The sequence below is a fragment of the Aquila chrysaetos genome, chromosome 16, assembly GCF_900496995.4.
Source record: "Aquila chrysaetos chrysaetos chromosome 16, bAquChr1.4, whole genome shotgun sequence".
Classification (NCBI taxonomy): domain Eukaryota; kingdom Metazoa; phylum Chordata; class Aves; order Accipitriformes; family Accipitridae; genus Aquila; species Aquila chrysaetos.
This window is the reverse complement of record NC_044019.1, coordinates 25,497,015-25,611,182: the sequence shown is the minus strand read 5'-3', so window position 1 is coordinate 25,611,182 and position 114,168 is coordinate 25,497,015. Positions and strand designations below refer to the sequence as shown.

The 114,168-nt window shown below is 39.4% G+C and overlaps 1 protein-coding gene across 3 annotated transcripts; it reads left to right on the top strand.

The window, feature by feature from the left end:
* Nucleotides 1–45,004: 45,004 nt before the first annotated feature.
* Nucleotides 45,005–113,367, top strand: PRMT3 (protein arginine methyltransferase 3). 3 transcript variants are annotated; one of them, XM_030039268.2, is made up of 16 exons: nt 45,005–45,087; nt 45,198–45,333; nt 46,069–46,151; nt 47,535–47,584; nt 48,922–49,024; nt 50,633–50,786; nt 52,829–52,970; nt 56,116–56,181; nt 62,086–62,207; nt 66,920–67,019; nt 76,293–76,371; nt 81,439–81,626; nt 86,233–86,319; nt 100,072–100,122; nt 100,326–100,413; nt 112,686–113,367. In XM_030039268.2, the coding sequence occupies exons 1-16, from the start codon at nt 45,054–45,056 to the stop codon at nt 112,793–112,795; spliced, it is 1,593 nt and encodes a 530-aa protein (XP_029895128.1). In that variant the 5' UTR covers nt 45,005–45,053; the 3' UTR covers nt 112,796–113,367. The 3 variants fall into 3 exon arrangements, with proteins under 3 accessions (XP_029895128.1, XP_029895129.1, XP_040985100.1); XM_030039269.2 differs by lacking the exon at nt 86,233–86,319; XM_041129166.1 differs by lacking the exons at nt 45,005–45,087; nt 47,535–47,584 and having other exon boundaries at nt 45,254–45,333.
* Nucleotides 113,368–114,168: the final 801 nt, after the last annotated feature.

Genomic DNA, 114,168 nt, shown 5'->3' with positions numbered 1-114,168 from the left:
CTGATCAATGTAATTGTTTGGCTAATTGTTTTATTAATTGAAATTACCAGATGTGCCATGGGAATATGGGGGAAGGCTTCTGATCTCACGTTTTCCAGGAGGATATATCTGGAAAAGTTCAGTGTGGGCAGTACAGGCATACTGGTGCTATACTGAGAACCAGGAGACAGTATGAGAGCCCTTTATTTATCTGAGCCCCTTATTCCTCTATTTTAAGAGGAACAGCTGTCAAATCTGATTTTTTTTTTTTTTTTTTTTTTTGGTGGGTGGGGTGTGGAATCTGTAAAACTTCTGTAATGAATGTTTTCTCATTAATGCACCAGAAACAGTATCAAAAAGCCTAGTGCCAAGTAATAGAGAAAGCCATAAAACACAAGGAGTTTGGCTGGAGTGTTTCTTTCATTGTGCTACTTAGTCCTCTACAGTTACCGATGGAGGAGATTTTTTTTTTTTTTCCCCTGCTCATTTTCCCTTGTCTCCTCTGCCTGTATCAAGGTCTCCGGCAGGGTGACCTGCCAGGACAGCTGCAGCCAGCGGGAGTGAACAGAGCCAAGAACAAGATCTGTTAGGACAGAAAAACAGGGCTTCTCAATTGCTAATCCCGGGCGAGGAGCTCCTCCTTCTCCCCATCTCCCTCCGGGGACACGGGACTGGTCGCAGAGCTCATCGCACCCAGTCAGAAGTGAAAAACCCTCTTTTTTCTTTTTTTTTTACAATAGCTTTTCCATAATAATGAAAGCAAGAATAACTCCAAGTAGGTGGACGGAAATGTAGGAGGAGGAAAATGGAAGAGAAGAAAGGAGAGGAAGGGGAGTGAAATAATAGCTATTGGCAGTCATTTTTGAAAAACTTTTGAACGCTTCACAGCAATTTTTAGGAGTAATTTGGCTTTTTTTTTGGCTTCTTGCATGTATGTGCAATTTTCTTACAACTGAGAGAATTTAGTGATAGCTACATTATAGAAATTCATGTATATGATATATTGACAAGTAAAAGTAGATATTGGCAGATAAAAGGATAAACAGGAAAAAAAATCTGTTACACAGGCATGTTATGGCTTCAGCCACATCATTCAATGGCGAAAAAGAATTCCTCTGGCTGCTGATAGCAGATAATTAAAATTTTCAGGGAGCCGCCAGTGAAAAATAGTACTTTGCTTGATGTATATATGGAAATCCAGCACAGAGCATGTGGTGTTCCTGTGGCTAATGAATTCTAAAGCAAAGCCAGGAGCTGGAAATACGCAGAAACTCCCCACTGCAGGGATCTTTGGCGCCATTGTGTGCCTCTGAGGCTGAGACAATGGGAACAATTTTATGCTAATCAGCGGAAATAAAATGCAACATTTTGCTACAAGAGAAATTAGCTGACACCAGCACTTGAACTTTTCTAAGCAGAAGTCTTGGTTTGTGGGTTACCAAAGTGGATAACGCTGTGAGGCGCTTCAAACTTAATGCAAGTTCTGGCAACTGGAACATGTGCAACTTCTTTATTTCCCCCCCCCTTTTTTTTTTTTTTTTTTTTTTTGGCAACTAGAACATGTGCAACTGCTTTATTTTCCCCATTTATTTTTTTTCTTTCTGGCTTTAGTATCTTAAGGGATATAAACTATGTCTTGCTTACAATAACTTGTCTCTTCTTTGGATGGAAGGATCTACTACTTTCACATGCCTAGGTTAAATGTCCTGCTTAAGGGTACTTAAAAGTGATTGATAATAGGTCCTCAGAAAACAAATACAAAATCAGAGGCAGTGGCAGAGAAAGGTCAAAGGCAAAGGGCCAGTGGGGGTGAATGTGGTCAAGTAATAGGGGGTGATAGGCAGAGGAGGCTGCGTGAATGTGTAGGGGTGTATTCTGGGGAAAACTTTCTAGTGGGTTGCCTGAAAGTCTTTTCAGCCAGTTCTGCTGCCAGACCAGAGCTTTTCCTGGACTTTTTAGATAACCCCTGGGTAACACATGTGAAAGTATGTTAAATAAATATTATACATCGTGCCGTGTTGCACGCTGAACACTGTAGAGACACACACACACACACACACAAAATCACATAGATTTTTTTTTCCTTGCAATGAAACTTCTGCTCAAAGAAATAGTGAAATAAGTAAGTGAAGGTACTACTCGTTATAATTTTTATAAGCATACTACTTTAATTGGGATTCATGATTTTGGGAGACAAGGTAAGCAGGAATCATGGGCTTGATGTATTGGAATGGGAGCATGAACGAAGTCAGGTACAGCTGTTTAAATCACAAATCTGCTGGTAGAGAATGAGGATGCCGTAAAAGGGGTTTTTTGTCAAGAGAGAGCAGACCCTGAAGCCAAGATAGACAGCTTCAGGGAAATTACCTGATGCACAGTTCTGCTTTTCAATATCAAGATGTGTAAATTGAACTGTGGAGTTACTTGGGATGTAGAGGCAGAAATATGGAACGAGCTAATATCTTTGATTACAGAAGTTACCCACCTTCTGTGAAACCGATATTCCCAATAGGTCTGCCTCTGTGGTAAGCACAGTTTGTCTAACAAAGCCTTTCTTGGATAATTTGCATTAGCTTGTGCTGAAGTGTTTACCGCTAGTGATTTTTAGTGGCCCAAATACTGTAGAAGTGCTCTGATTACACGGTAATAAACTGTATCTGAATGTCCAAATGAATACAGATGTTCAGCCACTAGTCTTGCATCTCACCCAAGAAAAAAAATCAGAAATAGATCCTAAGAACGAAAGCTTTTTATGGCAAAAATAAAGGCTGTCCGAGAACACAAGACAGAGAGTGAGAGCGCAGTTTGCAATACTGGCATCAATGTATATGAGTGGAATTGGTTGAAAAAGAATCATAAAATACATGGAGCATTTGTGTGTGGTCCACAAGGTTCAACGGGTTTTTTTCATGGCAGTAGTCACTATTCGTTTTATTGCTTTACCAATAAAATGGGAAACACAGAAATTGATAAGCAAAAGGAAAAAATATGTTGATGCTACCCACAGTAAAAATGATTTTTTTAAAAGGCCATTTTATCAAAAACGTGCCTTTCAAAGTACATTTTGACTGATTTGTACATGAAGAAAAACACACTTTGTAGACACTAAAATAGAAACAAATTGGCTGCACTAACAAGTAAATATTCTTTAAATGAAAATTCTTGTTCTGTGTATTCGATAAACTCTGAGTAGGAGAGGATTTACATCTCTGTAGTTGTAGCCAACCTGGGTTTTGGAAGACTGCAGTTCCGACTGCGGGATGATATATAGATAGATAAACAGATATTTAGGTATATCTAACAGCAGCTTTGGAAATGGTTTTAAAAATGTTTCTCCTAACTGTAAGCTGGGACAAGTGACAGTTTTCCTCTGACGCTAGGACAGGGCCCATACTAGGCACGGGTATATTATATACTGCTGGACATGACATCTTTCAGATGAGAAATACTCAGGTTGCAGCCTGTGGGGTTATTAAAGACCGTGTCTCACCCCCCCCACCCCCCCATTAAATAAATGAATTGTCTCTACCTAATTACTTCTCAAGTGAAATCTTTGTTTTGTTGATGCTTCAGTTGACTTGTTCAGGATTTTATCCTCTATATGAGTAGCTCTAAGTTCTTTAAGTGAGAGACCCTCTTTACAGCTCAAATAGCCTCAGGTGCTGATGTGATAGACACGTTATATGAAAATTATTTCTATCAATCCAACTCAGTTTAGCAGAATCAGAGGTGACAGGCAGGAAGTATGTTCATGCTTACATTTTTATATTGTGAGATTAATATTATTGAAAAGTTCTTAAGCTTCCCATGCATGGTAAGGATTAAACCTTCAGGAGTAAACTTTCATGAATCACTTAAGAAAAAAAATGAATAATTTTGTTTATACCAGTAAGTTGTTAGCAGTACATGTAAAAAATGCCTTTTGGAGCTTGGATTTTTTATATGGACACTTTAGTATTTATTTTCTTTCCTTAGAGAAATTGCTCTTTTTATTTTTTTATTTATTCACCTCGTATGGAACTTAACACCATAACCAGAATGGTATTTATAAAATCAATCACATTGTCATTCTCCATTCTCCCCAAACTCTCTAAAAGAAAAGAAAAACAAAACAAACCCTTACTTAAGCAAGAGTAGAAAAGAATCTAGAAGTCCTTGAAATACATTAGGCATAACACAGTGTTGCAAAGAGGGCAGAATACGGCCTTTATATAAGCTAAACTATGCAGCTTTTGTGCTTGCCGCTGCACAGAAGTATACAAAGAATGTGCGCGTGAAGGGTGTAACGGTCTGAGGGTTGATTTTGGGGATGGCGAGCTCAGCTGTCCCCATTTCTGCTCTATGATGCAGCCAAATCTTTCTGGCCCAGCACTTGACGTAAATTGAGATAAAACTACCTCTGCCTTCCTAAGGTTTCAGTTTTGCCCTTCGGTCCACATTTTCTAGAATTCAGCAGTGACGGGAACAGAGCAAGAAGAGGTGCAAGAAAAGGACAAGGTCAGGAAGAGAAAGGAATGGGGATAAACACAAAGCTTCCACATCGCTTCGGTTTTAAATTAAACTCGGCGATCCCTGCTCTCATAAGTCTTCCATCTCGCTCCCAAGGCCCTGCAAGTTTATTTGAACCTAGTCCCTCATGCAAATAAAGACAGCCCTCATATGTTAAAGAGGTGTCACGTAACTCCTTGCTTCTCCTAACTGCAAGGCCCTGCAAGTTTATTTGAACCTAGTCCCTCATGCAAATAAAGACAGCCCTCATATGTTAAAGAGGTGTCACGTAACTCCTTGCTTCTCCTAACTGCCTGCTAGCGAAGGTCTGCTGGGCCTCCTTCCCGCTGGAAAAAAAAAGTGATGGATGTGGGTACACAAACATATGTGTGCAGGCCTTCTGCATCCTGCTTTGTCAGCACTTGGCTCACAAATACGACTCCTGGTGACCTCCGCGTCCTTCAGTCAAGACCAAGGAAAGCTGCGAAATACAGAACTGAATGGTTTTTTTCACTTGTGCAGGCTGTAATGCAGGAGAAGTTACAGGTGCAACAGACACTAGTTAGGAACTGTCTGGTGTTGGTTCGTTATGTTATTACAAGTTGGGTTTTTTTTGTTTTTTTTTTTAAAAAGGAACTGTAGAAAATAGATGAAGAATATTTATCTCTCATCTGTGGTTGATTTTTGTGTGATGCCAAGAAACTGCCAGAGCAATAGTTGACATTTAGAGAAGAATCTCTTTTGACTTAGAGATATCAAAATATATTGTGTTCAGTATCATTCTTTTCAGGGCCCCTCCAAGCCTTAGAAGAATTGCCACTTTTGCAGTCAAATCCAAGTAACATCTGCTCTATGCAACCAGTCAATATTGTGGAAAAGTTCAAAGAATGAAGATCATTAGTAGTGTCAGCTTTACAACCAGAAGGTAATGGCATTAAAGTGAGCAAGTATAATACCCAACAATACCAGGCTCATTAACCAGTGATTTATCATGATGAAAAGACCTGTTTAACCTTTAGTCTTCACATGCTTTCTGTTTTTAACAAAAAGACCTATTATTTCTAGTTGTCAAGTGATAATTTGTGGGTTGTTAAAGGGATGTATTAAATTATACTTTAAACGATTATACACAATTACACAAATATTGCATTTGCAATGGGATAAGTTGAAGCTAATATGATTTTTCCCCCACCTCCTCTTTTAATTTTGTTCATCTGTTTGGAAAGTAAAATGAAGGCATTACATATATGAAGGATACCAGTATGTGACTTTTAAGCAAGTCGAATCGAGTTTGATATGTGCAGCAAGTGACAACGTTGTTTTGCAGAAGCAGCAACATAAAATATTTTGAGGGTTGTGTATACCAGTGCAGAAAGCTTGTTCTTGCCTCTGAATGAACAGGTGCATGTAGCTGACTGTCCTGTGAAACTATGTTTCTTTTATCCATATGCTGGGATGTTTCATTAATTTAATTCGATTTTTCTTGGAAAGGAAGCACTGTTTATTCTAGACAGCTTTTGGCAGTTGCCATGTAACCTTGTCTGCAGCGGATCAGCCAACACAACTTATTCTGACCTGCAATATCTGTGCCTTGCCAGCAATAAATCTCTCTGAAAACGTCAGTTCTGTCAAACTGTGCCAAATTGTATGGTGGGTTTTGTGATGTAGACAAACATTGATCGAGGATCGGAAAGACCACGAGACTCATTTCAGATCTAATTAGATCATTTGTGATCCAATTCAGATTTGCATTGCAGGTCACTAGGAGTACCGTGTCATCCTCCGTCTAGTTTCACGTTTTTTTCTATCTATCTGTTTGGTTCTCTGTCTGTCCTTAGTATAATAGAAGGATAAATTTATAACTGATTCGGTAATTCTCCAAGTATTTCTGTAGACAAAGAGATTCTAGACACACAAACTAACCTGTACGAGTAGATAAAATAGAATGATTGAGGACTTCACACCTGTTTTTTACAGCTACCTTTTGAATGTTGTACGTTCAAATGTATTGACATTTCATACACAAATTTGAGGAAAGTTAGTCGGCGTCTGAGAAGTTAGTAGGAGATCATATACAATATTCAAAATGAGCAATCCAGAAGGATTTTCTAATCTGTGAGTAGATTTTGTGATTTTACAGTTGGAAGGCAGCTTGGTAATTTACAGGTAATGCAGCATTTGTGACAGACGACTTCTGAAGTAGGTATGTAATCGTAATGCCTTTGAAATTAAGAGAGATGTAGGACGCTTTATTTCCCTCAAGCTTTATTAACGCAGATTTTAATCTATTATTATTTTAATCTGTTATTGACAAAATGGCTAGGTACGCTTTTTAAACTACAGAGACTCTAGATACATAGATCTCTGTAGATATTCTCTGTATAGATGTCTCTAGATATCCTCTTTCTCTGCTTACCTACAATACGAAAATATTGATGTCTGTTTTCTGCTGTGGAAGTGTCATAAGAATTTGGGGGGAAAACACTGAGAATATTTCATTCTTGGTGATGCTGATCCTCATCTCCTTGGTGATCACTTTTAAGTCTGGACAAACATTTGGAGATGTATTGCTATCTACCAATTTGGCTGTAAAATAGTCTTGGTTGTCACGAAAATACTTGAAAATCTTGCTGCATTTGAGAAAAAGTTTGGACTGAAAATAAGCCATAGTGATCCCTTTTTATCCAGTATTGTAATAATAGCATATTTGTTCATATTTCTGGCGTGCTGGTTTCAGTATTCTCGTCAATCTAGGAAAAATCAGAGCTTTGTCTTCCTTCTGCAGAGGGACTGCCTTAAGGACCATGGCATAAAACAGTGGAGAGGGTGAGGTGAGCTTCCCTTGTTTCTTGTAGGTGGTGCTTCACTGTGTATTAAATAAATATTCAGTGAGATAGAAAATGTAAAATAAGACTTGAAGAACCTCATGATTAGGACACTGGTCTCGGAGAGAAGATACTTCTGATGCTGGCTTCAGAGATCATTGACCCTTTATGCACAATGGAATTGCAGTAATACGAAAGACTGGCAATCCCATCGCATCCGTGTCATCATATAAACTGGTGGGTTTAGTGCTTTGTAGAAGCCCTTCAGGTCCTTTCAAGGAAGAGAAGGATTGAAACCAAGTCTTCTGAGTGAGTGGTCTAACTACTAGGATCCTGAAGGGGCTGCGGACATATGTCAGGATTTCTCTGAACATATGCTTTCTCTTTCCTGTTTTCCTTCTTTTTTTTTTAACATATGCTTCATTCCAAAGCATTTAATTTTAGCTCTGAATGGTTTTTTGACATTTTTATGCTTTATTTTTGATCAGGAAGCTAAAACCCCCCATGAATCTGAACTGTACTCTTTCTATCAGTTGAACTGAAAAGTCAATTACTTGCATATTTGAGAGGATAGGGCTCTTAACAGAAAACTGTGATTTTAGTGGGATTAATTCTGAGTACTTTCCCGATGATCTAGTAACAAATGTGGATCCTTCTTTCTTTAGGCAACAGTCACTTACTTCTGCGGTTGCTGCAGGACTCGGCAGTTTGGGTGAAATTCGGGCCACATAGAAATTTTGCCATTGAGTACTATAGGAGCAGGGTCTCAGCTTTTGTCTTTCCACTGCAGTCTGAGGGGGAGGGCAGGAAGACAGACAAGTCTCTGAAGGAAAGAAAAGAGAAGCAAACTTTTTTTTTTTTTTTTTTTCTGTACAGTTATAAGATTTGAGTGATTGACTGCAATATCTTTAAAAAAGGGACAGGATCTCTGTCTCTTGGCTTGCAATATTGCCTGAAATAGAACTTTCAATACATTTTTGCCTGTGGAAAAAAGCTTATGGTGCAAAAAGTGAATATGCATAAACTTGTCATTTGCCTTTGAAAATGCAGAAAATACCCAACTCTTGTGTTCGGCTTCGAAAAATTTGTGAATTATCTAGTTTCTGAATTCTCACGGGGAGGAGGAAAAAAGGCAAATGAGAAGAATTTGGTAGGTTCAGTTTTTGTATGCGACTATTCGTAGCACTCGGGTGGTGATACTAGATTAGTTTCACAGGTGTAACAAATATTTGCTCTTTCTGGGTTCCATTTTGTGAGTTCCTGAATGTTCTGCCTCTTATGGACCAGACTGGTTCAGGGCACGTTATCTCAGAGATAACCCATGTGTACACGTGCTTTCCTACATCTGGATTGAAATATGCACCGCTGGATCCTACGAGGAAATTCGGTGTTTGAGATCAGAAGCAGCATGGTGCCTGTAGTAGGATTGCTTGGAAAGTGGAATGTGGTTGAAGCATCATCCGGACTTTTCTCTGGGGATGTCTATCCAGTTAGATGGATTTATAATAATTTTGCAACACTGAAAAATGGATATTCTATTCTTATTGAGAAAAAAACATACGTTAGAAGAGTCGATTTCATTTGGTCGTTTTCAGTATTACTTGCTCTAATAAACCAAAATTGTGCCATGAACAATGGTAAAGGAAAATGACTAGCAGACCCTAAGAAAATGAAGAAGATGGATGAATTTGAAAGATGTGTTGTGCAATTGCTTTCAAAGAAAGCTTAAAAGCAGCACGGAAATACAGAGTGAGCGAGCTCAGGCACATCGTGTAGTGTATATCTACATACATATTAAAATGCACTCGGTCTCAGAACGGGCTTTCTCCACTCCCTCTACCCCGCTTCCCCCCCCCCATTCTGCGCTGCCTAACAAAAGATTTTCAACAAAAGAAATTCTTCCTGGTTTGTAAAACAGTTGTGTAAAACTTGGACTGTAAAGCCACAGTTGACTGCTTTAATGTGGAACAGTTGGGAGGGTGGGGAAGCGCTGGCAGGTTGGGACAGGACACAGCAATGGTGCCCCTATTCTGTCGAGGGTCTACTTAGTCACACCACCTGCTCCCCCTATTCTTTCAAAGGCAAACCAGTCATGACAGTATGAACAGACGGATGTTTAGCCTCAATACCTTGGACACACAGCACCAGACGGAGCAAGGGGAGTTAAGAAAAGATAAATTAAGTGATCAATAAAGATAAGGGACCTGTTTAGCAGTAAATGGTGGGGACAGAGCAGACAGAACAAGGCGTGAACGTGTGTTAAATAATGCAAGTGTGTGTTCAGCTAAACCCAAACTTTTCAAATCCATGTATTGTTCCCCCAAAAGCCCTTTTTCCCCAGCATTGGTTAATTGTGGTTTAGGTAGAAGTAAAGTGTCTGTAGGCACATACGGGCTCCCCAGTATAAGTTTCTTCAGAGTCAGCTGTGCTGTTTGGTACTTGGCTGGAGTGTGAGGAGGGCGAAGGGAAAGGGTTCTGCGTCCAGGGTTGAGTCAGTGACCTCTTTGCACCTCCCACCTTTGTGACAGAAGGGAAAGAATAGTAAGGAGCAACGAAGTTCTGATAGAGAATAAGTTACAGTGCTTTGACAGCTGATTGACAGCTACGTGATCCAAAACCGTGGGCTTATTTTAACTGGCTATCACACTCTTCATCTCAAGGGCACTCTTCTTGTTCTGTCCTTCTGCCTAGCACAGCAAAGGTCTTGACTTCAGGCTTGGACTTCTAACCCTACTGTAGTTTAATAAGGAGATATAAGAATCAATGTACAGTCTTGCTTCATGTCCGGAGTAAAAAAGCTTGCAGGAAAACTGTGTCGTTTTACGTATCAGTATTCCGCACCATGAAGAAGGTTCTTCCACCTGTTGGCGGTTACAAAAGAAGCTACCGAAGTAAACAATCATGCCCAGCCCAAATGAGAGTTGTTTTTTTAATATGAGTATGTCTTTTGCTCTCCTCTAATGCCCCCAAAAGGAGGTGCTTTTCTCTCTGGAAGATTCAGGGTTGAGGCATTAAGCCCATTACTGCGATATAAGTGATGGTGTGTCTTACTGTGCCTCAACTACTCTGTGGCAGCAGCATACAAGGGAGAAGCTACTTCGTGTTTAGCAAGGGGGGGAACCCTGACGTTAATTGTAGGCGTAGATGAAGGTGATATGATGCATTGTAAGTTTTTAACTTTGCCAAGTTAACCTCGTTCTTGTGTTTAGGCTGCCAGTATCACCCACTCGTTCAGGAAATTGCACTTCAAGTACTACTAATCTTAGAATAGTTCAGTTGGAAGGGACCTACAGCAGTCACGTAGTCCAACTGCCCAAGTGTCAGCAAGCAACATGTTCAGTGGACTAGGACCTTGTGGCGCTCTCAGCTCTCACTTCATGGCTCAAAAACCAAAGAATAAAATTACTTACCTGTTCCAGTCCATTAAGTTGATTAACCTTCTTTTCTGCTTGTTGTTGTCCCAATATGATTAAAGACATTGTAATTCTGTTTAAATGGGTAATTGCCAGACCATGTTAAATAGGCTCTCCTGATTGCACTTCATCTAGTAGATCATATAGGTCCCGTGACCTCAGCTCCCATCCTTTCCATTATTTTATTTGGGTACTTGCTGTGTAATGCTAAAACAATGATGCTGTACGATAAAGAGTAAAGTGCTGTGAGTTTTTAAGGTGTCACTCACCAAAATGTCCCAGGATGTGAAAACTGAATTGTAGTAGTGCAATGGGGCACAAAATCTACTTCTGTGTTATAAAGGTATATAAAAATCTATTCCTTTTCGCTAGGTAGAAGAAAATGCAGACCCCTAGAAGTCACCGGTAGGTAGACTAAAGGGACAGGGAGAAACAGTCAACTCAAAAAGAAGAATTTAATCAGCTTTGGTGACTTGGTGATGGCTTGTAAGTGCAGCTGAGCCTCAGCTGTTCTCTCTGGTGTCATCCTGAATTGACGCTTCGATTTTCCTTTTAGAGCTGAAATGATTCTCACTGAGTGTCCTCCACAGCTGATCCTGCGCAGCTGTGGGGACTTGGGCAGTGGGAACCTGTTTCCTGAGGGGAGAGGGGCCAGCACAGCTGCACGGAGACAGCTGTTAGGGTCAGGTGGTTCTCATCACTGTGAAGATGGAGGTGCCCTCCACAAACCAGCCCAGCCTTTCAGGTCACGACATATGACTCCAGCCACCCTGCCCGTTCCACGGCAAACCGTTCACGAAAAAACCCACAAGTCTGTGGCAACACTGGCTAGCTCAGATTGGGAAGTTTCCTATGTTCCAGGTAGTGCTGTTGCAGCCTTCCTCTGATGGTCGCGTCGGGTGGTATAGGCTCCGATGAGAGCTTGCTGTTTAAAGGTTCTGCACGGTGCAGGATCCCTTTATTTTTGCTGTAAATCGGTTTTATTGGTCGTGAGGTTTCCAGGATAAGGATGGAAAATGAGGGTAACCTGGAGAATGAGCCTTCCACCCATTTTAGATGTGAGCCACAGGACATTGTACCTGGTTATATGCAATAGTGATGGAAAGCCGGATAAATGCTTGGAATTACTCCAACGCCTGTGGGCGTTAACAGTTCTGGACCAATGTCCTTGATGCTGGTCCCTTGTCTTTATGCAGCTAAATATTCCCCCACCCCACCCCCGCTTAATGAGACAGTGGAGCTTTCTTCCAATGTGTGTTTCTTGGCTGCCCAGAATCCCAGGGCTCAGCTGTGCTTTGGAGACCTGCCTAGGTTGGAGTTGGTAACAGTATTTCCACACTTGTATTTTTAATGTTTTTGGGTGGGGGGGGGGTGGTGGTAAAGGAGAAGAAGGTATGAAATAGAATGGGGAGTGAGGGATATGAATGACTTCTTGCAGTGTTGTTCAACCCCAGTGCCATGTCACAGTACTGCTTGAAAATGGGATGGTGATGCTGACTAGAAACAAAATAAATTGTCAAAGCTGGCAGAAATTAAAAAAATTAGCAAATAACTTAATGCAAAATGCTTCCACTTTTAAAAGTGATTTCAGTCTTCACACACAAAGGTTCGAAGTGAGGAGAAATACAATGCCATGCCCTCATTCTGTACTTTATTCTGTCATTATTTGCAAGGAACATAAGCTGTGGCAAAACTCAGGATCAGAAAATTCTAAAACAAGGTAGCTTTCACACTGTTGGGATGAATTAAATGGACAAATAGACAACAGCTCTGTGTGAGCCAGGATCTCCTGATTTCAGAGCTGGGCCTTGTTAAGTATAAGCATGCAGTTAGGATTATTTTTTTTTTTTTTTTTTTTGGTTCTCTCTCAGATCAGCAGCAATGTTGAGATGTCAGTGTGTGTGCTAAATAAAAGTGACAGGAAAATGTTCCGTGCAGGCGGTACATTGACAGTGCTGTAATGAACGTGGGTTGGCTGAACACTGTTGTTTTATTAGGACTTGATCCTTGTGGGTATGAAGTGATTCCAGCAGCAGGCAACTGCTGTCTGCTTTGTGCAAAAAGAACTTAATCTAACCACATACCCACAAACTCCATAAAATAGATCCCTGGTTTGGTAATTACCTTGATACATTCTGTGATTAATGATTTGCATCTGTGGGATTATCATTCATGAGCCTGGCAATAAAGCTGTTTATTTTTATGAGATATTTTATAATTCCAACTCCAAGAACAGCACGGTACATTAGTGTTGGTACATCAGCTAAATGTGCGTGCAGCATCATAAGATGATTCAAACAAACAACTGGGAGCGTTATTATGTGCTCTGGAATTTACCACAGCGCAGCCACAGCATGATTCATTTGGCAGCCTTCTCCTACAGCTTACTGCAGTCATTTTAGAAGACTGTGGGTCTTTTTCCACATCAAGTCAGCTTGACAGTAAGATGTATCCCACGAATAAAGTGTGTGATCCTCAATAAGAATTGGCACGAGAGTTGGCACGAGAGCTGAAGTGTACTGCAGTTAGTTGGTTTGAGCCAGTGGGACTGCAGTTGTCCGTGGTGAGCTCTGCTGGCTCTCTGTGGTTACTTGTGAGCCCAGCTGAGCTTTTTCTCTTGTTCAAATCCAAATTCTCAGAAGACATTTCACCGAAGCTGTAGTCATCTTATTAGTCTGAAGGTGGATCCGCTGGAACAGAAATCTCATGATCCAAGGCTGGAGGAGCCTAGGCCGTGGGACCAGGAGACACAGAAGTGGAGGCCATGCGAGTAGAGTTCACATGAGTAGGGATGTGATCCCATCGGAGCCAAGGGCACGGGAGCTGAAGCTTAGGGACCAGAGGCCACGGTAGTGGATGCCATGCGGCTGAGTGCCACAGGATCAGAGGCCATGGAATCCAAGGCCATGGAGACGGAGAACATGTGAGTCGAGGTACTGAGAGCAGAGACCACGGGACCGGAGGCCGTGGGACAGGTGGCCGCAGGACCAAATTCCACAGGAGTGGAGGACATGAGACCAGAGGCCACGGAATGGGAGGACGTGGGACAGGAGGTTGTGAGCGTGGAGGCCACGGGAACTGAGGCTGTGATATGTCTACCCAACGTTTCATGTTCTGCAGTACAATCAGCTATCATTTAAGAGGTTATGTTACGTCACGTCACTAAGAGCTATACAATAATACCAGGTGGGATTTTGCAGGCAACACTTTCTAAAAACACAGGTGCTTATTCCATCCTCTCTCTTTTTTTTTTTTTCTAATCCAGTAAGATGTATTAACAAGCTAACGTTCTGACTGGCTTGTTTACAACATCGTTTCTCTTGCACTGAGATGTTTAGACAGTAATTTGTAGCAAATGGTGAAAACATACCTGGCGTTTGCTCTTATATGAAGAAAAGAGATGGGTGGGTTTTTTTCAAAAGCCCCAAATGAATTCTATGAATTCCTAAATTAATTCCTACTTCAATACAGGAACATCAATCTGGGAGGGCTAACTTGTCATAGGAAACCCTGTTTTGTAGCTCTTTTGGTTTTGCAGCAAACACATGATGTGTCTGACTCTCCAGCACTGCAACAGCTGGCACTCAGCCCAACTGGCTCAAGAATTATTTACCTTTTCAGTGTCCGTTCTGTTCGGGCAGCAAATTGTTTGTTGGGTCTATGTTATAAACCCAAACATGAAAATAATCTGAATTAAAAATAGACTCTCCTTGGGGGAATGAGAGGTAGCATGGGAACTGCTGATGCCCGCTTCCCTTTTGAAGTTGGGACCTCAGAGGATTTAAACAGCACAGGCATAGAGCAGAGCACATAAGGAGCTGTTGAAACACCTACGGCTCACCCCAGGACAGCCTCATTCCTCTTTGTCACTAGTCCTGGCTGAACCTGAGTTTCTGGAAGCATAATATTTGGAGAAATGCATGTTGCCCTTTCAGCAGCAGTGTGGCAACCGTTACTGTTTCATTAATCATCCATACAGCGTGGCAGGGACCGGATTTCTCATAGCCGTGAGGTTAGGTTGGATGTTATAGACAGCATTAGTCTGCAGACAAAACCGGCGTTGTCAGAGCCGCCGCAGAGGGCTCAGCTCCTGCAAGAAGGAGAGAAAGAAGAAAGGAAATGAAGGGCTTTGTCAGCAAGAGAGAAAAGTGGTTTCTTGCACAAGCTGGTGGTACCAAGTGGTGTAGCTTCCTGAAATTCCCACAAGGTCAAACGTAGTCTGCCTGAGTTCTCCGTTCTTGGCAGGGATGTGTGGCTGCCATAAATGAGAAGCGGGTAAAGACATGGGGAATTGCTTGTTTCCAACGGCAGATAGGGTTTACTCTAGACAGGCCACTACTGTGATACCTTCTACACCTAGGTGCAGACACTTCTTAAGTAGTGTAATTCCAAAATTAATTAATTAATTAATTAGGGGGGGGAAATAGGAAAAGAATTTGGATGTAGTTTTTTGTTTGGTCTCTTGGCCGCTACCAACGCTGTTTTAAATGAGAAATGGGCAGAGCAGGAGTCCTTGTTTAAGCCCACAGCACATACAGAGAAGGAATATTGTACGCGATGCTGTTGTCACCCACCGGAGGCAGTGGAGGTCAGCGAGTGCAGGAACTCAACTTCTTGGACTCCGGGAGTTTTCAGCTGTCAGCACTGTATCTCGCACCATCCAGTTTAAGCGTGTTTGAATCCAAGGATTCAACTCAGCCGTAGGAATATGAGGCTCCTCAGTCTCTGTGTTGTTCCGTCACCCAAAGGTGACAGAGCCAATGCGTCCCCAGTTTATGTCGCCATTCAGAGAACCCTTCCAGTGTTTAGGGCTGGGTATGTTCCCGGGGACAAAAGCTGTAGCTGGAGAGCTGCAGTTTCTCCCTGGATTTCAGAGGCTCCAGCGGCCAGGCAGGTTTGTTGTGCCCGTCCTTGTCTTGCAGTGGCCTGAGAGAAAGAAGATGCAAAGCTACTTTTGATGTATATCTTCTCATGTCCTTGAGCTGCCTCATCAGGTCAGCTCACAGCCTGCTGCAGGCGTTAATCAAGCCTATATAATTCAGGTATGCAATTAAGGAGTAAATGTTGGGCTGTCTCTAATTTAAATGCTCCCCTTTGCATCCAATTAGAAACACAGTAGAGCCATCTTGCATTGTAAAATTCAGGTGAAAGGCAATAAATGATCATAGCATCATTAAAATGCATGTAGCTATATTGACGGTACACGGAGTCAGTAATACAAATTCAATCACTGCTTAGTAAATAAGGTCTGTGTCATTATAGTTTCGTGCTGATAAAACTGTTCCAGTGAGGAAATCCTGGAGTAACACAAGGACAAACCACACATTATTCCTTAACGTTGCGCTGGCACTGTGCATTTGGTTGTTCTAAAATTTATTTAGTCATAAAGACCAGAATATTTTCAGTTTTCTCACATCTATAACTAAAGGAACTTCTAGTTTCTCTTATTTCACAAACAACTGCCATTGTTTAGGATAAAACCACAAAATAAAAAGGCAATATAAAACAAATTGAGATTTTTTACTACTGAAATTCAGGGAAGTGTAATTAATAGAATGATGGTGTTAAGCTTTGGGGACAAAACAATATTTAAAAAAATCAGAAAAAATATGCTGCCTGTGGGTGTTGCTTGTATTGTTACTATTATTATTATATTTGAATAGTTCCATCTTCTCTGTGCCCCATAGCTTCATTTACGTAGTCATTTTTCCAACGTTAAGCTATCCCGAACAGAAGAGAGCATTCTCCAAATTGTTGCTGAAATGATGCGGCCGTGTTAGAACGTCTAAAATATTCCCCCCCTCCAAACATTGTGTCTCTAATTAATGTCTATTGTGCATAACTTGTGTCTTCACATCCTGCCAAGCCTGTCTTTGGCACCAGGCTTTCTTGAACTGTTTAGTATGTTGTTTTCTTGCTGTTGCTCAAGGTGCATTGTTGGCACAATGGGAGAGACAATCTTGCAAATTTTTTTTTTTTTTTACATCATCGGTCACACAGAGTGATTAGTCCAGCTGTACAAATAATGTAGGAAATGGATTTTTTTTTTTTTTGCATTAGAATTATGCAAGCCCAGCAAATACTCTCAACAATTGCTCCTTAAGTCAGTGAAATTTCAAGCCATTCAGTTTTCTTGTAAGGAGCTCACGGCTTCTTTGATGATGAAGTTTGTTAAGCCCAAATGTGGAGAACTAATAAAATAATAAAAAGGCTCCAGAGGTGTTTATAGATTTCAATTATCTCTTGCTTTCTCTCCCAGGATTGGGCTAGGCAGGATTGTGCTGCCCTCAAGTAGTACTTGAGTCTAGGCTGCATTTTATGCTGGCTGTCTCCGAGGTTTCTTCTTTGTGGCTGAATCGCCTTAGCGTGGGTAGTGTACAGAGGTGCTAAGGGCTCGCCTAGACAAAGCAGCCATGCTTCACAAAAGCAAAGGAGCAAAAGGAAGCAAAATTGAATCTCTAGCACCCAGCTCCTGGGCAAACAGACAAAACTAATGGATCCACTCTTGCTCCTCCCATCCAATTACTGTGATCCAGTAGAGAGAATATGGCAACATCGGTTCACACAAACTCTAATACTCTTAATCCCTTCCATACATATAAACCTCACATTCACCACCGTTACTTCATTATCGAGCCACCCAGGCAGCCGGAGCATCGGAATGGACCCACCGGCTGCAAAAACCTGCCTCCTTCAGGTTTTAATCAGCTAATGAGGGATATGCAAATGACAAGCTTATGGGATTATGCCTTGTCTAACAGCAGTCCTCCTCACAGTGATACAGTAGTAATACAGGTGTTAGTAAACTGGTTATTAGGCCCTGGCTAATTTAGGCCCATTCACGCTAGGATTGTGCTGGCAGCACTGCCATTTGTACTGGTGTTTGTGGCCCAGTAGGAGATCTATTAGGGCTGCGGTGGGTCTGACGCAAACTCCTCGCCGCTAGATATGAAGTTAATAAATCCGGTTGGTTTGGTCTTTAGCCATACACAACAACCCACGACTGAAATGGGGATTTCCCCCTCCAGCCCAGCGGCCTGGGAAATTGCCACAGGAGGGCAAAGGGGGAGTTTCATTAACAGTGTACTTAACATTTATATGAACTTTTCACATACTGTTGAATAAGATGTAAAGCATAGCAGTATGATTAACTTATATTTTCTCTTGGGTTTCTTTCTTGGTCACGACTAGCCAACTCTCTGTTCCCTGAAAGAACATGCAGCCTAAAAGTATAGGGTGAGAACAAAATACACCACTTCTGGGGATGAGCGATCTCTCCGGGGCGTTGGCTGTTTCAGTGGTTCAGTACAACTTTCTGCTTTTTAGTTTTTCTTCTTTGGTGACATTTCTTTAAAAAGTTCCTTCACCATGCAAGTAATTCTACATTGCAGTGCGTTTACTCGCCATGCCAGTGGAGAAAAGTGGAGTGACATTGGTAAGGTATTCACAGACCGGAGCATGTACTGTGAACAATTTGTTAGCTGATACCCCTGCTATATGGTTGTCTAAAATTTCACGATGTATACTCATTTCGTAAACAACAAATATTCCTTACACATAAATATATGATGCCAAGTCTATAGCAGTTTTCAGGACTTTGGTGCCGGCTTATACAAGCCTACAGTAGAAATTAAGATAGGATTAGCAAGTAATTTTAAAGATCTCTGCCTTATGAACAATGAGATACAGAAGCATAGCTGTTTCCATGCATGAAGGACCCAGAATATAGTAGAAATCCACAAGTACATCATCTGAGAAGTGCCAAAATTAAATGGAAGATGCCCAATGACTGACAGCTTTTATCTTCTCCGGTCAGCAGAGGAAAGGAGGTATTTTAGAATAAATCTTAGTTTAAGGCCCATTTGAGGATTTTGCCAAAAAAGATGTGGGGTTTTGTTTCTATTACAATAGTAATACCTCCAATTACTCTTTCCTTTATTTAAATATTACTTAAAATTCAAGGACCTCACTAGAGTGTTGAGCTGTCCTAGGAGAAGCTAGAAATTCAGGGGCCCAGGTAGCCTTTAATGAGTTCAAAGCTTTGATTTCATCTTCAAAAAGACTGAGTTGGAATTGTTATCGTTAGACGTAGGGAGATTGAGACAAAGGTTTAAATGGTAAAGTGTTCGAAAGTAGGTCCACAAACGTAAATACGCAAAGCCTCTTAGATTTAATGCATACATATCTATTGTTCATCTGTTTGCTCTGACTGACCCTAACTAAATGTCTATCTTTAGAGGAAGGTTCTGCATCTGAACTTTCCTTGTGCCTTTCCACTTTAAGGCGTTTGAAAATCAAACACGGGTCCAAAATTTGCAAATTCAAATCAGTGATTGATCTCTTGAACCTAAGGATTCTGGATAAATGAGGCTGGCTCATCTGCTTATACGGCACCTATATTAAGGTTGTCTTGCTCTCCTGGTCTGTGAACTGGAACCTGAGGTGGCCCGTGGACACTGTCTTGTTCAGGTTGTGCTTGGGATAACCTGTCGCTACGTGTAAAGAATTTGCGAATGATACACTGGATCTTGTATAAGCTGAAAAGCACTGACTAACGGATGGGGGAAAGGCATAGTGGAATGGTTTAAATGGAGCATGTATTTTTGGTTTATTTATCGTTCTGTCATCCTGCTCTTTGCTCACCTCTAAAATAACCTGGAGGAACTGATAAGGAGAATTTGAATCACATTGATTACAGCCCAGTGGAGTATTTTGTAGAGTGCTATTTGTAGATAACAAAGGGACCGCTGTCTATTTATCATTATGCTTTATATCTGCATGCTGTTGCTTCAAATATTGAGAAGGTGATGAAAGTTTATCGAGTTTGGACCTATTCAAATCCCAGGAGCCAGAATCCCTGAATGTTCACAAAGAACATAAATCCTCAGAAAGATTAAGGAACTCTTTAGAACAAGGAAAAAAACACTTTTCATGGCTATTTCAGTGAAACAGCAGCATCTCCAGATGCTGATGACTCTGTTGTACTTGAGAGCTGAGAGGGTGAAAGATATTGAATTTATGCAATGCAACGGACTTCAGTGAATGCAAAAGACATGACAGAAAAAAAAGCTTACTTGTACTTGGACAGACCAGATCAGAAATATTGTTAAAACTCTAAAGAAAAATATCTGATTTAATAACAGCATTGGTAAGGGTTGCCACAAGTGGGAGCAAAAGAATTGTTTCTAAGAGTACAGTTACACGACAAATTTTCTGTGTGCTTCTTTTTTCTTTCTTTCTCTCTTTTTTTTTTTTTAACACAGGGATGATTACTTCTGGCACTTTGAGGGCGGTGCATACTGCATCCAAGAAGAAGGTTACTCCTTGATTTGGTCAAGAAAGTATACCGATATAGTGTTCAAAAAAATGAATGTGTGTGAAAAAATGTCTATGCTCCAGTAGAGAGAAATACATGGGCTATAAGGATGTATACATGTTGAGGGTTGAAACAGTGACAGTAAATATTAAGTTAAAATTAAATTAAATTACATTAAAAATAAACCCATGCTGATTTCCACTGGATGACAAAACCAGCTGCCAGGTGATGTGCTGTCAGCAGTGCACCGCTGGCAAAGATGGACGATCTGAGTTTGTGAGGTTCTGAGGCTTGTACAAGCGAAAGGACCATCAGGCATGAAAGATGAAAGCCGGCCTCTGTGGCAGTCTTTTGCAAAAAAATCCTTTTGACTTTGCTGGGATCAAGTTTCACCCAAAGTCATTAAAAGGCAAAATAATTACCGCCATGCGGTGTTTCTTGTTTACTGAATGTGTATAGGTCTATTCAAATGGGAGACTGAGGCACTTTGTTATACAAGATGTGACCGAACTCCAGCTTGCTGCTGTATGTGTTCCTCGGCAGGGTCTGTTTTCCACTGCGATTCAGCCCTTCAGGCTTTCCCCACAATCAGACTCCTCAGATCATCTTCATGATTCAACACATAGTCATCACTTGCAGTAAATAAGTTAGCGATCGTAGTTTGCAAACAAACCCAGCACCGGTACTGGGAACTTAGGCTGCTGCCAGTCTTGCACACCAGAAGAGTAAGTCTTAGAGATCAGAACAGAAAGGAGTATATGCCTCAGCTTCTGTCCAGGGACTCTCATCAGCCTAGCAGCAGTTGAATTTGACAGGTAATGTTCATTTGTCTTTTGGAAATGAACCCTTCAAACGCTAAGCATCCTTGACTTCCACATACATTGTAATCAAAGGGCCAGTGATACTGCAACTTCAAGAATTCCATTTTATCCTGCTTTATTGCAAATGCTCTTTGAAATCTACTTCTTTGGCTCTAAACTAGAAACGGCACAATGGTACTGCCAGGGTTCATAGCAGTTATAGTTTAAACAGCATCCTCTTCTAGATTTCAGGAAAATTAAGTTTTTCAGCCTGCCGGTTTACTTCTGCTTTAGATAATGGGTCTCTCCTTGGTCACCCTTGAAGTAATACTTTTTGCCAATAGAATTTGGGTGTTAGATGAATCATGCATCTCTTTTCAGGAACTCACTGTAAAACATTTATTTCCCATATATGCAGAATAAATAATAATAATACAAAACATAACACAGATCACCCTTATAAACAGGACACATAGCTTTTTATGAATCGGACTCCCTGAGAGTTTCTGTTTCAGATGCTGGGATCTATCTACAGCTGCTGGCTTTACCACGAGTAATTCTAAAATTTCATGGAAATAGACATATTCACAGAAAAGAGAATCCATTTTTGCCCTCCTTAACTTCGAAGATAGTCCTCCGCCACGCTAAAGAGAATATATCCTTCCAAGGCTACCAGAATATCTTTGAGAGCCTCTACTTTGTAGGACCATCAGCAAGCAACTGTACGTTGCTGAAAGAAATCCTATGTTCTTCTCACTAACATGGTAAAACACTTCTGACAAAACGAGATGCCTTATCGAGATATGGGGTTAAGATAACATTGGGGATCCAGACTATGAATCTAGCCTGAGCCAGCTGAGTTTTGTCCTGACCTGTGTCTCATGATGTGGCCCATAAGCTGGTGGTAGATGAGGGTCTGTGGAGCAGCTTACCTGCTCTGGGGTCTTCTACGCTTCCAGCTACCCCACTGTGCTTTGGGCTCATTCCAAGTTGTGGTTTCAACAGAGTGGTTGGAAATACAGTTAACGGGAAGGTGAGACCAAAATATATTGTAGTGTTGATAGTATGTTCTAATAAGTACCACTAGAGGGAAGTTGTAGCTCTGCATCCCACATTGTAACTTAATTTCTATGTGTTGCACAGCTCCTTTCAGCACCTTCACTCTAGCAGCCTAGATGCAAGATAACTGCTAAGACTGACTTCTTTTCTTATTAAGAGAACCTCGTGTGGTATGGTAGAATTGCAATTGCTTCTTTTTCAAGCAAACTTCCTTACCTGTCTGCAACAGTTATATTCTGTATATTTGTTCTAGATGGTAATTTTCTATTACATAAAAATGTTATGGCATCTGTCTGTATTGTATGGGTTTCGTTTTAGTTACGTGCATAAGGCAGGTCTCTACCTAGCTTTTCACCTTTCCCAGTGAACGATTTCTGGTCCCTTCGGATAACTCTATTACCAGAAAGACCAGTTGTCAAAGACAGCTTATGTCCCCTGTCCCAGGGAAAGTAAATACAGCTTCTTTCTTAGGCACTTCTGAATCCTAAATTGTTTGCAACTTTTTTCTGGAAAGAATTCTCAGTTCCCTCACTGCTAAATGGGATCACAAAATGGAAAAAAAGTGCACCATGAAAAGTAAGTTTGTTTGGATTGTTGTTTAAGGAGTTATTTGCAAATGCAAAAAGATGTGAGAGAATTACGTCCAAAAGTTACCTTCAGAAAATCCTGAGGTCAAATAGCCTTAATGCTACTCCTTGTGTATCTTTACAATGAGAATTTTAAGCGGATTCCTCCTGCGTGGCAGTACATAGGGTTAAAGGTTAACAACTGACCAATTCCTTGGACAAGGTGTTATTCAAAATCAGGTACTTAAGACATTTGCTAGAGGACTTAGCCATTATAGCTGTTTGGAATCAGTGCATTTTCCAGCAGGGAAAGTATTTAGGGGAACAAAAAGAGTGCAGAGACGGGGAATTCCAGAAAGCCTGTCGCCATATAAACTAAAAACCACCATTAGAAGCTGAGTTTTCTTTACAAAAATCTGACAGTATCCAAATACGTTGTGTGGAAATCATGGTCGCTAGAAAGAGACGAGAGCATTCTCCACAAATACGTTAGCTTGGCTCTATTTAAGTTCTGTTTTCAATGTACACATGAGTTTTCTCTTCCCATGTTGCTTTGCTTTGATGTAGTTATGCCTCTCAAGAGCTATCTGACTTCTTTTTTAGAGCTTGTAAAGTAAGTGGTGATTTTACAGTCAGATCTGAATCAAAGGAAAAAGCTGTTGGAGGCTTCTGATCTTGCACTGGTTGAAGCAGTATCTCATCAGGGATTGGAGTTTACTTGGGGGAATCCTGAAATAATAAAAACTCTCCAGGTTATATTGTCGTATTTTGAAGAAGAGTTTACAATGTAGGTGGCCAGAAATATTCGTGTTGTTTAAGCAGTGAGTACAGCTGTTGGATCTCCTTTCTGATGTGAGTTGCAAGGTTTCTTTTCTGATTTTTTTTTTTTGGTATTCCTGGATCTTCTGGGTTTTGGAACTGTTGGCTGTTATGGACAACATGGCTATCTTCTTTATTGGATATGAAAATGTCCACAGTGGTTTTGAGCAGGATTTAGAGTAGAAAAGACAGGCACTTAGACAGCCTTAAAAAACTAATACGGTTCTCAGGACTAAAACATACTGGATTCCAGTAATACCTTTACAAAAATCTAAACAATGGATTCCACTGCTGTCATGGCAGGGAAGACGTTCGTTCCACCTTCTGCTAAATCACTGATTTGATTCAGGGAGGTAAACAGCTGGTGTCCTACTGGTTGCATTTTGGCTTTTCTGTGGCAGGTCTACGACACAGCCGCCCGATGTGTAAAACAGCTTTTAGCTACAAGGCAATCATGAGGCTTAAATTAAAGGCATCATGTTTGTGAGGGAGAATAGGAAGTGCTATATTTAGATATATTTGGACAGAAAGCAATACCAGATAGCAGTGCAACATATGCATTTTGGAGAACTGAATTTAGAATTAAGTGGATTCTTCAATGTGCTTGCTTTAACATATACTTTTGTACTTAGAGGAATTTTGAAACTGCAGTCAAAACAGCTGTGTCTCTAAACATAATATAAGAAGATTTGAGCTCAAGCATGATTCAAAGTCTAAACAATGATAGCCTTGTGTAGCTTCCAAAATATTTTAATCTCTTTTTTTTTTTTTTTTTTGTCTCATACTCATTGTGGAAATAAAATTCTCAATATGCATTTCAATGAGACTCTTTTAACCTGCTTATGTCTTCTGATTGTAGACATGAAAAAATGGATAGAATACCAGTCTTAGATATGACATTTAGGAGCTGGTATTGTCCCACTGGACATTAATCAGTAGCCTTTGGTGCCATCCAATTTTGAAATGCATGCTAACCACTTTAAGAAGAACAATACAAAAAAAGCTAGAGTGATTATTTTAAAAATTAAAAAAAAAAGTATTTGTGGGAGCACTAGTAATGATATTTAGCTTCATTTGCTTAAAAATATTTTGCAGAACAGGACATTCAAACAAAGAAACAAAGGAAATGGCAGAGATGTAATTTACCCAAAGTCATCCATCTATCTATCTATCTATCTATCTATCTATCTATCTCTTTCTATAATCTATCTCAAATCAGTGCTGAGCCCAGGAACAATAGTTGGGTTTTACAATCTGTAACTTACTCCTTGTCTAAATAGTTATTAACAGTGTTTAGTAAGATCAGTGTGCCCAGTCTAACCAAACACAGCACAACAAGTGGGGGCAATGTGTGTGGAGAAAAGATAAAAAGAAGCTTCATCTAACAAGTATAAATGGTTTTAATCTAGGCAATAGGACCCAGGTCTGGATATTCCAGCTCCCCAAACTTGGATGAAGATTTGGGCTCTGTCATAGAAAAGATTTTTATTTATTCTGTTAAAATTACCTGTAATTTGGTTGAGGTTTATCTTGCTTTCTTATAGCTGAAGAATGACCATCTGGAGGATGAGGAATTAGAGACAGGATTTTTTAATCACGTTTTACTACTTGAGTTATGAAGATGGTGGGAATTTGGTGGGAATTGTGGCCTAGAGTAAAGCCTGACAAGATCAGGTTAAGCAGAATTTCTTACAGTATGTACCGTATGTGGCTAGGATTGTAAAAGGTCTGTTTTTCCTCTGATGTAGCGGATGGATGCTCCTGGGTGGTTTTGCTGTTGAATTCAAAAAGCTAACGTGTGTGAAATAACTTTTACTCAAGAGTCATTATTCCAGCCTAACTGAGATCTTAGATAAAACACATGAATTACAACAATTGTGCCATCCTTCCAGAGGAGAAGAGATCACTCCAAGAGAAGTCAGGATTGCACCACCCTTATTTGTCTTGCAGTGTATTTCCTTTCCTGTGAGACAGCTAGTTGTGGAGCTGGAGAGTGTGGTTGGAGAAACTTATGGCGAAACTGTGGATTCGTAAAGAGAGTGATGTATCCTGTTGCCAGCTGCAGGGAAGAGGGAGGTAACACGTTCAGCCCCCGAATGTGTTAGATTATATGGATATGTATCATCTAAACACCTATTCCACTGACGAAATAGATGCCTTTCCAGTTGAACTCCTCCCTTCATAAAGTAATACTGTTGCTGTTGTATATTTATGATCACAGACAGGTAAGATAGAAACAATTTCCGATGTGTAGAAGACAAACTAACAAAAAGTAATGATTATGTCCCCGTTCTCATCTGAGTAAGATTCAGATATCACTTGCTTCAATAGAAATCTCCAGGGCTTTAATTTGTGTGAATATTATCCAAGATTCAGGATTTAGGTCTCCTTCAGACCATCCACAGCAGTCATATATTTCTGTTTCAAAAGCAAACAGGAGGAAAAACTCGGTAGTACACCAGCTCTGTCAGGAACAGTTCTGTCCTCACCTCATTAAGATGTCTGTCCTTGTAAGGCACAGAACGCGGTCTTTCTCTTACTCTTTTGCTTCAATCTAAACAACAAACAAGAAGCTCCACATCCACTTGGAGGGATGATTTAGGCATTATCGGAGCGTATAGCTGTGGAGATAACACATCCAGCCCAAACTTCAAAACCACACAGATGGACAACATTGCTTGACATGCAGGTGCTTCTGTGATGTCTTCTAAACTCCTGTTGACGTTTTAGAGTGCTTAAACACCTTAAAAATTTGAGTAGGAGACCAGATCATCCCAGTCCTAATCTTGTGGTCATTGACATTGATTTCAAAAGACTGGTTGTGCGAAGAAATGGGAGATGTTGTTTGTGGAGCTAGGGGCATATCCTGAAACGGTTGGGCCAGATACCGTGCAACCTGTGCAAGTTCTGTCTCTGAAGTCTAGTGGTGACCTCCTTGATCAGTCTGGGCTTCCCCCTGAGTCCTGTCCAGCCCTGAGCATATTGTCTTTGCCCAGAAAATGAAGTATTTCCAATTGTGCTTATTATCAACATTATAATAAAACATTTGTTTAAGGCTGTCCTTATGAGAAAGTGCCTTCATTTTTGTGTTAGAGGCAGTGAAATTAATAAAGCAAAGTCAGTTTTCACTGGTTGGGTCTTGCAGATATTTTGCCTGCTTTCTCCATTGTTCTTCCAGATTATGAGAGGTATTAAATCAAGTTGGTGATTTTTTTCCCTCCTTCAGGTCCCTTACTCCCTGCCAGAGCTACTAAAATTATGTATTCTTTACTGCTTTCTAAGAAGATTACTAAGCCAGCTGACCCAAACAGCAGTGGCACCAATTAGACATCATTCAAAATTAATAACCACTATGATGATAACAAATCAAAAGATTGATTCTTCTGATGGGAGAATAATTTTAATTAATTTAATCCTTGTTGAAAGATCAGCTGTGCACAGTCCTGCTCACCAGTGGGGCCCATTTGTCCCTGTCTGTCCCGTCACCTAAAGCCAGTGAATATGATCAGTAGCCAGCACTTAGGGAACAATAAGAAACAGATTGTACTGTCAGGCTTCATTAAAGATCATCATTAGTATTCCAATTTGGAAACAGTCAATCTATCCTAACCTTTTACCAATTCTTTTCGGCTGCTTTTGTGAAGTTTGGTTCAGCTGCTAAATGTAAAAACGCTGGGCAGGCTTTTTTAAAAAAGCAAGCTGGATCTCACTGATGCCTGTCAGGCTGCAGCTTAGGGACAAAGCTCGGGGGAAATACGTGTTATGCAACCGAGCTCTAAATGATATCATGTGCAGCTGCTTATGATCTGAGTATTTACGGGCAATGAAACTTTCTAAAACTTGAAGCTTAACGATGCTGAATGGAAATGAAATTGATATGGCACTTTCTTTCATCCCGCTGTTGAGATTTTTTGTTCTGGTCCCAAGGGTGGTTTTGCAGAGCTAGCTCGCTGGCTGGGCTCTCCCGCTCCTCGCCGGCACGGGCTGCAGAGGGCATTTTGAGCATGTTGATGAGAGAGAAGGAATTTGAGATTTGTTTGCAGTTCACTTTATCTTTTCGACTGAGGTCAGATTGCTTTGTTTGTTTGTTCTTGATTCTAGCGGCTGGAAATAGTTATGGAGAAATGGATTACAGGATTTTGGGGTGTATTTCTGTACGGTCATCCCTTTACCTCAGCCATAGCCTCTGGCTGCACAGGAGATATATCTTGGGTCTTAGTTTTCAAAACAGTTTGTCTGCCAGGCAATGATCTCATCATTTTAATATTCTTGACATTTATTATTTGCTAACCTTCACAGTTGTCCAACCAGCTTCCTGAAGATGGTGGGAGGGCATGGATGTCTCAGGAATGCTCTGCCTGAAATACCAAAAGAAAACTACAATCCTGTCCTTTTGAATAATCTCTTAGAAAAGTGCTTTTAAAAAAGGCTCTATGAATTTGTTTTTTTTCTGACGTGTTCCTGGGTATCAGAAGGGGTTTCACAGAGATTGCAGACGAAAGCAGAATTAGGCCAGTGAAATAGGGAAGGAGTGAAAGTTTAGTTTTCACATTTCTTTTTACAAAAAAAGAACAACCCTCTCTCCAAATCTGATTAGCAATTAAAAATGCTGTTACGATTACTGTAACAGAATGACAAAGAAAAAAAAGTATGAATCAACGTCGCCTCTCTGTAAAAGCTCACATAATTTTCCACAGTTTACTACTACTTTATTTTCTGAATGTTTTATACAGTTCAGGAACCCTCTTGGGGACAATTATTTGCAATAATTGGTTGCTTATTGCATCCTAGTGAAGATTTCTGCTATTTATTTCCACAAATAAGTGGGTTTTTCTATAAACAAAAATTGTCACAATAAAAGTAGATACTTCATAAGGATGATCTAGCCCAAAATCTAGTCCTGCCACCCTGCCATCTTTCAAGTTTTCCAAACCCAACCCAATAACAGTGAAAACATTATTTTTGCACAGTCAGCTGCATTAATATGGAAGAAAAGAAAATCCTTTAGTAGATAATTGCAGCTGAAACCAATGTCAATGAAGATTTTGTGCAAACTTGATCAAATTGCCTTTACTTTTATGCTTGCTGTCTTGGGGGGGGGTAGGGTGGTGGGGGGAGTGGGACCTCAGAGTCATCATTATTTTCCTCTCTGAGAAAATACAAAACCTTAATTTGCTGAAAAAAAAGTAATACTGGGGTAACCAAATTGCAAATGTTTTGCTGTATCTTTTTGCTGCGTATAAGTCCTTGTATCGTTTTTCTCTTTGACAAAATAGTTTTAGTCAAAATTCAAAAGGAATTATAGATTTTATGGGTTAGTACTTATTAATTGCAATGGTATTGGCTATGTAAGCAGTTACATAGATTACATTAATTAGCAGTATATATTGTAGTGGTGAGTAACGTATAGTGATAGGAATGTAGATTAAAAAATCCTAGCATCCCACTGAAGAATGTCAGTCTTTCAAACTCCTAATATTCTGTGGGTCCTTCCTTTTAAAAATTTATTTATAATTTTCCAGTGACTGCTTTGATTATTGTTAGCTTTGCACATGACAAACCTGTTACAAAAGGGAAGGCAGAGGGAGCTGCTCTGTTTTTTTATACCAGTGCAACTGAGTTCCAAAGTATTGGCTCCATAAATGCTTTTTAGTTGTTTCTTAAAGTATTTCTTTTTGAAGTGCATCTTCTCAATTTCAGTCACCTTTTTTTTTTTTTGAGGTTCTTGATTTTGCTGTGATTTTTCTTTTACCACTTCACTTTTAGCCACTTCGTCCTTTTTTTTATGTCACATACACCTTCATTGGAAAAGTATGCCTTCAGAAGAACACATATACACTGTGTTATTACCTTGCTATTTTCAAATTGATTTTTTTAGTGCATCTAGTATTTTTTTGAAGGACTTTATAAGAAAGTGGCCCCAGAGAAAGGCTTTCAGTGTGCTGTGACTCCCTTGAATCCAGTGGAAGTTGGTCACAGGTTACGGCCTCAGGTTTACACCAGTCCAAATCGAAGACGCTGTTCCTAAGGGCAGTTCCTCCCTCCCTCCCTCCCTGCCCGTAGCAGCACCATCCCACCTCTCCTCCTTTACCAGGATGTTTTTAGCCACATGTTGAGGCAGTGCAGAGACCAACCTGGCTGATCCATTTTTTGCAGGTTTAGTTTTCAGAGGAATTAGGTTTTCATTTACATGGGAATGTCTTAGGGTGCGGTAGAAACATGAAACCAGAAACAGAAGCACGCTACCTCCTCTTTTGTCAGAAATAATAACAATAATAATCATCATCATCATCATCATTATGATTATTTTACATCTTATGAGGTGTTTGTAAAGGTAATTATTCTACTAGTATGTCTTTTTTTTTTTTTACCCAATTGGAATAGCTACCTGAAACTACTCAATTTATTTTTTTATCTGCCTTTAACAAATCATAATGTTGCTTCATGCTGAAGATGAACCAAGGAGCCAAATTGAAACATACTACATGGCCGTGTGATTTCTTGACAATGCTTCAGTCTTAATACTTAGTAAGCTGTAATTTGAAATACAGAAAAAGTAAATACAGAAATACATACTAAGATATAATGCAGCTCACTAAAATATTAGCTAGAAATGCTCATAAAATAACAGCCACAGATATCATCAATGATTTCTAAAATTTCTGTGTATCTCTCTGAATATATATATTCCCAAGGAACAAAACAATCCATGAAAATGCTCAAACAAAAGATTTGGAAGTGCCACAAATAGATGACCTTCAGAATTTAATGAAAACATTTTCCTGATTAAGAAGTATTTCAGTACAAAAAGTTCTCCACTGCTGTGGTTACAACAGATTCTGTGAGATCTTGTGTAACGCCACTGTATGCTGTGCATGCTGTGTGGCACTACTGATAAAATATCACCCATCTCGTGTAGCCGTATGTTCTAAAGGTTTCTGAGCACTGTGGTATGTGATGGGATCCAGACACGGAGCGGTGCTTCGGAGGTTTCGAAAACACTCCATTCCTCAGGTTCTACAGAAGGTAAGAGCCTGGTTAAAGTCAATATCCTGCTAACAACAGACTTTTGTTCATGCTAAATAGTTGACTTCGCCTCAGTGTGCTCAGAAAAAAATGATGTGCTTAAAAAAACTCCTATTATTGCACCAAACAGGGCAATCTTTATTGCCCCAAACTACTTACTTACTTCAGTGACTATTCTGTTTGGGTGGTATTAGTAATTTACTTTGCAAAATGCCTTTTCACTAGAGTATCTCGTTGGAAGAACCACTGTGAAATGAATACACTAAAATAAACAGAATGCGACAGCGGAAATACATTTTACAGAGGAAATCTGAACAAGGAGGCTGACCCATCCAGAAGGGATCAGACCAAATCTGCCGAAAGGGGTACCAGGAAAAAAATGATCACTAACCCCCCCCCCCCCCCCCGCCTTTTTTAAAGCTTTTATTTCCTTTACCGATTTCACACATTTTAAAACCATGCAGCTACTGTTTCTACCTCAAGTAAAATTTCTAGGATATATTTAGAGGTGTACATAAGTTGGCATCCTGACTTGACTTTTTTTGGATGCCTTTCAGTCCAGCAGCTTGTTTATGTGTACTACAGATAAATGCAATGCACCAAACCAGTACGCTAGCAAAATCTGTGAAACCAGAGTTTGCCTGTGGAAATTTGCCCTCTTTTTCAGTTTAGTTTACAAGTTGCAGTTGTGGCTTTTTGATCGATACCAGGATCTTTTAATTCCCTGTTGAAGATGACATTAATTTGTGGGCAGAACTTTTAGTCTTCATTTCCAGTAAGCAATTAATTCCATTAGCAATGAGGTTTTGCCCCCCCCTGCAAAATTCAGTACGCTGGCATCCTCTAGCACTACCTTTTTACTACAGACTTAAAGCCTCTTGATGGGCTCTGCCTATCCTGTGTTATACAGTTGTTTTTCACGTATTGAAAAAGACCGAGAGACATGTAAGAAAGCAACTTGATTTATTTTATTTTAATCTCAGACCCAGGATGGGTTCCCTTCGCTACGGGTGAGAGGCAACTGCACTAACCCCTGCCTTCCTGAAATCTGTATTGAGTGTATTTGTTACACGTTAATACCGATTGCAGTCTGGAAGAAGTTTGAAGAGCTTTATCTCGCAGAGCCGTTACTCGGTGCCTTTGGAAAGATCAAATTCAGACACACTTGGCCTGCTTTTGAGTTCAGCCCAGGGACGCCTGAGCACTTACAAATGGCACAGGACTCCAGAGCGATAATGGGCAAACAGCACCTTCCAGGATTTGGTCCCCAGTAGCACTGATAGATCCACTTCCTTGCACTTAGGGAATATTTGCTGCCTCCCCCCCCCCCTTTCCCCCACCTTCCCCCGCCTTTTTTCTCTCCCTTTTTCCCTCCTGGCCTTGTTCCTTTTTTTTTTTTTTTTTTTTTTTTTTTTGGCAGTACAGATATTTGCTGCACATGCAGAGGTTGAGGAAGATATATTTATTTTTAAAAGTGTAACTACACGTGGGTTGCCAAGTGTAATAATGAAGGAAAGAGTAGAAACTATCCTTTGACTGGAATGGAGGCTTTGCTTGGACTTGGGCTGAGCTTGCTTTAAGCCGAAGACCATCTGCTTCATAGATGTATGAATCCAAATTAGAACTGCACTGCCCTCCTGCGTCCACAGCAGAAAAATCCCGTGTGAAGAGGAAAAGGTTTTGGGAAACACATGCCCGGTACAGAGGAAGCGTCTACTTCTGCACCATGAATGTTAAACAAAAAGAACAAAATGATTCCTGTGCCCGGCTACTTAGAAGAGCATATAACCAAATTAATTTTTCCTGCTCAGGGCAGATTCTGCTCTCAGTTTCACCCAAAACATACAGAAAAAGTGGATAGTCCAACCTGTTTGGAGTGTTTTTTCCAACTCTGCATTCATTGCCTAAACATTTTGGAAGTTTTGCAAGATCCTGTGCTTTTACAGGCAGCCAGTTCAGCCTCCAGGGAAGCCTTGTGTGAAGACTTTAGGGATCCTGACCACTTTATAGCTGTTTCGACTCCAAAGCCATCACTGACAATACAGCCAGTTGTAGAAAGCTCCTAACGCAGACACAAAGTTGCCCGGTTGTTTCTTCTCACCACCCCAAATGCTCGGTTCAGCAAATTCAGAAATTTCTGGAAAGCAGAAAGGAAGAGCTCAGGCTGAAACCTCTGAAAACCAGGATGTATGACACAGAGATGGCCACGCAGCCTTCGTATGACCACTGCCGGAGCCGGCAATGACAGCCCGCAGGGGTTAGCCAACGCGCTCCAGTGGTATCGGCTGTGTCGGGTACAGCTACATTAAACAGCCTGGAGGCTAATTCGAAGGGCTTGGCAGAGCTGGCCGGGGACATGAAATCTTGGGTAGCAGAGTGTGTCCCCGGGTCACAGCTGGGTGGGCTGACCTGCCGGGGGTTGTGCCAGCAGCCCCTTCCCCTCGTCCTGCTTGCAGCGGAGTGGGCTCGCGGGTTCCTTGAGCAGCAATAGCTGTGAAGTGTCTTGCTACCCCACTTCTGTATCTGTACGGCAGCTCCATCCACCTGCTAGTTTAGAAATAAAATGGTTCCTGAGCATTAGAAGAATGAGGTCTAGACCAATCTTTTCATGAAAGGCTAGGAATAAGACAAGCAACTCATTTTAAAATGAGAGTTGGTGCGCTTATAAGGAAACATAGTGGCCTGCAAGAATAAGTAGCTAGTATGGGAAAACCCATGTGAATATATAGAAAGTTGTTGCTTGTTATGGAGTGCCCTCTGGTGCTGTATACAAATCAGGGGTTCACTGGAGGGTCACGCACTTTCTCTTTTAAGTAGTTCAAGCCACATATTGAGTAGGGCTTTCCTCCCTCCGTTATGCCAGTATATTTTGGTAATGTCTCTTCAAAATGATTTGGTTCCTAGAAGGCAAGCACAGAGACCTGTACCTAACAGAACAGAAATAAAGCTTGCAGGCAATGAAAGCGGGAAATAGGAGACCGAACACAGAACTTTGTCTAGTGTTGCTGATAAGGGATAAAAAGGACAGCTGCTGGGGAGGACAGATTTGGGATAAAATAGCGAAGTATTAGTTCAATAGAGTTGCACCAGGTTTACTGTAATGGTAACATAAAAGTGGCAGTTCTCGTTTTTTGAAGACAGAATCTTTCATGTTTTTGCAATCACAGATTTCTTCTAGGGGACAAAAGTGAAAATAATATTACTATAAGAATTAATTATTGTCAGATCTTTTTAAGCATGGCAGCTGAAAGTCAAAATCAGCCATTACCTTTAAAGCCACTGAGACTCAATTTTAATTTTATTGAATTACTGTATATCCAGATGAACCTACTCGGGAATTACATTCCCTGTTGGCTCAAATTCTACCCTGGATCTGGGTCTAGATCTGGTCTCGAGCTTCACGTTATTCAGTTCCGGGGTTTTAAAGTTGAGAAGACAAAACTTGAGCATACAAATGATATGGCCATTAAAGAAATTAAGTCGTATCTACCCAAACCTATGGTTAAGAAAAAAAAAGGCCTGATCAGTTAATAGCAAAACTGCGTAACTGCTTTCTCCAGTATGCTCTGAATGTTGCCAAAGAAATGAACCAGCGGTTTGGAGAACTTGAGCAAAGCAGTAAATCTCCTTCCTGCTCATGTAACTTGGACAACAGCTGCTGAGCCTCTGCCTCGGCTTCCAGCTGTATGATTTGGCTACCAGTCAAACAGTTCCAGTAAACAAGTTGGGTGACCTAAATTTTGTACCAGTGCGTGAGCATCAGTGAACACTAACGCTCAGTTTGCAGAGGCAGGTGACCCCTAGCACCAAGTGAAATATTAGAGGAATTGCTCTAAATTGTGACAATTTGTAATGATTCACAGGGATTATTCCTATGGGGAAGAACTCTGGAATAAGAGCGTGCTCAGCCTGACAGCAAAAAATGTTATGTTTACATTAATCAGTGGTTTCTTAGGAGCAGGTCAATAAAAAAAAGCAAGAGACGCAGAAGCTCTTAAATCTACACCACATTAAGTTCAGCCTTTCAATACTTAAAGGGGGCTTATAAGAAAGATGAGGACAGACTTTTTGGTAGGGCCTGTAGTAATAGGACAAGGGGTAATGGCTTTAAACTAAAAGAGGGTAGATTTAGACTAGATATAAGGAAGAAATGTTTTACACTGAGGGTGATGAAACACTGGAACAGGTTGTCCAGACAGGTTGTAGCTGCTCCATCCCTGGAAACATTCAAGGTCAGGTTGGACGGGGCTCTGAGTAACCTGATCGAGTTGATGTCCCTGCTCATTGCAGGGGGGTTGGACTAGATGGTCTTCAGAAGTCCCTTCCAACCCAAGCCATTCTATGATTCTAAGGCTCCGGAGGTTTATACGCCGGATCAGATTTAGTCAGGTCCCCTGGATTCATTATCTGCACCACACTTGTGGTTCGGAGCTGTCTGAACAAGCAGTCATTGGTTCAGACCCTCGGCTCTGCTGTGGAGCATATTTGGTGTGCAGCTGGAGTAGAGACTCTGGTTTAGCGTCTTCTGAAAAGAATCTAGTGTGTGTCCACCAAAAGGGGTCTGCAGATCCAAATGACAAGTCAGAAATGGGACCCGCTTCAAAACCATAATGCTGCTCCAACACAAACTAAAATGCTTTGGTCGATGCAGCCATTGCAGTCTTGACATACACTCGAGGCTGTAACCCAGCATTAAAACAGGCTAGACAAAAACAGTACTTGCAAATTTGTATCTTCTGCTTTCCTGAATAAATGCGTGAATTTATTATTTTTTTCCTGTAGAAAACACTGCATTAAAAGCAAAACATTAAAGAACCTTTAAGACAAGCATTCTGAGCAAGAACTGAAAAGCTATCTGTCCTTGGTGTATTTAGGGTAAATTAAAGAGTGCAGAGTTTTGTGCTGCTCTGGATAGACTCCTTTCAAGACCTGAGTTGGCTTGTAGAGGCTGCTGCAGTCTGGACATACCCAGACCTCATAGTGCAGCAAGAACTCTTTCTGATTTTCAGTCTTTAACATGCCTTTATGATGATGGTGTGTTTCTTACCATGCTGTCAAAGAAAATCTTTCAGGATTCATTCTCTATGTGTTTTTAGATGTTCACATACTCCTTACAGAATGACTAGGTGAAGATTAAGATATCAGTGGCATTTTTCCCCATTATTACACAAAAATAATTTTATGGAAAACCAGCAAACTCTTCTTCTGCTTCAAACAGGGCATGCTATTGCACAATACAACATCTGCAGATTTAGTTATGATTTTTTTTTAAAAGCACTACATGATTGCTGCTGTGCAGAATAGCCAGCTTGAGAATACACTGAAACCTTGTAACAAGTTTGATACAAAATATATATTGCTTTATCCTAGAATTCAAGACCAGTAAAGAGTTGTTCAAATCTTGAATCAGCAATCATTTTCTAAAGTTACCATCATTAGTCTTAGAAATATCGGTTTTGGAGAGGAATTGTAAACTACAGTAAGTACTTAATAGAGTGAGTGAGTATTCATTTTAATATTGTTTCTTGTTAATTCTTATTGTTAAGAATACAAAACCAAAAAACATTCTTCAACATTTTAGGCCCATTTTTACCACTGGCAAATGCAACAGGGTCACGCGCAGTAGCCAAAGAAAGAGTAACAAAAAGTTGCTGCTTTATTTGCCTTGGCAGAACCTTGCATGGTCCATTTAAAATGTCTGAGATTTAAAAATGTTAACCTTTTTTGAAAAGTATGAGTAGGTGTATTTTTTGTCAGTACGTTCCAGTGTTTTGATGAACATTTTTGATAGGATAGATATTTCTCCTAACAGAAAAATTTGTTGAAAGAAGAGTTTGAGATAAGCCCATAAAAGACCTGAGCTTATATGAAAGAGCCATTTAAAACAGCTAGTGAACAGTCAAATTTGGAGATATTATAACATTACGCTCCAAGCAGATATGTTCACAGTAATTGTGCCAACTTTTGGAAGTTACTGATTTGAAACGTTGCCTCTGAAACTTCACGTTTACAGTCCGCTTCAGAATTGGTACTCTGTTGTCAAGGCTGATGACTTAGGAAATCTATGTTTTGTTTGAACAGACATCCTAGAGGATTCTATCAGCTGAAATAACTTTTCCCCTTCTACTTAGCACGCAATTTGGGTATGTTAAGTCCTCACACAGAAAGCATAAAATGTGTGTTTTTTTCATTTCGGTTTTTAGTTAACTCCTTCAGTGTCAACAAGAACTCTTCCCAGAGTTAACTGTCTTGTACTGAAGAGTCAAGGCCACCCATTTCAAGATTTGTTTCGGGCAGGGCACGTGTAACATTGCTGAGGCATCAGCTTGCCAGCAACCCTTCTTTCCCTGTTGTTGCAGAGGGAGCACGTTCTGCAGGAAGAACACTTCAGCAGGGACATGCAGAGAATAACCCAGACTTGCAAAGCCAGCTCACCAGGCCTTGAAAGCCAGCATCTTGTTTCTGGGAGCTTCATATGATCAGCATGTGCCTACTAATACTGCCTGTCTGCCTTGACCTGGTGATTTATACTACATCACGTAAGTGAACTATCATTATATTACCAGCTATCATGATTAATGTCTCCAGGGCAAAGGCAGGCAGACCATAGGCGTAAGCGAGGATGGGTAAATTCAAGAAGCAGCGTGTTTGTAATGCTGTTCCCCTTGTGCCTCACGGAAGATATATCCATGACCCAACGTACAAACAAAGGGATCATCAGAGTGTACCAGGCATGCCCAAACCTGTGTCTGTGACTTGGATGTGAGCGGTACATCGTTCACTAGTGCAACAGCTAGCTTTGTTAGCATTTTATATATTGTAAATCAAAGAAGCTTACTTCTCTCTCTCAATCCTTAGTCCCCCAGCCCACAGACTAAGCAAGAATTTACCATATTGTTGTAAAAAGAAAAGGGAAAGCTCAGAAGCTCTCTTATTTTTAAGTTCCAAACTGATGGACTGAAAGTGGAGGAGCTAGTAATGCTGCTGAGGGTTTGTGATCACATTTAAACTGCAAAACGTTGACATTTGTAAACATCCAGTTAAAGGCAACGTTAAAGACAACAGAGCTCTTTTGCTTTTGTGGCTTTGCTTACCAGCTACAATGTCCCATATCAGAGCAGGAGGGTTGGGAGGAGAGGAGAAAATCCATCTGAAATTTAGCAGCTTAAAAAAAAACACCAAACGTTTATAATCAGCTTGAGAGCTCAGTGGATTTGTGAAATCGTTTGGGATTAACAGGCTATTGATTGCTAATAAAACAATATTTAGCTTTGTCTGATGAACAGCAATGGAAAAAGGTGTGGGCACCTTGTCAAACAAGACCCATTGAGGACGGATGATGGGTTAAGTGTGGGGGTCTGAGTGGCAGCGTGGGTGCCCGGTCTTCAAGGAGAACTTGTCAGTTGTTAGTAAGGCTGGTGAAAGGAAGGACGCCAGCGCCTGATGGCTGGGGTAGTATTGATGCAAGTTAGCTGACTAATCAGATTGAAAAAGTCCCATGGTATTTATGTCACTTTAATTTTCATCAAACAATTGGAGACGACAGCACTCTATTAAGAAGAGGTTGATCCAGAACTAAAGCTAAATAAATTAGGGTCTCAGTTTAATCAAATTATCCCTCTACTGGCCTTGGATTAACCGAGGGAGACAGCGTCGGTCTAGGCACTTTTCATTGGCCGATTTATTTATTTTTTTTTTAAAGAAGCTGGTACAAAGAATGGGAGATTTAACACACATAGCTACTACTCATAATACCTCAAACAAGCACCTTTTAAAGAAGCGGGAATTAATATTTATCAGGAGAATTTGCAGTTTTACTGAAGGATATTTCCATTTTTACGTTAGTTTTCTTCAGTGAAATGAACTGAAAATGAGGCAAAAACCTGTCAACAAAAAAGCTAAACCCAGGGAACTTGTAACAAGCTGGCACAAAAATTGAAACACTAGCCTAATGCTACTTAATGACTTCTTGTTTGATTCACAGTAGATAGTTTAGTTTACCTGCTTTAAAAATTGTTTGATTGCACATTTACATTTTGCTACTGTTTACTTACATTATTTGTGCAGGGTAAGTCATTTTTTTTCCTCCTTCCTACATTCTTTAGAACTCTGGGAGAAGCCTTTGGGGTAGCTAGATCATCTCTGAGAAAATAATTTTCCTAAGCTGTCTGGTATCTTCCCCTGCAAAGTGTTTTCATTAGAATTTTACAGCAAGAGATAGTAAGTATCCTTTCATTACTAATAACACGAAGAAATCCCGTGTTTGTAGATCCTCTACAAAGATTTAACTGAACTGTTGCAATAAATCTTTTGAAACCTTCAACTCCTAAAATATTCCCAATCTGCGTGTTGTCAAAATCATTGTATAAGTCTCTCCAGTTTTCTAGATATAAAAACAAAAGTAAAATAGTACATCCTTCGCTGCAAGCAACTAACTGAATTCATCCCAGTTAACTATGACATTTATTTTAGAAAAATGCAATGTGATGGGTGCTCCCTTCCATCTTTGTTGGAAAAGTAAAAATGATTTTGCAAGAAAAGCCGTGTCAATGGATGTGGTCCCATGCCTGATTCTACTTTCTGATTTTTATCTCTTTCTCTGGCTTCTACCTTGTTTTTGTCTGCTCATGATCATCAGTACTGTTCCTCATTCTGCTGGGGCAGTCACAACTTAGGGAAAGTGGAGCTGAACAAAGAAATACTTGTATTTTTGTTACATCCATCAAAATGGAGAGCCTGGTCTGGGCTGTGATCTAACGCACCTAAGGTAAATCATTACACTGCAGACGTGAGAAGTATGACTGTCTTCTGTTGGTCTCTATTACACTGTACTCTCCAAAATTTCACACTCTTCCTCTACTTGCATTTCAGTTCTGCTCTTAAAAACGTTCTTATCAAGCCCTTGGAAATCTGGGCACTAAGCACTGGATTCCTTAAATAGCTATGAAAACATGTACTAATGCTCTTTTCATTTATGATTTCTAAATTTTTCTTCAGCTATGATATTGGTATTTCGAACTCAAACAATTCGATCCTTCTTTTTTCTGGCACCCTTCAAGTCTCCACTGTCCGTTACTCCTCATGAACACAGAGCAGAGCTGGTTCTGGCAGACTTAATGTTCTCAGATGCTCAGCCCCTCAGAAGAAGGGCTTTTGTTTCAAAGTAACTCATCTAGGTATTTACATCCAGTTTGCTAAATGCTTAACATCCACTGTTGTGACACTAAATATCCTGTAGATATTTAAAAAAACATTATGTGCCAAATATTTGCTTTTGCGAGTTTGTTTTTAACCCACAGCCCTCAGAGTTCCATTAGTTCGACCTGTCAGCTGATATGAATGCTGCCTGTCCTCACTTGTTTTCTTACTGTGAATTCATAGAGATCATATATTTTCCTGTGTATTTCATGTACCTTAGACGTGGTCTAAGGTAAACACTTCATTTTACTTCAAATGGGGATAGGATTTATTTTGTAGTTTATCTTTACAGTCATTTATTCTAAGTCCAGATATTTTTTCCCTGTGGAAACACAGTTATTAACAGATAGACAAGTCTGAATTACTTACAGATGCTTTCTCTGTGAACACTGGTTTACCCTTAAGATGCTTACGAGTACTTTTATCTGCATTTACCTTTTGGACATCAACAGTGAAAGCAACTCTGAAGATCAGCGATTTTCTAAGCCTCTGAGCATTCTTTTTTTGTTAACGTTACGTGATTGGAGTTCTCTCAGTTGGATCTCAGTGGTCTGTAGCACCTGAAATTGTCCTGTGTTCCTCAAGCTGCTGCACAATACACATTTTATGGAGGCACTTCTGTAGGTGCATAAATATATTTTATCTCCAGGTAGTATCCCTCCTTTTTCTGCACTGTAGACCCTCCCTAATTGCAGACACTGGTTTTGCTCAATCCTTCATTGAAAGTGGTCACTCACAGTATTTGTACCAACAGTGCTACATTTCTGGCTGTACATTCCTGCTATTTGCCATTCCTCAAAGCCGCTGACTGAGTAGCACTGAAGTGCACTGGTTTAACTAGCCTGTCTGATAGGGAATAAACATCAGATGAAACAAAACAGCCCATCTAATCAGTTTGCTGATCTGATGCAAGAAAACAGGGGAGAATGTGATATTTGTATTTCCTTTGCCTTTCTGACAGGTTGAGAAATGCTGCTTTAATGTTAAAGAAGGGAAAATGGACAAAGAATGGAGGGGACTAAAAATTACCTGTGTAACATACTGAGTCCCATACTTTGTAACGTAACCCTAACCCGAGTTCCAGGGTGAGCTTTTGTTAAAAAAAAAAAAAAAGCCAACCAAAATCCCCAAACCATACCAAACAAAAACCCCCAAATAAAAAAAATCCCAACAAACCAAACCTGCCCCTGCCCAGATGAAAAAATTGTTTTGCAGCCCTCACTTTCCCTTAGGCAGCCCCTTCCAGCCCCACTTCAGCTGCAGATCTAGGTTGGCTTTCTCTCTCAAGCTTAAACCTAGCCCTACCTTCAGGGTGAGCCCTACACAGGATCCCCTGGGCTTTGCCTAGATGAAAAATATCTCAGTCAGTTATCTTAGTTCAGAATTATATTAAGGGGAATATGGCCATCATCTTACAAAACTTTTAAACTGACTGAACAGGTAAATTCAGATTAGCAATTCTGCTTTCAAGATCACTCATTTTTCCTGGTGATAGGAATAAAAAGCATTTTTTGTCTACAGCTTGTCCCTTCTGTATACTAACAGGCACTCAAATTTTCTGATTTATGTTTAATTTAAATCTTTCCAAGCTCTTAATTATTTTAACAGAGTCTAAATTCACCCTTCAGCTGAGAGGGTAATAAAGGTGTAAGATCACCACTGGCATTAATGATGTTTTACTTGCAGTGATGCCCTTCTGCAAAATGTGAGGTTTCTGTACCTCTTCCCGTTGCACCTATTACTGCTGTAGCTACGCTTTTCATTGCTGTGTGATGTTGGGAAGTGACAGCTTTGTGAGAACCTCCTTAAGATTGCTGCACATCTTAAAGACTTAATGAAAAAGCCACTATCTGCTTTTAGACTGCTTGCTACAAGGAGTTTGCATCGTTAATTTAATAAAAAATGCAACAAACTGGGTGGGAGGACTGAGCGTAAGAGAGTATTTGCGATCATGCTCTGTGCTTTCGGGAGTGTCATTCTTGGCACTTAAATGTAGCAGGCTGGGTTTAGTATCCAAGGAGTGTAGTGTAAAATTTCAGACAGTTTGGACTTTCTAGATAGAAAACACTTTTGAAAAATTGCGTTGAGTTTCATGGTTCTGTGCAGTTGTCTGTTCTGTTGGCAACCCTGAGCGGTTAAAATTGAAAAAATATAACTCTGACTACACGACTGACTAAGAAATAATTTTGTCTCTTAACATTAATTTTTAAACATTTTCTCTCTCTTTTTTCCTAATATTTTTTACACAGGGTAAAGTAATAGCCATGTAATAATAGTTTGCTCAAAAATGTTTCATTTGTCTCCTACACAATTTCTATTAACGTACTTTCTTTGCTTTTGAATAATGTCAAGCACTGTGGTCACAAAGGAGTGACGCAGGTAGGGGATAAAGCTACACATGCTTGGAAATCCAGATGAAACAAAGCCTGCAAGTGATATATTGATACTATATTTTGTGTGCAAACACCCTCTAACACCCTCCCCAGTGTTGAGCTTCCAGATCTGGAAAAAAGTTTGAAATGCAGTAAAAAATTGTAAATATTTGAAGTTTCTTCCCCTTGGCCCGGATTATGAAATAGTAATCCATTACATTGTAAATCTTCCTGTACCATGCAAATCCCTTTACAAGGATTAGGAGATTGTAACAAAGATGATCATATTTCAAGAGGTACCAGTGTAAGTTATGCACTTCTGCAAGGATTTCATACAGTCTTCACCCAACACGTTATATACACTGACCCAAATGAACAGGTGCTTTACATTTATTGAGAATCTTAATTCAAGCAATAATAAAAGAGAAGATTTGGTTACAAGGCTGTACGGCACATTCGGTCCGTTGCTCTCCGAGTGGACTCAACAATAGCTGAGGGTGTGCAATGGAGCAAAGACTATGCAATCAGTGACCCCTTGCCCCTTTGGTGGGGGAGAATTTCAGTAAAACACAAAGAAGCTGCTGTTTCTGCTTTTGCTGCTATCAGCCCCGGCACTACTGACAGAGCAGTGGCTGTTAAATCTATTTCTGCGATTAGCTGCTTGATCAAGAGTAGAGGAAAAGTATGTTTTATCATTCTGTGACACTTCTGTTTCTTTCATGGGATCAGACCCTACTTTAGGAGAATAAGGTAGAAGCATCTGACTTGCCTAGATTTCTTCCGCACACTAAGGGTATGCAGTATTTTGCCAGCATTTTGCACTAATTCTAGTCCAATAAGTAATACTGAGGCATTATGTAAGGAAAAAAATTCCACGAGAAACATTGGTTTACACCCCTAAGTAGCATTTGCAGAATGGGTGTTAACTTGTCATACCTACAGAAATAATTCTGAAGGGATATGGAATTTAAAAACAAAACACGAAACAGAATTTGCAAAGGAGTCTGATTTAGTAGCTCTTGGATCCTTTTTCAAACCTGTCGTTCTGGTCTTATCTAAACCCAGTTTCTCTATTTACATTTTTCAGGTCCCTTTGGATTTGCCTATAACTAGGCAAGCCTAATCCGTTTAATTAGTACCGTACTTAAAAATCTTCTTTGTTAGCTTTGAGAGACAGGAGGGTAAGCAAAAGGGAAAATTAAGCTACATGGGACAGATTTACAAGTACAGATTAGAAATCAGAGATTGTAATCCGGACAAGTAAATTCAGACTTTCAGGTTTCCTTTTTGAATTCTGCACCCCCCTGCTTTTTTTTTTTTCTTACCGATCAGTTAAAATCTCTGTATTTTTCTATTCAGCAAAGACCACCGAATTTGCACTCTAAAAATGAGACTAGAATCTGACTCTTGGTTCCACGCCTCTGGAAATGACCAAAAACTGCAATGGTAATAATGCTGGTGGTCCCTCTGTTGAGCAACAATTAAGTATCATGTACTAACCAGCACTTGGTACCTTCACTTACACCGAGTGCTACATAACGAGATTGAGTGCTGTTGCAGGTTAAACCTTTGTAAAATAAATATTATGTAGAATACCTTCTTATGAAAAACAAGATTGGAGATGAAAAGAGAGGAGACTATTGCCACGTCTGCCCTGGCAAATAGTGTGGTACAGCAAGTGTAGCAAAACATTTGGTGCTGAAAACCAGGTACTTGGATGCTTCAAGATTTTAACTTTGGGCTAGCAGCTGTAGTTTGGTCCCATGACCTGCAGTCCTGGAGCAGTCTGGTAGTTTGATTTGAAAAAGGAACCCATCTGATGTGTTGTGAGACCACACTGTGATGCGGACCAAAGCATGGGAAGTAGGGGAGTTTGGCAAATCAGCTTTTAAAGGACACGTTGGATCTCCTGAACTGAAGTGCCAAGGCAGAGGCACCCTAACATTCCTAACTAAATGGGTAAAGAAAAAAGAATTATTTGTAACCTACTCACAGATATCTGATTTGATCAAAAAGTACAAGATTTTATTTAAAAATGACTATAGCTTTTTGCAAGGCTGGATCATTTGTTTTATTAATTTAACATATATAAATCCATGTATGATGCCTGAGGAGGTGCAGTTGTCTAACAGCAGTGATAAGATATGGGAGATTTCTTAAGTGTGTCAAGTTAGGAAATAGACTGTACCCTTGTTCGGTTATGAGACACCACACAAATAACAGTATTTGGCCATCTGATTCAGATCAGTGCCAATAGGGTGCACAGCATGCCTCTGTTCTTGCAACTATAGAAGGCAGTCAGGTTCAAGGCGAAACAGTAATTTCATTGGTTTTGGAGATATTTGTAGTAGCACAGATGTGAATTTATCACTTTGAGGGTACAAATTGGAAAAATTCTAGCTTTGACATTTCCTCCACCACGTCCTACTTAGGAGCACCATATGAACCAGCAGAAAGGCACCATTTGGTTCTGAAGAGATGCGTGTTTCTGTCAGGCAGAAAACGAAGAGAGAAAACAAAGGCGGTTCGGTAACCTACCTAGAATGTCAAATACCATCTTCTTCAGAGGATGACCCTCGAGCTTTGTTTTTCTGTGTAATTTTTTTTTAAACCACTTTTTAACTTCTGCATTTGAATGAGGCCCTCGGTTATAAAAGTCTGCTGCTAAACTTTGTTTAAGAGCTGATATGCACGTGTTATTTCCTTTAACTCTCCCATCGCAGCCACGCTATCTGTAGGAAAGAGAAACCCGGCTGCCAGCCACCTGCCAAGCGCACAGAGTACGATCCCACCTCCAAGCAGCCGTAATCTCTCATATTTCAGGCTGGCTGAGGGTGTGACCCTTTACCCGTCCGCCTGCTTTTCCCTTCTGTGAGGCCACCACGCATTAACAGCCGAGGCCGCCTGGGCGAGGGGCGGGCAGGTGGAAGCAGAGCGGCCGGGGACGCTGCAGCCTTTCCCCGCTGCTCCACAGCCCGGCCCCCACAAGATGGCGCCGGCCCCTCCTGACCGCGGCGGCCGCGCTCCCGCGCGTTTGAAAAACAACGGTCGAGGGACGCCGTTCCCCGTGACCGGAGGACCCCGCCAGGGGGCGCGCTAACCCTCTCGGGCACGCCCCCCTGCGCGCTGACGTTAGCCGGCGGGGGCGGGGCGCCCGCCCGGAAGCGACACACGTGGGGCGGTGGCGGGGTCATGGCTTCCCGGGCGGCGGGAGCCGCTCCCGCAGGTGGGTCTCTCAGCCTCCTCCTCCTCCCTCTCCCTCCTCTTCCTCCCCCTCTCTTCTTTCCACACCCCTCCCCTCCGCTCAGTAACGGTCCCCTGCTCTCTGCTCCGCAGGGGCCGGCGGGCCGCCCGCCGAGGAGGAGATGCCCGAGCTGTCCGACGGCGAGGAGGCCTGGGAGGAGGAGGAGGAGGAGGAGGAGGAAGGCGCCGCCGCCGAGGGCCTGCGGACCCGCTGCCTCTTCTGCGACAGGTGGGGCGGCGGGGGGAGCCCCGAGGGCCGCGCTGTGCCCCCCCCCGCCCGGCCGAGGGGCCTCCTGAGGCGCGGTCGTACCCGCGGAGGCCCTGGCAGAAGGGGGGGTGGGGTGCGAGCGCCCAAACTCTGCCGGCGGGAGGCGGCCGCGTCAGAAAAATAAGTAATACGTAGTTTGTAACAGCGCTCTGTAGCTTGTTGAACTTACCTACGGCCTCTCTAGAGCGAAGGGTCTGCGAAATCCAGACTGCAGGAGAGAGTAATGGGGAAAGCGAGTAATTTCTCTCTCCTCACCCTGAAGCAGTATGGCAGCTTCTCTCTTGAATTCTTTCTGTCATCTTCTCCCATCATCAGGAAATAGATGAGATTTTTATTTCGGTGCAGCAGATCTAGCTGGCCAGCTCACCTCATGTATGTGTGGTTCTTAGATTGTGGGTTTAATGCTGTCTTTGCTCTAAAGGAGTTTTTGAAAGTTAACGGGGTTTGTGGTTTTGTCAAACAAAATTTTTACATTTATTACCTTTTGTTGCAAAATGTTTTGCAAACAAGGTAGAAGCTTCTTTGTGAGGTATGCGAGCAAGCAGGTGTCTGTTCGTCCTTTCTCAAAGGCAAAAATGATGTGTTCTGAACACGTTGCCTAGCAGGTCAGAACAGAGCATATAAAATGTATAAAACATAAAGAGTGTTAACAACATATGTGTTAATGCTGCACGTTTAATAATTCATTATTTACAGGTTGTTTAGTTCTGCTGAAGGTGTATTCTCCCACTGCAAAACAGAGCATCAGTTTAATGTTTGTGATGTGATCAAGAAACATGGTAAGTTTTTTTTTTTCACGACTTGTCATTTCCTTCTGCATATCAGCATCTCGTTTAAATAAATTGCAAAGATTAGCTTGTTTCTAAGTGATTTCCATGTTGTAGCTGAAGATTCAAAGATTGAACAAGATAAGCTATTGTAGGAAAATGCTTATATGTTACCTTTATGCTGGCCATTTGCCTGATGCTTTATCTATTGGTAAAGCTCTTGACTAGTAACGAAAGTAAGATTGATCTCTGCTGGCTTGTGCCGAGTCCCCACTGCCTTCTTGATTGACCTGAGCCAGCCCACTGCGTGCTGGAGTAAGAGCTATTTACCTGATCGATTGGGAGCTCTGGCCTGACTAGCAATACTGTTATTGGGCTCAGGAGCTTAGTAGAGACCCAAGTGGATGTATCTACCAAAAGGTCAAGTCACTGGGCTGTACTGCTGGTGTCTTTTAAGGGGCTGTTTGCAATCTTGGCTTACGTTCCCTAAGGTGATCATAGGAAGGTATACCCCTCGATGTCTGTTTCATTCTTTCCAGTTGAAGTGTGAGGTTGGCTTTCGCTTGAAGCTGCTATCTAATTAGACCAAGATGGTGACTGAAGGAAGGTGCATATAGGAGGATGTATGTGGACTGGGGGTGGCTTTGGAAAAGTTAGATAAGTGCTGAACTACTGAGCCTGAAATCCACGTCTTACTGCATATAGAGGAAAACTGGAAAGCAGGGGAAGGGGAACTTGGAGTCTTGGAGAAACACAATTTTAAGAGTGTGCTTTAAAAAGGAGAGAGAGATAGGGGGATGGGAACCACACGAAGCATTTAGAAATCTGCATGTAAAATTGTAAGCTCTGGTCTGTTTTCTGTATAAAATCCAATGTAAATCCAACGTCCTCACCGTTCTTGATGAGAGTACGTAATTCTATTTAAACTACTGTTATTTCTGAGCAAGGTGGCAGTTTTAAATCAATATTGGTGTGTAATCTTGATGAGTAGGATAAATTTGTATTTTATTAAACGGAAAGCTAAAATTACGAACAAAGCAGCACAGCATTTAAAATATCAGCAAGGTAGCTAGTAGGAGATAAATGTGGCTGTCCTGATGTACTTGCTTGCCAAATGAATGAAATCCTTGTTCATAGGCCATTTTCCATTCTTAATTTGCAGCAAATGTATTTGTCCTGAGGGTGAGAATTTCCTGGTTTAGTCCTAAAGAGAAGAAAAATGTAAATGGAAAACTTAAGATAGGAAGACTGCACTAGATAATGATGTATACCCCAAGGGGAAGCTGGCCAATTGAACAAGTAATTAGTATTCATATCATTGTAAAATGCTTGTGGGTTTTCTGTAATGCAAGGTCTCTTTTTTTTTTTTTTTTTTTCTCCTTTCTGTCTTTCCAGGACTTGATTTTTATGGATACATTAAACTAATAAACTTTGTTAGATTAAAGGTAGGTGTGCCACATACTACTTCTGTAATCTGTGTCTGAAGAATGGAAAATCAAGATGCTGCGTTTTCAATTTGCCCTTTTTTAATAACTGTATGAAATTTTCTGTTTCTAGAAATAAGAAATTACAGGAATTAAAACAGCTGTTGATTGGTTTATTTAGATGTGGAGTTGTTTTTATTTTAAATACATTTACTTAATGTGATTTTTATTGTTTCCAGAAGAGGATGTTCAGACTTGCAAAAAGCCCGCGCTATGTAGTATCACGGTGTTTTGTAAATTCATCTTGGCCTTTGACTCTGCTGTCGCGCTCCAGTAATGAGTTCACTTCTTGATAACTGAAGTTTCTCAGTCCTCGCATGCGTGTTGGTGCAAAAGACTCTTTCCTGGGGTTGTAGGCTGGCCAGACCCCCACTGCGCTGTTAGTAAGGACAACACCTGGTCCCTTACATTGCAGAACCTAAAATTAATCTCTGCTAAAATGATACCAGAAACGGGACAGTTGATGGGAACCTGCAGTTTTAATTTAGGTATGGGTATGTTTTGTGTATTCTGTGACTTTTAAGGAACAACCGAAGAACATGCTTTGAAGTTTATGTTTAGGCTTAATACTGTCTTATGTAATTAAGCATTTTTTACTTAAATCTTCAAATATTTATTTAAATCCTTAAATAGTTATTCAAGGCATGACTAGCTACGCAGAGTAAACACAGAAGTGGAAAACCTGAAGTCCAGTATCTGACCTTTCCTTTCTTGACAAAGTATTAACTGGCCGGATGCAAACCGGAGACAATATAGCATTTCTGACATTTGTCCCTACAGCGCTGTTTGTGTAAAAAGACTTGGCGTGATTAGTATCTTGGCTTTATTGATAAGCCCTGTTGTAAGCTATGGGTCTGACACAGTCAAACACCTGAGTAAACTTGGTTCCTGATAAGCAGTGTAATCCTCCAAGTATCCTTCAATGTCTGTCAATCTGCTCTGCTGTACTGCTTGTACTGAATTCCTTGATCCTGTAGCTTTCTGGGCTTTGGGACCCAGACTAGCTCAGAGGTGTAGTTTTATGCTGTGCTCTGGTCACCGTGGTTGTAGTGTCAGTTATGCTAAGGTAAGTACTTGTTGTCAGAGCCAGGTTGGAAGCCAGAATTTCATTTCGTCGCTGTTCTCGCTAGTCATGCTTTGCGGTAATATCTTTCTCAGCCTTTGCTACAAAGCTACTTTAATAATACCCTATTTATTTTAATGGGTGGAAGAACAGATATTTGCTTTATTTTCTTGAATGAAATTGAAGGGCTGATGTTTTCAAAGAAACTTAGCTTACATGCTCTTCTTCTGTCTAGAAACCAACAGGAGCATATTTGAGTTCTCTCAGCAGCCCGCTGCCTTGGGAAGGAGAGGAATATTTGAAACCAGAGCTAGAAGATGACCTTCTACTTCAGTTTGGTAAACAAATACATTTCAGTATGACTGTACTGTGTTGTGGGGTAAATGTGGTATTGGCAGAGTTCGTGTCACATGAAGCATCGTCACTATTATTCAGTTGACTTGGGTACACGAGAAAGTCCATGTACTAGCTGAAGTCACGCTCTGAAATTTTTACCACATGTTATATGTTAGTTTTTAATGACTGAGATTTTTATAGCTGTATGTAATAATTAAGCAGATCAAAGAGGCACTCTACTTAAGCTTCATCACAAGATTTATGAAGTTTTTAAAGCTTCTAAATATAGATATTTAAAATCAGATGCATTCGTGTATGCTATAAGAAAGGATCGAGTAATTTGCTTTGTTGAAAATACCTCCATCTTTTATACAGGTTGTATTTTGGACCAACGAAGCGTAAGATACTACAGTTACACAGAAGAGTTCTGCTTCCTTAGTGGTTCTAGCGCTCAGTACAAGCAGCCTTAGGTTCTCTCTCATGACAGTTCATCAGGTGGTTTTGAGAGAATTCAGTTTGAGTTTTGAAATTTTTGCTGCCCATGATCCTTCCACTCTCTTCCTATTTTGCACTTGATTGTACACCTTTCTTTCACCTAAACTGTAAGGTATTTAGGACTTGTGGATTTTTTTTCTCTGTACAGTCTGGGATGCAGTTTTGCCCTTTACGTGAGCCCTGCTGCACGATAGCAGAGATGATGTGTGGTAGAGGACATCGGTTGGTTACTTCAGGGATTTCACGTTTCGCTGTATCAGCTCTTGCCCAATGTGTGCTCTTTGCCCAAGCTATAGACTTTTTGAGATGCTTTGAGGTGCCGTTGCAGTTGCTAAAGGGTTGTGAGTGTCATCTGAACCTTTGAAATCTTATTTTAAGTATCTGTGCTTTGTTTCGGTCCCATGGGCCAAATAGTCAGTCTTCCATGATTAAAAGGAATAGATAAATGTTTTTTGTTTTTTTTAAAATGAAGTCTTTTGCCCAATAAGCTGGCAGTAACTTCTTACTATATCCAAAACCACAGTAGCACCATTTTGTTATCCACTGGTGTCTGTTGAAATCATCAGCTGAATTTAGCAAGAGGTGAATGGGACATAGTGCTGAGTCTGAGTTTTGGTAGTTAAAAAGCAATGTTTCATATCGATTCATTCTGCTTATGCTCTTTTGTGTGTTCATAAGCTTTATAAAAGACCAAGGTATTGGTTTGAAAATTAAGAGTTACTGTCTAATTATTAAGAAAAAAATGTATATACCTTCTTACCTTTTACCACAACCCTTAACAGCCCTTTTGGCCTCAGGATAACTTAACTGGAAAAATAGAGGAACCTAATGTCTCTTTTTATCAATAATCAAACACTGGTGTGTAAAGAAGCCTGAATTCTGGGTTTATTTGCTTTGTTAACTTGGAGCTTGCTTCTAGTGTACTAGCTTTTACTGAGTAGTATTGTGTTCTACGGTTAGTCCCATCAAATTCAGTGATGCTGCTTGTAAGACAGACGACTTTTACAAATCATCCAAAGGCACAAGTAGCAATGCTGAAAACGCCATATGTTTATCAGCTGCTGTGAAGCAACATGTGACTGGTAGGTGAGTTTTTTTTCTCCCTGTTTCATCAGATATAGAAGATCTTTGTGAACCTGTGAACGTTTTGCCTTCTAATGGTTTAAATGATACCGTGGTGCTCCTTGAACAATTAAAACGTGCAGAACACAGAGCAAGACTTGCAGAAGCAGCCTTGGCTAGAGCACAAGATGATCTTCAAAAAATGAAGTAAGCGTTTGAACTGACGTTTTGGTTTTGGTTTTTTTTTTCATTTGATGTGTTTTAGGTGAGTTGAGATGTTCATGTTTAAAGACCAACAGAAATTCAAAGAAGTGGTAGAATGTAACTATGGAGTAAAACTCATGACTTGTGTTGGGCCTGTAGGTTTGACTTTTATTTTGTAGATGATTAGTAGAAACTTCACAAAACTTGCACAAATTGAAAGAGCGACGTATGCTTACGAAAACTAAATAAGCACATGGCCCAGAAACGTGTATTTGGCTTCAGACCACTCTTTGTTTTGGAAAACTTGGGGTTTTTTTCTGTGTGTCTTGTCCTATTCTTGTTCCCTTCTTTTTCATTTAAAAGAAAGAAAAACCTTTTTAGGTAATCAGTTGCATTTTCTTCACAGCTCTCTAAACTTCAATCAGGCTTATATAGATTTCTTTTTGAGGTTAGTATATCAAATTATCTGATATTGTAAAAGGGAGCCTTTAATTTTTCTTTGTCAATGCAGGCTTTTCAATTCATCAGGGATTGCCTGGCAGCAAAAATAGGCAGATGTAGATCTGATGAAGCAGCACAGTTTTAAATTATAGACAGATGAACCAATTGTGTTGTAGTAGTCTACGTGCTGTAATTCATAGTGATGGTGATTCATGCTGGAGATTACTTCACTGAAAGAGACCATCTACACATGTTTCCTTTCAGGTAAACCTCTGTGAAGTAAAGATAGCTTGGAAGTCTGAGGTGGAGCAAGAATAGTGTACAGGACCTTAATCTACAGTAACCTGGTTTTCTATTGTTTTCTGTCATGGAAGTAGATTTATACTGGTATTTGGCATGTTGGTTGGCTGACTTCAACTTCTGGGGTTCCAGGAGCTTTTGCATGCTATACCTGTCTACAGAGACTTCTTGGGAGACTAAGTAACTGTAACTTCTTTCAGTTGCAACATGATTATATTATGCAGGTCTTACTCACTAAGATGTGGGAAAAGTATTTCAAGTTTTTTAATGACTGCCTGTTCAGGATCAGTCATGCAGCTGCTTAGAGATTGTTGCCTTCTGAGCCTGGGCATAATAGTATGAGGCCACTCACTAGTTGCGTATAAAATAATTTCTGCGGAAATGTTTTTCCAAGTTTGCTAGACTGAGCAGACTTGTAGAATCAGGAGAATTGAAAGGTGTACAAAGGAAAGACAGGTAGCTGGAGGCCTCGTGACGTTGTTTTCCCCCACAAATGGTAACAGTTCTGTGAATCAGGTCATCTCTAGCATTTGATGTAACCTAGAGATGTAAGAGGAAGATGTTAAGTTCTGCTGATGTAGACCCTCTGAGGAATATTGTCTGGCTGAAGCATGTTTACTTTTTCACTTCATTGTGGGTATAGTAGGAGCTGTTTGCTTGTCAGCTTTTAAAAGTGTTTTCATGATAAAAACCTTGATTTGTGTATTTTGTCATCAAAAGTTCTTTGAGAAATGAGAAGAGGATGCGAGTATTAGGAATGCAGGGCCACGGAGGAGGAAAAACAAACAGTGTGACGTTCAAGTAATAAATTGAATTTTAAGCTCTGGTTTGTTTCTACCCAAGTGCTTCCATTTTAAAGTACTTCTACCTTCCACTATTCATGCAGCGTTTTGCGGTTTGTAGTTCTTGTGCCATTTGTTGTATTGAGTCCGAATCTGCATTACGCAGCCTAAAACACATGGTGCGTTTTGACCGCTGTGGTACCAGCTTTTGTACTGGCGAGCGCAAACCAGATAATTCCTCCTTAAAAACAGAAATGAAGTCCAAACGTTTTACTGCTGATATTTGCTGGTTGAAAGCAGAAAGTGGTCACTGCGGGAGGGTGATGGAGGGAGAACGGTGGTGCAGCAGCCCGGAGGAGCCGGCAGAGGGGGGCTGTGCACCCTTAAAGCTGGTCCCATTGTTGTCAAAGCCCCTGTGCAGCCTGGAGCCCTCATTTTTTTTCCAGCCCCTTCTCCCCCCCTCCGCCTCCTTTTCTTGGCCCCATAAACATGTCTCAAGGGTATATTTCAAATTGATTACAGGCAATTTGCACAGGATTTTGTGATGAACGCAGATGTCGGGAGCAGCTCGTCATCCAGCGCCATTGCAGACCTTCAGGAGGATGAGGATGGCGTTTACTTCAGCTCCTATGGGCATTATGGGATACACGAAGAGATGCTAAAGGTTAGAAAGTCATCTCAACTGCATCTTAGTAGGACTAAAGAGGAAAGATGTAATGAAGTGGGCTGTGTGCCCATAAATATACTGCAGAGCAGCTGCATTTTTAACCCTTTCTATACATGATAGTTTTTTCCTAGGAGTTGGGTTGAGAGATCTCTTTTCAGTTTTATTTCCTTTGTATAAATGCTGTTTACAGGATGCCTTAGGAACATAAAATCATTTACTCTACAGATAGGCTTGAAACTATATTACGATATCTGTACCACAACCTTACCTTGCCAAAAGCAGCTTTTTCCTGGGTGCTTAAAAGATAAAGGCTAAAACATGGTACAGACAGTGAATATTTTTCTTTAGTTTATATTTTCCTAACAATTGAAATTTGTTAGGCAAAACAATTTCTCAAATATTGTGGTTTCCTACTGCGCTAGGTAAACAGAAATTGTTGGCATTTTTGCACAGTTTAGTGTATTAATAACATGACATTGAACAGTTGGAAAAATTGTGTGCTCCCTTTGTATGATAAAGATAAAAAATTAACGCTTAAAACTCTTCAAAGGCAAACCTGTGTATGCCCTTTTAACTTTTAAAAAAACCCCAAACGCAAAACCCAACAACTTATAATTGACACATAAATCAAAATCTCTTAATGCTTACTTTTAGAGAAAGTATCATAGTTGTGAAATTCATAAACAGTTTTATCGTTTTAAGGTAGAAATAAATAAAATTCCTGCCCAATCTAGAGATAGAATATGGAGTTGTGAAGTGACTTTGTCCTTACAGGTAGCATATAAGGTTTTCTGCTTTGTAAATGATTTAGTGGCCCCAATGTAAAAATACACATGAATCTGTGTCAAGGATAGTATAAGCATGAGGTTAATTTTAAGGGGGGCAGTGGGGGGGGGGTGTGGGTGTTAGAGAAGCACAGAGAAGTTTGCGGAAGTAGAAGAATGTTTTCCAAAATGTATAGTCTAGAGAAATATAATTTATGTTTTGAAGATAAATAAAAATGATAGAAGTTTGGTTTTTCAGTTGTATAAAGGTGTTGTTTGAGATGCTATAGGCTATAGGATGAGGAAGCCTTTCTGTTTGCGAATAGTTTATAATAATCCTGCACCTCTGCACAAGGAGATTGGTACAAAATTGTATTTTATTGGTTTAAGGAAGTTTGTCAGAATGCTTTTAAGAAAACTTTTGACTTTCCTAAACGTAGGAGAACAGTTGCTTTTTATCATGTATGCACTGAATTTTTTCCTATGTGCGAGGCATTCACTTTGTTGTTTTTTTTTTTTAACGTCTACCTTATTTATATAAATATAGTGGCTTGCTACATTGAAATTTTTAAGAAAGGAGTCTTGCTGTCTGAATTTTACGTCTGTCTCTGACACTGTTCAGTTTTGAAACCTTTTTTTTTCTTATGCCTGGTAGTGGTAGGATGAAGTTTCAGTTTGGTTTCTTTGCTGCAAATACTTCAGAGGTGGGTGAAGAGTATTGTTACTTTACTCTGGCCAAATGGCTAGTGTTTCCCTTGCTCTTTGTTTTTTGCTTGAGAATTTCTTGACTATCATCTTTGATAAATTTCCTTACCAATTTATTTAAAAACAAAACAAAAAAAGCATTACATTGAAATGGTGAGTGAGAGAATGGAGTTGATGAGTAGCGAGACCTGAAGTGAATGACCATGGCTTGCTCGAGCAGCAGTGCATATAGTAGAGGCAGCAGCTAGAATTGTATTGATTGAGTTGGGGCAGTGCTGAGGCAGTGTGAGTGGGCAGGACGTAAGGCTGAAAGCTTTCTAGCTGACTGCTTTCTCGATTGATGCTGAACATTCTGATCCATCCCCCCCCCCAAACTTTTTTGGTCATTTCAGCAAAGCCTATTATGTACTGCGATAGAGGTGAAGTACTAAAAATAGTTGCTCTGAATATAACATCATAGTAAACCAATATGATTTTAAAGGATGACGATTTCTTTTATTCATGTTAATTATGTATAATTTTCAAGTACAATTCTCTAAAATCATCCCTAGATGTTTCTTTGGGCTCTCTGTGTATGTGATAATCCTCCTAAATCCTAAAATCCGGTTTTCAGGATTTTCAAGCCTCAAGATAATTCATCTCCAGAATCTTTATGAACATACCCTTTGTTCTCAGTCTCCATTTTTGATCTTGTTTTTCTAATAAAATAGACTTTGTTCTTTCTTGCTAGAGAAAATTTCTTTATTTTCTGTATTATTTCTAAAAATTCTTACCTGCCACAGTAGAAAAATATTAACTTAAATATAGGCAATTGGATTTTGTACTTCAGTATTATTTATAGGCTTGTCTTTACTAGATAAAAATAACTTAAAATTTTTCTTTTAATTTGCTCTAACACTTGAACTGTAACAGCAATTCCAAACCCTATACTTGGCTGTCAATTTGCGTACCTGCTGATGCATATTAAGAGAATCAATGTTTTAATAGATGACTTTGCTGGTAGATTGAGCTATACTGCTAGCTTTCATATACTAAGATACTATAAATATTTAGTTATAGGCTTGAAAACATTCCAGCTTCTCAGGTCACATTGTATTACAGTTAAGTTTGTTTGTTTAATATATTGGGCTTTCATAGAATGGACTGTACAGCTGCAATTACTAGCTTGTCGTCAGGCTTGCAAAATTGCAGTTTGTTCAGAAATAGAAAAGGTTAATCTGATCCATAACTTATTTTTGAAGGAATCTGTCTCACAGGAGTCTCAGAGAATAAAATGATACAAAACGTTTTACGAGCTTGTGGCTCAAATTTTTACCATTGTATAGAAGGTTGTTAAGTAAAGTTGATGCAGTATTGCCACTCTTACCGCTGTTCCTAGAAAGCGGTGAAGAGGTATTAAGAAGCTTGAAATGTCCAAAATCAAATGCAGCAGGTTAGGAAACTGTAAGCTAATTTCTTATTTTTCCTCCAGAGGCTCAGCTGGCTTCATTTGCAAAGACAATAAATTCTGAAAGAATATCATATGGGAAGTGTGGTGATTGCAGAGCCTGTATAAGTACAGTACCCACAAAACATCTTTAGGCCAAGTTAAAAAGCAAGGTTTTCAACATTTTTAAACTATATACTCTACCTAGTAGAAGAAAATGAATGCTTTTTTATTCTTTAAATCATAGGATAAAGTGCGTACAGAAAGCTATCGTGACTTCATGTATCAAAACCCACATATCTTCAAGGACAAGGTAGGTAAAACAGCTCAGAAAATAGAATAATTTCTGCGCTTTATTTTTTCTCAAGTGGTAGAAATCCTTCAGGTTGGCTACTCTGTAGCTTTGGGAATGGAATATCACACTGGCAAGATTTGATTTAATGTACTCTGGCTTTATGAGGTGATAGAGTGCTATTCAACTGCTGGAGGGTGCAAAGTGCTGATAACAGAAGTGCTGATCGCTATTGTCATTGTTCTGTGTGCCATGTCGGGATGTTCATTAATTATGTTGGCGGGGTTAAGTTGAGTCTTTCTTGTCCAGTATATTAAGTGGAATCTATCTTAGAGGGTCTCTTTACCAGAATTTAAGTGAATTTCAATTTGTGCCTGATACAATAAAAACATCTACAAGCACTGTGTAATTAGAACTGGGGAAGAATTCATACGCAGCTGATTTATTGAATTACTGTTGTTGAGTCTCTCCAGACTAGGTTATTATTAAGGGACTTAGAACCAGGAACTAGTATTTCACTTGCAGTGAGAAGAGATTGCACTGACGTTTATTTACGATCTTACTGTGGTTGTGACCCCTGCGCAGTTGTGATCCTCTTCTTGTCTTCTGTGTTTCTGCTGGCTATTTCTGATGAGTTTGTTGTGTTCTGAGTTACGCTGTGCAGCCTTCTGTTCTGGATTAGCTTTCCTCTCTTTAGTGCTTACCATTCTTAAGCTGCGTATGGACATTTCTTAGTGTGAAACCGAGATGTCTAGGTTTATGGAAGGCAATCAGTGTTGACTTTTATTTTGGTTTTGATTGAGACTTTGATAATACAAGGCTTCAGAATAGTTGTGGTAGTAATAAAAGTGCACCCATCTGATAATTCCTCAGTTGGAAACGGTGCTAGATATGGTTTTGTCGTAGGCGGGAGGTACTTCAAGGTGCATGCATACTCTTTGTATGCCTTACCTCAGTTTTCTTTTGGCAACTACAGCAGAAAAATATTAGGGAAAGAGTTTTCTTCCTTTTTTGCTTCAATCCATGTCACAAGCCTGTTTCTACTGAACATTTCTAAGCTCTTCAGGTATAATGAGAGAACGAGCAAAAGTGTTGTAGAAACATCATGCTGCCATCTCCTTAAAAGGTGAGCGGCTCATCCAACAAAGTAGAGAGATCAATAAAGGAGAGAGAACTTTTCTGGGAAAAATTTAGTTTCACAGGTGCCCCTAAAATTGATAACTGCAGGTTTTCACAGGGTAAGACTGATCTTACTAAGTTATGTGGAATGTGTGTCCTAGTGGAACAGTAATTTTTCAGAATTGGTTGTATTTCTCCTCTGCTGTGTGGACATGTTGGTAACATTCGAAACAAAACATGGATGAACTGTTACAGACAAGGTTGCTTCAGCCCCAGCTGTAGATGGACTGGCTCAGCAAACAGGTAGAGAAAGTGTGTGCTTACTCTGGTTTAGCTTCACGTGAAAGCATTCAACTTCTAAAGAAAAGCTTGTCTATTCTCACAACATCTACAAACTGGTTTCTGAACGTGGTGTTTTTACAGTAGTTTTTTGATCAAGATTACCTCAGATTCATAGTGTATCCAAACTCATCGTGGTGTGTTGAGGTTGAATGGAAAGAAAGTTTCTCAATTGCTTTGAGTTCCCAACAGCTTCCATCCAGGTGACCAGTGCACCACTTAACTTCTGTGTCTGATTAAATGTTGGTGTAGCTTTCACTTGGTACGCTGTTATGGAGAATATATGGGATTTTTTTCAGAGATCTAGCTTTGAAGTGACATCTGTTACAGACTTCTGCTGAAGGAACTGTTAAGATGTTTTGCTTAATTTATGTATCCTATGATGCTCTCAGAACCATATTAATGAGTGAAACTTCCAGCTTGAGGAAATAGGCTATTTTCCCTCAATGTTTGATTACAATTTAAAAAAAAAAACAGTGAGTAAAAGTCTGATGCTGTATTTCCCAGAACTCCCATGTGGTATTCCTCCCTAGAATATACGTAGTGATGCTTTTTCTTGTTTCTGAAAGGACACCTGTGAGGTGGGTTGGGAGGAGCTTGTTCAAAGAGCTTAATTGGTCTTACTAGCTTTTGATGCAAATCTGCAGTATCCCAAAGAGGTGTGATTGCACCGTAACAGATGGTGACAGAATATCTAGTTTTGTTTATTATGCATACTTCATTCAGAACCAGCCAATTTGTTTGTTCTCTCTCAGCTTTCAAAAGGAATTATGAAAACTCGAATGAATCCTGCTTGCTGCCTTTATTTTTAACCTGTCAGATGTACTTGAGATGAGAATAGGACAATTTAGATCACCTAGCAGGAGTAGTTAAGGTGGCCTTACTCAGTAAAAGGAAATGTGATCCATTTTTACAACGAAAGTATTTTTGGTGTAAAGATAATTGGTTAGAAAAAGCACTATTGCCATGCTTAGTTTTTGTTGTAGAATAGAAGTCTGAGGCAGGCATCAGTGCCATATTGAGGAGAAAAAATGAGTTTTTAAACATAGTTCCTACTAAAAGTTCATCGGTGGAATTAATTTAATTGGCCAAATTACTTGACCTCCTGTTTTTCTGAATTTGAAGTAATTTTTTTCTGTTACTAGAAGTAGAATATCAGTTTTGATTAGACTGCAGAGAAGGATGTGATGCTGCAGTATATTATGGTATAGTCAAATCGCCAGTCCAGCTGCTCCAGATTTCTGGTGAGAGGCCATATGTGATCACCGCAAGAATGCGTTAGCTGTAGACCCTTGTCCTTAGGCTAATTGGTGATCATTCTGCTTGTCTTTCCGTTCCTCAGATGTGTTCCAGCTTGCATATTTTCTCTCCTGTGTCGTCTTCTCCACCCCCATCCCCTGCCTAAGGCTAGATGAGTTCCATCTGGGTTTTTAAGTGACCAGGGCAGCTGTCCAAAGTGGTGTCTGTTTTGATTTTTTTCCAATTTGTGGTGATTGCTCTCTTTCATGCAACTGTACATCAAGATCATTCTTTCACAGAGGTTTATTTTTGGCTCTGACTTCCAGCTTTCATGGCTCAGCAATTTCGTTAACTGCCATGGGTAAAGTGTTAGAATAGATGATGTTAGGGGGTGTGAGATTTCAGCAGCTGCGAGAACATTGATTTTTACTTTCTATTCCTGTCTCTAGAAGAATTCAGCCTAGGGATGTCTGTAGCCATTACATACTCATATGTAACTTGTGAATGAGTTGTGGAATTGACTCATATTGGAACATAGCTCCAAATAGTTGCAGGTGGAACAAGTAACTCTGTAACGTCCGTGGCCTGTCTCTAAACAAGATGCTGTAAAAAAAATTCATCCTGCTAGTGTTTTTTAGTCTGATTCCAGATTGTAAGTTGCTCTATCAAGACAGGTGGCAGTCAACTCTTCAGTCATTGCTTCCCAGTACACTACAGCAGAAGCTCACTTACACTGTGCTGCTAAGGATAAATGGCTATTTTTATTCATGCTGGCTTCAGAATCATTGTTCTGTGTCCATCATCAGAATGTAGAGAATTGTAGGCAAGGGAAGGCAAGCAGACTTAATATGCAGAGCATTCAAGTATTTACTTTGATGTTGTTTGTCAGGTGAAATTTAAAAGTGCACATGCAAGTTTTTGTTGTGCCAAAGCAAGAACGCTCAGTAGCTCATAAGCTAGAAAGTTTGTCAGTAGGGTGCATTATTGCCTTGAAAGACTTTGTAAAAAGGGGTTATAATTCTCAAGTGTGGGATTGATTACTGAGTGATTTGATGCCTGCCTTAGAAAAAAATTTCATGTCGTGAAAGCCGTGAGGATAGCTTTTACAACACTGGATGCTGTGCTAAGGAGAGACAGTGAAATAAGTTAGTTTTCCTTTCTAAGAAATGATTTTTACGACTAGTAATTCAGATTCAATGTTCTTGTTACCTTAGAAGCGTTCTAGTAAGTCACTCTTACTCTCGTGTTTAGGTCTTTTGTATGGGAAAGGAAGACTGTCTTCACAGTTCTGATTCTGTTAATGCTTAAATGCTATGCATGATACGAGTGACTACGTAGTGCTTAAGAAACTTTTTTTTGATTTTTCAGATTTCAGAACATTTTTGGGTTTAGTGCTTAGAATTTTTTAACACCATTAGTAAAGCTTAATTATATTAAGTAGAAGTCCAACATTAAGACCGCTGATGATCTGGCTACTGCAACAAAATGCACCCTCAGCAAATTTGCAGGTGATGCGAAACTGGGAGGAGTGCTTGATACACTGCATGGTTGTGCTGTCCTTCAGAAGGACCTCCACAGGCTGGAGAAATGGGCCAACGGGGGGGGGTCCTGTGCAGACGGCAAGGGGCAATGCAAAATCCTGCAGAGGAGAGAGAAGAATAAGCCCACACACCCACAGAGGCGGTGGCCCTATGGGCTGGAAAGCAGCTTTGTAGCAAAAAACGTGGGGGTGCTGGTCAACACCAAGTTGACCGTGAGCCAGCAACACACACCCTTGTGGCAAAGGCAGGCAGCCTGCTGGGCTGCGTTAGGAAGAAGACTTGTCACCGGCAGGTCGAGAGAGATGCAGCTTCTCTTGTACTGCAGGGAGATGACTTCTGGAGTGCCGTGCCCAGTCCTGGGCTCCCCAGCGCAAGAGTGAGCTGAATGTAGTGGAGCGAGTCCGGTGAAAGACGGCGAAGGTGCTGAAGGGACCGGAGCGTCCGTGATGTTGGGAGAGGCTGAAGGAGCTGGGGTGGTTTTGTCTGGAGAAGAGAAGGCTCAGGGGAGATCTTCTCCGTGTGTGCAAACGCCTGGGGTGTGGGCAATTGAAGAGTGGCACAGGTTGCCCAGAGAAGTTGTAGAGTGTCTATCCTAGGAGATATTCGGAAGCCATCCGAAAAGGGTCCTGAGTGACCTGCTCTAGTTGACGCTGCTTTGACCAGGGGGTTGAACTAAGTGATCTCCGGAGGTCCGTTTCAACTTCAACAGTTCTGTGTTTCTGTGAAAACATCAAACGTGAAACTCGTAGCTTAAAAATCTACTGTAACACATTCAAGGTTCAAAGTGTTAGTTTTTAAGCTATTGAGAAGTTTCCAGCAGTTAGAAGAAATATACTACTGTGATGTTGAGGCCCGAACAAGGGCACTTGGTAAAATGTCTGCTTTATGAAGTTCAACACTGCTGGCAGCTCAACTCTACTTATTAATATATTGGTATTATTTTCTTAGTCACTTTGCATTTTTAAACTTTTCAGTGTTCCTACAGTAGCTAATGTGCGAGATGTCAAAAAAAGTTTTTGCATGAGTCTTGTTGTTATGTTGAGTGTACTTTTTTCAAGTGTGGTGATGAAGTTTATTCGTCTTTTCATGAAAACTTACAGATCCCACCTTCCTGGATTTTTTTGGTCCTATTTTGATTACAAATAGTGTTAGAAAATATTTCCAGGTGTTAAAAATGTGCCAGTTACCATTTTGCGATTTAGTCATCCTGAGCCATAGCTCTTTTGAGGCACTGTGGCCATTTGTAGCAGACAATTCATAAATAAAGTTTCTGAATAGACTTTTAATGAGAAACTACAGTTAGAATATGTTTTTTCAGTGTCAATGCTACATTCAATTGCTGGTGATTCACTGATTAAAATTGCTTAGGCTATAGCTTTCTGTTTCTCCTGTTCATGTAACTTTTTAGTTGTTGCCCAAATAATTGCTTGTGATTGTTTCCCATGTGACTGACTTAAATCTGCAGCTGGAGCTAGTCTGCTTCACTGTCTATCTGTAAAAGGTAGTAGAGAGCGTGGAGTTAGTACTGCTGTTTGACTTGGATATCTCTGAACGTAATAGTAAGACTTGATGCTACCGTTTGTTCCTTCTGTTACAATATGGTATCTCACTGTTGTAGAAAGACATGTAGAAAAATCATAGCAAGGGAAATAAGATGTTTATTTTTACCTCCATTTATTCATTTCAGGTGGTTTTGGATGTTGGCTGTGGAACTGGAATACTGTCCATGTTTGCTGCCAAAGCAGGCGCGAAGAAAGTGATTGGAGTCGACCAATCTGAAATCGTCTATCAGGCCATGGACATCATTAGGTAGGAAAATTTCCAAGAAAAGTATGGTAAAGATTGCTGTAAAAAGTTATTAAAATGCTGTTAATAGTTAATGATCACCTATCGCTCAGTATGCGTTTTACTGAAGTCCTTCTGTGTCCTAAGAATTAACACAGGTTTTGATGTGCAGTAAAGTTGTTTGCCCCTCTGGTAGGGGTAATTAAAACAGGGCTGTAGTTAAGGCAGGATGTTTCCCAGACCTTCCTCCTAACGTTAGCATAGGGCCGGTGCTGCCTTGCTGCAGAGGCTCCAACTGACTGCTGCCAGTCCATTTTCTACTCTTGTGCTTTAAATGTTGCTACTGATAAAATTTTAAGTTTTTGGACAACAAACATTAGAGTTGAGACATGTTCCAGGAGGATGTGAGAAACTTTTCCTGGCTGCACTACTTTGAGTTAAAGAAACAGTTCTGATTTAGATAAACCCAGTAAAAGTTGTTTAAGTGTATGTGTATATAGTTGTTTAATTTTCTGTTTCTATATAGGAATTTTAAATAATGATATAATTTCTATAATTTAATTTTCTATGTTATAGAAAATTGATTTTATAGAAGGTATTTTATAGTATAGAAATTAGAACTCTAGAAATATAGGCATGACATTTTTAGAGAAATTTTTCTATGTTGAAAATTAAACAACTTCTACTCAATTCATCTAAATGTATACATATTGTAGATCAAGTTGGAACTGTGATGTTTTTAAACAAGCTTGTCTTGCATTAGTTTTTACCAATTTTAGCACATAAAAAGGAGACGTAATGTAGCTTCCTTTGGCAAACAGATTTTATAATTATATGGTATTTTAGTTTTAACTTGTGGAAAACCTTTCTCTAGTAAGGTGCTCTGTACGTTGTTATATTTAAGGGACTCTGTGAGAATAGTAAATGTTTATTACCCCGTGTTTTGTTCCTTTAGAAACGTAGTGACCTCTGGTTTTCATGCTAGTTGGAAAGTGATTACCATTGCGCTGTAATGTTTTCTATGCTTTGGAGGGGAGAAGGCAATCAGCCAACCAAAAAAAACCCCAAACCAAAACCAAACCCATTTTAAGAGCATGCACACAGACACACGTACGCAGTCTGCAGAGTCGCTGAGAAAAGTTGTTTCCAGGAGAGCTACAAAGATGTCGCGTGCCACGTAAACTGTCGCGGAATAGTACAGGGTGGAAGGGACCCCGGGGGAGTGGGGGGAGCGCGTCTGGCCCAGTCCTCCTCTGTCAGAGCAGGCTCAGCTCCAATCGGTGGTTCACGCCTCGGCTAGTCAAGTTCTGAACGTTGCCACTTCTGTCTGAACTTCTCTGGAAAACGTGTCTTGTTTGACTAGCCTCACTCATACTTTTGAAATACCAAATTGTAACTTCCATTGTTTCGGTTTGTGTCTGTTGCCTGTCATCCAGTCCCTGGGATACCAGAAAAGGGCTTGGCTCTGTCTTCTCTTCACCCTTCTGCTAGACAGAGGCAAACATCAGAAACCCATCCCTTAACCATCCCTTCTTAAGGGTGAACAAACCCAGTTCTCTCAGGTTCCGCCTGGATGTCATTCCAGCCCCCAGTCACCTCGGTGGCCCCTTCACTGGACTTGCTCTGGTATGTCAATATCTGTCTTGCACTGGGGAGCCCACAACTGGACACTGTACTCCAGATGCAGTTTTGCAAGTGTCAGTTTGAGGGGAAAGATCACTTTCCTTGACCTGCTGCTACCCTCTTGCATATATGACACGGTAGACAGTTGGCTACTTCTGCTACAAGGGCACGCTGCTGACTTACATTCAGCTTGTTCATCAGGCCCCTTGTCAGGATAGGGTGGGGAACAGCAAGCAGAGCTGATTCTGACCAGCAGGAATTAATCTGTACTGTTCCATGGGGTTGTTCCAGCTCCGAGGTTCCCATCAGCCCATATCTACAGTCTGAAGTCCCTCTAAATAGCAGCCCTACCCTCTAGCACATCAGCTGCTCCCCTCTAATTCAGCATCATCCACAGACTTGCTGAGGGTGCATTCTGTGCCATTAGGTCACTAATAAAGGTATCAGAACTAGCATTGAACCCTGGTACCCAGCTACAAGTTAGGCTTTGTACTCTTTCTCTCACCTCTTGAACCTCATGGTCTAGACGGCTTTCCACCCATGTGATGGTTCATTTATCCGCTCCACATTTCACTAATTGACCTGTAGAGGATATTAAGGGAGACTGTGAGTGTAGGTAAAAATGAAGCAATGGCATCTGAAGGCTTATGATGGATTTCCTCGCATGAGGTAGGAGAAATGTAGGTGTAAATGTGTGCTGTTGATAGATGAGGTGTGTGGCTTTTTTTTGTTTTGGTTGTTTTTATAAGAGCAACTGTGGAAAAGAAAGTCTAGGTAGATAATGAGGAATTTGAGAGTGACATTTTTTTAGAATTTTTAGGTTAGATACCACTTCAGACGTTGGAGATGCAACACTGAGCGCTTGGATGCTGTAAAATTATTCTATTAAATAGATGCCTGTTTAAGAAAAGTACCATGTTAAGCACTAGGTGCAACTTCGAATAAAATGCTGTTATGGCACAAGAACTCATTCTCTCAAGAGAACTTTTCCCAGGAGTCCTTGACATGTTCACAATGGTTACAAATGCGAGTGTTTTATTTCTAATGTACTAGATGACAAACTTAGTATTGTTCATATCTTCCAACAAGTGCACAAAAAGTCCTTCGTGTGTTATTTATACTTGGAGGAGGATAGAAGTATCAGCCAACGCATACTACCTTTGGTGAGGAGAAGGGCAGGCCTTTAAGAAAAACAACAAATCAAAACACTTAAACTCTTAAGAGTGATGGATTGCCACTTGAAGTACACAGCGAACTGTCAGTAAGGCTACACATTTCTAGACACCTTCTGCTATACAAGATTCAATTCACGTTAAAGTCTTCAGTTCGCATCAAAACAATTTATATTTGTCTTGTTAAACCTACTTTTCCTGAAGGAATAAAGCTGGCACACTTGTAATGGAGTAACAAATATTTATTGGAATTCTAAACAACTCTGCGTAGTTTAAAAATGACTACTGCAGTGTGCTTCCACCTGTGATTCAAGTATGTGCTCGAGAGCTTTTGTCCCTCCCAGAATTCAGGTTCATTTCTAGCATGCCAATTACCAGAAACTGCAACCCCTGTGTGTAAGTAAACTGGAATACGTGGCCTGAGTGGCATGATTCTTTCCCAAGGTTACATAGTTAACTTATTTTTGGCTAAATGCTTTTCTTCTCTTTTCTTACTGTGAATAGCTGCCCATAAAATTTCTAGTGCAGTGAACAACTTGATTTTTGTCATTCATCACTGTTACGCTAGAATGGAAGGTTGAAGTATACTTCCTAAATAGCATCTCAGCAGTTTTTCCTACAGTGTGTGAACTACATTGGTTTGTTTGGGTTTTTTATACCTTACAACTGAAAACAAATATGTGATGAATTAGTCTTTCTTCTCTTTTGTTTTAAATCACATTTAGAAAATTATCCTTAGATCTCTTTTTGTCCTTCTTAAAATATTGTTGTGGTTGATAGCTCTTTAACATTTTATTTCTCACTTTGAACTTCTGGTTTTACTTCTGTTTACACCATTAAATGTGATATTAGTGATGAACTGCTACTCTTCTAACAGAAGACTGTCATGTGTAGAGTATTTATTTAATTCATCTTTCCAACAGTCCACATGTTCAAGTAGCCCTTTGACCCATTCCTTTCCCTCCCTTCATTCTGATCGTTCTCCCATTGTCTTTTAGATTGAATTTTTAATGTGATTACTGGTCTGCATTGAAGGCCAGACAGAATGTAAGAGTAAGATATCAGGATAGGGAGGGAAGGGGCAGAGATAAGAACTGCAGTGGAAAGATAGATTTCTTTGGTGGGAATACTTTTCTGCCCTCTATAAGAATAGCTGTTGTAATAATGGTATGTGTAAGAAAGACTAATATGGTTTGCTAAGAAGAAAAATACTAAATTTCAAGCATTTACGTATTTAGTAATTTCACTGTCGTGCAGTTTTTGTTTGAAAAACTGTAGTCACGTCACGGTACCTTCCTCCTTATGCAGGATGGTTGTACTGTTACTTGCATATGAGGTAATACCTGATTACTGCAGTTAGTAAACATTGCAGATGATTCCGGCCAAAATCACAGTGGGGAGGATGCCTTTATTGTGGAATAACTGTAATACTGATCTAGAGGGAATGTTTGTTCTCAGTGACTTTGCAGCTAGTTTTGTTAAATAAAAAACTAAGTTGTGCAAACAAGCTTTGTGAGGAGGTTAATTTCTATTGCTATCCTAGTGTGATGAGTAGGCTCTAATCACTATAGACTTTGCTACAGGGGTCAAGGAAGGAGAACTGGGAACAAGCAACTCTAAGTAAAGAGGCGTTATTTTAAATTGTCCTTGTCTGTATTTTCCTGGTTTCTGAAGCTTACGCATTTGCATGCACAGCACACTGGAGGTATACAGATCTACTGTCTGTCATCTTTGCCTGGCACTTAATCTGCTGCAGTTTTTGGCTACTCAGAAACATTCCCTCTGAAATATAATTGAGAAGAGGAATATTGCATTTTAGTGCTTTCTTGATTAGTTAAAAAAAAAAAAGTTATTGGGGGGAGAAAATACAGGCATAAGTATATCTGTCTTGACAGCATAGATTGGAAATATAAACTAATTTGTTTATGTTGTGACTTGCAGATTAAATAAACTTGAAAATATCGTTACATTAGTCAAAGGAAGAATTGAAGAGGTAGATCTGCCTTTGGAAAAAGTGGATGTAATTATATCTGAATGGATGGTAAGGTGCATGGATATTCTTTTCAAGACCTAGTTATTTTCAGGAAAAACTGTATTGTTTTATTTCATTTGAAAAATTATTCTTTAAGCGATGCAATTTTTTAACCAAAAGTCTGCCATGCTTGCAGCACTGTCTTTGACAATGTGGGAGATGGGATGATGGTCCTGATTATGTGGTATTAGGATACAATTCCTGATCCCTCTTTTTCACGTTCTTTCAAGTCAAGGTTCTTTACAGTTGAGCTGTTTTGGGTACAGCAGTTAAGTTTCTGTTACGTAGTTAGTATGCAGATCTACAGAAGTACTCTATTTCTCAATAATACTGTTGTAGCTGCTCAGGTGAAAGTAATGGAGAAATATTGTATTAGTCATCTAGCTAGATGGTTCTGATGAGTTAAATAACTTTAGTCCATAAAGACAGCTAAAGACTATCCTGATTGTGCAGGAAAGGCGATAAGGAGGTGAGGAACATACGCACTGGGAAATCTGCAAGTATATATAGAGCTTGAAAAGAGCGTTACTATTCATTGCAGTTTTTTAGTATAAGAATAAAATAACTGATTTTAAAAGTACATGATAAAGATGATGGCCAACAGGAGATGCAGTATGCAGTGTGTAAATGAGTCATTTCCTGGAATCCATTGGATTTCAGCCGTTGGCCTGTTACTTTTCTTTCATGTGCTGGCTGATGACTGTTACACAGTTGTGCTTGCTACCTGCCATTGTTCCTAATAAAGAAATCTGTGTGACAAGAGCCAGTGCCAGGCTGAACTTCGTAGTGACTGAGTAAGTCTGTTCCCTGTCAAAAATGTGGTAGGAAACACCCCTTGTGACTTTTTTTTGTGGACTTCTGCTATTCAGTCTCCTCGTATCGCAGACCTTCAAAAAGCACTTAAATACAGGTTTTTTTCATGCTAGTTCCCACTGTTTGGACTTAAAGAAAATTTCTTTTGTCCTTCAAATTTAAGATCAATAATGAAAACATATTCAAAGTTACTGGTTTTGGTTTTGGTTTTCTTGGGGGGGGGTTGGTGGCATTTTGGTTTTTTTATTATTACTTCTACTATACACAAGGGCATTTGGGAGAGAGGTCACATGTTCACTATGGATCCATATGTATCTACCTAGTTTCCAGGTAAAGGTGGAAATAAATTGTTTTAGTTTTTCTGTGGAGTTTTTTTTATGTTGCATATTTCAGTGAGCTGGAAATCTGCAAAAGTTTTTTCCTCTGCTGCTATAATGAACGTTATCTGAAGCATGAGCTTAATTTAGTGTTGAGGTTTAAGCCACTGGCTTAAACTAGCGGTTTAAAAATAGTGTGTTATGGTTGGTGATTTCTGACAGTATAGTGACTTCACTAGAAATGTAATTATAGTTCTTTCAGGGAAGCTTCTGATGAGTTGCCTAATATGTGCACCAAGAATCATGTTCCCAAAATCACATTTCTCATTCTGGAGCCCATGGTTTGGTTTTAAAAGGAACTTGGGCCCTTAAGAGCTTAAGTCATGTTGTAAATCAGTGCCTCTAAGGTGAAGTAAAGGATTTCGAAAAGCAGCTCTTGTAAGAAACGAAGTATTGAATGTTCCATGTTTCCCATTTATGTGCTAATTTACCTTTTAATGTCATAATTAGAGCCATGTGCATTTCACTTAATTGGGTATTCTAGATATTTTGGAATGTTAGCATTTTTATAGGTTGCTGCAATACAGAGATAAAGAGCACAATGCCGTGGAAGTAAGATTGATAGCTGGACAGTGTACACAGTGTTCCAACACTGTCCAGAAAGGAACATTATGTTGCCTAGATGCAAATGAAGATTCCTCTTTGTCTGGCTTGCTTTGTGAGTTTGCTTTTTCTTTTCCTTCCCTACGTGATACTGACCAGTGTGAAATCTTTTGTTAATATGTGAATGTAAGTGCTTGAAAATGTTGGAAATGCAAAGCCCGAGAGCAAAAAGGAATTCAATATATGTCAGTTTTCAGCTCTCTATTTAGAGAATATGTACGGATTAGCAGGAAAATTTTAATGGGAGCAGTTTTTAGTTTGTAGCGAATATATGAAAAGTTGCTGTTCTGTTTAGAAAACAAACTGCTTTGAGACTAGTAAAAAATCAAACCCTTTTGTGGAGCCATAGCTTTGTTTTGCTTGGTACAGAACAGTGCTTAAGACCAGTACGCTATAAGCTTTTTTAGAGCTGTGTCTGGAGCATCAGAAAATTAAAAACAAGTGTGAAGCAACAGAATGGACGCAACAGAGAGGAGAAATACTGCGTCCCCCAGGAATGTTTCTAGAACAGGCTTTCTGAGAAAGATGGCACATGGAACAGTGTATTGTAAAAGGTACAGTGTTGCATTATGAGCATCTCCAGTGTAATGGTTTCTGATGATCATCCTCTTAATTGTCTAAGTGACCTATAACGTCCACAAATTGCTTGCTATTGGTACTTCTCTTTCATTTTTAAATTTGTTCCCTTAAAATATACAAAAATGGGAGGAGCATCTTAAATATTACACAGCGGGTAGGGGTGTGTGAGTGTGTGTGTATATAGCCAAATTGTATTTCAAATGTCTATTTGTCATCTTCCAAAAATAGTATTTTTCAGTTTTAAATTCATCTGGAAGCGGTTTTGTCAGGTTTAGAGGCTGAAAGAGGAGCAACTCTTCTGTTCAGTGGCTTTATTTAAGCCTATGAAATAAATTGCTAATTTATTGATCTTGCTTTTAATGTAAAGACTAAATGCATCGTTTGTGACCTCTGAAGTATGTGTGTTTGACATGGTTAAAATCAGACCATAAGCAGGGCATTTGTGTGATTGTGTGCGACTAAAACCAGTATGTAAACCATTGAGAAAGACAGTGGAAGGTGTGATGAGCTGTGGGCTGTTCTGTTGGTGTCCAAAAGGCAGATTGCTGAAGATTGAGGGCTTGTTGGACTACTGAAGACCCAGCTAAAGCCATCTATTTAGACTTTTTCACTCTGAAGACAGCTATGCATTCCTTTTAGCAAAACATTGGTGAAGTATGCAGCCTGAGAGAAGGACTTCTTGTGTGCTGTGAACCAGGAGCGCAAGGGAGAGCAGGTGGATCGAAGAGATACTTCACCCAATAAACCACGTTGCTTTAAGAATGAACACAAAAAATGGCCAAGTAATAGCCTGTTCTGCTAACCAAACTGATTCTGTAAGGAGAAGGTCTTCCAGTTCTTGGAGAGAGATTATTTGAATGTAAGAATGCGTGAATTTTATATAACGTCTCACTGCTGGCCTTGTTTTTGTGGAGGTTTCGCTGTCCAGGATCGTTTGATACTCTACAGCAGGGCGGTAAGCTTCTGATGCACCATCCTGCTTGGTTGCCTGGAAACTTTTCAAAGCCTTGATTTGTGAAACTATGAATTATTGTTAGTGCTTACAGGTACCAGCCTCTAATATTGTTTTACTTGTCTGCTTGTACCATAGGCCACCTACAACCAAATCTCTTATCTTCTTACTCAAACTGTAGACTTGGTGAATTTATGTTTCTTAGCAAAGGTACAAATAATTGAGTATTTGTACACACTGCCTAGTGGCTATCTGATGCAAATAATTTCTGAAGGCACATCAGTGACTTGTTTGCACCTTGGTGTAACGAATAAAAACCCTTATCAGTTAATGACTTCACCAGAAGTGAACGTGGTTTGCAAATGCTCAAATTTAATCAGAAGCTTAGAATTTTCTCTTGAATGTGCTGCTGTTCATATGGGTGGTGGGAAAGTACTTACAAGTCATATACATCGTACACTTGCTCTCAGTCAGGATCACATTTATGTGTTCTCCCCAGAGATACCGAATTTTAAGAAACAATGGTGTTTCAGTGTAGTTAGAGTAATTTTACATACAGTATATAAATTTGAAATGAGAGCTGCTATGTGAAGTGCTGAAGCTAGTTTTTTGGTTAAATTGAATGCTGGGCAGGAAAAGATTTGCTATCACCATCCAAAGGTGGCTGTGTTATTGCGCATGTGGATTTTGGGAGTGTAATTGTAAACTTAGAGGCTGCTTATTGAAAGGATGAGTGCAGAAAGAAACAAAATGTGTGTAATGTTTTTCTGGAATGTTCTTACCCAGCTGCATCTGTGTGCAGATTTTTTTCTCTCTGTATGCTTTTACTTCCTTTGTCTAGCTAAAACTATAAAGCTAGCGATTGAGAGTTTTATTGACTTGAAAAAAATCTGCATTTCTTGTTTGTAAAGGGTTTTACTGTGAGAGACAGTTGTCCAAGATGGTTGTCTCAAATACTGTGTTGGAGTACAGTCCGTTCTTGTAAATTGCTGTTTTATGCAGTGCTTTATGATACTGAATATGCAATAGAGTTTTACATAAGGAAAAACTGGGAAAGAGATGGACTCTGAAATTAAAACAAACCTAGGATAGAATCCAGTACTCTTGTCTCTTAATTGTATCATTGCTTGGGTAGCTAATACAGCTAATATCTTTTTTTTTTTTTTTCTTCCTTCTTTTTTGTGTTAGATAATTTTGAAGTGATACCAGGGTGGGCTGTGAATGGGAGGGGTTCAGGATCTAGGGAAGAGGCCTAGGAAGTGAGCATGTCTGAAACTGGAAACCATCTTTTCTCTCCTTCCTTTCCCCTGTTTCTATGATGCGTACACAGTGATGGTGCCTTTTTAATACTAGTCTTTCTATATAGTCTTAATATTCTGTATTGTTTCTGTTAGAATTTGGAGGTGCATTAATATAAGTGTTCTATTTCTGTAATAGAAATAATTTATAATTTTACATAAGAATTGAGCTGTTCTTTTTGTGTTTTTAATAATGCTGTAAAGAGTATACTGAATGCTTTAATTTCTTTACAGCAAAATAGTTTTTATAAAGAAATTGCATTTCCTTGCATGAATTTTTTTTTTTTTTTTTTTTTTTTGCCGACACTAATAATGGTTATCACTTTTCTGCTTTTCAGATCTTCCTGCTTGGTGTTCTTGCTCATATTTATTTAAGGACACAACAGGGTGTGCGTAATAACAAAGTCAAGCTGTGTTTTTGAAATGTGTGGGCTTGCTCTGTCAGTAATGAATTATTTCCCTTTTTTTTAAAAATTAAATCGTACATGAAAGATCAGCATGTAGGCTGACTTAGCGTGAGGGAAATGGTGCTGCAGCAGAGCATGCAGAAGAGTTTACATGGAGCTGCTGCTTCTCATTTAAATGCGCCACAGGTTCTGGGAGGATTTTGTCAAGTTAAAAACAATTTTTCACAAAATTGAGTGGACCTCGTCAGTTTTGTGCATCTGTTAATGCAAGGTTACATTTTATGTTTTAAATCTGAATCCGTTGTCCAGTCTGCTTTATGTACCCTCTGTAACTTGTTTTACTCTGTAGTCCAATGGAAACCTTGTAGTTAGAAGCTTCAGTTTAAGAAAATAATGACCTTATTTTATACTGATAGGGATTTAAAAAAAAAAAAAGTCTACTCTCTGGGCCAGTGATTTGATAGGTGCCTTTCATCTCATTAAATACTCGGTGTTGGGCCTTACTGAATCTGGAGTACCAGACCACGTTCAGTTATGTTACAGAAAATAATAAAACGGATCTTTGACGGAAGGCGGGAGGGAAACACGACACTTATTCAAGTAGTTAAATATTTCTTCTCAGTTCTATCCTTACGTGTTTCTTCTGCTGTACTAAAAATTCTGCCAATTCTTGCTGTTGTAAACATGCTAATACCACTTTTTGAAATATATATGGCTTTCACCAATAAGTAGAAAATAAGTGAAGGCAAAACCACGTTCCACTAAGGTATTTGATAGGAACGGATAAGGGAAATGTACATGAAAAGGCATTTTTAATCTGAAGTAATTTGTGTTTTAAACAAAGCATTTTTCTTTAGTATTCTCCATGCAATGAGGTATACTTTAGAATTTAGTGTTGTTCTTGTGTCTTGATGCTTTTAAAGAGCTTAATCTCCTCCTTCATGAAGAATATCGTGACGAATACTGAAGCACTAATGTTAAAAACTTCCTATACTTACATTTTGATCGATTGGTAAAATATTTTTTATGTAGCTTTGAATTAAAATGAAAATAAATATTAGAGTGCTGTAGTGCATTTGAATAATAGAGGAAAATTTAACAATGCAGGATACTAAGCTATCAAAGTTTTGTGAGCCTTTTATAATTCTGTTGCAAAATACAGATATAAAGGATATATAAGAAATGTAGTGATACTCACATTCCTCTGGATTTGGATTTGTCAGTGGGCTCATGCATTTTTGATAGCTGAGTTCTTGGACGGACATGATGTAGGACAGACATATGCTTGAACAGAGTAACTGCATAGTGCTGTGGATTTCTGTTCCTGTCCAAACATCTTTACATGTATAGTTTTTGTTGTTAGCTGGAGAACAACCGTTTTGTTTCAGCTTTGAAAATATAAAAATAAGGAGCTTCACATTCATTTTGAGGAAGAAATGGGCATCTTTTTAGTAGAAAACGCATAATATGACAGGGTAACATTTAACGTGTGCTGTGTATTCAGTTTGTCTTTAAGAGAGAACGTGTCACCTTTTACATGTCTTAGTTTAGCCTCTAGCAAGATTGAATTATTAATATGCGGCTCACAGGTTTGTATCCTAGAGATCTCTTTGCAGTAATTAATTTTGAGGATGCTAATACACACTTAAGAAAAAACAGAACCCTGAACGTTATTGGGGTGGAAGCAAGAGTGCCCCAGAGCATCACGGGGAAAAGGCGTCAGGTATAATTCTCTTTCCAGATGGCACCCCTACAGGTGAGGCAGCAGCCTGTGAAATTACATTCTAAATTACACTACAGATGAGCACAGCACACTGAGCAAAACGCTTTGGTATAAGTAATAAATGACTTGATTCAGTACCATTGACGGTTTATGTAACTTACAGGAATGCTATAATGAACTGGGGGGGGAGATAGAACTGGGGAGGGGGGGAGAACCAACGGTGCCAGAGTGGAAAGGTTGGGGAAAGGACGGTGAGAACTTCACTGTATTTCTCATGAGAAGGTGTGTCTTCCAGCTGTACTTCTTGCACTTGTTTGTCAGATGCGGTAGGTGATGGGCATTTTAGGCAGGAAGAAATAAGTGAAGAGCTGATCCGTAAAAATGTCACTTCGTAACTTACTGACTCTTGCTGATAACTAGTCCTAAGGTATGTCCTAGAGGTTACATTTAAAATGCTGTGAAAACAACTCATTTTTGGTTAAAAGCATCTGAAGACAATTTTTATGAACTAAAAATATTCTATTTTTAAAACTGCAAGAATAAGAATTAAGAAAACTCTGGTTCCATTCTGTGCTTTTGGCTTGCTGTAGGCATAACATCGTCTCTGCCTGATGCAATTGGAGCTTATGGCCTTTTCAAACGTTTTGCAGAGCTTACTAAAAATCATATTGCGCACAAAGCAGCAGTCTTCGCTCTGGGACTTATTCTAAGGACTTCATAAAAGCTAGGCAGTGAAGTGGGAGAACAGGCAACATTTGGAAGAAAAGTGTCCAGTAGAGCGTTGTCCTCTTGCCAGAAGAAACAGGCTGAGAAAAGGGCATTTCCATTATTTCAAACTATGTTCTTGTTGAATACAAATCTGCCATGCTTCAAGTTTCCGGTTTTCTAGTTTTGTTTTTAGTTCTGAAGGCTGCAGTGTGGATGGTGACGTTTATAAGCAATTCTGAACTTGCAGCATTTTTTGTTTGAACAGCCTTAGGCAAAATAAACATCCAAGATGGCATAAACTTGAAGTAAACTTGGTGGTCTTAGCAGTGCAGTTCCCATGCAATGGAATATTTTCGGTAGTGTGGCATGATGGCTTCAAAAATAAAAAATAAATATAAAAAAATGAGCCTTATGATTGTACAAATATGGAAGTGTAGGGAAAATGAAGGAAAAAATCTTCTTTGCTGGGTTACTGCTGACTGGGCTTGTAGGACTGCAGGTCCAAAGTCTGGACTTCCAGTTTTCTTTTTTTGTTCTTTTCTACTGGCAATCGGTGTATAAATCAAGCCATACGGCTAAGCTGTGTTTTAAGCAAAGTGAGAATTAGGACACTAAGTAAAATTCCAAAATGTATGCTGGTATGAATAATCTTAATTGATTTGATGTCATACGAATGTGTATGTGGGTGAAATGCGTTACAGTATTCAGTAGGTAAAGGATCATACTCGGAAGATAGGAAGGGTGTAAAATCAGTAAATCGATTAGAAAACAAAGGGCTATATATCTCTTAGAAATCTGCAGTTTACTTAAAAGTAGTTTTATATAAAATGCTAATTGTATGTAATGGTGCTATATGGTTTTTTTATATCTCAGAAATGTGCAATTGAGGAAATTTTTTTTCTGTTTCAGAAAATGGCTGACTCGATTGCGTTTACAATAAGTTATTCTAAACATCTATAGGAGTATGATTAACCTGCTATAAAGTTAATCCCAACACAGAAAAACCAACGTAAATCTCAGGATAAAAAGGGTTAGAACTAGAATTTTTTTTAAGTTCAGGTGCTGCTAAATGATGTAGAACATCCAGAGAGCCCATGTCTTTGGTGTATGATTTATTTCCACCTGTCCTATTGAGCATTGCCCAAGCTGATACAGGGCACCTCGAGGCTGCAAATGTGAAGTAGGAAAGATGCATTCAATTTGGTTTTTCTCTGACAATAGTTTTAATGGTACTTGCAGCTCTGAGTGGGAAGGTAGTTTCTCAGGGTTTGGTTTGTTTTTGGTTTTTTGGTTTGTTTTTGGTTTTTTGGTTTGTTTTTGGTTTTTTGGTTTGTTTTTGGTTTTTTGGTTTGTTTTTGGTTTTTTGGTTTGTTTTTGGTTTTTTGGTTTGTTTTTGGTTTTTTGGTTTGTTTTTGGTTTTTTGGTTTGTTTTTGGTTTTTTGGTTTGGCACCTTGGAGTTACTACTAAAAAAATCAATACATACAGCTTTTCACTTTGAGTTGAATGTGATTTTTTTTTTGATGTTGTAAGACTCTATCGGGTAATTGTTGGTGTAGCTTGGATATTTATTGCCTGTAGTTTATTAATTTAGTAGGTGCTAGATACTTGCAGTTTGGGAAATTAAAGGTGATACTTTATGTAACTAAAGTTTTGAAGGGATAATGCTATTGTTGAGAAATTCACTGGGTGCTGGCTCTTATTGCAGTGTATAGCCATATCAGGTTCTTAAACTGTGTTGATAAAGTCTATCTGTAGATTGATTAGATAGGCTACATGAGAAGCATAATAATTTCTAAATTCTTTTCCCTTTTCTATAAACAGGGTTATTTCCTTCTCTTTGAGTCAATGCTGGATTCGGTCATCTATGCAAAGGACAAGTACCTGGCAGAGGGAGGCTCAGGTTGGTGCGCGTAATTCTTTTAATAAATTTAGCTCTGGGGGGAAACTAAATGAACTCAGAGACTTAGAATAAGCTATGCATGGATGAGAAAGTTGCCAGTCTAAATGAAAAATGTTTCCATTAGTATGAGCTTCAAGGCATTAATTTACTGTATGGGTAATAGAAGAACATTAGATGGGGTATCAAGGTCTCAAGTTAACGGTGTTTTTAAGAATAAGAGGGGGTTATTTATTCTTAAGTACAGTCTAAATTTTTCCTCCCTACTGCTTCCCACATGTGGGTATTTGTTTCCCCCTCTTGAAATCCCAGTTTCTGCATAACTACAAACAGAGGAAAATAAGTTCTGTTCTGTAAGATGTGATACTGTTTGAGTAAGGCACTATGAATTAGAGGAAAAGTGGATAGGATGTTTTCCTGGAGGAGGGAAGTTGCATGGGGAGGGCGTAGTTTCAAATGCAAGAAGCGGCATGAAATAACTAATGGTATTACATTGTGTCAGTTCAGCATATTTATTCTGTCCTTTTGGGAATATACCCTTTTTCTTTGTGGTTGGAGGGTAGGGAAGTGACAGAACAAAAAGGTTTTATTTTGAAGTAGAGTTCTTTTGTCTTTTTAAGTAGCTTAGATAGTGTCATCTTAAGCAGTGTTTAAATGCCTGTAAATATTTATTCCTCATGTGATGCAGTTTTCTGCACGAGCTCTGCATATGCTTTATTTCTTGTACTTAATTCCTTTGTCAGTATTGTATTTCATATTGACCTTTCCAATCGTAGTCATCAGTCTGGGTTTTTTTTCCCCTTTTGTGCTAACCATGCACATAGTTAGTTTCACTACACTGACTTAATGATTGGATTAATGACTATGTAACAGTGCTCGCTGCAGTGCTTCCCTTTGATTGCAGTGAGCTTTTGTGTGCTACAGAGTGCAGCAGAAAAAAGGGGTTTTATGCATTTGTTCAACATTTGATCACCAAGCTAAATATTTTTGTTTTCAGTAATGTGGAATAGTCCAGCCTGATCTGGAACACAGTTGTCTCGTGCACTGTATGGATATATGCTGATAATTTTATATTGCAATATAATTAAATATGGGGACATGCCCTAAATTTATAAGGAATCATTTTATGTTTAGCTACTACTTCCGAAACCACCTCAAAAGAGCCAGAAATTTTTGACCTCTATTGAAACTGCAGTGGTATCTTGTTCTCTATTTGTATTGTTGCTGAGGTTGCTAGTGGCTTGTGCCTCCCCAAATTTCCTTTGAGAGACAGGGTATGCTGGTTCTGCAGTGCAGTTATCCTTTGTGGTCTGAGAGTGGTCTTCGGCCCTTATTTGACTCTTCACAAAGCATACAGTATTGTACATTCGTCGATTGGTATGGCCACGTTTTAAATGGAACGCTGTTTCCTTAAAATGCTTACAATTACTTTTCTTCTGCCAGCTTGTATAGCAGGTAGATGGCTGTGCCTAATCGTGAGAAAGTGGCTCAGCAATCAGCTTAGCGAGACAGACACTTCTGCAGCGTAGATCAATAGCAGCAGAACTGTGGGCACATCCAAATTCAGATGAGCCAAAACTAAGAGCTCATTCTGAGGTGAAGTCTTACCAGAGAAACTCCTGAATATGCCATAAAGCTTGACTTTGTCTCAAGCCACTTTGTGCTATTAAGCCCAAGATCGTTATTACAGGGACTGTTTGAAAGCTGAAAAAAAGCAATAGAAGCAGCTGCGATTTGGCCAAATCTTTCAGTGATTGAGCCGGGAATAGAATCCAAATTTCTAGATTTGTGTTCAGTCAGTCATATCGTCGTTACTTCAATTTAGCCTGTTGGCATTCTGAAGTGGATTATGCCAAACTGTCGAGGGTAATGTGTACAGTATATAATAGCTTTATTTGGGAACATAAAATTCTTGCTGCCCAGGACCCATCTGTTTGTTCTTTAGAGCTGTTACTTGCTTGAGTATAGATTTCTGCATACGCTCGAGTGCAGTACACGTTGGTGAGGGGTGACATAGGTAAGGAAGGCATCATTCAAAACATAATACCGTTAGCTTGTTCACGTCAAAATGATGATGGTATTCGCTTGGAATTATTTCCGTATATCTGGAGGATTGCTGCCTTACCCTTCAGCGTCCTGAAGTTTGTGAGGCATTGCTTAAGGGATAAAGGATTTCCCATCGTATTCTGTTCACCACGTGAGCTGTTCCTAGTGATAGATGACTTCTGGGCACTGAGTCGAGAAGGACACAGATGGTCAAAACGATGAATCTGAGAGAGCATTGAGGGAGGAGTATGTGCTTTTGTCCAATCAGCGTTTTGTTCATTTCACCTGTGAGAGAGAATAATTATTAAATTATAAGCTTAATCAGAAAAAAATGACAAGTCTGTCAGGATTCCACAGGAAAGTGTTACAGGGTTGCAGAAAGAGCAGAGGATTTCCAGGGGATCGAGGATAATGGATGAAATGGCAAATGCAGTTTCAGGCAGATGCTTTTAAACGTTAACAACGCTCTACAGCGTTTAGATGATGTAGGCTGATGTTTCGATAACATGCTTACATTTCCAGTCAAACTTCAGTATAGCATATGCTTCTGGACACGGGTGGGTTTGTAACTTTGGAAGTTAATGTATCCATGTCGTCTTTTGCCTGTGCCCTGTTGGTGGAACACAGATTTCTTTTTGTGAAACCTGAACAGGCGTTGTCTACTTTTTTTGTTGCTATTGATACGCTAAACTAAAAATGCAGATTAGATTAGAGCATTAGTGTTTACATTTTTGCTTGTTCTTAAGCACTGTGTATAATCGATGATGAGTTCCACTGTGGATTTAAGGATTTACTGTGTGGATGAAGAGATTTAATAAAAACTGATTATGGTCCCACTCAAATGTTTCACGCTTGATAGACATGGTAAACTTTTTCCTGTTGAACAGAATGTCCCAGAAATGTGGGCTAGTACGAGGAAGGAAGGTTATAAAGTAGTTGATCACTTTTTGCTGTGCTTTTAATTTTTGTTTACAGTGTCACTAGCATGGTCCTCTAAGAGTATTCTGTAAGTAGGGACTTCCAGTCTCATTTCATCCCTGTTCTCGCCATAGCCCTTGTATCCTATGAAGGGCATTTCCCAGAAAAATATTCCCTCAAAGGCTGGAGTCACTTGCTTTTGTTGTCTGTTCCACACTGTCTTTTAATTTTTGAAGCATCAGTGGTGGCTCTTGAAGGTTTGGAAGGCTGGGAGGTAAAGCCCAATATAATGCAGTTGTCATACTAATAAACAGCAATATGAAAGCTTCGAAAAATGGAAACCCCTTATTGATGGCTCCAGAAACTACTTACAAATACTCCTACCACCAGATGTTGATTTTTTTGGGTGTGTGACAGCTGTCAGGTGTGCTGGAACGAAATGATTTGTTTCAGACAAGACAGTTTGAACGCCTTCCTGTTTTGATTCTCATCAAACTGCCTTTTTACTGCTGAGTTAATTGTAGGCTGTTCCTGGAAAAACCTTCTGCTTTGAGTTCTTCATCTGCAAAGTAGGGATGGTGATAGCTTACCAATGGGACTCCAATTTAAGCTGCCTGATATTTATTTATTCTGTTTTAAATAGCCAGAAAGTGAGAAAAATGACAGTGTGTTCCTATTTTGTATAAACTAGGCATTCTCAGTGTAGAGGTGGTTGCTTACTTCAATGGCTCCATATGGGTAAAAAAGCTTCTTTAGGGAAGGTTCTTCTTGATCATTAATATGTATAAGATTATTTCCTTTAGGCTAAATCTACTCTCACTATATAAAAAGTCTAATTTCAATTTGCTGTTTCTATCTTTAGTGTTTTACAAGGCAAAAAATACTGCTTTTCTGACTTACCATGCTATATACCAATGATTTCTCCATACTCATTTTGATAAGCTACAATTTCGAGCAGAGCTGAAGACAAAACTAATTTTACAGTTCACCAGATTTTGGGGAGGAAAAGAGAAACTTAAATTCAGTTTTGTTAACACTGCCACATTCATGAATCAATAAAAATAAAATAAAATAAGGTGTTTATTAGTAGGCATTTTGCTCTGAAGCTGGATCAAGAATTCAACGTATGTGGCTTTAAAGGCTTTAAAACTCTAAAAACAAAACATGGGGATTTCTTTGTGGAAAGAAACCTAGCTAAATATAAATTGAGCTTCTCTTAGTATTTGATAGTGCTATAGACAGCCATGTTCATAGCAGCTGTTCTTTGTGTCTTTTCCAATCAGTAGTGGGTAGAGATTGCCAGGAGATTGACTGGCTTTGCTGTAAGCAGCTGTTAAAAAGGCAAATGTCAGTCTTCCACTGCTACTTGGAAAAGCTGTAAATAGGTACTTGTTCTGAAGATATTCTTGGCAGAAGGGAAAGCGCAAGTGTGAAGATAGTGTAAGAGTGATAGCTGTCATCCTAAAACTGGGCAGGGAATCAATGAGGAAGTTCTCTTCTATCTGTTGGGTCATTTCCATACTCTTCAGATGCAGATAGAAGAGTGGTTAGTCTTTTCCAGTACCCAGAAATAATTTTTTAGGTTGTAAGGCAAATACCAGCCAGAGCTGATAAGAAATGGGAATAAAACTCCTGAGTGAGAATATTTGCTCTTCTCTGGAAATAAGTTCTTTTCACAGAGGTTTCTTGTTATTGCAAAGCCTTCACCTGAATTTTCCTTTGGGTGTCTGCCTACAGTTACTAAATACATCTTAGGTCAGTCTTTGTATAGAAGCCAGAATAGCATGTTCCAAATTATTTTCTTCGGACGTCAAGTTTCCAGTCATTTCCTGGCGGTAGGATTCGACTGCAAAGATATTTTGTCATGAACAGTAAATACTGTTACCAGAGTAGTGTGGGAGAATTAAGTTCCAATGTCTAGTCTCTTCTGTGGACAAATGGGACTCCAGAAAATAAGGCGGCAGAAGAAGTGTCTTGTCCAAGAGCTCAAAAAAGTTCTTTTATTTGTTCTTTAAAAATGTTAATCACTTAAAAAGAAAAGATCAAAAAAGTCCTCTTTATGCATGTCTAAAATAAAATTTCACTAATCTGGTTTTGTTGTTACAGTTTATCCTGACATTTGCACCATTAGTCTAGTAGCTGTTGGGGATATGAATAAACATGTGGACAAACTACTTTTCTGGGACGATGTATATGGCTTTGACATGTCTTGCATGAAGAAGGCTGTAATTCCAGAAGCTGTTGTGGAGGTGCTGGATCCAAACACACTGATATCCTCAGCCAGTGTCATTAAGGTACCATACTTCTTAAATTTTTAGTAGTCAGACTGGAAGTTTCCTTTTTTTATGGAGGACGGGGGAAAAAAAACAGTACGTACACACGAGCTTTGGCATCTTCGAAATTATACAAATGCAATGAGGTTCTTGATGTTAAGACTGTAAGATTTGTATTAATTGTGGTGTGGTTTGTTGTTTTTTTTTTTACCCAGTTTGAGCTCTTAATAAAGTAATCTCCCCATATTTAGATTGTTCTGTTCTACATTTTCTTCTGTCCAAACCCTAATTAAACTATACCAAAAAAACCCCAGGAATATAGAGTCTTCCACTTTTGCTTCCCTCTTTACCTCAGTCAGTGTACTGAGTTGCAGGGTAGCTTCTTACCTATTTCTGTGTCAAGCCAGCTGGCTTTAAAGATCTCGCATTGGAGGGTCACTCACTATCACCCGTAGCTTCATCCACCAGAATGACCATGTCTGAAAAGGCAACAGTGGTTTCTGCAGTACTCATTGAATTAATTTTAACCTTACTTTTCTGTGTTGTCTTTCTGTATGGCAGCTTTCTGATGGGGAATAGCAGCAGAGTTGGTAGTGATTCATATGAGAGAATACCTACATGACAATATATAATTCCAGAACACTGACTAGTTCGAAATTCTGATGAACTTTGTGATTAGTAATAATTTGAACAGTTAGATCAAATTGAGAGGACTACTATAGAACAAGATTTTTTGTCACAATGGTATTTTAATTATTGTTCATATAATTACTTTTCTGTTGTAAAACAATGAAGGCAGTCATATTACTGCCCTTTAGTGGGAATTGCCTGTTTAGTAAAGAGGTAATGTCTGTTTTAAGTGCATTCCTATCCTATTTTTATATAGAAGAAAATGGGTTTACATTATTCATCACTGAACTCGACACCATTACTGAGAGTAGTGCTAGTCTCTTCTAGCATAGAAACCACTTGCTATGGTCAGTTGTCATCCTGCTCACAAAAGCAGTAACAGGTGAAGTACAGTTTTGTTGTAAGTATATCCTGATGCAAGTTATTGTTTAAGCTTTTCTTGTCTATAATTTTATTACAGAGAAGATTTAAAAGTATTAAATTTTTTAAATCGGCTATTCAAATGTAGGAAGTACTGAGACTGATAATTCTTTAACTTGAATAACGACTTTGGCCTTCTTGTGCATCTCTGCTTTCTCTTTTTACTTCAGGATTCTTTTTCCATAGATGTTGAAGTCATTACAGATGTGTCTTACAGTTTACTCTCTGAGCTTGTTGACTAGACTCCCTCTAGAGTCAGTGAAATAAAATTCCTAAGGTCACCTATAATAAATTATGTGACTTGAGGCTGTCAAGTGTCTGTTTTCCTTAAGTGTGAGGAGCGGGTAGAGTGATCAACTCAGTTGTTGAAATATACTGTGTAGACCTGTCGTTATAGGTGTTGTGGTTTAACCCCAGCTGGCAACTCAGCCCACACTGCTTGCTCATTCCCCTGCAGTGGGATGGGGGAGAGAATGGGAAGAGTAAAAATGAGAAAACTTGTGGGTTGAGATAAAGACAGTTCAATAGGTAAAGCAAAAGCCACGCATGCAAGCAAAGCAAACCGAGGAATTCATTCCCCACTTCCCAGCGGCAGGCCGGTGTTCAGTCATCTTCAGGAAAGCCGGGCTCCATCACGCGTAACGGTCACTTGGGAAGACAAACGCCGTTGCTCCAAACGTACCCTCCTTTCCTCCTTCCTCCAGCTTTATATGCTGAGCATGATGTCATATGGTCTGGAATATCCCTTGGGTCCGTTTTGTCCCAGCTGTGTCCCCTCCCAACTTCTTGTGCCCCCCCAGCCTACTCACTGGTGGGGTGGGCTGAGGAGCAGAAAAGGCCTTGACTCTGCATAAGCACTTCTCAGCAGTAACAAAAACATCCCTGTATTATCAACACTGTTTTCAGTACAAATCCAAAACATAGCCCCCTACTAGCTACTGTGAAGAAGATCAACTCTATCCCAACCAAACCCAGCACATTCTCCACCCCTTTTTCCATACCATTTACATCATGCTCAGGTACCGCACTATCCAATACAACCTCGTTAACAACCACCTCCCTTCCCCTCCTTTGATATAATACACAAATATCATTCCCTTAGTCTATGGATCACCCTTATAAAATGTCCAGAGATGTCCATAAAAAGTCCACTGAGTTCATGTAGTCCATGACTTTGGGCTCCATCTGTTACGGTGGTCAACCACCCTTAGTAAATGAATGTGCAGAAAACAGAGGTACTGAGATCAAGAATCTGAGGCCGTAATTGTTAGCCATCTGACAGGTTTGTGCAACGAGAGAGGCATAGGCGCTTTGCTCACCTGCTGGTTTTTTTATAACATTTTGCATGTTCTCATTCAAGTGAAAGCGTAGTTGAATACTTCTTGCAAATAGGTCAAGTTTGCCATACAGAGAATGAAGAACACGTAAGGTGCTCTAAATTAATAGCTGCATGGGTAAGTTGAGCTCTATCAGTTTGTTAGGCAAACAAACGAATTAAAACGACATCTTAACCTGAAAAGTGTTGATAACAATAACTATAGTTAAATGTGCCCAATGCAGTCTATAAGCTGCTGTCATTTTAGAAGCAAAATGCTTTACTGGTAATAGTATATGTCCCTTTCTGTCATGAGCGGTCACTGTCCAGCTCAGGTATATGTACTTAGCAAATTTTGTCATCATGCAGCATTTTGTGTAACTGTTACACTTAATGGTTTTATACTCGTTTGTTCTCAGTAGAAACCGTGATTTTGAAAATAACCTGAAGTCAATGCATGAGCTAGTTTGCTGGAGTTATAGTACAAAGTAGTAAAATTAATGAGTTGAGCAACAGTGGCATTATAGGTAAATTGTTTTAATCAATAGCTGTTCCACAGAACAAATGGATTATATTTTTTAGGGAAAGTTTAAAAATGTTCCAATTTATCATATGATTATTACGGAACATATTTTAGTGTGTTTGCTCAGTTTAGCTGCTGCTTGTTTTGTATAGTTTATAATGCAACTTTTTAGGAAGCAAAACATTACCTAAAGAAACATAAGGCAGCATCAAGAAATATTGATTAATAATGTATATGGCATTTAACTTCAGCAGTATGTGACGTTCTTGGATAAAGCATTTTAACCAAGTATGTAAACTGAAGAATTTCATACAGTGAAAAAATGTTGTGGAATTTTTATGAACAACTGAAAACTGAAGCTTGTCGCTCTTTAAAAACTCTGATTTTTTTTTTTTTTATATGTAATATATATATACACAAATAAAAAAAATCAGAATATTGAAATGCAAGTTGCAATTTGATTTGACAACGTTATCTTTGTTATCTATTGTTTTGTGTTAATTTCAAAACAGTGAAGCAGTTCTCTGCCTCGTGTTCTTTTTCTTCTCTGTTCTGTTACTGATATTTCACATACTGATACACTGCATGGTTGTGCTGTCCTTCAGAAGGACCTCCACAGGCTGGAGAAATGGGCCAACGGGGGGGGTCCTGTGCAGAGGGCTTGGGGCAACCAAAGGGCAATGCAAAATCCTGCAGAGGAGAGAGAAGAATAAGCCCACACACCCACAGAGGCGGTGGCCCTACGGGCTGGAAAGCAGCTTTGTAGCAAAAAACGTGGGGGTGCTGGTCAACACCAAGTTGACCGTGAGCCAGCAACAGACACCCTTGTGGCAAAGGCAGGCAGCCTGCTGGGCTGCGTTAGGAAGAAGACTTGTCACCGGCAGGTCGAGAGAGATGCAGCTTCTCTTGTACCGCAGGGAGATGACTTCTGGAGTGCCGTGCCCAGTCCTGGGCTCCCCAGCGCAAGAGTGAGCTGAATGTAGTGGAGCGAGTCCGGTGAAAGACGGCGAAGGTGCTGAAGGGACCGGAGCGTCCGTGATGTTGGGAGAGGCTGAAGGAGCTGGGGTGGTTTTGTCTGGAGAAGAGAAGGCTCAGGGGAGATCTTCTGCGTGTGTGCAAACGCCTGGGGTGTGGGCAATTGAAGAGTGGCACAGGTTGCCCAGAGAAGTTGTAGAGTGTCTATCCTAGGAGATATTCGGAAGCCATCCAAAAAGGGTCCTGAGCGACCTGCTCTAGTTGACCCTGCTTTGAGCAGGGGGTTGGACTGAGTTATTCTATGACCTCAGTTATTCTACGATCAATATGAAACTAACCTGGCAAATCAAAAAAGCCCAGTTTTAACCCATATCAGTTTCATACTGTAGCTTACCATGTGGTTACATGAATAAGGAGTAAAACTTGTGAAGATGCCTGTGAAAGCTACTTAATCTCAACAACGGGCAACTGTCATCAAGAGCAACTTTCGTGAACAGTGAACTATTATATCTAGTTCCATACTGCTGGTAGTCAAAGTGTCTGTTTATTTTGGCATTTGGGGAAGAGAGGTTTTAGGTGTTTCTTCAGTGTGCTGATAAGATTAGATGGTTTTTAAGTCTCTTCCCGTTTTTGGAGAGCTGAATTAGTATTGCCCTAAGAGAGTTGTCGTCTTACGGGAACAACTGAACAACCTTCATCCAAAGGAAGATCTTAATTTAAATTCAGCCCTGTTACTGACAGAATTGTATTATTCCTTTCGACAGCATATCGACTGTAATACTGCATCCACTCTAGACTTAGAATTCTCTTCAGATTTCACCCTGAGCATTACAACGAGCACAAAGTGTACGGTAAGACAATTTTAGTTTCTTCATATGTGGTCAGTATTGCATTGGACTAATAGACAATGCATTTATTAAGCTTCATTTATCATCAGTCCTTGCCTTGAAACATTCGTTTCTGAGGTACTGAGGTGTCAAATGAGCCCTTTTTGTAAAGAGAGATGGATGTAAATCTCCAGTAATAGTGTTATGGTATAATACAGGTAGATGAGGAAAGGGAATGATAAGGAGCCTTAGCATTGGGGTTGTTCTGTTCTGTTCTCTAGCCCATTTTCTGAAATAAAAGTTTTTTGTTCAGACGTGTTGTTACCACTGTGCTCAAGAATGACGCAGTCACTATTCTTAGAAGAGCTTTTCTGAGTTTAGTAGAAAGAGTGAAAACCAAAATAGATATGGGAAAGGTAGACGATAGCTCAGGTAATAAACATATAGCAGCTCCTATGGCAAACATAGTTTATCAAATAGGAAAGTTCCTGAACTTTACATGGGAAGGTTGAGGGGGAACAAATACAGCATTTGAATTTTAATCTGATAACCAGGGTTTTTACTGGATCTGTTTTATTTATTGTATGCAAGTTAGTTTTTTTTACTTTATGTAAGTTAATATGACTTACATTCAAAAGAACACTGAAAGGCTGTGGGATTTGATTGGAGGGGAGTCCTAATTACAGCAAACACAAGCTTATTCATCTTACTATTACAGACTATGCTGCATTAAATTGAGTGAAGAATCTCCAGCAAATCTGAGTCTGTGATCTCACTCAATTGAGTATTATTTGTCTATGAAACACTAGGCAATATGAAAAGAAAGAAAAGGGGAAAAAAAAAATCTTCAGTCTGAGCTTTAGAATTAAATGAAAACTCAGTACTGGGGCATCTTTCAAATGCTTCTTTGAAGTTGTGCCTACATTGTTCAGTATGAATTTATATAAATACACACTCATTTTGTGGCTTTTTTTCTTGGTAATTCAGTATCTGGTAGTTATGAGAAAACAGAGAAACACTGATTTTTGGATTAATGAAAAACGTCACCTGTTTTTTTTCTGCAAAGGCCCCTGCAATTTATATTGTGTGTTTTGTGTTCCATTTTTGAAGTATATGTCAAGGAAGATACCTAAATATTTTCATTTAACATACTTCATGTAAGGGTGTGAGTGACTTCTGAGATCAAGGTGTTATGAATGTGTTTAAAGCTAAAACAACTTAGGTATTCCAACATGAATATTTAGAATTGTTTAGATCGGTACCTATGAGAGGATACCTTTTTGATTTGACTTAGTTATGATGCACAGCTTGCTTGCTTTGTTGGAATAGGGAAAAAAGGAATCAAAGAGAAGGATTTTTGTAGGGTTACCATTAGGGCAGTTGGGATAAAGATGAGGTACAGATGAGAAAGTCTGGTGGTGGCTTAGATTAAAGTAATGCTTCCAGTTTTTAAACACTAAATGATAAGCAAAGGCAGGATGACCTAATTTTTACAGATTTTATGATTGCAGTAATACGCTTTTACATTTGACATCAGTTATAAATGCTTTCTACCAATTTATTAAAATATCCTCATCAAATTTGACAAAAGTTTGTATTAGGCTCTGAGATCTGTAGTAAAAACTAAAATTTTTGTAGTCTAGTGTATTGTGATACTTCTGCTGGGAGTTTCATGTTTAGCTTTAGTCACAGTACATCTCATCACAGAATCAAGTCCAAAAGGGTAATTGGTAGCTAATTTTTAATATATTGTGATAAATCTGCTACAACTGGTTTATTTGGCTTTTGCATGTGTATATGAAGAAGAGATGCAGGCTTCCTCTGATATGGACACAAAGAATATGTTGCTGTATAATGTAAACGCTTAAGCTGATAACAAAATCTTGGATACCTATGTCAGGCAATGGAATACCTGGTTTTCGATGGGTCTGCACATTCATGCTGCTGCATTTGCCACCCCTTTTGCTGTAATAACAGGATACATAAGAATTTGTTGGTGTTATAAAATGAAGTTTTCCCACATATATAATTCAAAGCATTGTTACTAGTGTGAGTTAGTAGCTATGTACAAATACTTCATAATTATTTATCAGTTGTCACCAAATTAAGTAAAGACACAGTAACCTCTTGGGTTTTATTAAATGGAAATGTATATATTTAATTGTGCCTTCACCAAAAAAAAAATCTCCTATTTTTAGTGTCATAGAATCATAGAATGATTCTAGTTGCCTCAGGGCAGGGTCAGCTTTGATTTCAGACCAAGCTCCAGTGCAGCCCTGGGTTAATTTTCTTAATGTGGCCACTTTTGAATAACTGATTAGTTAAACAGAAATCTTTACAAAATCTTGGCAATCTTTTTGATGTTTGGGTAAAATAGCTTACTTCGTAATCATTTTCCGTAGCACTAGACCTTTACAAAAACTTCATTTCTGTTCTATGATTCTACGGTATCATTGACTTATAAATCAAGATGTAAACCTGCATTTTATGACTTGAAGGGGGAGGGGGCGAGAAGTGGGGGAAGAGCAGTGTTTCTGAAATTTTGCAGTGAATGCAGGTTCTAAAAAATGATCAGAACTCTGTAAAGTATTTTGCACTTCATCATTTAGGTTTATTGACACTTTGAGTGAAATTTCCACTCTTTCTATGATGGATTGTAGAAGTTTAGTTGGGGGTTGACAGTTCATCCATCATATCAGGCTGCCTAACCTTGCAGTAAATGAACAATAAAAGTCCATTATTTGTATTGAGAATTTTTGAGGAGATGCTTTAAGATTGCAATTTGTCCTTTGAAAATAACATTTGATGTTTTTTCTTGTTTGCATCTGTGTTTTATTGTTCTACTGGCTTTTTATTTTTTGCACAAAAAGAGAAAGCTGCTTATATTTCCCCAAATTCTAGCTTTTTGTACATGTCGGTTCTGATTTTTGCATTTTTAAATATGAACATTTAAAAATATTTTTGCTTTATTTAAAAAAAAAAATCACAAAAATAACTATTTGGAAATCCATCCTTATATGCTTGTATATATCAGGTTTTTTTAGCTCACAACCTAAAGTTCATTTCAAAGCAGCTTTTTGTCAGCCCTTTCCGTGCCATTTGGTTGTCTTATTCCTAGTGCTGCCATCGACAGCAAAGCTAACTTCAGACCAGTGTTACCATCAGAACGAGGATTCCCTCTGTTAAGTGGTCCGTCTTCAAAAACCGAAAAAGTGGAAAGTTTGGGTGCGCGGTGGTATCTTAGTTGTTTTGTGGATCCTATTGCAGATCAGCCGCTAGTTTGCACTGGGTAATTGGGTTGTGAGGAGTGGGTTTCCATGCTTCTTTCCAAGGCAGAGGTGTATAGAGGTGTGCAGAGAAGTATACGGTAGACATTCTTACATGGAAATGTGTCAGCAGCGTGGAATGCATGGTTGCTGCTGCTGAGCTTGTTTTTGCAGAAGCTTAGAGCTGATGAGAAGTAATTTAGTAAGTACTCAAAGAGTTGTGGCCTCGCCTAGTTGGAGTATGCAACATAAAGTTAATTGTTGAAGAGCTAAACTTTCAGCTCACAACTCTGGGGGCATTAGCCACGTTGGGGGCTGTTGCTTCCTCCCATCGACCTGTTTGCATGTCTGTGGTAACAGGGTAGTAAGTTGTAAAAGCTGAAAGGAATCTGAGCCATAATGCAGTCTTTTTACCAACTCATTACCACAATTGCTTTGATTATGACTTGAAACACCCCCAGGACCCCTCAGGCAGGAGAAGCTGTGCTGCACTTTTTCATTTCTGTGGCAAGATGTTAAATACCTCTAAAATCTGACCTTAGTTTTTCGTCAGTCTCTCTTGTTTTTCTTTTTTTCCTCCTTTTAGTAGATACTGTTTGAAATTCTGTGTTTATTTTCAGCCTCAACAGAGAAGTTGACCTCTTCTTGATTTCCCCATACTTTATTTCTGTTCTTGTAAATTGTTCTGGTAAACAGTACTGAGAGGATTTCAGAAAGGCTGAGGGAAAGCTTCGCCTAGGAGAGAGTTAGGATCAGACCTTTTTTCTGTTCTTTGGCTGGAGGGAACACAGGAAGATTAGCCTCTCAAGCCTAATGCTAACCTTTGGGACTTGCCACCCACCTCTTCCTCATCCTTCCTCACCCCGCCACCATTTTGCTTTGTCACTTTTTAGTACAAACCTTTTACTTCGTGAAAACTGATAATGCAAGTGCTGAAATAAATATTTCACTTCTTTCTAGATATTATCACTGTTCTTGCTCTTGGAAGGCCTTCTTGCTGACCTCTTGGCTAATTATCTGGTTGTATGATAGTGCCACTTAATTGTACTAGAGGTTGTTTGAAAATCGTGCAATTCAGAAGGCAATAGGCTGTTCTCTGTTTTTAGGTAAATGGACTAAGGACATAGATGGCCAGACTTAGTGATGAGCTTGTGCGAAATAGAAAAACGAAGCAGTTCCTAAAACGTAAGAGCATAGTAGTAATTGACATATACCTGATTCATCTGTCCTTCCACCTGTAAATTATTTGAAATTACTCTCATATGACCAAAAAAAAAAAACCCCTAGCAGAGTATTAAGTCATGCTCGTAACAGATCAGCCTGATGTCTCTCTGTAGGTGCATCGTAAATGTATCGCTCGTGAACCTGTAATGCATTTTGAGTCATATCCTTAAAAAAATGCTTAATGCTCTAAATAGGGTTTTTTCCAGGTGTTCAGCAAAAATAAACATTTAAAATGTCACCTTGTGTGCGGTGCTTAGTCTTTCAGAAGTTGGGGGGATGTGCTTTTTTCAGAGCACATATTCTTTCTGTTGATTTTTTCTTTTATTATTCCTGTGATTTACCACAAAGTAAATCTTTTAGCATTAAGTTTATTTATCGTTATTTTAGCTTTCAAAGATTGAAGATTTTCAAAGCATGAAACAGTTGCATGGAATCATTATATGAAATTATTACCAAGTACTTTTAGTGCAAGTTGACTTGATTTCAGTCTTACGAAGATAATGGCCAAAAATAAATTTAATTAGCCTGCAAAAGTGCATTTCCCTAGTAAAGAGCTAGGGTTTGTCACTGCTGATTTTAATGAGACATCTGGCTAATATCAGTTAGTAGATGCTGCTAGGAAAATATTCCATTAATTGTATTCTAAGTTGATCACTGTGTGAGCTTTTGAGATAAAATATAATGGTGATTACCCTCAGTGTAGAAATCAATTGACAAACTTTCTCTTTTGTTTGCGAGCGTTTCCCCTGTGAGTCCATCAAGGTTGATCTTTCCTAGCTGAATAACAATATCCCCCGGGAGGAAAATGGCAGTATCTCTTCATTGCTCCCAGGAGATCTTGTCAAAGAGCAGGGGATGTGTATAAAAAGTGGGAGGGAGGAAGGGGGTGAAAGAAGGATAATGAACCAGAGGACGTGACTGATGTATTAAAACCTTTAGGAGGAAAAAGGAAGTTGAGTTGATTGGAGAAAATTATTTTGACTAAGGAAAAACCTTTGCTTGTTAAAATCTTCCTAAGTGTTAGACAGTTTCATTTCTTAATGTTTAATCTTCCACTTGGACGCCAACAACAAGTATTAGTATGTAAGTCTTTAATTTCAACCTTAGGTGAGAAACTACATTTTTTTTTAAACTAAAAGTTGGAAATCTGGCTTTGGGTACCACGGTTAAACGCACCTCAAATGCCCGATTTCTGTTTAAAGGAAAGGCTATCGTGTTACAAAGCAGGATTTGTCCTTCTGATCTGTTTAGTTACTGGTAGCCTCCTCTACAGTGATCTCCAGATTCTTAGTCTTTTTAAAACACAAAATTGTTGGGTTTTAATAGGGAGGGGTTTCTTTTCCCTGTGATAAAAATGCAGCAACTCTGCCGTGTGGATGACAAACATTCCATCTCCATGCTTGGATAAACTCCATCAAAAGCACATTATCTCCCACTTCTGTGGCCAGCTGTCTAATTGTATTTGTTGTAGCCACTCACTGTTGGAACATGATACTAGTGAAGAGCAAGAATGATAAATTACTCACTGTAGGTGATAGCGATGATGATAATTTTTAATTTCCTTGTTCCTAAGTGAATTGGTAAGGTTGCCTTTATGAGTTCTCATAAGGAGTCGAGCAGTCTCATTTGTTTTATCCTGTTAAAATGCTGCACGTACAGCCAGCCATTTTCTTCAGAAAAAAGCCTTAGCATTCAGATATGTTTGAATTAAAGCTTAGACTCCTCTTCCCGTTTCAGCTAAGTGCTCTGAGTGCAAGAATACAAATAATATGTAGTAATATTCATCTATTACATATGTTAAAGCTCTTAATATATTTGGTACGTGTTACATGAATGAATGGGGAAAAAATAGGCTTAAAATAATTTATCTGGGGGGGGAGAAACATATGTTGATGACAAGTGAATCTTACTGGGAGGACGTGCTTCATTTACAGTTTTTTCGTATGTCTGCATGAACACCTTAGAACCCCTCAGTGATGGATGAAGACTGTAAGCTATTTTTCATGAACTCTTCATCAAAACCTGGGTTTGACAAAATCAGGTAGAAGTTAGTGGCTGCTATTGTAATTTCAGGAATATTTTATTTGTAGTTGAGTGAACTCTTTGCTGACCTTTATACGATGATGCTTTGCAGTGTCCGTAATGTACATCTATTCCTAAATATTTCCTTAGTTCTTTATGTAATCTTCTTAGTTCCCTGGGTAAATATGGAGACTTTGTTCTGGGATTGGAGGTTTTGTCCTCATATCTCTGCTCTTCTCCTGGCAATTTATTTGAGAACAGGAAGCAGTGTTTCCTAATACTTGACATCCTTTGAGGCTGGAGCATGTGTCAGGCTAGAGTTGCAGTTTTTTATTACCAGTTTAGAAGTCATTATTTTTGTTTTCCTCTTTAATGGTATTCAAGAGACTGGCACTTGAAAGATTCTTCCAGAGAAGGCTTAAGTTCGTGCTGATTAGTCGTTCATGAAGTTGTAAATGAGCTGTCAAAGGTGGAGCAAAAAGATGAGGAAAACTGCAATGGAAGAAATAACTGTTACTGTTATGCTTAAAAAACCAACCAACCAAAAAACAACAACAAAAAACCAACACAAAAAAAAAAAAAAAAACCAAAACAAGGCAGTAGTTGTAAAACATCATCTAGAATTTATGGGGCTGTTACTTGCTTGTTCCTTTTCTTTAGTTTGACTTCTTGTAAAAAAGATGCCACCTTTAATAAAAATCTGGCCAGCCCTGTATTCCAATTTAATATGCTTGTGTCTCTGATTGCTTCTACTATGCCACTTGTAAGTGATTTTTTTGTCCTTATATTTTGCTGCTTAGCTGCATGCGTTAAATTTTACGGCAAGGGAAGACTTAATCTTCCTTCAAGCTCTAAACATTGGAAATGTCTGTCTTTGTAGTGTTGAATATTTAACGGAAGTTTGTGATTGACTGTTATAGCTACTGCAATTTGTAGTAGTGTTCAAAAGTGAAATGAAAGGAAAATGTGTTGAACTGCACTCTCACAGAATTGTTTCACTGAAATGTACTGAAATATAAAAGATATGTATTGTGTATTTCAGCATAAAACCACCAACAAGTAATGAATTAAAAAAAAATTAAGATGTAAGGGAAGATACAAATTCCCCAAAAGAACATGGTAACCCAAACCACAATTTTATAGCTAGTTTTGTATTATCAGGTATTTCAACTTTAATTTGTGTAGGTTTTTAGACTTGTGAGATTTTGTTTTTAAATGTACAGGACCAGTGATTGTAGATAAAATCGTAGAAAGCATTATCTGCATGTACTTCACTGCTGAATTTTTTTTATTTTTTTTTTTTCCCCCAAGGCATTAATGTTGGGTACCAGATAATTTCTGTGGTGGTGCAAGGCTTACACCAATATACCTTAAGGGCGTGGGTGGGAAGGGTGTTTTCATTTAGGGTTTTTTACCACTTGCATTTTAGAGTATTGAAATAGGCTTCCGTAATGCAGTCAGATTTTAGTTATTCATAGGTCTTTGAAGGAAGGCTTCCTTCTCCTTCATGTAGAAGCAGAAGGCATAATGTTTTATGTAAAACTTTTCACAAAACATTGAAAGGAGAAATAACTAGAGCTCTGTTGTAGCTTTGAATCCTCCAATACTTTGCCAGTGACATAGAATCACAGTCATTTAGGTTGGAAAAGACCTTTAAGGTCATTGAGCCCAACCGTAAACCTAACACTGCCAAGTCCACCGCTAAACCATGTCCTCAAGTGTTACATCTGCAGGTCTTTTAAATACCTCCAGGGATGGTGACTTAACCACTTCCCTGGGCAGCCTGTTCCAATGCTTGAAAACCCTTTCGGTGAAGAAATTTTTCCTGATATCCAGTCTAGACCTCCCCTGGCGCAACTTGAGGCTGTTCCCTCTTGTCCTTTGGCTTGGGAGAAGAGACTGACGCCCACCCTGCTACACCCTCCTTTCAGGTAGTTGTAGAGAGGGATAAGGTCTCCCCTCAGCCTCCTTTTCTCCAGGCTGAACAGCCCCAGTTCCCTCAGCCGCTCCTCATAAGACTTGTGCTCTAGACCCTTCACCGGCTTCGTTGCCCTTCTTTGGACGCGCTCCAGCACCTCGATGTCTGTCTTGTAGCGAGGGGCCCAAAACCAAACACAGTATTCGAGGTGCGGCCTCACCGGGGCCGAGTACAAGGGGACGATCGCTGCCCTGCTCCTGCTGGCCACACTATTTCTGATCCAAGCCAGGATGCTGTTGGCCTTCTTGGCCACCTGGGCACACCACCGGCTCATGTTCAGCCAACTGTTGACCAACACCCCCAGGTCCTTTTCTGCCAGGCAGCTTTCCAGCCGCTCTTCCCCAAGCCCGTAGCGCTGCATGGGGTTGTTGTGACCCAAGTGCAGGACCCGGCACTTGGCCTTGTTGAACCTCACACAGTTGGCCTCGGCCCATCGATCCAGCCTGTCCAGATCCTTCTGTAGAGCCTTCCTACCCTCCAGCAGGTCAACGCTCCTGCCCAACTTGGTGTTGTCTGCAAATTTACTGAGGGTGCACTTGATCCCCTCATCTCGATTGTTGATAAAATTATTAAACAGAACTGGCCCCAGTGCTGAGCCCTGGGGAACACCACTTGTGACCGACCGCCAACCGGATTTAACTCCACAACTCTTTGGGCTTGGCCATCCAGCCGGTTTTTTACCCAGCTAAGAGTATGCCCGTCCAAGCCATTAGCAGCCAGTTTCTCTAGAAGAATGCTGTGGGAAATGGTGTGAAAGGCTGTACTGAAGCTTTTGACATGGCAAAGAAAACTTTCTGTATTAAAGATGCAGTGTCATTGACCAGTTTTTGGAAGAGTAAATGTTTTGCTGCTCCTAGAATAGCTGACTTCTTTGAACATGAGAAGATTTATAAAATTGAGCTGTAACAAAAAGAGCTATACTCTGGAATTAAAATGTTGTGGTAGGAATTAACATTTGTTCTTATTCTGTGCTAGATTAATAAAATCAGACCATCAAAGTAAGGCTATAATGGTTTATTCTTTGAATTCCTAGATTGCTTAAAGCAAACCTCGGGTGACTGTAAGCAGCTGTCAACTTGTGTCCTATGAAGAAATCATTAAATTGGGAGTAAAGAACAAGGTTGTTCTTTGACATAGGCCCACCTGCTCTTTAGACTAAGGTTTTCTAGATTAACTGTAAATTTGAGGCTTCCCTTTCCCTTGGGTTCTTTCCTTGCTTTCTTGCTTTCTACTAAAAGGTCTTAGAGCTACGCTGAGATCCTGCACGCCCTCCCTGTATTTTAGAATAGAAGTCCAACCTGTTCCTTTTGATAAAACTTTCAGCTGAATGATCAGTTTCATACACAGATGTATTGAAGTGGGTGGTATGACTTGTTAAAGGAAATTGAGAAAACAGCATCAATAGATAAGCTACTTACCAGTTTAAACTTTGAATGGTCCCAGGTGTATTTTAGCCTTGAAAGCCGTTATGACTGTCCCTACTGATTGCTTTTCTTGTTCTACAACTTTCTCTGGCGGGTGTTACGAAGGCCAGGTGTGCTCGTTTTAATGAGTCTGTAGGTATCTATGTAGCTCGCTTGGGATCCCTTAGGCCTAGGGCAGATCAATATGACAAAATGGCTCAAAAGCAGAAAGATCTCAAAAAGGCATCAGTATATTTAAACATTTAAACATAGCATGGTGTTTGGATGAGCATATAAATGTATATATGCTTTAGAGGACCATACAGAACAACCCTTTTCTTGAGAAGAGCTGGTGAATTTAATAATTCCTATAATGCATCTGTTCAGAAATAAAACTGATTTTACTTCATTAAAGTAATGTATAATTCGGATAAATTGAGTGCCTTTTAAAGTGCTATGTTATTGGCAGGGGAACACATGCAGTCTAGCACAAGAAATCTTCCACGTGAAATCAAGAGGAGGAAAGGAAGAAGGTAGTTAATTTAGGCTGGAGTTACCAGCAGGCTTTAGGATAGACTTGACCTTTTGTTTATTACCTAGGTGTAGGCAAATAACCGTACTTCTGTTGAATAGCAACTTTAAATTTTTGGTTTGGTTTCTTGTTTTACTGGGTAAGCCACAGGCTGTGTGCATCAAAGTGGGATATATTTAATCTGTGCATTTTTGCTTTCTGTATTTTCTCAAGTGTAATTGGCTTGTAAAATAGCTGCCGGAGTGAATATTAAAACAAATTTTGCAGCTGGTCAGTAACTACTGGGTTTGGTATTAGACTTTTTGTTTTCCCAAAGGTTTAAAATACGAGGGGAGAGATTTCTATCTGGAGATTAAACGCAGTGTTGGTAAATGATGGCAGGTTGCCTGAAAATGTTTATTAAAAACAAATTACACAGTGGCAACCAATTTCACAAAGAAAAATCTTCAAACAAAGTGTGTGTGTGGTTGGTTTTTTTAGTTGGCTCAAAACCAGTTTCAAATGCTATTAATAAAAGATACTCATTAGATTTCTAAATTGCAATATGTGCTCTTACAGTTATTTTTCAAAACATCATTCAAACTCTCTCCTGTATGTATTTAACTTTAAGCAAGTAATTTCCATGTAGCTATGCAGGACAGGGGTTGCCTGTTGACGTAGCTCATCAGAGAGTGTGTGTGTTAGTTTTGGGGTGCCCCCCCCGCCCAGTTTTAACTAACTAAAGTTTGAGGAATTTTGGGGAACGCCTGATCTTATCCTTATGGACTTGAGGAATATACCTTGTTAGAATATTTTTCTGTATTTTTTTTTTTCTTTTGGCTCAAATTATTCCAGTGTCAATATTAAAGGTCACATAGCCATTTTAAAATGTAACAAAAAGAATTTAATGGATCAATGTAGAACTCTTGTTCTCTGTAATCTGTTGAACTCTTGAACTCTGTAATCCCTGGAGCTCTGCATAAGGTGGTCTTTGTGATGTGTGATAATTACTGTTACTACCTCTTGATTTAGATAGTCAAAGTCACCATTTCAGGTCCTTTCAGTTAGGGAAACCATTGGTACTGTAAGGAATTTGGTGTTTTATTTATCCTTGTCATTTATGGAAGGTGTACAAATCCTCTTTCCCTGAGCACAGGAGGCATCAAATAGCAGGGGACAAATTCTTTGCTTGTAACTGTAGTTTCGTTTCAGCTAAAAAAATGCTAATCTCAGGGTAGCATGTAGGGTGTTTCTGTTACTTCTTGCTACCAAGTGTATAGATAATTGCATCCACCTTAGCTATGGTATGTCTGCTTGGAGCTTTTAGCTTTCTGGTCCAAAATGTAGCTTGATTGTCTCATTTTCTCTGGAAGCCAATTTTTTTTTTCCTCACAACTCTTAATGTATTTTTGTTGTCGCAACCTTGTTTTCCTTTCTCCACTAATCATATCCTAGGTCTTATTTGTAAGCATATCAACAGTATTGACCTGATGATTGAAAAATATTTTTATGGCTTAGTAGATCTCTGACTAATGTCCAGAAAACATTGTGCATCAATAGAAGTAGTCTGATGGGTCAATAAAACTTTGTCAAAATCTTCTCAATCTTTACTCAAAAAGGCGTATTAGAGGCAAGGCTGTAATTCACTTGGGAATGAGATTCTCAGCATTGAGTGATAGGACTTTATTTAAGAGATGGAAGAGTCACTGCTTCCAACATCTGGTGCTCATTTGTTGCAAAGGTTCCTCAGTGTCTCCTTGGTTCATTTTTTTTTTTTTTTTCCCAAGAATATTTGCCGACATCGGAATTTGGAACTTTCCAGGCTTATCTGGAGTGCCCTTAGGTTGAAGAGCTAACACAAGTGCATTAACATAGACTTACTTGCTTTAAGACATTATATTCACCACCATGTTGGTGAAATCTGTTCTGGATTTAGACTACAAAGGAAAAATACCAGAATGGTTTAGCTACTATTCAGATTACATACTTCATAATGATAAAGCCCTATGCCATACAGTTTGTTACCTTGGTTTTGTAAGCATGTTTGACTTTTTTTTTTTTTCCTCCACAATCTATCTCCGAGTCAATACGAAGGGCTTGCTACAGAACTTGTCCTTTTTAACTATTCAGAACAACCAGTTTCTTAGAGTAGGAGAAAAACACTGGTGCCATGAGAGGAAGGTTATAATCAGTTGTTTGCAGTAAGTTTTCACGCAGCAGGCTTGCTGTCATTGAATTGGTACATATCTTATTTGAATGTACTATATAGCTGGCGTGCGGAGAATGCCTTCCTGCTCTCACAGGGATAGTGAGTCCCCGGCTGCTGTAGTTGGAGTTACTGAAAAGCCTATTCTGGATCATTTCTTCAGGCTGACATGTAATAGAAAAGCATAACTGCCTTGGGCCCATGGTCTGATTTGCTTTAGCCTTTTTGTAGGAGACACTAGAAAGCAAATAAAGGTGAGCATGGACAGGATTTCAGAGGTGGATGGTCTTTTATTAGCATCTTCCTGTTCTTTATTTGAATTCTTTGATTTTCTGGGACTCTCACAAGGCACTTTTGTCAAAAAAGCAGGGCAGTATTAAAAGACTGTGTATCTAATAGTGTGGGTATACTGTTCTGTGTGCAGACATTTTGTATTGCTTTTCCTCTTCAAGCTGGATAAAAAGTCCCCCTAATGAATTATGTACTGAAAAGAGAGGCTCTTTTTGACGTTAGGAGTGGGATGGCAGGAGGGACAGAAGAAGTGTTCCGAGGAATCCTATGGAGAGTTACTGTTAGAAACTATTAACTGCTGGAAAGGTCCACGTGAAGCATTTGCAAACCTTTTTCCTTACCTGTGTGTGTAGTAGAGGAGGAAAAATATTTCCTGCCTGCTTATGCTCTGCCTCTGTTCCCAGGGAGCTTTTGTGGAAAATACTGTTAAGCTACACAAAGAGCGAACATGTCTTGCAGAATCCCTTGTACCGTGGGTGTATTCAGTGAGGGTCGTTGGAGCCGTAGAGGACAAGGACTGAATTTTATGTTTGTGGGTTTGCACATCTGAAAGGCGCTTTTCTCATATGTAATTCTAATTGCAGTTAGGGTGTGTGGGTTATTTTGGAAACTGAGACTAAAATTTGGTGTGTAATAAAATGTCGTTACAGCGGGCTGAATATTCTCAAGTAGAATGAAGGTGCGATGACAGCTTATTTTTTTTACTTAGGATTCTAGCATGCCTGAAAGCATAAATCTAAGCTTGTTCCTCTTAGTAAAGGCTTGAAAAGGAGTAGAAATCCCAATAGATGTATATATTAACGATTGACTTTTTCTTGAGTGTTGCTATTATTCCTTTATCATATTTGCGTTTTCCTCTTTTTTTTTTTTTATAGGCAGTTGCTGGTTATTTTGACATATTTTTTGAGAAGAACTGTCACAACAAGGTGAGTATTTGAGGTTATGCATTTTAAAAATGCCTTTGAGAGATGAGGGTGGTTTTGTATTTTATTCTGCCTCAAGGTGTTTGGCAGTGAGTCTATTTTGCTGTAGCAAACACTTCACGTGCATGTGTGTTTGGTAATTGATTGATGTGGTGTGATATCAAAAACGTTGTTCTTAATCAAACTCTTGAACTCTTCCATTGCAGGTCTTGTTTTCAACTGGTCCCCAGTGTACCAAAACACACTGGAAGCAGACAGTTTTTCTCCTGGAGAAACCAATTCCTGTAGAAGCAGGTATATTTAAATTCAGTTGTGGTGCAACAATGGTTGTGTTACGCTGCTGTTATCATTAAATTTAAATCTAAAATATGTTAAAAATGACGTAAGTGTTAAAAAGAATTAGTAAGGAAATCTTTCAGCTGCTGCTGAAGAGATTTTTTTTCTCTCAGCAAAGCACTGGGAAATATCTGTCTATACAAAATTCACGTTAAAAATACATATAAATGTCTGCATAGGTATATTGTGAGCAGGCATATGTCTTACACTTGCATAGATCCATACTGTAATTTTGATGAGAAAACTTCTGTATCAAAGCATTTCTGACACAGAAAAATACAAGACCAGAACATTGCTAATACCATTGTCTAAATTTCAACATTACTAATGTTCTTAAGTATCATATTTGTCAAGCGATTGCATAAGATTTTTTTTGTAGCACTCCTGAACTACGCTGTATTTGTTAAATGAATCATGAATATATGTGTGGGTGTTATACCTGGCACTATGGGATTACTCTGTAAATTGAAACAGTTTCAAAGAACTTGCAGCCATGAACTTGATCCATTGAAGTATGGAAGGTGTTATTTTGATACACTGTAAATTTTTATTAAATGGGCAAGTACTGTACGATGTTTCACCTTGAATTTGATGCAAGTAAAAAGGCTTTTGTTGTCATCAGGGATAACCCAAAATTCACATGATAAATTATTGAAGTAAGGTTTTGAAGACTAAAGTGATGCTTGTTAGTGGTTTTAATTAGCTCTATTTGGTAAGCCTTGAAAATACATTTCTATGCAAGTAGTCAAATATTCCTTGCTTTATAGCACAGAAATATGTCCGTGATCATTACAGGATAGTCATGCAAGAGCATAGACATACAACAGGTCAAGAATTATAAGTCTTGCCCTCTTATTCCTGTAGAATTGCACTTTCTTTCAGACTCTCCTAGTCGTCTTATAATCAAAGGAAATAAAGTAGTTAAATTTTTATGCTGTTATATGATTTTTTTATTTTTGTCCACTTAACCACTAGATATTTACTCACCACTGTTGAACTCTCACCCAGTGGTGAATTAGTTGCCTGTGAGGGCCATTTTTCTTTACAGACTAATGGGACCAAGGGAGGAACCTCAGAATGGGGCTCTTTTCTGCTGGTTGGTTAATAAACTCATGGTAATATATGGCCCCGGTCTGAACAGTTTATAAATAGATCAGACGTATTGGGGGAAAGCATACAAAAGCTTAATGTGAATGCTGCAAAAAAACCCTGAGGTCAAGAAGCTTAGAGATGCTATAGAGAAGTATTGATGTAGATGGAATATTGTCTCTCTTAACAGACCTAATTAGGAATGTACAATGGTGAAGGCAGCATCTGCACTCAATTAAACTGCTTTTAGAGTTGCCTTTTCCAGCTATCAGCCATGACAACTTTTTACCAGGAACCTTTCCTGAAGGCACTGTGGTCTATGTTATCTGACAAATCATTTCTCTCTTTCATGCTTTGACTTTATATTCTTAAATAATTTTTATTTGCATATTCTTAGGTCCTGTCACTTCTTGGTGTGCACATATGCATTGGTGCATTTGTACTTGGCTCGTGTTCTGTTCAGTTTCTCTTTCTAGTCAAGGCTGGCTAAGGTCTCCTTGCTGCAACTCATTAAATTTCAATGTCATAGGGTGTGAAGTGCAACTTTAAGTGCAATGACATTTGTTAGAATATGCACATTATTTAATATTACATAGATCATTTGACATTTATCAAATCTGTAAAATTACTGGGAGGTGTGCCTGGCTCCAGAATTCTAGTCTGGGTGCCGTGACTTTCTGAAGACAACTGCAGAAACAATGTGCTTTGAAGCAGTGAACACAACCTAGTTGACCTTGAAGATCACTTTTGCCATAACTCCTTCCTTTCTCTTTCTTAGCTGATGTTTCTTAAAATTATTCCCGTAACAAATCGTTATAGCTGTTTCTCTTTCCTTTCTACCCATTTCCTTCTTTTCGTAATTATTTAAGTTCCCCTTTCCCATCTTTTTACCCGTTCTGTCTGGTTTTATATCTTATATAAAATTACCACTTTAATCTAGGATTCTCTGCCTGTTATTTCTAGTGTTAGAGAAGGCTCTGAGAGAAACTCTTGATGTAATTTCCTTTTCCTTTGTAATCCCAGTCTTAATTCCTGTGGGGTATTTGTTTTTCATTGATGACATAAGCCCATCAAGGCAGAACGTGTTTCCTGATACATACATAGGAATTTTTCTTTATTTAGGTGATTTTTTTGGAAAAACCATTCTCCCTGACTTTGATCCTTCTCCTTCATTGTTCAAAAATCATTTTTTTTTCCTCAAGATGTGTTACTATAAGTACAGATTTCCTTATTTTCCATTTTTTCATATTGTTTTTTTTTTCCTTTGTAAGAATAGTGACTTGAATATTCATCTTGGTAATTTGTGGTTAACCATGTTTTTTGATTTCTTCAGTCTTTTGCTTACCATTTTACCAGCTAAACAAACTGCTCAAACTTCTGCAGTATGTGTAAAGTTGCACTTTCAGCTGTTCTCATCTGTCACTTGTTAATGGATTAGCACTGCTTGTTATAGTTTTACCATGCGTTGTTTCTGCATGGCATGTTGAACTGAGCTCCTCTCCAAGCGTACTTAGCTTTCGGGGAAACTTTTTGTCTTCAGATGGAATTTTCTCAATGCAAGTTAACTGAAGAAAAAAGTGACTATATTAGATTAAACACATTTGCATCATTTGAAGGCTTCAGTCCATCCCTGTGTTTACCAATGTTCTTCAATCCTCTGTAGAAATTCTTACAATAAGAAATGTATATATGGCCTTGGGAGACACAGCAAAGACGACCCACTTGTGACTAAATGTATTCATAGAATCATTTAGGCTGGAAAAGACTCTTAAGATCGAGTCCAGCCGTAAACCTAACACTGCCAAGTCCACCGCTAAACCATGTCCCTAAGTGCTCCACGTTTACACATCTTTTAAATGCCTCCAGGGATGGTGACTTAACCGCTTCCCTGGGCAGCCTGTTCCAATGCTTGAAAACCCTTTCGGTGAATAATTTTTTCCTAATATCCAATCTAGACCTCCCCTGGCGCAACTCGAGGCCGTTTCCTCTTGTCCTTTGGCTTGGGAGAAGAGACCGACACCCACCCTGCTACACCCTCCTTTCAGGTAGTTGTAGAGAGCGATAAGGTCTCCCCTCAGCCTCCTTTTCTCCAGGCTGAACAACCCCAGTTCCCTCAGCCGCTCCTCATAAGACTTGTGCTCTAGACCCTTCACCGGCTTCGTTGCCCTTCTTTGGACGCGCTCCAGCACCTCGATGTCTGTCTTGTAGCGAGGGGCCCAAAACCGAACACAGTATTCGAGATGCGGCCTCACTGGGGCCGAGTACAGGGTGACGATCACTGCTCTAGACCTGCTGGCCACACTATTTCTGATCCAAGCTGGGATGCTGTTGGCCTTCTTGGCCACCTGGGCACACTGCCGGCTCATGTTCAGCCAACATTGGACCAACACCCCAGGTCCTTTTCTGCCAGGCAGCTTTCCAGCCGCTCTTCCCCAAGCCCGTAGCGCTGCATGGGGTTGTTGTGACCCAAGTGCAGGACCCGGCACTTGGCCTTGTTGAACCTCACACAGTTGGCCTCGGCCCATCAATCCAGCCTGTCCAGATCCTTCTGTAGAGCCTTCCTACCCTCCAGCAGGTCAACGCTTCTGCCCAGCTTGGTGTTGTCTGCAACACTGTTTGAGTCAGGACAAGCTCTTTTCTTAGTAAATATTGGAAAATAAATAGAAGTAATACGATTTGAGTCTTGCAATAATCTGACCAGTGTACCTGTGGTAGCATTTGCTTCCTGTATTTCAATAGGTAGTGAAAGAGGAATTTGGTGGTATAAAATGCATTTAAAATGATTTCTTGTTTTGAAAGCATCTTTCAGACAGGGCAGTGCATTTTTTTTCCCCAGTAAAGAAAAATGGTTCCCTCAGATTTCTAATTCTGAGTAAAATAGTAAGGCTGACTTAAAGTCTCTATCAGATGCTTTATAGCTTTTGGGGATATGCCTGAAGTGGTTATAAAGCACTGATTGTATTTGGATTTGCTCTGTGAAAGAGGTTGAGTTTACAGATATCTGAACCTGTTGGGTATTTTACAGGAAAAGGCTCCTTTATGCCATGGCAAAATTGTTTTGTTCTGCAGTGTGAACTAGCTAATTTTCTCAGCTGCTTGATGCCAGGTTATTTGTTGCAAAAATAGATCTATTTTCTCAACCATAAAAAAGACTGAATGTTTTGATCTCTATTCTAACGATAACAGAATCAAGCCACTACAAGCCAAAGAATGGAGCTTGCAGCTAATGCTCCCTCCTTTGCCATTCCTGCCGCAGCCTGCGCTGGGTGTGCAATGTTTGCAAATTCTCTAGGATGAAACGGGAGACGTTTAATCTAGGTCCAAAGATCTGGAGAGTGAGGCAATAAAAGTTACACCTAATTAATACTTCTGATTTACCACTGAATTTCAGCTTGATACCTAACTATGGTAGACAGCTTTGTATATAGTTTTAATGGATAGTTTCTGTTGATTTGGTTTAGATTTAATGGGTGAGTGGGGGATAGTCTCTTACTACTCACGTATTCTGAAAAGCTAGTTTTCCTCCTCACAGACTGTGACGAGAGAATTGAAGCTGATGTACAATGAAGTAAAATAAAATAGTGCCAGCGTGTTGGATATGCTTTAACTGCTTAGCAAGCAGTAAAATTAAAGAAACTGGAGAAAGAAGCCAGATGATGTTTTATTGCCAGAAAAGCTGGGTTTTCTCAGACAAAAGAGTATTGTATTGTAGACTCCCTATAGAGTACAAGGCTTCACTTAGCAGCCCTTTCAATAGCTCAAAAATGTCTTTATTTTGAAAATTGAAATTGAGGTGCCAAAACAGTATCTTTTTCTTAGTAATGGTCCAAACATAAGTCTTTTCCTTTTGTTGTTTGTTGAAATATTGCTGCTAAGTTTCATTAACAAAAAACTATATACAGAATATCCTTCTCATTTGGCTGTCTCAAGCATTTACTAAATAAATAAAATGCTTAGAAAAAATATTTTAAAGGGCCCACAGAATTTTTTCAGTAACAGTGCATTAAGTTAAAACCTAGATCTGTATGCAAGCAAATTCTATTAGCAATAAAACAGCATATTGTCAGCATTTTGTGTTCTTGATATTGCCTTGCAGTGGAAATAAAACCTTGATTTGTTTTTCTGTGGTGCTAAAAGGGGCTAGCACAGCAAAACTGAAGTACAACTCACATGACTAAGCCCCTGTAAAATCCTTGATTATCTTGAACTCCCCAGTTTCCATAATTGGGTAGCTGTTTGTAAATTTACAAACTGAAAAATGTTAATTTCTCTACCGAGAGCGCTTCGTTAAAAGTAGGAAAACAATGCTGGCACAATTAATCTGTCTGAATGTTTTGATCTTACACTGAAATACTTCAATATTGTGCATCCCAGTTGGATCATTTGGTTCCTAACTGAGATTTTAGTGTCTGTTTTGCCTGTCTACAGCTGCAACATGGTGTCTATAGAATGCTGACACTTGTTTACTTACAAGTGATACCTCCCAAAATTATGCTCGCTTTTAAAATCTAGTAATTGTTAAAACTTGATTTTTGAGGTCACGCTAAATTTTGCATACGTCACGCTGTATCTTTTGAAATCTGCAGTTTAAAATCATCCTGCTGACTTTTCAGAAACATTTCTAAGTATGTATTTCAGGCACTAAAATGAGAGAATCTCTTCTCATGGCTTTTTATCTCTTTGAAAGATAATAGAAGTTCTGTACCTAGACAGGACATCTTGGATGGGCTTCTTGTGCCGTTCTGTGTACCCCCGTCTGAAAGTTCTGCAACTGCAAGGCATTATGGTTCATACAGCAGCAACAATCTGGTTTTCTCAGAATTTTGTCACAACTGCTGAGAGAGAAAGACTGGGACAAGGCTATACAGTTTAGGATCTCCGCTACAAAAAGTAGTGAATTAAGACTAGTTCTAGGTGAGTGAGTTTGACTACTGCAGCTATACATTTTGGAGGACTATGTGTCTGGTCTTCACCGTTCCCTGTGGCAGCCATTTCTGGTACCTGAGCAATCTTGGGAATCTCGGTCACTTGCAGCGTGTGCACGTTGTCTTGGGCAGCCGTACAAGGCTGTCTTACCTCACCCAACTGGCTGCGTAGACTTCTTTGCAGCAGCCCAGTTCATGGTTCGTCCTGGGGAGTTGAAACATGCCTATTTGGTACAAAAACTCTTCAGAGAATATACTCAGAGCATGAAAGGAAAAGACAGAACCTCAACAGAGTTTCAGAAGAGGGCGAACAGTGGTCTAACCGAAGGAGTTGGCGAACAGTTGCTTAGTTTATGGAAGTAGCCAGCCGGTGGAAGAAGGATGTCGCAGATCAGATGGATAATACCGAAAGGCAGTGATTACTGCTCAGTACAGAAACTGCTCATTGGTTCTCGTTGGGTTGGGGGCTCAGTAAGAGAAGCGGCCAAATGGGAAGGTGACGGTCTGCGTACAGCTGCAGGTGCCTGCAGTTTAAGAAGAGGAATGAGAGGATAAGGGATAAGTTATTGAGTTTAAGGGAAATGCTCTTGGTCCCACCACGAATTATTTCTGTCTTTCATTGTTCTTTTTCATTTTCAGAAGACAGATCGTTCATGGAAACTACTTTCTAGCCAACTCTTCCCAAGTAATGCTTTTGAGACTTGCTTTCTTTCAGTTGCATGCTAGACCTCAGTGTTGCATAAGATAGTGGGTTCAGTTAGTCTAAACTGATGTGGAAAACTAGATAATGTTTAAATTGTCAGCCTCAAGCAAGGACAACCTTATCGTGAAGAGTGGTGTCAAAGCTTAACTGTTATATAACTGAAGGCACGTACGACTACCACTTAGAAGCTTGTGGCTGTTGCTGTTTAGGGGATTTGCGGAGATAGTTCTCACCAGCAGTTTGGTAGTTAAAGTTTAGCCTAAATCCACTGCAGTTTTCTAGCAGCTGTCTTTGAAATAATGCCAGTGAGATCTCTTGTAAGGTTCTTACATTTTAATGGGGGTCAGAATAAAGAATGCTTTGAGTGCCATGTTCTTGTCTCACTGTTAGCTTCATAAAGCTCTTCCACAGGAAGAAAAGAAGGAAACCTGAAAGATCTTGATTGCTGGCTACCTTCAGGACCTTTTTCAATCTTTTTCATAATCAAAGAGGGAGGGGACACTAAGTTGCATCCTGTAGATACAACTTCTACAGGAGACTGCGTGGAATCTTTGGGGTGAGTCAAATTGTTTCAGATTAGTCAAGTTACAGACTGAAAAAATACGGTTTGTTGGGCCTAAACACGCTTAGTGATAGGGCTCTTGCACTGAGAGGTACCTTCGCTCACAAACTGCAGGCTTGCCCAAGGTATGATTGTATTGCACAAACATAAGTGAAAAATATGATTGCTTACAGTTTTCACCGATGGTAAAAGTCAGAACCAAAATAAACTATTTTGAGTGTTCAGAGCACATGTATAGGGTGTACTGTAGAGCATGTAGTCAGACATGTATTATTTGACAGTGGGTCAGTATGGACCTAGGGATGCTTTTTTTCTTGTGCTAGCAAGCTTGTGCAGCACTTCTGCTGAATTCTTTCGTGGTTTTTTTTTTTTTTTTTTTGGCGACAAATTTCAGGGCTCCCCAAAGGATAATAAAAATGCGGGAAGGGGATCATAATAGATTCAGTTTTGTCCTAATCAAACTGCAATGGCACTGTGTGCTTTACTTGCGTTCAGCTGAGCATGATAAGAGCAAGGTGATGCAGCTGAGTCCCAGAGACGGCTTCCTCCAGGCAGCTCATAGGACAGCAGAACGGTGAAAAAACATCAGTCATTTTCTATCTACATGACATTGATTAATTGTTCAGAACTGCCTTTCTGTTAGTTGGTCGCACTGCTGTTGTTTGCTTCAGCCCTTAGAAAAGACTGTTTAGAAAGGCAGATTTAATATGGTTACTGCATAAGAAATAGCTGAGAAAAATTAAGTGCTTCCTTTCATTAATGGCCTTTACAAACAGAATCTCAGGGTTCTGTTCTATGAAGTTGGATGCGATCTATTATATTATATTTAGTTTTTTATTTCATTTATTGTATTGCTTTGTTTAAATATTTTGAAGGGTAAGATTGCCGCATGGATTGATTTAAATAGTGGAATTTTAATTGTCTTAGAGGCTCTTTAGTCTTAACATTTTTTAAAACGTTCAGTATTATATGATGTTAAAATATATCAAATAATTCATTTTGCAGCAATTCTGAAAACATGTGTGTTCACACTAGGTTAAACTTCCTAGCTGGAGAGAAGCTATAATGCCCTTTTTTCCTTTACCTTGTCCTTCTACCAGGCAAATCTGTCTCTGCTTAAGTAATCTGTGAAACTGTTTTCACAATTCTTTGCAAATTGCATTGCATTGTGTCAGTCATTTGTGTCCTAATAATAAAGCTGCACGGGAATTGAAGTGAAATTCCCAGCTAACTGTTAAATTAACAAAATGTGCGAAATTATCAAAGAATACAGTTTTTTGATGTTTTGTATAGTATTTGTACCGCAGTCATTCTTGTTGAAAAGCTTTCTGTGATGTTTATACTGGAGCCTTTGACAAGATGTCCTGCATTTATTATTTATAACGTGGACCTTGTGTCAGTTTACTGTTTGTGGATGTAACCAAGAATTGTGCCAAATGAAGACTGCTAAAAATCTTACTGAATTTGAAACTGGTTTAATTTTTGGATTGCTGTTCGGTTTCATTTTTGCAATAAGAATATTGAAAATTTCAGCTTTTTAATGGAGCATGGCTTTTAAAATCACAGTAAGTAATGAACAGCTGGGAAATACTTTGGATCCAGTGAGATGGGAAAGTAGTAACAGGGGATGTGGCTGCTGTGAGGGATGAAGAGTACAAATGGAAGAGTAGCAGAGAACTTACTGGTACAGATCGAGATCATGCCTTCCTGTAATGTGTTCAGTAGAATCATCTCTTACATGTAGTTCTTGTGTTTTAAAATGATGGTATAAAGTGGCTCAGCAATAGGCTTCCTAAATATTTACAGATCTAACTTAAATTGCAGGTCTTACTAAGGACTGAAAATAAATTAAGATTAGTTTTTCTGGTAACTGCAAGCAGCAATCTTCACAAAAGCATAGCGAAATTAAGAGATAACCCACTCAGTAAGATCATTAAAAACAAGACTAAAAAGCCTGTATAGGTAGCATTTCCCTGCAGTATGAGGTAACATCAGTATTTGTGGATTATTTTTTTTCCTTCAGCTATTAGAATATTCACTGAGTGTATAGTTCCTAAAGATAAAAAGAATGCTATGCGTATGTTGGTCATCAAGCCAGAGCCAGGCTATCGGAACAGAATTTGTAATTGTAGAACTTCTGCAATGACATATAAGTTGCATAGGAGTTTCAGCTGTAGCTGACCTTCTGAGTATCTGACTGAAGGCTACCAAAGAAGATATCCTGATTCTTATAGTCCCCCAATGTGTTGTAGAAGGTGAAGGTCCTCTGACCTCAAAATTAGTCTCTTGCTGGGGCACTTAATTTCAGATACCTTGCTTGAAAATGTTAATGCTGTTGGCTTAAAGTTTTATTTTATTTTTTCTAACATAAATATGGTGTTATTTAAAAACTCCATATGTTGTCAGATTTAAAAATTAAATAGGCATTCTGCCTCTCTGCAGTCCATGCCTTTAAATAAAATATAAAATACTAACCTGAAGGTATTTGCGTTCAGCTCCTGGGTTGTATCTTGAGCTATTTTAAAATTATCATTTAGCTATTTTTGTATGTGACAAATCTGAAATCGCTCCTGTGTTAATCTAAGTTTGAATCAACCTCTGATGCACAATGTACTATTAGTATTTATGAAGTTGAAAAAACCTACAAATGTAGTCATTTATACTTAAAGGGATGTTGATACCTTCTGACTTCAGGCCTTTAGTCTAGACACCAAAATCGGGAAGCCTTTCTTCACATATACATTTCTTAAAATTGCTGTGTATATAAATATTTCAAGCATGGAGATGTTTAAAAAGTAATCTTTTTGTACATGTGTAACATTATATATTCAGTCATGTATGTCCATATCAGCAAAGAAATTTGCATTTACAAATAAGCTTGCAGGTTGCTTCCACTTCCTTACTTTTTGATTATTGTTTTTTTTCTCTCTTTCTGTGAAACTAAAGATTTGAGGCTAAATTCTTCAAGCACTAGATTGACAGCCACACTAATGTTCTGGAAATTTATTAACCTCTCTCCAGTATTTAGTGGGGACAATGTAGGCCAAATGTCAGTTGTATACGATTTTGGGAAATTTATGAAACTCTTTGCTCTGCAGAGATCTGAGGATTTTCGTTTTGGTACCCCCCTGGTACCAGTCAGGTACGCAAGTGCATATTGTGTGTGGGGGGGGTGGAGGTTGGGGGAACCAGATGAAAGCTAATAAAAAAACTAAATTTTCTTTAATGTCCTCCTGTACTACCTTCTCAGTAAATTTGTGCTTAATACTCAACAATATTGATATTGTTAATTACAGTAGCTCCATAAGTATCTGGAAATCAAGAACCTTGTTGAAAGCTTGGTCTCTCAAAACTGCTTTTTAAATAAAGCTTTCAAGTAAGCAAATAGTAGACCCTATGACTAGTTGAAATTAGCTATGGATTTCGGTTTGTGTGACTTCTTCATGATGGGTACAAACTTCTAAGTCTTGTCTTGAATTTATATAGCATGAATCGGTTCCTGGTGCTCTTAATATCTGTAAAATCTAGTTTGCCGCTATCTTTTTATTATAAGGATCATAAATGCGGGAGACAAAAGAAGTTCAGAACGGCCGTGCCTATAGAGAAATGGACTCATTGTTCCTTCGTTTAGTCCTGTGTAGAGTTTCAGGATGTTGCGGAGCTATAAAGGCTTTTTACATCCTATCCATTGAGTATGTTTGCATGACAATAAAATGGACTGTTATATCATGAAATTGGACTTGCAGATCCACAAATAATCTCTTGTCTTGTGTGTGAAAAGTAAAACTTCTCTTAGTATACACAAGTTTCTTAGCTGGCACAGCAGGTTTAATTTTTCTCCTCGTTTATTTCAGAATCTGACAGTGTTTTTACAAGCTGGAACAGACCTTTGAATTATGTAAGGAATAAATATGGAAAAACTTGATGAGCTGTGCGACTGTAGCTGCTTTTGGGATGGAACAGGGCTTGATCAGTGCAGGCTAGGACAAAATGTTCAACAGAAACACCGAGGCCTGGAATTTCTCTAGGAGGAGAGCTTTTACTTAAATTTAGTAACACCAAAAGCGAGGGTTGTGCCTCTCTGCCTTGGGGAGAGGTCTCAGCTCTTTCCTTCTGTGTCAAAGCGTTCTCTCTGGTTTTAGGAGAAGCCCATACATGCCAAGTAGGTATGGTCAAGGAAGCCTGATAGTTTGTAAGACGAAGTATTACCTAATCAGAGTTTAAAGGAAATGCAGTGCAAATACAAATCACGTGGCATATGAAGTAGGAGGTTCTGTGGTTACTTGGTTTTAATCAAAGTTGATAGTAGTGATGCGTTTAAATTAGGGAGCTCAGCAAAGGAATAATGCAATATTAAATTCTATGGACTAGCGATTATTTTGCTTTTTTTATACTTTTGTGTTACTGCTAATTTTGCTCCTTACTTCACGGACAGAAATCTATGTTCAAGAATTTAAAGATGTAGTATATCATTTCATGACAATATTGATATTTTAAACTGGGTTGGGGATGGGGGGGGGAATAGTACAACGGCACTTTGCACCTGTCCAACTGAGACTTGTATGTGCCTGGAAATGCTAGGTACTGATGTGCCGGTCCGGCTCAATCAGATACAGAGAGAGGTTAATGCATCCAAGGAATACAGTGTTTTTCCTCAATCACAAGTTAAATAATTGGCATATCAGCTCTCTGGGTGAGTTATCTGAGAAGTAAAGCATCAGACATAACTCAGCAACTCACTAAGTAGAACTGCGGTCAGTTTGACTTAACGTTTGTTGTCAAGACCATTGCTTAGAGCTTTGAAAACATAAAGGAAACTTTTGTAAATTTGTTTAATTCTGATGAATTGGGAACAGCTTCTCATGCAACATAAGGATATGTGATGCATCTTTGCTATTCCTGTGCACGATTGAGTAATCTAAGCATAGTAATTTCCTTTTTACTTTTGCAGGAGAGGCCCTGAGAGGAAAGATAACAGTCCGCAAAAACAGAAAGGATCCACGGTCCCTCTTTATAACCCTATCAGTGAAGGACACACAGCAGACCTACAGCCTGCAGTGAAAATTCTGTGCATATAACTTTGGGAAATGTCAAATTTAAATGTTATATTTTAACTGTTGATAACTGTTTCTAAATACCCAAAAATGGTAAACTCTTGAATTTTTTATATGTATATGCCCACACAAGAATATGAAGAGTTCACCTAGAATTGAGAGAGTACTGTTTGGATGCTTTTGCACTGGGATGTGGAGACTGAAGACAAAATCAGATTCTGCTGTGTTCCACATGACGTGCGGACGGCAAGAAAGATGGTTTTGGGTTACGTGAGACTGGTGGCTGAAAAAATCAGATTAAAGTCTTGCTGTGAGGAACAATAAATATGAACTCTCAATATTGTTTTGTTCTCCAACTGGCAAAATCCTTGTGCAATTTTTTTGGGGGTTGGGGGGGAAGAAGTTAAATCATGTGCCAGTGCACCTCAGCAGTAGCTGGAAAATCCCAGCTGGAATAAGTTTGGAATTCCAACTGCAGGATTGCAGCAACAAAGACTTTATTTTTATTACATTTCTATAATAAAAAAGTTGTACCACATTTTAGTTACATTTATCTAAATAAATGAACCGAGTATGTTATATAATGCAGTTGCCTGTTTCCTTGTTTTCTATGTAATTGAAAATTCTTCTATCTATCCAGTGATGGCTCATTTATTTGTGGCTACAGTTTTTTCTGTACTAGCCTATTGGAACCTAGGTGGATGGAAATGTATATTTTTGCAGCTTTAGGAAAAACAGTGTGAACAAATAGCAGCGGTTGCGATGGTGGATTTGGTTTGGCTGCTTACAGACGCAGACCATGAACAAGGATTGGTGTGTGTGTTGTGATGTTTAAACACTGTAAACTGCAATAGAGTTAGAACTAAGCGTAACACCGTGCAGTTTATGTGCTTGTACTGTACATGTATATTTGTGTTGAAAGTGGTTTCAAAAATCGTTGCAAGATGCAAAGACGGCAGTGTTTTGCTAGTGATCTCTGAACTGCTGTTAAAATAATGTTAGGACCTTTTTTAGAGGACTAAGACAAGAAGGAAATTCTTTCCCTTGGAATCTGCTCAGCAGCGTTCAGGTAGCTGTATATTGTATAATGGGATGAAATACTTACTCTTTTGCCTGTAACTAAAGAAGAGTGTTACCAGTGGTAATGCCAATTTGGCAGAAAAGTGGAAACTTGTATTCCAAAAGCTGAAATTCTCCTGCAGCGCAGCACTTTGTTTCATGCAGTGAAGCGGGCATTGAATAGGAAGTGGCAATTGCTACAGTGCTATGATATTTTCAACTGAAAACAGACTTGTGGATTTGTATTTTATCTTACGCTGCTTTTATCCTCTCTTGTGGAAACCTGTGGCTTAGTAATTTGCATCCAAATAATTTCCTTGG

Excerpts from the sequence above, each read along its gene's own strand:
- PRMT3 (XM_030039268.2), top strand. The coding sequence starts at position 45,054 with ATGGCTTCCCGGGCGGCGGGAGCCGCTCCCGCAG. Across the intron at positions 45,334-46,068 it reads CGCTGCCTCTTCTGCGACAG|GTTGTTTAGTTCTGCTGAAG; the intron begins GTGGGGCGGCGG and ends CATTATTTACAG. Across the intron at positions 49,025-50,632 it reads TGACCTTCTACTTCAGTTTG|ATATAGAAGATCTTTGTGAA; the intron begins GTAAACAAATAC and ends CTGTTTCATCAG.